This window comes from Mesoplodon bidens (genome assembly GCF_964165515.1).
Source record: "Mesoplodon bidens genome assembly, chromosome: 15".
Taxonomy (NCBI): domain Eukaryota; kingdom Metazoa; phylum Chordata; class Mammalia; order Artiodactyla; family Ziphiidae; genus Mesoplodon; species Mesoplodon bidens.
Window position 1 is genome coordinate 88,268,624 of NC_138171.1, and position 141,740 is coordinate 88,410,363.

A 141,740-nucleotide genomic window follows, 5' to 3' on the forward strand; every position below is an offset into this window, starting at 1 on the left:
ATTTCCCAGGGACCATCTGGTGTCTCCTCGTTCTTGGGGAGGGTGAAACACAAACAAACTTTGTGAAATTTCCTGAGCTTTTGTGTGTATGTGTGTATTACGTAAGTGTGCGCAAGCATGTGCATGTGTGTGCTGTCTGTGCACAGGTCTGTGTACATCCGAGCGCATGTGAGTGTGTTTATGTGCAGGCAGGCACATGTGTGTATGCACGTGTTTTTGCATGCGCAGCACATGTGATTGTGTGCCTGTGTGTGACTGCAGTCCATCTTTTCATGTGTGTGTGTACATGTGTGTGAATGCCGGTATGCTTGGGCGTGTACGTGCACATGTGTGTGTACACATGCGTGCTGTGGGGGGATGAGGAAGGCACGGGGTTGTTGCTTTCTGGTGCCGCCTTCCCCCACCCTCCCTTTTGCTGTGGCCTCAGCACTTTGTGGTGAAGTGTAGAGACTCAAAAGGAGGACCACTACCCGCTACCGTCAGTGATCTGCCTGCTCATCCTCACGGTCATCCATCTGTCCAGTAAACACCCCTGAGCCTGTGCCATGTGCTGGGGCCTGGGGTCCACAGTGAAGCAGGCGCGTGCTCTCAGCTGTGCTCAGCCCAGCCGTGCACGGGACAGAGAAGCTGCAGGCCAGGTGTGTCTGTGGAGGGAGAGGTTACCTCTGGCTGGTGGGTCAGCGGAGGTGGCAGCTGAGCTGAACTGAAGGAGCGGGATGGACGAAGCTCGCTCTAGAGGAGGGTGGGGGCAGGGGGCAGGGGAAGGGGCTGGGTGCCTGGCTCGCGGGGAGGACGCATCGCAGAGGGGCTGCAAGGGTGGCCAGACAGCTAGCTTTGACTTCGTTTTATAGACAGAACAGTTTTGGAACCAGAGTGACAGGATTAGGCCCACATTTTTCCTCTGGTGGCGGCTGAGGGGTTTGATGGCAGAAGAGAGGAGATGGGCCGAGGAACAGGGGTGATGGTGGGGGCTGTGCCTCTGCCAGGCTTCCAGCCTCTTTGTGGTGGTCCCTTGGGTCCACAAGGTTAGCACACACCTTGCGTGAGGCCGGAATGGGGCTTCCTCTTCATTCCCTCTTTCCCAGAAGTAAACACAACACAGTTTGGAGTTGGTGAGACTGAGGGTGCCATCTTTTAGGAAAGGCAAGCGTCAGCGTTGGCTGGGGTGCCCACCCGGGGACAAGGGGGACCCTTAGCCAGACCCGCAGACCCTGGGGAAGGACACGGTGTGCTCAGAGAGGCAGGGATAGTCAGGAAAGCCAGGTGTGCAGAGAAGGCTCGGCCAAGGGGGCCCTGGGGGCTCAGAGACTCAGGAAGTGAGGGGAGGGGCGGCCAGACAGCCGTGAACTAGGCCCAGGGGTCGACGGACCAACGGTCGTGCTGTGTGCAGGGTGGACACACAGGGCCAGAGGCTCTTCTGTAGGGAACGTCTCCTGGCTGCAGTGGGCTCTGGAAATTGTCTGCGGGTTGCCACACCTTCTGGGGGCTCTCCGGCCCAGGCCCTAGCCGGGAGCTGCCTGTCCAGCCTACCCTGGCTCCACCTCCAGACTGCGCAAGCCTGGGTGGGCGGGACGGGCTCCTCGTGCCTCGGTTGCCATGACCTGTAACGTTTCCTTTCCAGTTTCCAGATTCATTGTAAGTATATATGTACAGTTTCTTGCGTTGTCTTGCGCCACCCGTTGGCTTAGGGAAGAACTCTCCTAGTAGGTTGGCCTGCAAGGTGTGCTACTTGAGAGCTTCCATCTGACATACTCTTCCCTGCCCGAAATGCAAACACAGCACACACTCCCTGCCTGGTTTGGGAATGATGACACCTCACCTCTCACCTCTCCTGCCGTCTCCTGCCCGCACTCCAACCTCAAGGACACTTCGGTTCCACATCTGACTCCCGACCCCTCCAGCTGGTTGGGGACAGGCAGCCTCATGAGACAGTGTGCACAAAGCTTTCTGGCCGGGCTGTGAGGATGGGGACCAGGTCCCACCTGTGCCAATGAAGTAGGCGTCTCACCTGGATTAGTCTCCGGGCTGTTGAAGGTGGACTGAAGGTCAGACAGTCCAGAGGCCAAGGGCCCCAGAGGAGGGGGGTGTGGGCACAGGTAGATCAGGAGCAGCTGCCCATCTGGTCAGGAGAGTCCCAACAACCCAGGGCTTTCTGGTTCCTGGGGGGAGGAGAGGGCAGAGGCAGTGGGGGCCCAAAGACAGGTCTTGCTTCACCTCTGGATGGAGCCACTCAGGTGAGCCCAGGTTTTGAGGGATGAGTTAAAGGATGCAGGCTAGAGGGTCAGGGTTAGAGGATCAGGTTAGACGGTCTGAGTCAGGGTCAGGGTAAGGGTTGGGAGTTTACAGGTCAAGGTCGAGTATCTAGGGGCTAGGGGTTAGGAGCCTTAGGGTTTAGGATTAGAGATTAGGAGGTTAGGGTTAGGGAGTGAACAGTAGAGATTTGGGCGTTAGGGTTAGTGGGTTAGTGTTAAGCACAGCTGACCCACGGCCCCCCTAACCCCACACGTCTGAGTCCTGTAGGGTGGACAGGACTTGCCTGGGGTCACTCACGAGTGGGGGTTCACCTGGACCGCTGGTTATCTACCCCCATCCTGGAACCTGATGGCAGAAGAATGAAATGTCTGCTCTGGTCACTGACTGCTTCAAATCCAACTCAACCTCAGTCAACGGCTGTTAGGGCCTCAGAAGCCCACAGGGTTTCCTCCTACCATCTGAACTGGAGAGAGTAGTGCTGGCCCCACTTGGCCTGGGCAGCCCGGGTCCAGCAGAGGCCTGAGTGAGCTCACTCCATGGTCATGTTATGAATTTATACAGAACTTGGTGCAGCGACCTACCAGCCCCCAGGTGCTGCCTCCTGAGGGCTGCTGGGGCCCTCCTGGGACTGCAGGCTTCCTTTGTCCCATCTGAGTGGGCATCAATAGACATCAAGTCTCAGGACAGCCCTTGACCTCTGACCATCCAGGCAGTCACCTATGGTCCTCCAGCTCAGGCCAGTCTGGTCCCTGTCAAGCCCCTGTGGCCAATTACTGAGCTGACCTTGCTGCTGGCAATTGAACAGCTACCTGGGCAGCACAGACAGCCCTTTGGGATGTTTCAGTTACTAACATGCATGTGGTTGAGAAAAGGGCCTCCCCCTCACAGGCCCATAGCCTGCCAAGTGAGGTAATAACCGTCTAAACATTTGAGTGTGTCCCTGACACAACAACCATACAGCAGACCATGGCCTTGCAATCCTTTGGGATTCCAGCTGTAACAAACTTTTGATATTCATACTCATTAAGAGTCAAAGATACGGGAGCAACTGGGTCACCCAGTGGATAGTTTCACACTGAGGCCGCATGGTCTTGGAGATCCACATGCACCCATGTGGTCTCTGAAAGCTGCCAATGATGGATTCCATGATACGGCATAATCCTTGAGCCTCCCACTGCTTCATTGAGCAAGAATTTGCTAACCACCATAGCATTTAGTCTCTGCTCTTTGTAAAGGAGGGAGGAGACTGGATAAATGAGCAGTATTCTTGGGGGATGGGTGAGTCATGTGGCCAGGGGGCAGGTGTGACTCCTGGGCTCCCGCCACCAGAGACATCAAGGAGGGCTGTGCCTTTTGCAAGAGGAAGAGGTTCTTGCTGTTGTGGCCGGACAGCAAGAGCACTGGATGGGTGGCTGCAGCCCCTGACTCTAAATCAGCCCCTTCCTTCCTTGGCCTTCAGATCCCACAGCTGTGCGGTGGGCTGTCACTGATGTGGAATCTGCCGCTTTCCCCTATCCAGCATCTGTTCTCATGCCAAAGTCCAGAACCTCAGCTTTCCTTTGGGAACTTCTTACTTGTTTCCAGTCCAAACAGTTCCATAGGGCTGATGCTACGTTCCACCCACCTTGAAGATGGGCATATGATCCACATCTAGCCAATCCCATGTTCCATCCTGTGGGTGCTCTGATGGGTTCAAGGACGATGCTATGATCCAAACCAGGCCAGTGACGTTAATTTTATTTTATTTTTTGGCCATACTGTGCACGCGGGATTTTAGTTCCCTGACCAAGGATTGAACCTGTGCCCCCTACATTGGGAGCTCAGAGTGTTAACCACTGGACCACCAGGGAAGTCCCATCCCCTCATTTTCAAAACTGCTATTGATTTAAAGCACACAAGATGGTTGTGATATGAGTGGCCTTTTCAGTATGACTTCTTTGACTTAGAATGTTTTCAATGTTTATCCATGTTGTAACATGTATTATCAGTGTTTCATTCATTTTTTTATTGTGGTTAAAAATACATAACATGGGGATGGGGGGCAAGTGGAGGGAACGGCCCCGATGCACACCATTCACGGACCCTCTGGACTGGAAGGACTCGTGAGAGCCGGAGCCCAGAAATCTGGGGATGGATAAGATGCAGCGTCCCCTCCAATTCCCGTAAGCGCCCCTTGCTCCATCCAGCACCCAAATACCTCAGCTAGGCCCTCTCCCCACTCTTGACACTCCAGACTCAGCCGGGACAGACCTCTGCAGCCGCCGCTCCCCACCCTGCAGGAGAAGCTCAGAGGTCCTGTCCCCCTTTCCTCTGAGGGACTCTTTTTGGTGACCACAAAAGGATTTGGTCGCTCAGGACAAAGCTGGTAGAGGACAGTGGGATGGCTGTGCCCGGCGCGCCACGCTTCCTCCTGACCTTCGACTTGGACGAGAGTATCATGGAAGAAAACAGCGACGACTCCGTCGTGCACGTGCCGCGGCGGGCCAGTGGCTGCCTGAGAGCCTGCGTGCCACCTAGCGCGAGGGCTTCTACAACGAATACATGCAGCGTGTCTTCCAGTACCTGGGCGAGCAGGGCGTGCGGCCGCGGGACCTGCGCGCCATCTACGAGGCCATCCCCCTGTCACCCGGCACGGGCGGGCTGCTGCAGTTTGTGGCCAAGCAGGGTGCCTGCTTTGAGGTTATTCTCATCTCAGACGCCAACACCTTTGGCGTGGAGAGTGCGCTGCGCGCCGCCGGCCACCACGGCCTGTTCCGCCACATCTTCAGCAACCCGTCGGGGCCCGACCCTTGGGGGCTGCTGGCGCTGCAGCCCTTCCACGTGCACAGCTGCGCTCGCTGCCCCGCCAACATGCGCCAGCACAAGGTGCTCAGCGACTACCGGCGCGAGCGGGCCCACGACGGCGTGCCCTTCAAGCGCCTTTTCTACGTGAGCGACGGCGCCAACGACTTCTGCCCCACGGGGCTGCTGGCAGGCGGCGACGTGGCCTTCCTGCGCCGCCGCTACCCTATGCACCGCCTTATGCAGGAGGCGCAGAAGGCCGAGCCCAGCTCCTTCCGCGCCAGGGTGGTGCCCTGGGAAACCTCCACCGAAGTGCGCCTACACCTGCATCAGGTGCTGAGGATGTGGCCTGCAGGGGCCACCCGGGCGGGGAGGGCGTGGGGCGGTGGGGGTCGGGAAAGAGAAAGCTAGTTTTATTATTCCCTTTCCCTTTCGTTTCGGTATATCCCTCCGGGATTTCCCGGAATCCGAGGTTGGTCCATTTGGGGACTGGAGGAGGGAGTTGGGAGCTGTCCCCATCTGTGCAGTTAACCGAGGTCAGCTGACTCCCCCAGTTCCACTGCAAGCGAATTCTGGAGTCTGGCCGCAGCAGCGTGGCGCGCGTATCTGAGCAGGCAGCAGTGTTTCCACAAACCTTGTCCTCCCAGCTGGGAGGACGGGGTTCTCTGTCAGGGTCGAGAAGGAACATGTCCCGCCGCGTTGTGGTTAACTGTTGCCTTGGGCTGCGTGGCCTCCCTCCTCCAGTCTTCTGTCCAGAGGACCCAGGCCCCGAAATGTTCCCCCCGACCTCCCCCGCACCGGACTCCCCACAGAGAGAGGTGCTCCCTGCTGACGGTCCCAGGCCTAGATCTTGCTTTACCTACTGTGACTCTACACTACACTCCTTGCCTCCCCCAACCCCACCCTGTAAGCATCCCCACAGGATAAAAAGCTAGAGGAAACGGTCACCTGTTGGTGGAAAGAGGTAGCACACTGTTCCGGGGCTCGGGTCTGGCCAGCCAGGGACCTCACAGAGCCCGAAGATGTCTCCTTGCACCCCAGCCTCGTCTATGCAGCAAGAAACCAGGGACTTAACCAAAGTCACCCCACTGACTGGGCCTTTTGAGTCCCTCTCCTCCCGTATGGAAGAGAAAGCCATGATGCTTTAAAGCAGAGCCAGTGGAAACCCAAGGCCCACCTCCCTCTTTTGGAGTTTCAGAGCTGTGAAGGAGGTGAAGGGGCAGAGGTGAGCGAGATGTCTCACGCTGCCGTCTGGGGGATGAGGGCGAGGTGAGCTCTGCTCTCAGCCCCACCTAAGTGAGGGAGCTGGTCCCCACTCTTGGAGGAGTGCCCAGCCTGGGGCACCAAGACTGAATACACAACAAAGCAGGCAACAGGCAAAAGAGCAGGGTGCGGCCCACCTTCGCAGAGGGGCACAGGGGTCTAGTGTGGAGGGCTCAGTGAGCACCGAGGAGATGGGAGATACTGCTGCTTAGGGCAGGCAGAGGAGGCTCAGTTAGCAGGAGCCTTACAGGTGGGTTGCCTTTCAGTCCCTCGGCCCGCTAGCCCTGCAGGGCAATCATCAGGAGGTCATCAGAATTTTATTCAAAGTTGGCACTTGCAGCTGGAGACCCTGTCTTGCATGGCGTAAGGGTCCCCTGTGGATAAGGTCACCAAGCTCCTTGGCTTCCAGTTCTTTCCTGTCTCCAGCAGGCCTCTGGGTGCCTCCTCTTTCTTTACCCGGACGCCTTCCCACTGCAATGGGGGAAAGGAAGAGACACAGCTCACAGCCCAGGAGGCGTGCCGGTCTGGTCCAGTCTTGACTGGAGCAGGCTTTGGTGTGGGACTCAAGAGGCTCACTCAAGGCGGTGCTTGGGTCAGCATCCCAGAGATCCCAGGTTGTCAGCAGCTGGGCTGCGCATAGTTCCTGGGGAAGAATCCAGACCCCTCTGAGACGATGCCCTCACAGCAGCCATCGGAGTAGTGGCGGGTGATGCAGATAATGGTGCCCTCAGAGAAGGAGAGTTCATTGTCCTTCTGGCGGGTGTATGGGTACAGTGTCATTACTGCAGGGCGGGAGGCGAGGGGTGCCATGAGACGTGCCTCCTGCCCCGCCACAGGGATGCTTGTGCCCACATACTGGACTCTAGGGGGCAATGTGGGGAGTGGGGCAGGAGATGCCTTCTTCAAAGCCCCAGGACTCCTCCCCAGCTGAGCTAATATTCAGTATCAGGCCAGCTGCTTCCCTCCTCTGTGGGGTTGCGGTGGCGTGGAATAAAAGGCTCCACAAGTGTGACACAAGCCATCCCCTCCACTCCAAGAAACTTCAGTGTTTGAGAGCAGGGCCCCAGGATGTACCCATGTTTTGTAATCTGCTTTCAGCCCCCGTTCATCCTGGTCTTTCCACAATGTCTCTGGCAGGTGCTGGAGGTATTGCTCAGTAGGTGCTCTAGTAGGTGCTCAGTAAATACAGCAACATTGAACAGTGTAGACTTGGCCGAGTGAGCCTTCGGCAAGTCACTTAGTTTAACCTCTCAGGCTCAGCTTCGACTGTTAAATTGGAGTGTGAAGATCCTAGGAGGTTAAGTAAAAGTGAGAAAATGGATGAGAAGCTTCGACTCTGGGGTCTGGCTGGTATAAAGCAGGGGCTAAATTATGTTAAAACTCCCCACATAACATTTACCATTTAAATCATTTTGAGCATACAGTTCTATGGCATTAATTACATTCACGTTGTACGAATATTCTCAGCATCCACCTCCGGAAGTTATTTTTCCTATGGAAAATTCTGTATCAGTTTCTCTAAATTTTTGCCAACATTTGTTATTTTTAGCTTTCTTGATTGTAGGCTTTCTAGTGTGTGGAGGGGTCGGCGTTGTGGTGTTAACTTGCATTTCATCACGACTAATGACGATTAACATCTCTTCATGTGCTTGCTGACCATTTGTATGTCTTATCTGGAGAAGGGTCTTTTGAAGCCCTTTTTCCATTTAAAACATTGGGTTGTTTGCCGAGTCCTGCCTGCCGAGTCCTGCCAAGCGCTCCTCCTGGCGGCGTTGGTGTCGGTGAGTCCAGCCTGGAGCCGTCTCCGTGCTGCAGGGGCCCGCGCCCCGGGGCATCGCTAGCTGCCTCTCAGGAGAGGAGACGCCCGCACCCCGGCGCCCGTGCCTGGAGCGCCGAGATCGTGCTGCGCCGCGCGGACGCGGCGCCGGCGGGGCGGGTCTTGCTAGGCATTGGGTGCGGGTCACCTGAGCGCGGCGGCGGTCTGCGCGCCTCTCCCGGAGGAGAATGTCCTGCAAGTGGGCGTTCCGGCGCCCGTGCCTGGAGCGCCGTGATTGTGCGGCGCCGCCGGGGCGGGTCTTGCTCGGCATTGGCTGTGGGTCACCTGAGCGCGGCGGTGGTCTGCGCGCCTCTGCCGGAAGAGAGTGTCCTGGAAGTGGGCGTCCCGGCCAGAGCGCATCTGGCGCGGGGCATCCTCGGGGCTCCTCGCCGTCGGCGCCACGCGAGCTGGCGGGGGTCTACGGAGCCAGCGCCCGGCGGCTGGGAATGACCCATCCCGTGGGTCCCTGGCACCCCAGCGGCATCCGAGCGCGGAGCGGAGGGAGTCTAGGGAGCCAGCACCCGGCTGCTGGGAACGACCCGTTCCGTGGGTCCCTGGCACCCCAGCGGCATCCGAGCGCGGAGCGGAGGGCTGCGGACCGCAGGTAAGGGGACAGGGGTTGGTGGGGGTGGGTGGAGGAAGGAACGAGGAATTACACCAGAGCTGTTTGGTACAGGGGCAGAAACAGAAAACTCAGACGTACCCCTGCAGAGGCCATGGGAGTTAAGTTGTAAATGCTGCTGGCTTTCAGTAGCCGGCAGCCATTCTCTTCCTGTAGCTGATGGGATACAAAGCTCTACTGGGTTGTTCTTTGCACGGGATAGTCTTGTTTTGCAGAAATTCAGCTCAGAGCCATCCTTGATGTGTAAGTGTAAGGTCGGATCTTAAACAGCATCGTGAAACAGAGGAAAGCTTCAAGTGAGCTTTATTAGGGGGCGCTCCCGGGCGAGGTTCACTGGTCCGAGAGAAAGGGACCAGAGAAGTCGCCCCCGGGCAAGGGCTGGGCAAGATTTTATAGGGGAAGAAGGGAAAGGGTTGTGGTGAATCTGGGAGGGCGCAGGGTATTCCTTATCTGGTGGTCTCTTGGGGCGTCGTGGCACTATCTGGTGCCGGTTCCATCAGTCTTGGGACCGCTAGTCCCGTCCCTCGAAAGGTGGGAAGGCTGGGCCGGGTGGAAAGCCCCCAGGTCAGTTCCTGGAACTGGGTGGTCCGGAATGTCTCTAGGTCAGTTTCTGGAACTGGGTGGTCCGGAGAGTTTCGGTCTGATGCAACCTGTGAATCTGATTGCGTCCCCCTGCCTCGGGCCAATTGGCCTTACATCCCGACATCTTTGGTGTAATGGGGCGGCGTTCCGATCTCTGGCTACTTCATGCTGAATGGGGGCGTCGAAAGGGGAGTCGGGCGACCAGAGGTCCGAGGCTTAGGGGAGACCAGTGGGGGTTTCTGTAGGAAGTAAGGTGTAAGGACCGAGGAACATTTGGTTTGTGGCCACCCGAGAGACTTCCTCCATGCGCTGGCGAAGGAACCTAAGAAAATGGGGGGCAAACATGAGCAAGATACAGATGAGAATTAAGGGGCCTCAGATTGGTGTTAGCCAGGTATAGAGGGTGGATCGCCACCAATCGGGAATTGGGGAGGCGGACTGTTGGTGTTTGCGTTGGAGTTCTTCTCTTAAGCGATGGAGGGCGTTTACAGCAGCATTCCTCCTGTAGGCAGAGGCAGGTACCTCCTTTGTCGGCCGTCAGGAGATCCAGGGCTCATCGATTCTGGAGAGCGACTCGGGCTATGGAGGTGATTTGGCACTGGAGAGAGGAGATGGAGGCGGCGGAGCCTTCAATGGCTAGCTGGAGTTTATGTTCTAAGTCGCGGGATGTTGAAACACTATGTGTTAGAGCTCCCCCCCGCCCCCCGAGGCCTGCAGCGACCAGGGAGGAGGCGAGAGAGATGCCTGCGACCAGAGGAAGAAAGATAGCTCTTTTTCGTCGGGTAAAGGGTGGCGTGATTAGCGAGGAAAATTCATCTTGGCTATACAGTGTGAGTTGTGGGACGAGAGTAACGGGGATACGTGGGAAGGGGGAGGAAGAATTGATCTCTTTTGTGAGGGAACCATTGCACCACAAAAACATGCCTGGTGGTGCTTCAATTGATGTGTTTACCATGAGGGATGTGTTGCAAAGAAACCCAGTATCAGCTAGATTTGGGCGGCTGCCGTAACAGATGGTGAGATTTTTTTGAATCAAGGAATATGGGGACTTTTAACGGGGAAAAAGGTGGGTTTTGGGATGTGTAGGAAGTAGAATTGAAGGGTTGGTCGAGTGGGACAGCAGCCAAGGGTGGCCGGCCAAGCGAGGCACATAGAAAGCAGTCGGAGATGTTATACCTATTCCTGTGTGGTTGAGTATCTGTAGTGTTTGTTTGGTCAGTTCGGCTGCTGCTGCTAGGGCCCGAAGGCATGGTTGCCATCCCTGAATGGTTGGGTCTAGCTGTTTGGAGAGGTAAGCCACGGGGCGGTAGGAAGGCTCTACAGGCTGGGCAAGGAGTCCAGTGGCTATTGAGGCCCGTTCATCCACAAAAAGGTGAAAAGGTCGGTTTGGGTTGGGCAGAGAAAGGGGAGGAGAAGGTATCAGAGCGTTACGGAGGGTGAGAAAGGCCTGTTGAACGGCGGAAGGAGGGAGAGGTGAGGGGTCCTTGAGGGGTTTCCTTAGTGGCTAGATATAAGGGTTTAGCGAGGAGAGCAAAGTTAGGGATCCAGTGTAGGAAAAATCCTATAAGGCCCAAAAAGGAGAGAATTTGTTCCGCTGTTTCCGGAGGCTGGAGTTCACAGATAATCCAGGTGCGATCGGCTGTTATATCTTTTGTGGTAGGGGTAAGACGGAGCCCCAGGTAGGTTACAGAAGATACAGATAACTGAGCCTTGGCTGGGGAGACCCGATAACCGCGAGAGCCAAGGTGATTGAGGAGACCTGCCGTATGTTGTCTTGAGAGGCTGAGAGATGGGCTACAAAGGAGGAGGTCATCTACATATTGAAGGAGTGTGCTGGGGGTACGGGAGCAGGAAGTGAGGTCTTGTGCCAGCGCCTGACCGAAGAGGTGAGGACTCTCGCGGAAGCCCTGGGGAAGAACTGTCCAGGTGAGCTGACTGGAAGTATGAGTATCCGGATCCGTCCAGGTAAATACGAAGAGGAAATAGGAGTCGGGATGTAGGTGGATAGTGAAAAAGGCATCTTTGAGATCCAGAACCGTAATGTGGGTTGTGGATGGGGGGATATGGGAGAGCAAGGTGTATGGGTTTGGTACTACTGGGTGGAGAGGGATTATGGCTTCATTGATTAGTAGGAGGTCCTGGACTAGGTGATAATCCCCAGAGGCCTTGCAGACAGGCAGGATGGGGGTGTTTCAGGGAGAGTCACTGGGGATAAGGAGTCCCTGGTTTAGGAGTCCTGTGATAATAGGTTGTAGGCCCCTAAGGTGAGTCTCAGAGATAGGAAACTGGGGCCTTGATGGAAATTTGGAGGGGTCCTTCAGGCGGATGAGGACGGGGGAATGGTGTGTTGCTATTATGGGCTTAGAAGCATCCCAGACATGGGGATTGATTGGGTTCCGTGTGATTGGAAGAGGGGGATAGGAGGGGGAGGGTTCTAGAGACAGGCCGAGAAGAGGAAGCAGGAGTTGGGAGGAGGGGACCTTAGGGTCAAGTCTATCCAGCTGGAGGGAGGCCCCTAAGTGGAAAAGGACATCTCGGCCTAGCAAGGGAACTGGGCAGGATGGTATGACTAAGAAGGAATGAGTAAAAGGGAGTCCTTTGATATGACATGGGAGTCGACCGGTCTGGAGTGGGAAGGATGGTTTGCCATCAATACCCATGACCGAGATCTGGGAAGGAGAAACTGGCTCGGAATAAGTAGGCAGGACCGAATAGGCAGCCCCCGTGTCCACCAGAAATGAAATGGACTTATCCGCTACCTGTAGCGTTACCCTGGGCTCGGTGAGGGTGATGGGGGTCTTCGAGTCCGGGTGCCGTCAGTCGTCAGCCAATCCCAGCAGTTCGAGTGGTAATGCCATTGGGTCGGCCTGCACCCCACGTGGAGACGCTGAGGGAGGGCCAGTCGTAGGGCAGTCACTCTTCCAGTGGCCCGTTAACCCGCAGCTGGGACAGGGCTTAGAAGGAGGTCGGGGAATGGGACATTGGCGAGCCCAGTGGCTTTCTTTTCTGCATTTGAAGCAGGCCCCCGGCGGGGTTGCCTTTTGCGGACCCCATGGATGCTGTGATACATGGGAGATGGCCGGCCTTAGGGCGGCTACAAGAGGTTGGGTTTGGAGGGCCACCTTCTGGTGCATCCGAGCCTGTTAGCTGGATCCTGCCAAATCCTCAGGGCCATTGTAGACTTTAAAGGCCATCTTTACCAGATCTCGAATAGGGGTTTGAGGGCCGTCTTCTGCCCGTTTTAATTTCTTTCGGATGTCCGGGGCTGATTGGGTGATAAAATGGGTGGCTAGGACCGCTGCCCCTGCCAGGGTGTCAGGATCCAGTTGGGTGTAGAAAGTTAAGGCCACTGTAAGGCGATTGAAAAAGATAGCTGGATTTTCGTTAGGTTCTTGGATTATCTCTTTTAGTTTTTCAAAATGGACTACCTTATGAGCAGCAGCCTGCATGCCAGCCAGGAGGCACTGGATCATGAGGTCGTGTTTATGACGGCCATCTTGGCCATCCTGATAAGTCCAGCCTGGATTGGTACCAGGTACAGCAGTCACTCCGACAGGCATGGAGTTGTCGGTAAGGTGAACCTGATCTGCATGGTTTCGGGCAGCAGTTTGAATTCTCTTTCCCTCTCATCAGGGGTCAGAGTATAAGATAGGATCACAGAAATATCATACCAGGTTAGATCGTAAGCTTGAGAGAGGTAGCGAAATTATTTGATGTAGCGGGAAGAGTCCGCCGAAAAGGAGCCTAATAGCGTTTCTATTTGAGAGAGAACTTGGAGGGAAAAGGGAACATGAACTGTAACTAATCCTTCCGCTCCTTCTACCTCCCTCAGAGGGCAGAGATTTGGATCTTGGGAGGCGGGAGAGCGTGTATGTGCACTAATTGGCGAAGCAAGGGGCGTGGCAGGAGAAACCGTTGAGGGAGGCGAGGGAGCGGTTGGATGGGCCGGAGCGGCTGCGGGATGAGGAGGGACCGCTTCAGGGTTGGGTGGAGGCTGGAGAGGAGCTCTGGAGCGGGGAGAGGCGAGAGATTCGGGTGGGTCGCCTAGTGGAGAGGAGTCATCATCAAAGGAAATTAGGGGCTTGGATGTAGGAGATGTCTGTTTGGCAAGAAAGATCTGGGAAGTGGAACAATCGACGTAGAGGGAGGGGCGGGAGCGTAAATACCAGAAGGCCTGAACATAGGGGACCTCGGATCATTTGCCCATCCTGCGGCAGTAATTATCTAGATCACAGAGGATGTTAAAATTGAAAGTCCCTTCAGGAGGCCATTTGGATTGATTGTCTAGAGGATATTGTGGCCTGGCCACAGTGGAATAGAAAATAAGCCGTCGGCAAAGGAGAACTTGGGAGAAACCGAGGGCTGTAAAATTGGCTAGGAGACACCCCAGGGGTGTCTTAGAATCTGGTTTCGATTCTGAGGTTCCCATGACCCCCAGTCTGTCCCTGAGTGAATGGAGAAGGAGAGAGGCGTGCCTGGTCTCAGTCTCCAATTCACGGCAGGTCGGAGGGCAGTCAGGTGATTGGGACGTCTCCACAGTTCCATAGACCTCACTTGCTATATAGTCGGTCTTTTGATATATGCATTTAATAGGTATTTGTACACGTATGGTAACCCTAATCTTAATTTTTCCATTCACCCCACCTATCCTTTTAGATAAGCATACTTCTAAGTCTGTGAGTGTCTTTCTCTGTGGAAATATGTTCATTTGTGTTAGTTATTAGTTAACACCTATAAGTGATACCATAGGATATAGGTTTTTGCTTTCTGACTTACCTCATGTTCTGTGATTATCTCCAAGCTCATCTATGGTGCCTCAAATAGCAGTGTTTCATTGTTTTCCATGGCTAATATTCTGTTGTATAAATAGACCACTTCTTCTTTATCTGTTCATCTGTTGATGGACCTTTTGGTTGCTTCACTGTCTTGGCTATTGTGAATAAGGCTGCAGTGCAGATTTTGCAGCCCGGGTCTTCTCGATTCAGGTCTCAGGTGAGAGGCCCAGTGGTGTGACTGCTGGATTGAATGGTACCTCAATTTTTATTTTAATTGCAGCTCCCTTCTGTTCTCATTATTGGCTGTTACTTTACATCTCACCAGCAGCTAGAGGGTACACAGTTCTCTAAAACCCCTTCAATATTTATTGTTTGTAGTCTTTTTGCTGATGGCCAGTTGACTGGTGTGAGTTGAAACCTTTTTGTAGATTAGATTTGCGTCTAATAATTACTGAGGTTGAGCTTTTATCCATTTTCCTTTTTTTAAAAGAGAGTGAGCCAAATTAACCTCTTCATATTATTTTCTTGAAAAATTTGTAGTTTTGAATTTTTTTGGCCATTCCCTACCTCCGCACAGTTGTTTAGGGCAGGTGTCCTTTACAGCCCTGAGTCCTTCTGAATGTTAAGTGACCATTAGCTGTGGGTTTAAAGCCGCTCTTGTGGGAAACGGCCACAAGGCGGCAGCATTTCTACATTTCCAACTCTGGGTTTTTGGGCAACAGAGCTTTCCTGGAAATTGTGTTAGTAAGCAGCAAATTAGAGTGGAATGTGCCAGCGCAAAGCCCCAAGAGCATATATATCCTAAACTGTTTGCTTTTTAAATTTAATTTTTATTAATTATCAGAGCAAATTTGATAAAAATGTAGATTCTCCTAGGTGTACAGTTTCTGATTCATCCTATCAATGTATCTGTCTATTCCTCTTTGGATCCTTTCCCGTGTATATTATAGAGTGTTGAGTAGACCTCTCTTCGTATTTCATAGGTATTGTGTGATTATATATTTCATATGTATTAGTACATGTCTGTTAACCCCCATATCCTAATTCATACATTCCTTACACCTTTACATTTAGTTAAACATAATTTGGTTTTCTGAATCTATGTGTGTCCTTCTCTTGGAAATTATTTCATGGGTATCAATTCTTAGGTAACACCTATAAGTGATGTCATAGGATGTCTGTCTTTCGGTTTCTATCTTACTTCATGTTGGGTGATTATCTGTAGATCCTTCTATGGTGGTGCCAACGGCACTGTTCCATGCTTTTTCATGGCTAATATTCCATTGTGTACATGGACGACTTCTTCTTGGTGCATTTTTCTGTTGATAGACATTTTGGTTTCTTCCAGGTCTTGGCTATGGTACATGTTGCTGCAGTGCAGGGTTGCCAGCCCGTGTCTTTTTGATTCTGGTCTACTCATGTGATAGGCCCATTAGTGGGCCTACCAGATCACATGGTAGCTCCATTTTTACCCTTAAACGCACCTCCATTGTGTTCTCACTACTGGCTGTTACCAGGTTACATCCCACCAGCAGCTAAAGGGTACACAGTTCTCTAAAACCCCTTCAGCATTTATTCTTTGTAGACTTTTTTTTTTTTGCTGATGATCATCCTGAAGGCTGTGAGGTGAACGTTTTTGTACACTGGATTTGCATGGCTTTATTAATTCCTGATGTTAAGCCTTTTTCCATTCCTGTTTTTTTAACAAAAAAAGAAAGAAAAAGAAACAGAAAACAAATGTGCGTAAAATATGCCTCTTGAAACTGTCGTTTTGAAATGTGGACGTCTTTTGAATTTTTTGTTCGATATACGACCCCAGGATTTGTTTTCAGGGCAGGTGTGATTTACAGGCCTGCACTTATTTTGAATATCAACTGACCATTAGCGCTGGGATTAAAGCTGCTGTTGTGGGAAACGGCCACAAGGCGGCAGCATTTTTCCATTCCCAAATCTGGTTACTAGGGCAGCAGAGCCCTTCTGGAAGTCCTGTGCCTAGGTTGTAAATTAAAATGGAATGTGCCAGGAGAAACCCCCCTAAGTTTATCTTACATTAATTCTTGTTCGTTGTTTTAGTTTTTTAATCTGGGTAATGATTAGAATATTGTTTGTCCTAGGTGTACACAATCTGGTTCATTTGTGCATTATATATATATATATATATATATATATATATATATATATTTCTGTACAGAGCCAATTCCCATGTAAATTATTGCAGAGTGTTCCATAGACCTCCCTTGCTATATGGTCGGTCTTTTTAATATATGTATTTAATAGGTATTTGTACACGTATGGTAACCCTAATCTTAATTTTTCCATTCACCCCACCATTCCTTTTAGATAAGCATAGTTTGTTTTCTAAGTCTGTGAGTGTCTTTCTCTGTGGAAATATGTTCATTTGTGTCAGTTGTTAGATAACGCCTATAAGTGGTATCATAGGATATGTCTTTTGCTTTCCGACTTACCTCATGTTATGTGATTATCTCCAGGATCAACTATGGTGCCTCAAAGAGCAGTGTTTCATTGTTTTCCACGGCGAATATTCCATTTTGTACATGGACCACTCCTTCTTTTTCCACTCATCTGGTGATGGACATTTTGGTTACTTCCATGTCTTGGTTATTGTGAAAATTCCTGTAGTGCAGCTGTTGAAGCCTGTGCCTTCTCGACTCTGGACTTCTCAGGTGAGAGGCTCAGCAGTGGGCCTGCTGAATGGAATGGTGGCTCAATTTTTACGTTTAAACGCAGCTCCTTTCTCTTCTCATTATTTGCTGTTACCACTTTACATCTCACCAGAAGCTAGAGGGTACAGAGTTCTCTAAAACCCCTTCAGCATTTATTGCTTGTAGACTTTTTGCTGATGGTAGTTGACATGTGTGAGTTGAAAATTTTTGGAGGTTAGACTTGCATGAGTCTAATAATTCCTGATGTTGAGCTTTTACCCATTTTCCTCTTTTTTGAAAATGAGTGAGTAAAACTTACCCCTCCATACTATCTCCTTGAAAATTTGCCAGTTTTGAATTTTTTTGGCCATTCCCTACCTCCGCACAATTGTTTAGGGCAGGTGTCCTTTACAGCCCTGAGTCCTTGGGAATGTTAAGTGACCATTAGCTGTGGGTTTAAAGTTGCTCTTGTGGGAAACAGCCACAAGGCGGCAGCATTTCTACATTTCCAACTCTGGGTTTTTGGGCAACAGAGCTTTCCTGGAAATTGTGTTAGTAAGCAGCAAGTTAGAGTGGAATGTGCCAGCGAAAAGCCCCAAGAGTTTATATCTCCTAAATTATTGTTTGTTTTTTAAATTTAATTTTTATTAATTATCAGAGCAAATTTGATAAAAATGTAGATTCTCCTAGGTGTACAGTCTCTGGTTCATCCTATCTGTCTATTCCTCTTTGGATCCTTTCCCGTGTATATTATAGAGTGTTGAGTAGACCTCTCTTCGTATTCCATAGGTATTGTGTGATTATATATTTCATATGTATTAGTACATGTCTGTTAACCCCCATATCCTAATTCATACATTCCTTACACCTTTCCATTTGGTTAAACATAATTTGGTTTTCTGAATCTATGTGTGTCCTTCTCTTGGAAATTATTTCATGGGTATCAATTTTTAGGTAACACCTATAAGTGATGTCATAGGATGTCTGTCTTTCGGTTTCTATCTTACTTCATGTTGGGTGATTATCTGTAGATCCTTCTATGGTGGTGCCAACGGCACTGTTCCATGCTTTTTCATGGCTAATATTCCATTGTGTACATGGACGACTTCTTCTTGGTGCATTTTTCTGTTGATGGATATTTTGGTTTCTTCCAGGTCTTGGGATGGTACATATTGCTGCAGTGCAGGGTTGCCAGCCTGTGTCTTTTTGATTCTGGTCTACTCATGTGATAGGCCCATTAGTGGGCCTACCAGATCACATGGTAGCTCCATTTTTACCCTTAAACGCACCTCCAATCTGGTCTCACTACTGGCTGTTACCAGGTTTCATCCCACCAGCAGCTAAAGGGTACACAGTTCTCTAAAACCCCTTCAGCATTTATTCTTTTAGACTTTTTTTGCTGATAATCATTCTGACGGCTGTGAGGTGAACGTTTTCGTACAGTGGACTTGCATGGCTTTATTAATTCCTGATGTTCAGCCTTTTTCCATTCCCATTTTTTTAACAAAAAAGGAAAGGAAAAGAAACAGAAGCCAAATGTGCATAAATTATGCCTCTTGAAACTGTCGGTTTGAAATATGGACGTCTTTTGAATTTTTTGGTCTATATATGACCCCAGGATTTGTTTTCAGGGCAGGTGTCATTTGCAGGCCTGAAATTATTTTGAATATCAACTGACCATTAGCGCTGGGATTAAAGCTGCTGTTGCGTGAAACGGCCACAAGGTGGCAGCAGTTCTCCTTTACCAAATCTGGTTACTAGGGCAGCAGAGCCTCAATGGAAGTCGTGTTCTAGATTGGAATTTAGAATGGAATGTGCCAGGAAAAAGCCCCTTAAGTTTATGTCTCACTACTTCTTGTTCATTGTTTTTAATTTTTATTTTTTATCACAGCAAGTTTGATTACAGGGTTTGGCTTGTTCTAGGTGTGCAAGATGTGGTTCTTTTACACATAAACATATGTCTATTCTTCCTGGGATCCTTATCCCATGTACGTTATGACAGAATGTTGAATAGTCTTCTCTTGGTATTCCGTAGGTCTTTGGTGATTATATATGTCTACTGTGTTTGTATATGTCTGTTAACCCCAATATCCTAATGTATCCAATCCTCACACCTTTCCATTGGTGAACCATAAATTTGTTTAATGAATCTCTGATAGTAGCCCTTCTCTGTGGGAATATCTTCACTGGTATCAATTTTTAGGTAACACCTATAAGTGATATCATACAATATGTGTCTTTCTCTTTCTGACTTACTCCAGGTTGTGTGATTACATCTAGAATCATCTACGGTGCTGCACAGGGCAATGTGTCCTTTTTTTCCTTGGCTAATATTTTGTCTGTACTTGTACCAGTTCTTCTTTGTCCACTCATCTGTTGCTGGACTTTTTGGTTACTTCCATATCTTGGCTATTGTAATACTGTGCAGTGCACATTTGCCTTCCTGTGCCTTTCCAATTCTGTCTTCTTTGGTTATAGGTCCAGGAATGGGCCTGCTGAATGATATTGTAGCTCAATGTGTACCTTTTAAAGGCATCTCCATTCTGTTCTCATTAGTGGCTCTTTCCAGGGTACATCCCACTGAAAGTTGAGGGTATGCATTTCTCCACACCTTCAGCATGCATGCATGCATTCATTCATTCATTCATTCATTTATTTATTTTCGTTTGTTTGTTTTGCGGTACACGGGCCTCTCACTGTTGTGGCCTCTCCCGTTGCGGAGCACAGGCACCCGCGGCATGTGGGATCTTCCCAGAACGGAGTACGAACCCGCGTACCCTGCATCGCAGGTGGACTCTCAACCACTGCGCCACCAGGGAAGCCCCAGCATTTATTGATTATGGGTTTCGTGCTGAAGGTTATTCTGAGGGGTGTGAACTGATACCTCTTTGTGGTTGAATTTCCGTGTGTCTCATAATCCCTTGACATTAAGCTTTAAGGCATGTCCTTCTTATTTTTCAAACTGTGATTACAGCTTAGCTCTTCAAAGTGTTTTCTTAAAGTATGTGTCACATTTTGAAATTTTTTGGCCATTACCTCCCTCAAGATATTTTGAGGGCAGGTTTCATTTACAGCCCTGCAGTACTTGTTCACATGAAGTGACCATTAGCACAGGCTTTAAAGCTGCTTTTGCAGGTAACGGCCAGAGGATGGCAGCCTTTCTAAGTTCCCCACGCTGGTACTAGGGAAACAGACCTTCCTGCCAGTGGTGTTCCTCGGTTATAAATTAGAGAAGAATGTGCCCAGATAAACCCCCAAATGCTTACGTCTCCTTACTTATGTTTGTTTTTAAATTTAATTTAAACTTTTTATTGGAGTAATATTCCATTGTGTACATGGACCACTGCTTCTTGGTGCACTCTGTTGATGGACATTTTCGTTGCTTCCAAGTGTTGGCTATGGTAAGTATTGCTGGAGTGCAGAATTGCCAGTCTGTGAGGTTTTGATTCTCATTTTCTCAGGTGACAGGTCCAGCAGCGGGTATGACTGATGCCTGGTAGCGCAATGTTTCCCTTTTCAAAGCACCTCCATTGTGTTTTCATTAGTGGCCCTTACCACATCCCCCTTAGAACGGAGGGTACGCACTTCTCCACAATCGCTTCAGCATTTATTGCTTGCAGCATTTTTGCTAATGGCCATTCTGACTGCTGTGAGCTGATAGGTTTTTGTAATTTGGGTTTGCGTGTCTTTACAAATACCAAAAATTCATCATTTTTCCAAGCCGTTTTTGTTTCTGTTTTAAAAAAAGGAGAACAAAGTGTGCATACAATATACCTCTTGAAATTGTCTTCTTGGAAGGTTGCCCTCTTTTGAATTTCTTATTCGATTTTCGACCCCAGGAATTTTTTGGTGGACAGGTGCCATTACAGAACTGCACGTTTGGTGAATAGTTAGTGACCATTAGCAGTGGGTTTAAAGCTGCTGTTGTGTGAAACGGTCACAAGGAGGGAGCATTTCTTCATTCCCCAATCTGGGTAGTAGGGCAGGAGAGCCTTTCTGGAAGTCGTGTTCCTAGGTTGTAAATTAGAATGGAATGTGCCAGGAGAAACCCCCATACGTTTATGTCTCATTACTTCTTATTGGTTGTCTTAATTTTTGTAATCGGGGTAATGATTAGAATATTGTTTGCCCTAGTTGTACACAATCTGGCTCATTTGTACATTATATATGTCTATTCATATACAGATCCTCTTCCCATGCAAAATATTACACAGTGTTCCGTAGACCTCCCTTGCTATATGGTCGGTCTTTGTGACACATGTATATAATATGTATTGGTATATGTAACACTGATCTTAATTTATCCATTCCCCCCACCTTTCCTTTTAGATAAGTATAGTTTTTTCCTACATCTGTGAGTGTCTTTCTCTGTGGAAATATCTTCCTGTGGGTCAGTTATTAGATAACGCCTATAAGTAATATCATAGGATATAGGTCTTTTGATTTCCAACTTACCTCATGTTCCATGATTATCTCTAGGCTCATCTGTGGTGCCTCAAAGAGCAGTAATTCATTGTTCTCCATGGTGAATATTCCATTGTGTACATGGACCTCTTCTTCTTTATCCATTCACCTGTTGATGGACATTTGGGTTGCTTCACCATCTTGGCTATTGTGAATAAGGCCGCAGTGCAACTGATACAGCCTGTGTCTTCCCGATTCTGGACTTCGCAGGTGAGAGGCCTAGCAGTGGGCCTGCTGCGTCGAATGGAAAACGTAGGGAGTAACCAGGCGAAGTCAGTTACCATGGCAGCCCTGGGAAAAACATTACCAAGTGACACTAACACTCCCAGGAGCCTACATTTGTTTCCACAATAGGTAAACCTTTCTCATTTCTAAAGTACTATACTGTGAAATATGCATCTCAGTCACAATTAGAGGTTACTCAGTGTCTGCTGTGAGTGGGAGGAAAACAGAAGGGCCTTACACAGTACCTAAAGCAATGACAAGAAGAAACTAGGGTCCATGGGCAGAGACAGACAGGCTCAGTCAGGCTCCTATCACTATGACATTCTGAGGAGATCACGTTGTAAGGGCTCGAGCACGAGAAAGCAGCCACTAACCAGCTACCCTGTCTCAAATATTTGGAGAAAGTCAATGCAAATACATACCTATGTATTCTTCTTTTCTGATCATTCTTTCAGTGTAGCCCTTCTGGCTTTGTGCAAAGCGATTCTTTGTTTTGTACCTAAAAAATGAGTGGCACATGTAAATGGATGAAACTTGTCAGAGCAGACATCCAACGAGCACTTCAGCTAATGAACGAGGAGCTCCGAGTTCTGGGAAAGAATCGTAAAAGTGGTGTAGAATCACAGTGTCTTAGAGCATCCTTTATATCAACTCCCCTCTATCATATCACCAATCAGTGGTCATCAGCCTATACGTGAACTTTGCAGTGACAGGAAACCCAGCACTGTCTAGACACATATACGCACTTCTAGTTGCTACAGCAGTCTGTATCAAATTCAGAATCTGACTCCCTGTCACGCATCAGTCCCAGTCTGCCTTCTGCAATGGTACACCCCATGGCACACCTCATCTCTTTTCCATCTGGCACATTTCCCAAACACATGAGGACAATTTTGTTCTTCCTAAAGCTCTCTTCTCCCACGTCACCCTCCTAAATCACTCCTTCCTTCCTGTGTTTATGACTTTGAGGAGCCCCCAAGGTTTTCTCATCCCAAGGCCATGACAAGCAATGGCATCAGTGTGCCTGCTACAGATTCTGGGAAAGGGGCAGGGCCACACAAGGGTCTGGCAAATGTGACTGACAACCTGAAGGGAGAGTACATGTGAGAACCTCAGCCTCTCTTCGGTCCTCAGCCTCTATCCAAGGTTTCTCCATAGCACACTATTGACATTTTGGGCCAGATAATTCTTTTGGGGTGGTGGGGAGGGCTGTCCTATGCCTTGTACGATATGTAGTAGCATCCTGGCCACTACCCACTAGATATCTGCAGCACCGCCCCACCCGCCCCCACACCCCGGATGTGACAAAGAAAACTGTCTCCAGCCATTGTCAAACGTTCTGGAGGACGGGTGATGGCAAAATCACCCTCACTCAGGAGCCACTGCTCTTTCCAATGACTCTGTTCCCTCATGAGGACTCAAAACCCTCTCCTCTGCTGGCTTAGCATTCAACTCTCCAGAACGTCTATCGTGTATCAAAATGCTATTTGAAATTTGATAGTATTTATCTCTATAACGGTGTCTGATGAAAGTAAAACCCTTTCGCCAGATGTTAAGAACCTCCCAGGTGATTAATCCACGTTTACCTTATCTCCTACCCAAGACACTGGAAATTACAGAAATGATCGGACACCCATTTTCGGTATCCGTTCAGGAAGTACCTGTTGTCTAAGGCTTTTTGGCAACCTGAACAACTGAATTAAAGTAAAATATTCTGCCTGACCGTGGCTTTGTGAGACAAGACACAAACCTGTAGCAGGACCCTCCTCTCTGCTGTTTACGGAATTGAGGTATCTGACTGGAAAGCCGTTGGAGGTGAACTACCCAAGAAAGCAGTGGGTTCAGGATGAGAATTTGGAAAGGGTGACAAGGGAGGGGAGAATGAACCTCAGCTGAAAAGAAAGGGGAAAAGTACCAAGAGATGAGTTCTCTTGACTGAAGAGAAGATACGCTGAAAGCCATCAGCTTGCCCTCGGGGCCCTCAGCTCTCTGGGGAGCTCTAAGGGAAGGGTGAGCCTGGACCTACGACTCCGGACTCCTGGTCTCGGCCCCCAGGCCTGACCGTTCACTCAGACTCTCAATAAATACTTGTATTCAAAGACCTTACACGGGGACCACATCTGGGAAAACATCGCCGCACCCTCATCGTAAGTCACAGGGGGAGACCCGAACTGGCCAAGCCATGACAGGAGCTGTGAGGGCGACAAAAGAGCACAGCAGGGATCGGACATCGGATCGCCAGAAGCCCTCCGCCCTCCTGGTTCGTAATGCCAGGGCCCCATCGCCGCGTATCGCCGGACCCCGGTCCTGCCTCCGTCGCACACCCTTCCCCAAGGTTGGCGGGGGTCTGGAGTCACCATCCCCGGTTCGGACCTACACACCTCGCCGCTGCTGAGCTCTACACATCCCGCTCCTTCCACACAGTTCGCCGAGTCCGCGGGCCTTACTGAGCCGCGCCGGCCACCGTCCGCGAGGCCTTGGCGCACCTGTGACGTCACTGTCGTGCGCCTCTCCCGCAACGAGGGGCGTATGGCTCTCGCACGGCGGCTGCGGCTGTTGTCGCTCGCGGCTCGGTTGCTTCTGGCGCCTCGCCGGGACCTGACGGTCTGCGGTCCCATCGAGCCCCTGCCCGTGGTGCGCATCCTGCGGGCTCTACAGCGGCGGCAGGAAGAGCGGCAGAGTGGGCAGCGGGAACCCCCCGCGCCCGATGCTGGCGCGTCCTGGGCTGACGCTGATGTCAGTGCGGCGACCCGACTTGAACCAGCCGGCTCACCTCACGCTGGGCTCTTGGAACCCGCGCCACTCTCTTCGTGGGGCTGGAGGAATCGGTCCACCCACGCGGACCATTTCTCCATCGAGTGCGCGCAACATGAGGCTCCAGCGCTGCGGAACCTTTCGCCCAAGGGCAGCTGCACTGAAGTGTGTCTGGAGCTCCCCGTTCTGAGCGCACTACAAGAGGCTGCTCCTGAAGTTGTTCGGCCCACAAACGTGCAGTCGAGTACCATTCCCCCACTTCTTCGCGGCCGCCACATTCTCTGCGCCACAGAAACCGGCAGTGGCAAAACTCTCAGCTACATGCTACCTCTCCTTCAACGGCTGTTGGGCCAGCCAAGGCTGGACCCCTGTCGTATCCCTGCTCCTCGAGGCCTGGTTCTTGTGCCTTCTCGAGAATTAGCCGAACTGGTACGTGCCGTGGCCCAGGCCTTGGGCAGCTCCTTGGACCTCCAGGTGCGGGAGTTAGGGGGAGGCCATGGCATGAGGAGGATCCGGCTGCAACTGTCCAAACAACCTCCAGCAGATATTCTGGTGGCCACTCTGGGGGCTCTGTGGAAGGCCCTGTAAACTCAACTGATCAGCCTGGAGAAGCTCTCCTTCTTGGTGTTGGATGATGCAGACATGCTGTTGGATGAAATCTTCCTGGAACTGGTGGATTACATCTTGGAGGGGAGCCATATAGCAGAAGGCTCAGCTGACATAAAAGACCCCTTCAATCCCAAAGCTCAGTTAGTGCTGGTGGGTGCCACATTTCCCGAAGGTGTAGGCCAGCTGCTGAGTAAAGTTGCCAGCTTAGACTCTTTAACCCCCGTTACCAGTGACAAGCTCCACTGCATCATGCCTCATGTCAGACAGACATTCATGAAGCCGAAGGGAACAGAGAAGGTGACTGGGTTGGTACAGATCCTTAGGCAGCATGACAGAGCATATAGGACTGGCGCCGCAGGAACTGTTCTGGTGTTCTGTAATTGCTACAGCGCTGTGAACTGGCTGGGGTATATATTCTGGATGACCACAAAATCCAACACTTAAGACTGCAGGGACAAATGCCAGCCTCAATGAGAGCAGGCATCTTCCAGTCCTTCCAGAAGGGCTCCCGAGACATTCTTCTCTGCACAGACATCGCCTCTCAGGGCCTGGACAGCACCCAGGTGGAGCTAGTCATCAATTATGATTTCCCTCTCACCCTGCAAGACTACATCCACAGAGCAGGGAGGGTGGGCCGGGTGGGGATCGAGGTGCCAGTCACTGTCATCAGCTTTGTGACCCATCCCTGGGACGTGAGCCTGGCTCAGAAGATTGAACTGGCAGCTTGCCAGAGGAGAAGCCTTCCAGGACTGGGGTCCTCAGTGAGAGAGCCTTTGCACCAGCAAACCTTATTGCAGCAGGCTTATATATGATGCCATAACAGGGACCTTTCCCTCTGTGCTGGATGGGTGAGCACACTTGTCAGTAGGGTGCTCTGGGCTGCCTAGTCACCTTCTGAAGACCCGGGCTGCTGTCTGGCTTCAAAAGGTAAGTTGCTGGCCAACACTTGAGGGTGAACTACTGAGCTTGGCTCTCTGTAGTCTTTCACGTGAAGAATAATGTCGATCTTGGCTCTGTATTATGTCATGGTTTCTAACAATAAGCGATGTTTCTATGGGTTCCCCTTAATAACAGTTTCCACTGGGGCAGAATTCAGTAGACCCTGAGAAGATGCACACTCCAAACTACCACACTTAGGACGAAGGCTCTTTCAATTGATGTTTTAGTTTAAATTTTGTTTCCTGCCCCCAAACATCCATTAAGCCTCCAGGAGAAGGAAAAGGGGATGTGACTAGCAATAAAGAGAAATTTTCTTCACAACAATGGCCATGGCAAGCTTAGGCACTTTTGGTGAAATCTCTCTGGGAAGTACTGGCAGAGGAATAAAAGGCAAACTGACACAGAAATATTGCTTGGTGTGCATTTCCAGGCTCTGCCTTCTTTCTCATCTCTTGGTGGCAGGTGGAGGAAGAGAAGAAAAGGTTAAACTTTTTTATAAACCAGCAGAATAAGCTTATAACATCCTCTCACTATCTCTGCATAGGTTCTAGTCTCTGCAGCATTATATAAGCTTTGCCCAATGTAATGAACTGTTGAAAGTCAAATGTAATACTTCACCAAACAACTTAAAAATGCTTGCGCACTGGAAAGGGTTAAGTTGCAGAGAACACAAATGGACCCAGAGCAACCTTTGCCGAAAGAGAATACTGTGCTAAATGTACAGTCATAGCTCTTTTCCATATGAAGAAACAGTCAGAAGGATAAAAGAACTTGGTCAAAATCACAGAAGTCAGTAGGAAAGAATCTGGTTTGTCTGTCCTCAGGGTTGTGTTCTTTAACCACCAGGCTAGCTTTTCTCAAATCTGATTCATGCATAGAATAACTATACACCTCTGCTTGCCTTGAATATTCCCTGTTTATACATATGCCTGCTGCAGTTTTTAATATTGCCCACTTTGACTCCCAAAAGCAACCGAGAATACACAATAATTTGGTCTCTCTATCCATGGACCACTGTGGTGGGACTGCCCAGGAAGCTTATGAAAAGTGCAGCTTCCTGAGCCCTACTCCAGATCTAGATAAGTTTTCTGAGGGTTGGCTCAAGAATCCAGGTACAAGGCTTTTTAAGTGGTTTGGTGGAACCCCCCAGGTGATTCTCTCGCTCTCTTAAGTTAATAAACCGTTTATTCTGCCTCCCCCAGATGCCCAGCCAGGTCCTGTTAAGGTAGGAGTCCCCACACCACATCAGAGGGATGCTCCCAGCCAAGTAATCTCCGGAGCCTTGGAGATTCTGAATGGTCTCATGCTGGCCCACCTGCCGTGACAAACCTCCGCCAGAGCATTCCCCTTCACATTTTACCTTCTACCACTCCCAAAGGCAGTCTGCTCCAATGAGGCCTGACTTCGTCTGTCCTAACGGGCACCCACTGATTCAAGCAGTTTAGGGATAGAAGGTGCTGTGGTTCTCAACCAGGGTAAAAGGGTAGTCCAAGCAGTCTCTACCTCATGGGCACATCCCCTCTGCAACAGCCCCAGTAAACGAAGGTCCCATCTTTGCTTTTTCAAGGTCGGCAACAGGGAGTCCCCTCCTAAAGAAGGTTCTCTCTCATTGCCACACTATCAAAAGCTGCCCCAGATGTGGTTCCTTCCTGTGGGCCTGATCAGGCTAAGGGCAGAGTTGTCTCTTTCCTTCTCTGAGTCGGACCAAGTTGTCTTACTAACCCCTCTTCACAGTGTTGACCATGATTTTCACGGGGGCTGCTGCTGAGCCTTTATCTCATCCTTTCATGGTGGAGAGAGAGAGGATTATAATGATTTTTACTTCTAGGGGAGAGGGGAGTGTAATGATTATGTTGTCATTTTGTATTATGTCCTTTTGTCATGAATTTGTTTTGAATTTCATATTAAAATGGGCCCACCATTCCCACTTTGTGAGGTCATTCAGCACCCTCATTTTGCACCTTTAACATCTCTCTCAGTATCACTTGGAAATGTTTGAAACGGCATGAGCTTGTCCTCACATTCCTATCAGCTGTAAATCCGGAGCCCCGACATGAACGTAACCATTGAGCAGAACCCCTCTCCACTAGCTGTGTAACACTGGGTAGGCTCCTTAACATCTTGGTTTTTCTAAGCCCTCAGGTGTAAAAATGTGAGGGTTCTATGAATTTATATTTGGGGCAGGACAAGGTCGAGAAGAGTGTGTCTTTGCTTGTATTCTTCCAAACTGGAATGTCTTCCCTCTCTTCCCCATGGGTCCAAATCTCACTTGTCCTTCAGGCCCACTGCCAAGGAGCCTTCCCTGATTCCCCAGTCCACACAATTCTCTGCCTCTTAGGGTCAGTGCCATACAACCTAGCTGTCTCAACGTTAATCTTGCCTCTCAAGCCAATTTCAGAATGTGGGTCTCTCTTGCCCTCCTGTACCAGCCCACCTGCACGCCCCACGTGGGGTGTCTACTAGACTAGGGCATGGGTGGGGAGGCCTAGGTGTGAGGGGCCAGGCAGAGTACCTCTGCCTCCACCCTGCTCTCCTCCACAAAACTGCCCCTCCTCCTGAAGCCTGACCGCAAGTCACAGGTTCCTTTTTATGACCTCACTGGGTAGTGATGACCTCACAGGCCTTCTCACAGTTTCCATGGCAGCGTAACTATGGAAACGTGCTGCTCTCAGAGAAACTTCCCTACCAGTTCTCCACCAGATACCAATCTCTTTGGTTGTCTGAGAGAGAATGTCTGACCGGATCGTCTATATTTACTCAAACCTGTGCTCTGTTCCCTGACTGGGCAGTGCAGCAGGTACACCGAGACCGGGCACCTGTAGAAGAGGCATGGTGTACACACAACCTCACCTGGCTGCCACATGTTCCTGTGGGGCTTGCCCACTATGTAAACCTCAGCACTTTCCCAGCTGTAAGTAATACCAGTGACCTGGGACACCTTCAGGGTCCCACAGTGCTCACTGCTGAGGACAAGTGAAAGGTCATCCCTGAACTAGTGTTCAGGAAGCTTCTGATCTTTATAAATGTAGCCTTCCGCTTTGGGCTACAGGATGCTTCTACTCAGACCCTTTCCTGATTGGCCTCTTAGCAAAAGACAAGCGCATTTTTGTTGGCAGATGGTAAACGGAGCAGTTTGAGGAAGACGGCCACTCTTGAACCGCACCTTCAAACCCAGGCGCCTCTGTGCTGCCATGTACACATCTATATCGGTCCCTTCAGACACATCCCATACTGAGCTGCTGAGTACTAGGGGAGAGGGTGGTGCCCTATTCATGGGAAGACCGGAAGGACCAAGGGGCGTGATGAAGCGCTAGTGAGACTGGAGGGCTGAGCAGACGGTGTCCCAGGAGGCTGGGTGGATGTGAGCCTACACTTGGTACCCAGAACCCGGTTCTGAGTCTCCTGATCACTCTGCCTCAGTATTTGGCCTTGTTCTAATCTAGATAAAAGTATCAGAGGGCTAGAGTTCAGTGTGGTTGTAACAGGCATTATAAATGGGGCCCAAGAGGGGTTGCCAAAGTGGGAGGGGTCCTTAACCAATTTATATTAGGTTATCTTTTTCCAAAACTTGAAAGACGTTTCCATTAAAGCCTCAGAAGTGACACACTGCAAGAAATGTTTTCTCTGTTGTGGAAAGGAGAGATGGAGAGGATCATGATTGCAATTTCTTTCGGGTTCTACTGTTTTCCCTGGCAATGGTGAAGAGACTACCTCACCTGATGCAGCCGTAGGCTCTAGGAATTGCTTTTGCAGCCAGTGTCCCTTCTCTAGGGACTCATAGAGGTGATGGGCCAAGTCTGTGTTTGGGATGTCAAGTAGATTAAAGGTCTTCAGCCAGAAACTGGGAGAGACATGAGAGAGGGAAATTCTGGCAGGAGACTGTGTACAGCAGAAGTGACTGATCAGTTCTGATTTTCTTTGCAGCAGCTGTGGCTCCCATTTCTCCTCCTAAACCTGGTCACTACCATGTCCTCAACCGAGGGTGTGGAGAAACGCAGTTGGGCCGGCATGGGGAGACATACTGCCTGGTTGGTGCTACCGGGCCTACGGGGATGCTCCTTTGGCCATGCCAGCAAAGGCGGAAGCCGAGAAGCCAGTCCCCAGATGTGCTCCCGAGAGAAAGCACGCTCCAGAAGAGTCGGACGAAGATCTCGGTTGCTCCAGACCCAAAATCCGGCGATTGTAGCATGGTACCAGGAGGCGGACTCCACAGAATCTTGCTGGCTGAACCATTCTGAAGACAGGGCAATGGTTTAACTGCCTAAGACAGCGAATGCCTCTTCCTGCAGTGACCCCTCCCGCCCCCTCCCCCACTGCCCACTACCACAGATTAGAACCTGCGTCGTTCTGTCTGAGCCTTCCTCAGCCAGGAGCCTCCCTGCACACTAAATGGCCATAAGCCAGGAGCCTCAGAAAGTGAGGTTTGAAATGAGAGTCTGCCCTGAACATCCCAGGGCGGAAGCTGGCCTGGAAGAAAACCTGGCATTCCTCTGCTCAATCCTCACGGGCCCCTTTGTGAGCTGGAGAAAGTGAAGTCTGCACTTTGCGAGCCGAGGAGGATGCAGGAGCAGAGACAGGGTGCAGAGAAGCCTTAGCAGTCTACCACATGGGCTCCTGCCCTGAGCCATTGTCAGCGGCCACCACCACAAACCAGGGGGGAGCTGGACTTTTTGAAACTGAAAGCAGCAATCTGTGGCTTCCCAAAGAACCTCCTGCCTGGGGTCTCAGGAGGCAGGACAGAGAGGCCCAGGAAGCCCTGCTCCCTGAAGCAAGAACAGGATGGAGAGTCAAGCAGCACGTACCCCGCCCCGAGGTTCACATGCTCCTTTATTGCCAGCCCTTTCTGTCCCCAGTGGGGTCCCTTACTGCTCAATAAAATGTTTTTCTGTAACAGATTTGTAGGGTCACCAGTGCTCAGACTTAGGTCACTACCCCTGTGCTAGGCACTCCTGCCACCTGGGAAAGGTTCCAAAGGTGGAACAGCTCCAGGGGGTGCCAGGGATCAGAGCAAAAACTTGAGAGGCTGGGGATGCAGGAGTTTGGGCACAGTCCCTAAATCATCTCAGTGGTTGAGCTGCTGTGAGAAGGCACATCCCCCAGTGTGCGTGTGTGTGTGTGTGTGTGTGTGTGTTGGGGGGAGGGGGTCCCTAGAGGAGGCAGCTAGAGGGAGGGCCTGAGGCTGGAAATGGGGAATGGCGTGCGGCCTCTGAGCAAGCACAGGCACTTAGCCCTTGAGGTTTCTGGGAAAGCTAGAGCCACAAGGGCCACGAGATAAGGCAAGTGTAGCAGCAGAACCCAGGTGCCAGGTCTTTCTTCAGAACCTACACTTCTCCACGAGGCCGGGCCTTCCACGCTGAGGTAGGAGGGATCCTGGCCAGAAGGTCAGCCAGCAGCTCTGGGACGAAGGTTGCTGCGGTGGAGGCTCTTCTGCCATGGAAGCGACTTCATTTCCTTCCACACAAATAGCCTACTGACTGAGTTCCTGCTCTGTTGAGTAAAAGGGTGTTGACTCTCCCCAGAAGGTTGTTCAGTTCACACCCCAAAAGTCCCTCTATTCAGGCCCTGGGGAGGTGTAGCAGCTCCTGAGGGCGCTCTCCTGAGGCTGGCTGACAGAAGTGGGGGAGGTTCCTGATAGTTCCCAAGCGCTGGTTCAAGTCCCCAGAGAATGGTCATGCAGGTTGGGGAGTCAAGTAGGAGGAGAGAGAAGGTCGGGGGCAGAGGGCCCCCTCCTGAATCCAGAGCTCACAAGGTTACCCCCCCATTTCCAGAAACTATCTCTTCCCCCACACCAGCCCCCATGGCCCAGTACCGGGAAACCGGGAGCCCAGAGCACTTGTGGCCACAGAGACCCTCGCACGCAGCCCTCGGGGTGGGGGGGGCCGGCTGCAGGCAGATGGGGACGAGGTGTGCTCCCGGGAGGCCACGGGCTGCAGGTGGCCCTCCGAGAAAAGCACCCCATTTTGGACAGGAAGGTTAGAGGCGGGGGAGAGCACCCTAGGGCGCCCCCTCGGAGCAGTGGGTGTGGGAAGAGGGGCGGGGGCGGAGGGAACCCGCGATGGGAGGCGAGTGGGCTCTCAGCAGAGGCCAGCTTAGCCCGCGGGAGCTGCCTCTGAGCAGGGGGCGGGAGGGCAGTGCCGCCCTGTGGCTGCCGGGCTTCCCGGATCGCGGCTCTCCGCACACGGGTCGCAGGGTCCTGTGACTCTGTATCCCCTCCCTCACCCCGCCCCCCTCGCGAGGCCGCGCCGCTGGGTGGCCTGTGTCGACGGGCAGAACCCCATCGCCCGCCCCTCTCAGACCCGCCTCTGCCCGCCTGCCTTGCCCTGCGCAGCTTGCGGCCCGGGGGCCTCGAAGGTCCCCGTGCACGCAGCCAGCGGCCTCTGCTGTGCCTGCTGCTCCTGCTGGGTCTGCTGCTGTGATCAGTAACCCTCGTGCAGACCACGCTGGGCACCTCCAGCACCCCAAGTCCGCGGGAGCGCACGCGGGCCCTGATGCGGGACTTCCCGCTTGTGGAAGGGTGGCTGCAGTGTGTGCGGGCTGCTGGGGGCCGGTGGGGGCCTAGCCTGGCCCTGGGCAGGGGAGGAGGTCCGGAGCATGTAGCGCTAGTGGGGAGGCTCCCTCACACCACCCCTGGATGTCCTCTCCATCATCTATGGATGCCCTTCCCCTTCTCTGTCATCCCCTCCCTGGTGGGAAACCCTCAGCCCAGGCCTCAGCTGCTCCTAGTATAGTCTGTGTGACAGTGTGAGGTGGGGGACCCCCAGGCTGGCCCAGGCCAAGCAATGTGTCCTGCCCGATCCCAAGACCTAAGGAGCCCACCCATTTGCCTTGACCTCCTTCCAGCCACAACAACATGCCCCTGGTCCTGAGGCAGTTTTACCACAATGGGCTATAGCATGGTAATCTGCGCAATTTCAGCCATGGCTAGACCAGCTTGGACAGGCTGAAAGATGGTCTCGTGGGTGGCCAGGTACCAAAGGGACACACAAGGTGCCACCATGGCTGCTGGGGAATGTGGGGCAGTTTGGGGGCCACAGAGACCACAGGTTAGTCACATTGGAACGAAGTTACCATAGTGACCTAGAAAGTGCCATGCCATGGATGCTGGGGGCTACAGGGGTCACAGTGAGCCCACCTGACGGGCTTCCAAGTACCACAGAAAAAGCAACGCATTACATGTGACTTCTGGGCACAGTAAGTGCTGTGCCAGCTGAGGAGGCTATGAGAAGCCCAAGGAGTTCCAAAGCCCAAACTAAGCCCTGGCTTCCCTCAGTTCTGGTCAGCCTACGTCCCATGCCAGACCCACGAACGGGATGCTGTGCGCCTCATCCTGGAACAAATTGACCTCATCCGCCTCATGTGTGCCTCCTATTCTGAGCTGGAGCTTGTGACCTCAGTTAAAGGTAGATGGGGGACTTCCCTGGTAGTCTAGAGGTTAAGACTCCACGCTTCCACTGCAGGGGGGTCGGGTTTGATCCCCGGTGGGGGAACTAAGAGCCCTCATGCTGCGTGGCACAGCCAAAAAAAAAGGTAGACTGGTGGTAGTGGGTGTTAGGGACTTCAGTAAGCTACCCCTGCCTCTGAAAATGATCATCTGACCTACGTGCCCCCAGCTCTCAACAATACCCGGAAGTTGGCTTGCCTTACTGGTGTGGAGGGCGGGCACTCACTGGACAGTAGCCTCTCCATCTTGCGTACCTTCTATGCGCTGGGTGTGCGCTACGTGACACTCACCCACACCTGCTACATGCCCTGGTGAGCACCTGAATATATTCAGGAAAAAACGCATTCGCCCTTTTTGGCCAACCAAACAAGCGGGCAATGCAAATCAACACTGCAAAGAAGTCTCACTAGGCATCGGTCAAAAGGGCCATGCTGAAAAAGTGTAAAAACCAGAAATGCAGGGCAAGTCAAGGAGAAAAGGGAGCTTTTTTACGCTGATGGGCGTGATATAAATTGCCAACGGCCACTCTCGAAAATTGTATGGTGTTTCCTAAAACATCTAAAAAACAGAGCTACAGAGCACAGGGCACTTCCACTCATGGGCTTACATCTTGAGAAAACCAAAAATCGACAGGACACAGGCACCCCAAATTTTAGGGCTGCTGTGTTCACAAAATCCTCGACTCGGGTACACCTTAAGTATCTCATGAAAGAGAAAAATGGATAAACAAGTTGTAGTACTTATGTACAATGGAATATCACTCAGCCATGAAATCAATGTCCTAAGGCTAGTAGCAGCATAATGAGTGGATTTAGGTACGATGATTCTAAGAGAAATACGTCACACAGATAAAGAAACTTATCATAAGATATCAGTTATAGACGGAATGTAAAAATCGCTACATGAACTAAATTACAAAACAGAACAGAGTCACACATTTAGAAAACACACTTATGGCTGCTTAAGGGGAAAGGTGAGGTGGGGTGATGCATAAAACAACAGTTTGAAATTAGCACAGATACCATTCAATCAACCAAATATGTAATAGAGAAGACATACTCATTGCTCAGTGAACTGGATTCAACACACCTTATTCACCACAGAAGAATATATCCACGTAGTAAGAATCTTAAAAAGTATGTATTGATATTTCTCGGTAAGTGAATATAGTGGGTGTAAAGAGGCACAAACACAGCATTGAAAATCAGCTAAATCCCATTATAAATACAAACTACAAAAAAAAGCAAAGATAGTGAAAGAGAGAGAAATTCTTACAAAATTCGTTCAGTGGCTGTGATGCAACCCGGATTGACCACATCTAGACCCACAGCTGGAAGAGACATAAGGCTGGACACTCTTGGGGGCGACCGGATTGGTGAGGTTGCGTGAGCAAATGCAGACCCTTTAAAGTAATACTGCGTGCTACCCATTCCATGGGTCAGAAATCTCCAGGTTCAAGGGAATCTTCTGACAGCTAAAACATGCATGGGAAACCCAGAGGATGGTACACCATATGATTGGGAAACGTTTCTAAAACGCACCTCATTTTTCATCTCGTGGTGCTCGGGTTCGCCATTCCAGCTGCTTTACCAACAATCTCCCCACTTGGAGAATCAGCACCTTTAACCTCCTGTTTCGTACAGTTTGCAATTTGTCCAGAGGTTGAACAGGTAGAGGGGGAACCAATGAGAGATCAGCTCTAGGTGTTTGGACAGACACATGTCACTCTAATTTCCAATCAGGAAGAAGAATTAACCAAAGGCTCTGCCTGCCCCCCGGAACCAGAATAGGGCCTGAAGCAATCCTGCGGTTTGGAGGCCAGCTCCCAAAAAGGCGAGTTGAAAAATGGATCTCAGAGGCACTAAAATTCACAAACCTGCAGGATAATAAATGATAACTTTCGTACCTTATTGAGGTAAGGCAACGAAGAGGATTTGAAAACAAGGCAGAATTGCAGGAAACCGTTTTCAAGAGGTAGATCGGAGTCGCCTTTAAAGCACATGAAAAGCGGCAGAACTTCGACAATGATGCAGTTGGCCAAAATGGGCGTACGTTTTTTTTTTCCTGAATATATTAAGGAAAAAACGCGTAGGCCCTTTTTGGCCAACCAAGCAAGTGGGCAATGCAAATCAGCACTACAAAGAAGTCTCACTTCGCCTCGTTCAAAAGGGGTTTTACCATGTTTGAAATTCCAATATTTTAGCCTGACACGTTTTTGGATTTTAGAAAAAAAAATATTTTAAATGAGACAAAAAATCTTTTTTATGACCCAAAAAGACAGCAATAGTTTTATATTTTTATCTATTTCACTTGCACACAAAAGTCTCATGGGGTTATGTAAAGCAGTCCTGTTGGATGCTGTGCATGGTGCAAATATGGATTAAAGCTTTGGAATCTTAAGCTTCACTCACCTGAAACTTTTAAATTAGGATGCAAGCAATCCTTTCCAACATGTGAACAGAGAAGGACACTGTCTTTATTTTATTTGTCAGGTAATTAATCTGTCTTATGCCCCAAGGAGAGAAACACCTGGCACTTCTATCAATGTGTTGTACAAAAATCTTTGAACACAGAGTGCAAGCAGAGGCTGATACAAGATGTGAAAGAAAAAAAAAAAAGAGAGAGACCCCTGTGGCATTTTCTCCTAACTTACTGCAATCTCCCATTTAAAATGTGGGAATAATCAATCTTCTGAGGAAAAAGGCCCAAGGAAGCTTTTTGCTTTTGTGGAATAATGCAATGCCTAAAGATTTCATGAGGCAAGAAGAATTAATGAGAATGACCATGAGAAATCAAGAAAAGTCAGATCCATGGATGAAGTGATGTTTACCTCTGTGAATCAATGAGAAGTAGGAGCAAATGAAAAGAAAGCTGAATACAACATTTTCTGAATAAATGTAACCCTTCAGCTGTCATAGACAAATTAATGCTCACTATGATACAACATATTTAGTTCAGAAAGTTAACTTAAATTTAAAGCTTAACAATTAGATTTATTGAAGAAACGAAAACATATTTGTGGTTTAGAATATATAATGTGTTCTGCAACAGATAAGAAGATTACATAAATAAATAGAAATAAGACTAAATAGAGGAAAATAACAAATTAGATGTTATTAACATTAAAAACTGACACTCGGGCCTCCCTGGTGGCGCAGTGGTTGAGAGTCCGCCTGCCGATGCAGGGGATACGGGTTCGTGCCCCGGTCTGGGAGGATCCCACATGCCGCGGAGCGGCTGGGCCCGTGAGCCATGGCCGCTGGGCCTGCGCGTCTAGAGCCTGTGCTCCGCAACGGGAGAGGCCACAGCAGTGAGAGGCCCACATACCGCAAAAAGAAAAAAAAAAAAAAAAAAAAAAACTGACACTCATCTAAAGAAAGAGGAGAGACAGAAAGACAGAAGAACTTATATCAAGTATATATTTAAAACTCCTAAATAAGAAGTCTTCAGATGTTAAAAAAAAAAGTCTTCAATAAGAAGATAATGTAATAGCAAAGATGGGAAAAATATACCAAAAGATATTTCAAGAAAGAGAGTACAGAATGCTAAGTAAACATATCAAAAGATGCTTGGCTTCTTAGTAGTCAATTAAATGCAAAAAAGTCATACCTGGAATTATCACTCACCAACCAGAAAGTTCAAATGAAAATGACAGGTATTATCAAGTTTGACAAGAATGTGTGTAATCCTTGAATCTCATTCACTGCTGCTGAGGATGAAAAATCATACAAATGTTTTGAAAATATTTAGAAATATCTAAAAAGATAAACAGATGAAAGCTATGAGTCAAAAATTTTACTACTACATGTATATTGAACAATAATTTATACACATACCACCAAAGCTCAAGTTCTAGTATGTATATACCAGTGCAATTCTCAATAGACCCAAACTGAAAATCACTCATATTGTAATACATTTTGGAAAAAATTAATTAATAGTTAAATATTTACACTATGGAATCCTATGCAACAGTGTCAGTGCATGACAACAACAACAGGCAACCATATAGGCGTATTCATAAACAACATAAAATAAAAAAGCCCAATCCAAAAGTGATTTTACTGTGCCATTACATTTATATAAAATACAAAATACAGGTAAAGTGATCTTTTTGTTAGATACCAGAACAATATTAAACCTTAAGGGGAGTCACTAGAATTGGACAAGGGGGGCTCTGAGTATCTGGCAATTTTCTGTGTCTGTATCTAGAAGCTATGTATAGAGTGTATGCAGATTCTGAATTTTCTGAAATTTGTCATTTCCTTACAAACCATGCATATTTTTAGTTGTTTTTTATACATAACGAAAAGTAAAAATGATAGACTAGGGAAGGTAATTATATTAGCACTTTAATATCCATGCTTTTCAAGGTGGAAGTGAAAGGTATTAAATATTTGACACTGTGATTACTTCTTAAAAGTAAGGTGAAAATTTCAGATTAATAAATAAGACATACTTCTTCATATATCATCCTCAAAGAGGAGGGGTAGAAAGGAGTATTATTATTTTTTATTTAATATAGAACAGTTAAGATAGAAAATAATGAAAACAGACTAGGTTTAAAAAAGAGCACACTGGACTTCCCTGGTAGCTCAGTGGGTAAGAATTTGCCTGCCAATGCAGGGGACAGGGGTTCAATCCCTGGTCTGGGAAGATCCCACAGGCTGTAGAGCAACTAAGCCCGTGTGCCACGACTACTTGGCCTGCGTTCTAGAGCCTGCAAGCAACAACTACTGAGCCTGCGTGACACAACTACTGAAGTCCATGCACCTAGAGCCCATACTCCACAAGAAGAGAAACCACAGCAAGGAGAAACCCATGCACCACAATGATGAGTAGCCCCTGCTCGACACAACTAGAGAAACCCTGTGCAGCATCAAAGACCCAACACAACCATAAATAAATAAAATTAAGTATTGTGACTTGTGAGATGACTCACTCATGTGGCTGTAAGTAAGAGGCCTCAGCTCCTTGCCACATGAATCTCTCCTTAGGGCTGTTTGAGTGTCCTCATGACATGGCAGCTGGCTTACCCCAGGATGAGTGATCTAGCAGAAACCAAAGCAGAAGCTCCAATATCTTTTATAACTTTGGAAGCTGCACTTTGTCATTTCTGCAATGTCTTATTAGTTAAAACATCAGCCATTTTCAACTGTGAGGAGGCACACAGGTGCATGATGACTGGGAGATAATTAGGATATGATTAGGGCCTTCTTGGAGGCTGGCTACCAAGGTGGCTGACTCACCGAACACTGAATTTTGTTTTCTTCACTGATGGAGAGAAAATGGTGAGTGAATCTCATTGGTGTTCTTTGAGATGTACCAAAGCTAGCTCTTGCTCTCACCCCCAGCTGTGTGGCTGAGAGGGTCTTGGTGCTCCAGCCGGGTGTCAGGCCTGTGCCTCTGAGTTGGGAGAGCAGAGTTCAGAATATTGGTCTACCAGAGACCTTGGGCACCTTGTAATATCAAAACGGCGAAAGCATCCCAGAGATATCCGTCTCAATGCTAAGACCCAGCTCCACTCAAAGACCAGTAAGATCCCATGCTGGACATCCAATGCCAAACAACTAGCAAGACAGGAATGCAGGCCCACCAATTATCAGAGAGGCTGCCTAAAATCATAATAGGTCACAGACACCCCAAAACACAACACTGGATGCAGACCTGCCCAACAGAAAGACAAGATCCAGACAAACCCACCAGAACACAGGCACCAGTCCTCTCCACCAGAAAGCATACACAACCCACTGAACCAACCTTAGCCACTGGGGGCAGATACCAAAAACAATGGGAACTACGAATCTTCAGCCTGCGTAAAGGAGACCCCAACCACCGTCCACAAAGCCAAATGAGAAGACAGAGAAACACAGAGCAGATGAAGGGACAAGGTAAAAACCCACCAGACCAAACAAATGTAGAGGAAATAGGCAGTCTACCTGAAAAAGAATTCAGAGTAATGATACTAAATATGATCCCAAATCTTGGAACTGGAATGGAGAATATACAAGACATGTTTAACAAGGACCTAGAAGAACTAAAGAGCAAACAAACAATGATGAACAACACAGTAAATGGAATTGAAAATTTCCTAGAAGGAAACAATAGCAGAATAACTGAGGCAGAAGAATGGATAAATGACCTGGAAGATAAAATAGTGGAAATAACTACCACAGAGCAGAATAAAGAAAAAAGAATGATAAGAATTGAGGACAATCTGAGACACTTCTGGGACAATGTTAAACACACCAACATTAGAATATAGGGGTCACAGAAGTAGAAGAGAAAAAGAAAGAGACAGAGAAAATATTTGAAGAGATTATAGTTGAAAACTTCGCTAATATGTGAAAGGAAATCGTTAATCAAGTCCAGGAAGTGCAGAGAGTCCCATACAAGATACACCCAAGGAGAAACATGCCAAAACACATATTAATCAAACTATCAAAAATTAAATGCAGGGGCTTCCCTGGTGGCGCAGTGGTTGAGAGTCCGCCTGCCGATGCAGGGGACACGGGTTCGTGCCCCAGTCTGGGAAGATCCCACATGCCGCGGAGCGGCTGGGCCCGTGAGCCATGGCCGCTGAGCCTGCGCGTCCGGAGCCTGTGCTCTGCAATGGGAGAGGCCACAACAGTGAGAGGCCCATATACCGCAAAAAAAAAAAACCAAAAAAAAAACCAAAACAAAACAAAAAAATTAAATGCAAAGAAATAATATTAAAAGCAGCAAGGGAAAAACAACAAAAAACATACAAGGGAATCCCCATAAGGTTAACAGCTGATCTTTCAGCAGAAACTCTGCAAGCCAGAAGGGACAGGCAGGACATATTTAAAGTGAAGAAAGGGGAAAAGCTACAACCAAGATTACTCTACCCAGCAAGGATCTCATTCAGATTCGACAGAGAAATTAAAACCTTTACAGACAAGCAAAATCTAAGAGAATGCAGCACCACCAAACCAGCTTTACAACAAATGCTAAAGGAACTTCTCTAGGCAGGAAACACAAGAGAAGGAAAAGACATACAATAACAAACCCAAAACAATTAAGAAAATGGTAATAAGAACATACATATCAATAATTACCTTAAATGTAAATGGATTAAATGCTCCAACCAAAAGACATAGACTGGCTGAATGGATCTGAAAACACGACCGGTATATATGCGGTCTACAAGAGACCCACTTCAGACCTAGGGACACATACAGACTGAAAGTGAGGGGATGGAATAAAATATTCCATGCAAATGGAAATCAGAAGAAAGCTAGAGTAGCAATTTTCATATCAGAAAAAAGAGACTTTAAAATAAAGACTATTACAGGAGACAAAGAAAGACACTACATAATCATCAAGGGATCAACCTAAGAAGAAGACATAACAATTGTACATATTTATGCACCCAATATAGGAGCACCTCCATACATAAGGAAAAGGCTAACAGCCATAAAAGGGGAAATCGAAGGTAACACAATCGTAGTAGGGGACTTTAACACCCCCCTTTCACCAATGAACAGATCATCCAAAATGAAAATAAATAAGGAAACACAAGCTTTAAATGATACATTAAACAAGATGGACTTAATTGATATTTATAGGACATTCCATCCAAAAACAACAGAATACACTCTCAAGTGTTTGAGGAACATTCTTCAGGATAGATCATATCTTGGGTCACAAATCAAGCATTGGTAAATTTAAGAAAATTGAAATTGTATCATGTATCTTTTCCGACAATGCTATCAGAATAGATATCAATTACAGGAAAAAAATCTGTAAAAGAATACAACCACATGGACGCTAAACAATACACTACTTTATTACCAAGAGATCACTGAAGAAATCAAAGAGGAAATTAAAAAATACCTAGAAACAAATGGCAATGAAAACATGACGACCCCAAACCTATGGGATGCAGCAAAAGCAGTTCTAAGAGGGAAGTTTATAGCAATACAATCCTGCCTCACGAAACAAGAAACATCTCAAATAAACAAACTAAACTTACACCTAAAGCAATTAGAGAAAGAAAGAAAAAAAAAACCCAAAGTCAGCAGAGGAAAGAAATCATAACGGTCAGATCAGAAATAAATGAAAAAGAAATGAAGGAAACAGCAAAGATCAAAAAAACTAAAAGCTGATTCTTTGAGAAGATAAACAAAAGTGATAAAACCATTAGCCAGAGTCATCAAGAAAAAAAGGGAGAAGACTCAAATCAATAAAATTACAAATGAAAAAGGAGAAGTAACAACTGACACTGCAGAAATACAAAGGATTATGAGAGGTTACTGCAAGCAACTATATGCCAGTAAAATGGACAACCTGGAAGAAATGGACAAATTCTTAGAAAAGCACAAACTTCCAAGACTGAACCAGGAAGAAATAGAAACTATAAACAAACCAATCCGAAGCACTGAAATTGAGACTGTCATTAAAATCTTCCAACAAACAAAAGCCCAGGACCAGATGGCTTCAAAGGCAAAGTCTATCAAATATTTAGAGACGAGTTAACACCTAACCTTCTCAAACTCTTCCAAAATATAGCAGAGGGAGGAACACTCCCAAACTTATTCTATGAGACCACCATCTCCCTGATACCAAAACCAGACAAAGATGTCACAAATAATGAAAACTACAGGCCAATATTACTGATGAACATACATGCAAAAATTCTCAGCAAAATACTAGCAAAAAGAATCCAACAGCACATTAAAAGGATCATACACCATAATCAAGCTGGGTTTATCCCAGTGATGCAAGGATTCTTCAATACATGCAAATCAATGTGATACACCATATTAAAAAACCTGAAGGATAAAAACCATATGATCATCTCAATACATGCAGAAAATGTTTTCGACAATATTAAACAGCCATTTATGATAAACCTCTAGAAAGTAGGCATAGAAGGAACTTTCCTCAACATAGTAAAGGCCATATATGACAAACCCACAGTCATCATTGTTCTCAATGGTTAAAAAGTGAAACCATTTCCACTAAGATCAGGAACAAGACAACGTTGCCCACTCTCACCACTATTATTCAACACACTTTTTGGAATTTTTACCTACAACAATCAGATAAGAAAAAGAAATAAAAGGAATCCAACTCAGAAAAGAAGAAGTTAAGCTGTCACTGTTTGCCACTAGATGACATGATACTATATATAGAGAATCCTAAAGGTGCTACCAGAAACCTACTAGAGTTAATCAATGAAGTTTGTAAGGCTGCAGGATACAAAATTAATGTACAGATATCCCTTTCATTCCCATACACTAAAGATGAAAAGTCTGAAAGAGAAATTAAGGAAACACTCCCATTTACCCATGCAACAAAAGGAATAAAATACCTAGGAATAAACCTACCTAAGGAGACAAAAGACTTTTACTCAGAAAACTATAAGACACTGATGAAATAAATCAAAGATGAAACAAACAGGTGGAGAGATATACCATGTTCTTGGATTGGAAGAATCAACACTGTGAAATGACTATACTACACAAAGCAATCTACAGATTCAATGCAATCCCTATCAAAATACCAATGGCATTTTTCAGAAAACTACCACAAAATATTTCCCAATTTGTATGGAAACACAAAAGACCCCGAACAGCCAAAGCAATCTTGAGAAGAAAAACAGAGCTGGAGTAATCAGAATCCCTGACTTCAGACTATACTACAAAGCTACAGTAATCAACACAGTATGGTACTGGCACAAAAACAGAAATATATATCAACGGAACAGGAGAGAAAGCCCAGAGATAAACCCAGACACATATGGTCACCTTATTTTTGATAAAGGATGCAAGAATATAGAATGGAGAAATCACGGCCTCTTCAATAAGTGGTGCTGGGAAAACTGGACAGCTACAGGTAAAAGAATTAAATTAAAAGACTCCCTTACACCATACACAAAAATAAACTCAAAATGGATAAAAGACTTAATGTAAAGCCAGACACTATAAAATTCTTAGAGGAAAACATAGGCAGAACACTCTATGACATCAATCACAGCAAGATCCTTTTTGACCCACCTCCTAGAGAAATGGAAATAAAAATAAAAATAAAAACATGGGACCTAATGAGACTTAAAAGCTTTTGCACAGCAAAGGAAAACGTAAACAAGATGAAAAGACAACCCCCAGAATGGGAGAAAATATTTGCCAATGAAGCAACTGACAAAGGATTAATCTCCAAACTTTACAAGCACCCCCTGCAGCTCAATATCAAAGAAACAAACAAGCCAATCCAAAATGGGCAGAAGACCTATTAGACATTTCTCCAAAGAAGATATACAGATTGCCAGGAAACACATGAAAGAATGCTCAACATCACTGATCATTAGAGAATTGCAAATCAAAATTACAATGAGGTATCATCCCACACAGGTAAGAAGGGCCATCATTCAAAAAAACTACAAACAATAAATGCTGCAGAGGTGTGGAGAAAAGGGAACCCTCTTGCACCGTTGGTGGGAATGTAAATTGATACACAGACACTATGGAGAACAGTATGGAGGTTCCTTAAAAAACTAAAAATAGAGCTACCATATGACACAGCAATCCCACTACTGAGCATATACCTGGAGAAAACCATAATTCAAAAAGAATCATGTTCCACAATGTTCATTGCAACTCTATTTGCAATAGCCAGGACATGGAAGCAACCTAAGTGTCCATCAACTGATGAATGGATAAAAAAGATTTTGCACATCTTCAATATAAAATGGAATATTATCAGCCATAAAAATAAATGAAATTGAGTTATTTATAGTGAGGCGGATGGACCTAGAGTCTGTCATACAGAGTGAAGTAAGTCAGAAAGACAAAAACAAATACTGTATGCTAACACATATATATGGAATCTAAAAAAAGAAAAAAAAATGGTTGGGAAGAAACTACGGGCAGGACAGGAATACAGACGCAGACGTAGAGAATGGACTTGAGGACATGGGGAGGGGGAAGGGTAAGCCGGGACGAAGTAAGAGAGTGGCATTAACTTATATATACTACCAAATGTAAAATAGATAGCTAGTAGGAAACAGCTGCATAGCATGGGGAGATCAGCTCAGTGCTTTGTGACCACTTAGAGGGGTGGGAAACGGAGGGTGGGAGGGAGATGCAAGAGGGAGGAGAAATCGGGATATATTTATATGTATAGCTGATTCACTTTGTTATACAGCAGAAACTAACACACCATTGTAAAGCAATTATAGTCCAATAAAGATGCTAAAAATAAATAAATAAATAATTTATACCTCCCCCAAATTAAGTTTTTTTAAAAAATAAATAAATAGGGCTTCCCTGGTGGCGCAGTGGTTGAGAGTCCGCCTGCCGATGCAGGGGACGCGGGTTCGTGCCCCGGCCTGGGAAGATCCCACATGCCACGGAGCGGCTAGGCCCGTGAGCCATGGCTGCTGAGCCTGCACGTCTGGAGCCTGTGCTCCGCAACGGGAGAGGCCACAACATTGAGAAGCCCGCGTACCGCAAAAAACAAACAAACAAACAAACAAACAAATAAAAAAGGGTACTCAATAACATGGTAACTCTAAACCTAAGTATTTTCAATACTACAGCAAAGGTAAATGGATTAATGTCTCCTATTAAAGTGTAATTTTTTATATTATGTGCAACTAAAATTTTTTCCCAATATACAGGTAAAATAAAATAATTACTTTAGAAAGGTGAAAACATTCCATGTATTTAAAAACAGTAAAACGATAAGCATATGATATGCATCTTAGATAAAGTGGTGTTTAATTTCAGAACAATTTGTCAATATTGTAACTAGTACTATTATCCCAATTTCTTAAAAATATTTCAATACTTTTTCTATTTGAAAAAATACTTTAATATTTTTTTCTTTGCTCTTTTGTGGTCTAATACATGGTAAGTATTTAGCTGCTAACATAACTTCAAAATATATGTTGTTTTTTACAGCCAAACAAAACTGAATCAAGAAGAAATAGATAACTTGAACAGACTGATCACTACAAGCAAAATAGAAACTGTAATTTACAAAAACTCCCTACCAACAAAAATCCAGGATCAGATGGTTTCACAGGCAAATTCTACCAAATATACAAAGCAAAACTTACACTGATTCTTCTCAAACTCTTCGAAAAGATTGAAGATTAAGGAATACATCCAATGACATTCTATGAAGCCACCATCACCCTGATATCAAAACCAGATGGGGGGGGACTTCCCTGGTGGCACAGTGGTTAAGAATCCATCTGCCAATGCAGGGGACATAGTTTCAAGCCCTGGTCCGGGAAGATCTCACATGCCGTGGAGCAACTAAGCCTGTGTGCCACAACTACTGAGCCTGTGCTCTACAGCCCACGAGCCATAACTACTGAGCCTAATAGCCACAACTACTGAAGCCCACGCACCTAGAGCCCATGCTCTGCAAAAAAGAAGCCAGTGCAGTGAACAGCCTGCACACCACAACAAAGAGTAACCCATACTCGCCACAACTAGAGAGAGCCCGTTCACAGCAACAAACACCCAATGCATCCAAAAATAAGTAAATAAAGAAATTTACTGAAAAATAAAAAAACACAGATGGGGACTTTTCTGGTGGTCCTGCAGTTAAGATTTTTCCTTCCAGTGCAGGGGGTGTGGGTTCAATGCCTAGTGGTGGAGCTAAGATCCCACATGCCTCACAAATAAGAAACCAAAACATAAAACAGAAGCAATACTGTAACAAATTCAATAAAGACTTAAAAAAAAAAAAACACAGAGAAAGACACTAGCAAAAAAGAAAATTGCAGGCCAATATCTCTGATAAATATGGATGCAAAAATTCTCAACTGAATATTAGAAAACCGAATCTGACAGCACATAAGAGGATCATACACCATGATCGAATTTGATTCACCCCCGTGTCACAAAGTTGTTTCAACATATGCAAATCAACCAACACGATACACTCCATCAACAAAGGAAAAACACAAAACAAATGATCATCTCAATAGATGCCGAAAAAGCATTTGAGAAACTTCAACATCCATTCATGATAAAAACGCTTACTAAAATGGGTATAAAGGAAACATCTCAACATAATAAAAGCTATTTATGACAAACCCACAGCCAATATAATATTCAATGCTCATGACAAAATATCAAAGAAGCACGGAAAAGTGATGGAGGAGATGGAGAAACTTCTCAGTGGGCAGGTGCAGGATCAACATCAGCGCTAAATCCTGCTCAGCTTATGGTGATTCAAGAGAAAGCTAAAAGCCTTTATGAAGACTTGAAGAAGAAACACGGGAAAGAATCAGAGGGCATATTTTTTAATGCCAGCCATGGCTGTTTTCATCGGTTCAAGGGTAGAGCCAACCTCAACAAGGTAAAAGTAAGTGGAGAGGCAGCAGGTGCAGATAGGGTAGCTGTCTAGGAACTTCCTGAAACACTTTGAGAAATTATTGATAATGGTGTGCATTTACCCAACCAGGTGTTTAATGTGGATGAGACACAACTGTACTGGAAGAGGATGCCAGACCGAAGTTACATCAGTAAGAAGGAAAAGTTGATGCCGGGCTGTAAAGCAGAAACAGATAGGCTAACTGTTGTTTGGTGGCAATTCTTCCAGTGATATGAAGCTGAAGCCTCTCTTAGTTCATCATTCAGAGAACCCAAGAACCCTTAAAAACATAGCCAATGACTCTCTTCCTATTGTGTGGAAGTGTAACCCCAAATCCTGGATTACACAGGCCACGTTCCAGGATTGGTTTTGCCAACACTTTATCCCAGATGTAGAGAAATATTGCTCGGAGAAGGACGTCCCAGAAAAACATTCTTTTGCTGCTTGACAATGCTCTGGGCCACCCCCCTTTCATGGATGACTTTTCCCAACGTCAAAGTAGTGCATCTGTCACCGAATACTGCATTGCTCATCCATCCTATGGACCAGAAAGTTATAGCGACTTTCAAGAAATATTATTTATGTCACACTTTTTGTCAGGCAGTAAAGGTAAGTGAGAAATCAGGAAGAACCTAGGGACAATTTTGGAAGGACCATAACATCTACAAGGCCATAAAAAACATTGACTTTGCATGGTGTGAGTGTATGTTGGTCACCATGAATGGGGTTTGGAAGAAACTTTGCCCACAGTTTGTTCATGATGTTTGTGGATTTGAGAAGGCAGATCAGAAGTCTGAAGAGGTCTTCAGCAACGTAGTGACCCTCAGCGAGAAGCTGGAGCTAGATCTGCAAGAGGACGATTTCACTGAACTCCTTGCTGTGCAACATGAGGAGCTTACTGATGGAATTGGAGGCGCAGAGAAAGGATGAAGAGGGACAGGAGGAAGAAGAAGTAACTGAAGAACTGAAGAGATTCACGACACAGAAAATGCCAAGGGCATCTTCTAAATTGGAGGAGGCACTGTTAGTTTCTGAGGCACAGGGCTCGAACCTACAATGGTACCCAAAGGTGGCAGCAGCCATTCAGAAGGCAAACCAGTGCTACCGTGTCATCATCTATGATGAGAAGAAACGAGCTACGACCCAGACATCAATGGGTCAGTTTTTCAAGAGGGTAGATAGAATTAAATCCAGCAAGGAACCAGAACCTGTGTCATCAATGTCAGGTATGAGTGAAATTGGAACTTGCCTTCTGTCTCCTACTGCTGATACTCCTTCACCTCTACCATCTCCCACCTCCTCCCCCTCCTCCAATCAGTAACTCTTCTCACCTGTTCCCTCGATGCCAGCCCCAGGATCCCAGCTGTTGTACTGTATTACTGTACTTTTCAAGTCACTGTACTGTAAGACTAAAAATGTCTTCTTTGTTTTTGTGTTTGTTTCTTATATACTGTTTGTGTGAAAAGTATTATAAACCTATTATGGTACAATACCATATAGCCGACTGTGTAACCTGGGTACATCGGCTAACTTTGTTGGACTTACAAACAAACTGGACTTACAAACGCACTCTTGGAACAGAACTTGTTCATACGTAGTGGACTTACAGTAAAAGCAAAAAAGAAACAGGAACTAATCAAACTTATAAGCTTTTGCACAGCAAAGGAAACCATAATCAAAATGAAAATACAACCTATGGGCTGGGAGAAAATATTAGCAAATGATGAGACTGACAACGGCTTAATTTACAAACTATACAAACAGCCCCTACAACTCAATAACAATATAACAAATAACTCAATGGAAAAATGGGTAGAAGACCTAAATAAACATTTCTCTAAAGAAGACATACAGATAGCCAATAGGCACATGAAAAGATGCTAATCATCACTAATTATTAGAGAAATGCAAATCCAAATTACAATGAGGTATCACTTCACACTGATCAGAATGGCCATCATTAAAAAAAATCTACAATTAACAAATGCTGGATGGGGTATGGAGAAAAGGGAACCCTTCAGCACTGTTGGTGGCCATGTAAGTTGGTGCAGCCACTATGGAAAACAGTATGGAGGTTCCGCAAAAAAACTATAAAGAGAGTTGCCATCTGATCTAGCAATCCCACTTCTGGACATATATCTAGACAAAATTATAATTCCAAAAAATATATAAAACCCTATGTTCATAGAAGCACTATTTATAATAGCCAAGACATGGAAACAACCTAAATGTTCATTAAAAAATGAATGTATAAAGAAAGTGTGGTATACATATACAATAGATATTACTCAGACATAAAAAGGAATGAAATAATGCCATTTGCAGCAACATGGATGGACATAGAGATAATGATACTGAGGTAAGTCATAAAGAGAAAGACAAATACCATATAATATCACTTACATGTGGAATCGAAAACAGGACACAAATGAACATGTCAGCAAAACAGAAACAAACACACAGATATAGAAAACAGAGTTGTGGTTGCCAAGGAGAGAGTGATGGAAAGATTGGGAGTTTTGGAATAGCAGAAGCAAACTATTCTACATAGGATGGACAAGCCACAAAGACCTACTGTACAGCAGAGGAAACTATATTCAGTATCCTCTGATAAACCATAATGGAAAAGAATATATATATATATATATATATATATATATATATATATATATATATATATATATATATATATATATGACTGAATCACTTTGCTGCACAGCAGAAATTAATACAATAATGTATAAAGGCTGCAGAAGGTGTGGAGAAAAGGGAACCCTCCTGCACTGTTGGTGGGAATGTAAACTGATACAGCCACTATGGAGAACAATATGGAGGTTCCTTAAAAGCTAAAAATAGGACTACCATATGACCCAGCAATCCCACTACTGAGCATATACCCGGAGAAAACCATAATTCAAAAAGCTACATGTATCACAATATTCACTGTAGCACTACTTACAAGAGCCAGGACATAGAACCAACCTAAATGTCCATCGACAGATGAATATAGAAAGAAGATATGGCCTATATATATAATGGAGTATTACTCAGCCATAAAAAGGAATAAAATTGAGTTATTTGTAGTGAGGTGGTTGGACCTAGAGTCTGTCATACAGAGTGAAGTACGTCAGAAAGAGAAAAACAAATACTGTATGTGAACACATATATATGGAATTCAGAAAAATGGTACTGACGAACCTAGCGACAGGGCAGGAATAAAGACACACATGTAGAGAACGGACTTCAGGACACAGGGCTGAAGGGGACACAGGGACGTAGTGAGAGAGTAGCACTGACATATATACACTACCAAATGTAAAAGAGCTAGTGGTAAGCTGCCACATAGCACAGGGATATCAGCTCGGTGCTTTATGTCCCCCACAGGGGTGGGATAGGGAGTCTGGGAGGGAGCCTCAAGACGGGGGGATATGGGGATATATGTATACATATAGGTGATTCACTTTGTTGTAAAGCAGAAACTAATACAGTGTTATAAAGCAATTATACTCTAATAAACATGTATTTTAAAATACCACAACGTTGTAAATCAACTACACTAGAAAATATTTCTTAAGTGAAAAAGATTTTTTGAATGTATGTTTTATTGTGTGTGTGTACCACAGGTTCAATATATATGAATTATGTCAAATTGATTACATTGTTTTTCAAAATAAAGAATTTTTGATATTCTACATCAGCTGCATAATATAAATGCAGAAAAACTATATTATTTTTTTCTAAAGTTCAGAAATACCCATTTTGCTCATTCGGTATACTATAAACCACTAACTGTTAAAAAGGGATTCATGACCTCTTTCTTCCAAAGAAATATTTCTGCACTCACACAAGTTTAATAGAATGTTCCACCATGAACTGGCTTCCTACCTTAGAGACACGAGATTTGCATCCTGAAATCTCTTTCTTGCAAAAATGTCCAATTAGCATCCTAGCATTACAGAAAAGAAATGCTTTTTGCCAGATCTCAAATTACATACAACTTTATCATGACATCACGTATGTTTTTTTTCCACACACACAGACTGCATTTTATTTTTACAAGAGAAAAATCAACTGACACCAAACATTGTAAATGGATGACCACAGCAAAAGCAACAATGATTGTAATTACCAAACATGAAACACACTCATACTATTGTCATAATATTGACATTCATTCCAGGAATCCTCCAAAGCTCCTTTATTTTGCAGTGAAAGACACCATGTTTTTTTTTGTTTTTTTTGTTTTTTTTTTGCAGTACGCGGGCCTATCAGTGTTGTGGGCTCTCCCATTGTGCAGGCTCAGCGGGCATGGCTCACGGGCCTAGCCGCTTCGTGGCATGTGGGATCTTCCCGGACCGGGGCACGAACCCGTGTCCCCTGCATTGGCAGGCGGACTCTCAACAACTGCACCACCAGGGAAGCCTGACATCATATATATTTAAATTATCAGCACTCACCTGAGATCTTCAAAAATCAACAAAAACATAATTTTGTGCTCTCTTTCATTTATTCTGGTTCTAAGTGGTCATTTCTAAACGAAAGTATTTAAGTATGTTAACGTCATCTTATAACATATTTCAAATGACTACCGTCTCTCCAAAGATGCAATATGAGGAACTCATAAGTAGGCTCTCCAAAGTTTTACTCTTTGAATCTGTATTACACTTCTGCTGAACTTCACACTGTTCATTATTCTCTGAGAATATTCTTTTTCTTGTATGCCCATCTCACATGCTCTTTCATTTCATGAAGTTTTTTCCTACAATTTTATGCCTAGTTTATTTCTGAGAAAATGCATTATTCCAGATTGATAATTATAGACACAAAAACTTCTATATAATTCCCTGAGAGTTTCAAAAACTCCTTCTTCTTTTTTTTTTAAATACCTAGATTCTGAAGTTCTCCACAAAGCATTACTAAAATTGCATTTACATAGTATCTACATATTAATCACACATTAATGCATTTACAATTGTATTATGCTTTATTGCTAATTTTGGAGCATAAACGTAGCTGTCTTATTTACCACCCTCTTGGAAATCACTTTAATATTTGCACTTAGGACTTGAAAGAGAATGGATAAATAAAAACCTGAAGAATATGCAAATACAATTTATATATTTCTCATAAAATTAGGTGATTATCTAACCTTTATCCAGAAAAAAGAAGAGCCCACATACTCTGCAGTCATGATACTCGAGAATGTGTGGTCTTCCAGCAGGAAAACATGCAGCAATCCACGTGGCAGAGTTTACCTGTGACCAGCTGGGGTTAGTGTCCTATGCATTCCTTACATGCAACATATCAGGAGTGGCCAAAGTGAATTTGTCAGTTGTGGCAATAAGTATAATGAAGAGTTGTAGCAGGTCATGCTCATATATGCAGCACAGGTACAATCAACATTTTGCTCAATTCTGGTAGATCTAAATCTGTATCTGTTACTTTGTCTTTAACGAGGAAATGTCAGAACTGACTTACTAAAAAAAAGTGTTTTGTTTGTTTGTTTGTTTTAATTACAGTCACGGTGAGTAAGACATAGCTCAGAACAACTAATGTGACTTAGTGATTCTCTCATCAGGAAATGCAGTTTCTACTTCCCTGTTTATTCTCCACATCTTGTAGTAAGTTAAGTTTCAGTGAAAGATGAATCTACAGGGTGAAAAGAAAAGAAAACTTACATGTGTTGATAAGATCATTCTGACAGGTTTTACCACGTATGTCAGTGTTTCTGGTGATGGACACAAGCTAGAGCTCCCTACTGTGACATTTTCACTGATGTCATTCCCCTTGATCCTCAATTTGAAAGTGGATAAAAATGTTTTCTATGTTTTCTTCTTTAAGAAATTAAATAAAGAATGCTGTCTAGACATGATCCTCTAATGACTTTCGGTCAGTGGTCATCAAGAGAAGAAAAGCACAGAATCTCATCCCCACAGAAGTGTGACATTCAGTCAGGTAAGAAAATTCTCCCCAAAATCAGAGCTTCATCTTTAACATTCAATCAAAGGCTTTCACAGGTGCTTCATACTCTGCACTCAGCCTTACCATATGGGATTGGCTCTGAGAATCTCACACCAGATGACTGACAAACATGTCATAGTACAGTGATCTGGGACCAGATCCTGCCTCTCTTAATGATCTCCCGCAGGGACATTGCAATATTCTAGGATATTTCCTGGAGCCCTCTACTCTATACAGGTACACTTCCAAGTAGAAACAGAAGCTTTGATTCTCACTGGGACCCCTGCTCTGTCCAACCAACCTCTCTAGAAATATGATGTTCTAATCTCTCCTGATTAGAACATTGCACGGTCTCTCCCTGTGCTAATTTAGTAAAGGTAAAAGAGAAACAAGAAAGAGCAAACTATGCAGGGAGCAATATATAAGATTCCTTTACTTAATGTATTTATCTGATATACACAAATATTGAGAAGTATAGATTCATTTCATAATGGTCAAGAAAAGAGGAGGAGGAACCTCCATGCCAACAGTATATATAAGTTGGAATCAATCCTGCATAAGCTCCAGCTAAAGCTTAGCTACGAGGTACTAACTCTTCTCATAAAGAAGCAATAGTTCTCCATCATTTGAAGCACACTGAGGACTCAGACAGCTGGACCCTGAGGGTGTAGTCTCCTCACTCGAATTCTGTACCTGCATCACAGAGCAATGAAATATTCCCAAAGAATTATTAAGGATGAGGTGGGGAGCCGAAATAAAAAAGATGAAACCACAGTCTGCCCTACCATCCATTCTGCTGGATATTACCACCATCTTGGCCCAGTATGACCTTCCCACTTTTCTCTGGGCCTCCCTACTTCCCACCTCCATCCTCTCATTATATCTTACCTACACTTGGAAACGACTCTAGTTTTTCCACTGATCTTCATCAACAAGCAATCCAAATAGCAACTGTGTATATAACTCCTTAGAAACCTCAGGTATGACTCATTTGAACGGATCCTGGGTCACACCTACCTCCTGATCTTGGAGAGTCTCCCAGAGAGTCCAGAGGCAACTACAGCACAGCCTCAGGGACATAGACACTGGCAGCAGCCACTTGGGGGAGCTCCTTCTACCTCGTGGCCACTGGTACCAGCAAGCATAATTTCAGAGTCCTCCCTCTATCTTTTTAGCCTCAGGGTCTAGCCCTACCCATTTCCACCAGACTATAGATACAAGTACTAGGATGCTGCAGGCCAAGCAACTAACTGAGCAGGGGCATAGCCCCATCCACCAGCAAACAGGCTGCTTTCAGACCCTCTCAATGCACAGCTGCCGCTGGACATGGGCCCAGCAACCAAAAGCCCCAGGACCAGCCTCCACACCTAAGTGGAGAGGCACCAGCCCCAGAGTCCTTGGCCCCTCTGACAAGTGAGCCTGCTCTGGCCTTGGAATCAGTCTCACCGTCGGCAGGTGATTACTGCACAGGGACTGGATGGAGCTTGGACCTACCCAACAGCAAATCTGCTCTAGCAGTGGGATCAGCCTCATACACCAACAGGCACACACCAGCTCCAGGAATACCACAGCCCAGCAGCCTGCGTGACCAGAACACTCACTTGCAGGCCACAAGCAGCCATGCACTCACTTGGGTCTCGACCCTGCCCATCAGAATGACAGCACAAGATTAGGGATACCCCAGACCCTGCAGATAGCTGTGTCAGGAACAGCGATCCAACACCAACTCTGAGACTCCTGGGCCCTGCAGCCAGAACTCAGGACCTGTGTCTTCCTCCCAGTAGCCAGCATCACCCCAGTGACTGGGCACTAGCCCTGACATCACCTGGACTGCAATTCTACCCATAAGTGAACCAGCACTAGATTTGGCGTCCCACAGAGTCGTGCAGCCAACTGCCTTATGATTTAGCCTCACCAAGCAGCACAGACAGCCTCCATACAAGGCAGAGTCTGTCAAACAAGCAGTCTGGGGGCAGCCAAGCCTACCAGACCACCCACAGCAGTCAGCCCACCACAATAGAAGAGCCCAAGTAGCCAACATAGGGGGTACACCTAGAACATATAGTTCTAGTGACCAGGGGACAGTGGGCTTCTGGGACACATAGGACCTCTCCTACAAAAGGCCACTTCTAGAAGGTCAGGAAATGTAACGAACCTACTACATACATAGCAATAAAAACAGCAAGTTAAGAAAAATGAGGTGACACTGAAACACGATCCAAATGAAGGAACAAGATAAGAACTCAGAAGAAGATCTAAGTGAAGTGGAGGTAGCCAATCTCCTCAAAAAATAGTTCAAGGTAATGACTATAAAGATGATCAAAGAACTCAGGAGAAGAATGGACGACCAGAGCAAGAAGGAAGAATTTTTTAAAAAAGAGTTAGAGCATTAAAGAACAACAAAACAGAGATGAGGAATACAATAACTGAAATGAAAAATACACTAAAAGGAAACTACTGTAGACTAAATGACAGAGGAATGAATCAGAAAACTGAAGGACAGAGTACTGGCAATCACTGAAGATGAACTGTAAAACAATAGATTAAAATGAAATGAAGAAAGTTGAACAGACATGTGAAACATCAAGTGTACTAATATTTGCATTATACTGGTCCCAGAAGCAAAAAGGAAAGAGAAAGCAGTGTAGAGCATACCTGAAGACATAAGAGCTGAAAACTTCCATAACCTGGGAAAGAAAACAGACATCCAAGTCCAGTAAAAACAGTAAGGCCAAAACAGGATCAACCCAAAGAGGACCACACCAAGGCTCATTGTAATTAAAATGGCAAAAAAATAAAGATAAAAAGACACTATTAAAAGGAGCAAAGGAAAAGCAACAAGTTACAAACATGGAACTTGCATTAAGTTATCAGCTGACTTTTCAGGATAACCTCTGCATGCCAGAAGGGAGTGGCATGGTATATTTAAAGTCATGAAAGGGAAAAGCCTATAACCAAAAATACTCTACCCAGCAAGGCTCTCCTTCAGATTTGATGGTGAGATCTAAAGTTTTACAGAGAAGCAAAACTAAAAGAGCACAGCATCGCCAAACCAGCTTTATGAGAAATCTTAAAGGGGCTTTTCTCAGTGAAAAAGAAAAGGCCATGACTGAAACATAAAAATTAGAAAAGGAAGCTTACTAACGGAAAAACCTCATTGGATAAGGCAAATATTCAACAAAGGCAGTAAATCAACCACGTACACAGCTAATAGGAAGGATGAAAGAAAACAGTAATAAAATCATCTATATTCACAATAAGAAGTTAAGGGACACACAAAACAAGTAGATGTAAAATATAAGGTCAAATTCAGTAACTGTGGGGGAGCAGAGTAACAATGCAGGGTTGTTAGTGTCCACGTGAAACTCAGAGCTCAGCAACTTAAATAATCACACACACACACACACACAACTGAAAGAAATCCAAACATCATATTAAAGATAGTCCTCACATCACAGATGAATAAAAGGGGAAAAAAGGAACAGTGAAGAAATTAAAGAGGGATTCTAAAAATACCCAAGAGAAATGAAAATGAACACACAGTGATCCAAAATCTATGGGACACAGCCAACGCAGTTCACAGCGGGAAGTTATAGTGATACAAGCTTATTCTTAGGAAACAAGAAAAATATCAAATAAACAACCTAACATTACACCTGAAGGAATTAGAAAAAGAAGAAAAAAACAAAACTCAAAGCTGTCAGAAAGAAAAAAATTAAGAAAACAATACCACATGCAATCACACTAAAAATAATAAGATACCTAAGAACAAACACACCTAAGCAGGTAAAAGACATGTACTCAGGAATGTATCAGCCATTGGTGAAAGAAGTTGAAGGCAACAGAAAAAGATGAGAAAATATAGCAGGTGCATGAACTGGAAGAATTAATACTGTTAAAATAACCATACTGCCAAAGACAATCTACAGATTTAATGCAATCCCTATCAGAATACCAAAGCATTTTCACAGAACTTGAAAAAGTAATTTTAAAATTTGTATAGAAACACAAAGACCCCAAATAGCCAAACAATCTTGAGAAAGAACAGAGCTGGAGGCATCAGGCACCTTTACTTCAGATTATACTGCAAAGCGACAGTAATCAAAGAGCATCGGACCGGAGCAAAAACAGACACAAAGATCACTGGAATAGAATAGAGATCCCAGAAATAAGCCCACACACGTATATTTAATTGATTTATGACAAAGCAGGCAATATGGAGAAAGAACTGTCTCTTCAATAAGTGGTACTAGGAAAACTGGTCAGCTACATGGAAAAGAATAAAATTAGAGTATTTTAGCACACCGTATATAAAATTAACGCAAAACTGAATAAAGACCTAAATGTAGGACCATAAAACCCCGAGAGGAAAATACAGAACATTCTTCAACATAAATGATAGCAACGGTTTTGCGTTCAGTCTACTAAGGCAAATGAAACAAAAGCAAAAATAAACAAATGGGACTTCACTAAACTTAAAAGATTTTGCACAGCAAAGGAAACCAAACACAAAACGAAAAGACAACCTGCTGAAGGAGAGACAATATTTGCACATGATAAGAGGTTAACACCAAAAAGATGACCAAGCAAGGGTTCATATCTAAACTACAGAAACAGCACATACAACTCAATATCAGAACTGCACCCAAAATATTTTTTTAAAAAATGAGAAGACTTAAATAGACATTTTTCCAAGGAAAAAATGCAGATAGACAGCCAGAATGCACACAGATGCTAAACATAGCTAATCGGCAATAAAATGCAAATCAAAACTATGAGATATATCACCTCAATCTTGTCAGAATGGCTGTCATCAAAAAGGTCACAAATAACAAAGGTTAGTGAGGATGTGGAGAAAGGGAAACTCTTGTAAACTCTTGATGTGAATGTGAAGTAGTGCAGCTACTGTGCAAAGAAGAATGGAGGTTCCACAAAAAACTAAAAATAGAACTACCATAATATCCAGCAATTTCCCTCTTGGGTATATCAGAAGAAAACAAAAACACTATTTAAAAAAAAAATAACTGCACACCAATGTTCATAACAGTGTTATTTGCCATAGCCAAGATATAGAGTCAAACTAAGTGTTCATCAATAGGTTAGGGGATAAAAAAATGATATTTATGATGACTTCAGCAAAAAATGAAATGTTGCTATTTGCAAGAACATGGATGGACTTGGAGGGTATTATGCTTAGTAAAATAAGCCACAGAGAAAACAAGCCTGGTAGGTTATCACTTACACGTGGCATCTAAAACATTGAATACAACAACAACAACAATGAAACAGACTCACAGATTAAAGAACAGACTAGTGGTTACCAGCAGGGAGAGTCAGGGTGGAGGAGCAAAATAGTGGTAGGAGATTCTGAGGAAGAATCCACTATGTATAAAATCAATAATCTACAGTGACGTTCTGTATAGCATGGGGAATAGAGCCACTCTTTTATAATAAGTATAAATGGAGAAGAACCTAAACATTTATGAATCACTATGTTGTACCTCTGAAACTAATATAATAATGTAAATTAACTATAGATCAATAAAATATAAAGTAAGAAACAATAAAGGAGAGACAGATTATTAGATAGAAATCAATTAAATAAACACAAGTTTTGGAAATCAAGGAATTAAAAAACAACATGTAAGACAACATTGGCCTTTAAAGTGTACGATCTATTCATTTAAAAGAAATCATTTAAGTGGTGAAAAATGGTACCCATTCTCACAATTTTGTATATCTAGGATAAATTATTATCTACAAAAATATGTTAGAAATATTCACTCAAAAAGAAAGAGAAAATTTGGATTAACCCATTTTAGTATACAAATTTAATATCAAAGTCTCTATGTAACATTGATGTGAATAACTTCTGTTAGCCACTTCTAGTTTCTTTGTGATGTAAAATCTTTTAAAGCATAAAAATCAGCCTTTCTACATCATTCCATTAGACATACATAGAAGTTAAAAGAAATGAGAAGACAGAAAAATCAACCAGGAAGGTGAATTTACTGAGAAACAGCCATTCGTTCTCCCTCCTCCTTTGCTTTTCCTCCTTTTCCAGGTCTCTTTCGGTTCCAATCAAGAGAAGTCTTGAGAATTCTGAGGATATTTCTTTGAGGGCTTCAAACCACCATACCTACGTCCTCTGCCACAATTACACACACGGGAACAAAAATAAACCTCTGCTATCTACTCGTGTAGGAGAGATTCACGCAAAGTAAACTCCTACATGGAGACCAACAGGTGGGTTTTCTACCTGTTCTTTATAATGTCCTTCCATTATAGTAAATCCCACACATTATGAGGCAGAAGGGGTTATGTGAGCTCTTCCTTGAAGTCAAAAACCTTGCATTCATTTCAAGTACCTGGTGATCATAGGGTACAGCCAGGGAAGGTGCCATCACCCTCGGTGGGGGGCGGTGAATGGGCTTCCGCAACCATGCACCTCCTGATGAACAGATTCTGAAGAAACAAAGGGCGGTCACACCGCAGCCAGCCTGTCAGACTGTCGGGCCACTGGGCAACCCCACCAGTCTGGAAGTGCCCCATAAGTTGCTCAAAGCAAAACTCTGCCCCCCCGTGAAGCCAGGCAATTTGGGCCAGAGAGTCAGAGGAGACCGGTAATCAACTCCTCCTCTCTGCTCACCTCCTTGGGGTTACAGCAACCCCATCTCCAAACCCAACTCTGATCCTGGAGTGCCAAGGTGGGAGCACAGGTGGGCTCTGCCGGTGCTTCAGCGCCTTCTGGGAAGCCCCCTAGTTTGAATATGATTTGAGTTTGATCCTGAGAAACCATCAGAACTTCCCACCAGAGATAAATGAGGAGATTCTGGCCTTTATTAGTGCACACGGTGAACCCGGTCGTCCTGGCTGTACTTGCCAACCCTCCTATTTTACGCACCTATGTTTATCCACCTTCCTCCCTATGAGTACCTTTGACTAACCCTGAGCTCAGACTCCTGACCTATTACAGTGACTTTTTCAGTCTTTCTTTAAAAATGTACAGGTAGGGCTTCTCTGGTGGCGCAGTGGTTGAGAGTCCGCCTGCAATGCAGGGGACACAGGTTCATGCCCCAGTACGGGAGGATCCCACATGCCGCGGAGTGGCTAGGCCTGTGAGCCATGGCCGCTGAGCCTGTGCGTCCGGAGCCTGTGCTCCACGACGAGAGAAGCCACAACAGTGAGTGGCCCGCGTACAGCAAAAAAAAAAAAAAAAAAAAAAAAAAAGGACAGGTAATAAAATGAATTTAACCTAGAAGCAGCAGCTCAGTAAGGGAAATAAAATCATCAGAAGTTACCTAATCACAGCCACAGCCATCCAGGGCCCTGTCTTATCTGCTGGGGCATAAGAATGGGACCTTCCTAAACTTGAAGGGCATCCAATCAGATAAGTTGATTACGCTCACCTCTGGCTCTTGGAGGGACTGCTAGGCAGTCTACCCAGTGTATACTGACTGCAAAACACGGTCATGGTTTTGAAACACCTATGCTCCAGGAAAGATTTTTGTGGTGCATGGGGAAGGTTTCTTTTTGACATCAAGCAAAAAATAAGTCACCAAGCCCTTTGAGCACAGGGCTTCTTAAGAGGGAAGTAGAAGGAAGGAATGGGCAGAAAACATGATCTCCTCGGAAGTGCAGGGCGTTTTTCCAAAAGAGTAGGATTTAGTCTCAGTTTAAGGAGAACATGTTTAAATAGCTGGGACAGCTCCAAACTGCAGTTTAGGGAACGAGTGCTCCAAAAGAACAGTGCTTTACAAGTCCTGGCCAGGCAGCAAGAGAATGAAGAGTTGGTTTTGCATAGTTTTGAACTCAGGAGTAAAGAAACCGAGGCATCTCTGACTAAAAGGGCCTGAGATCCTATGGCATCAGTGGGTCAGTCAGTTGCAGGGGGCAGGGGGTGTGGGGGGCGATATTTCTCTCTCAACGTCTCCCAGGGCAGCCACCCCTCCCAACCCCACCCCCCTACTCCCTTCACCCTTCCTCCCTCCACTGTTGGGTCCCCAGGGACAGCACTTCTTAAGCTGGAGCGCTCAAGCACCATCTCTGCAGTCTGGATTCTTCCTGGAGCCTGGCAAGTTCTGGGACAGGAAGCCAGGTCTGCAAGGCCACTGGGGTGCAGTCAGCCCTGGAGGTCTGGAGGGGAAATGGAGCCCTGAAGCCCACCCACGTCCTTGAAGCCGAGGGAGGAACACATCCTTCTAACAGTACTTCTCAGGGGTCAGCATGCTCCCCACCCGACGGTGATCCATACTCACTTGAGGCAACAAGGACTGCCTCTAACCGGCCTCCTCTATTGCGCCTTAAGGGTCCTCGCACATGTGTGAGAGCGCAGGCCCTGGATCTCTTTAGTCAGCCTAGGCCAGTGCTGCCGGGGTCCCTCCAGTCCCATCCCCCAGCCCCTCCCTCTAGGACTGTATCTAATAGAAGAAAGAGCACAGAGGAATTGGATGAATCAAGGGACCTGGGAGCCTGGGTATGAGTTTGAAGACCGAGAACCTAAGGCACAATTACATATCATTGGAGACTCTTGTGGGGTGTGTGGGGTGAGGTTAGGAGGCTGAGAGGCTGAGTTGACCTGGTGAGTCCAGCCCCAGGACACCACACAGCCCCGTCCCCCCTTCCCTGCCATCAGACAAAGGGTGCCGCAACTCCAGCCGGGACTCTGCACTTCCCCCTCCCTGATTCTCCTCCAGAAGAGCAGGTGGTCCCGCTCTGAGGGCAGCGGCAAGACAACGGACCAAGTTCCCCCGCACTAAGGCACTACTGGAAGCTCTTCCTGCACAGCAGTGCTGGCTTGGAGCAAACCCGAGAACCGCCAAAGTTGGTCTCGTCCTGCAGCGGAGGGATGCAGGGTTTAAGCCAGCTGCCATGGCTTTAAAGCAATCAGCTCCCCCTTTAAGTCAGGTGACCCGACTTTAAATCACTGTGTGCTCCTCAAGCCTGCAACTTCAAAAGTTGGGAACTTCACTTTGATCCCAGCACCTCACATAGCTGAATGCACACTAGTCACCCCCAAGCCTGGCTTAGAGGCAGGATATAAGGTAAGGGGATGGGCGTGCACTCATGGTGATGAGGGTGTACTTCATGTACCAGAAGGGTCTAGGCACTCTGGGGTACAGCTAGCAGTGCACGATACAGCAGCTCCCTGGCAAAGCTGGTGAGGCCCAGCGAGAGCAGACACACCCATGCGTGCAGAGGTTCCAGGACGGGAGCTGGGGCACAGCCAGCCAGGAGGGTGTGAAAGTGGAGGATCTGAGCCTTTTGTGAAAGGCAGACACAGAGGATGGATGAGAAACAAAGACCAGATGAAATATGGATTTGAAAAACACACCCTGCTCTTGAAATTGGGGTGGGGGGGCACCCCAGACTTGAGACTTCTTACTCCCCAGTACCTAGTGCTTTGGCCTTTGCCCAATTACTTATAAAATTTACTGATAATATCTAACCCATAGAATACTGCATTTGTAGTGCTATTGCATGTTAATGTTTCTATAGTGGAAAAATCTTTTCTACAAGAAACAGGTACACTATCTGAAATCAATTAAAACCCCTCTTTATAAAGTACTATATTGGACTTCCCTGGTGGCGCAGTGGTTAAGAATATGCCTGCCAACGCAGGGGACATGGGTTCGAGCCCTGGTCAGGGAAAATCTCACATGCTGCGGAGCAGCTATGCCCATGCGCCACAACTAGTGAACCTGCAGGCCACAACTACTGAAGCCCGTGTGCCTAGAGCCGGTGTTCCACAACAAGCGCAGCAAGAGAAGCCACTGCAATGAGAAGCCCGCGCACCACAACAAAGAGTAGCCCCCGCTCGCTGCAACCGGAGAAAGCCCGCGCACAGCAACGAAGACCCAACACAGCCAAAAATTAATTAATTAATTAATTAATTTTAAAAAGTACTATATCCTTCTGTACAACTTCTCTGGGAAGAACAGAGATGGCGTGGGAGAGTGAGAAAGACCAATATTTAGTGCACATCTCTCATGCAGGTGCTCTGCTGGCTCAGATACATTTATCCCCACTTTACAAAGGAGGAAATAAGCTCAGAGAGGTTTAGTAATTTTCCCAAAGCCAAACAGCTATTGAGTGGCAGAACCAAGATCTGAACCAAGTCTGTTACCTCCAAAGCCTAAGTCCTCATCACAACAAAACTCAATTAATATTTACATTTATCGAATTACATTGCAGCCTGGGGAGTTCTTGGCACAATCCTGAATAAGAGTGAGAAAGAAAGAAATAGCATTGTTCCTACAGTCAACCAAAATTTTTGGAGCAGCGGCTAGATGCCTGGTCCTTTTTGGGGTTCAGCAGTGATCACGACAGGAAAAGTCGTGCTTTCATGAACCATGTAGTGGGGAGGAGAGACGGGTGCAACTTGGGTGAGGGATTTCACCTTGCTGGGCCTCTGTTTTCTCATCTGGAAAATGGGATGGGTGTTCCTCATTTTCTGGGATTGTCCGGCTGGACATTCTCTGATTCCATAAGAAGTATTTGTTTTCCTGTTTCTTTAAAATTCATTCAAGCCATGAGCCGTGATGCATGTTGTTAGCTGCTCCCCAAATCACTCTTCCCCACCCTTTTCCTGTGATCAGGTCTTTCCCGAAACATGACTCACAATCAGTCAAGTCGCAGAACCTAAGGGGCACCCAGCAGAAAAATTCCAACCCTTGCTTCTCAGGAGCTCTGTGGTCTACCTGCCAGGTAAACTTAACTCACCTGGGACAAGGTAGCCATCCCTGGTTTCACATCAACATGATCTCAGGCACAAACCTCCTTTTTTTCCATTTGGTCTTTAAGTTACTTGTTGAAACAACTGTACGAATATGACAAAGGTATAAAATCAGGCATCTTCTGCCCCCAATGCCTACTAATACATGATGTTCTGCCACTTTAAGGATAAAGATAGAACATTTCAACATTCTGCTGCCCTCATTATTTGTCATTTTTGTTGATATTTCTATTGAATACATCTTTCAATATTTTAACAATGGAACATTTATTTAGGTTGCTCCAGACCCAGCCTTTAGTGGTAAGGGATTTGTTGTCATATTTCTATTATGTTTCCTTTAAAAACCATTATCCTATTTAAATGGATTAAGTCAATTCTATAGGCACTTATCTTATGATATTCATGAAGTTAATACATAGAGGGCAGTGGTACAAGTTGATCGCACTTGAGAACCTCTAGTAGCACAGTTAAGTGTAAATATTATCTATGTGTAAACCAAAGTACATGCCGAGTGAGATTCTCCTACCCTTTTCACTCTGTGCCCCTCAAGCCTTTGAGAAATGGAATATTTCTTGCCATCTCAGTAAACAAAGGATATCACAGTCACCAGCCTTTGCAGCCCTCCAGTGTGAGCCGCGAGCCCTGAGGATCTCAGGATATGCAAATACAGAATGCAGGCCCCAGAGCGCTGAGGTGCATATGAAAGGAAGGAATTCAGGGAGCCCAGCATCTGGCATCTCCGCAAACAAAGAAAAGCGCTGCATTCCTCACGTTGGGAGAGCCGGTTTTCCTTAGTTAACAATCACCTGCTGATGGTCCCCATTACCTGCGCCAGTGCCCTGCCCTGTCCCCTCCCCCCGGTCCTTTAGCTCAGGGAGGAAGGAGGGCAGAGGGACTCCGCTGAGTAAGGGGCCTGCGAGCCTCGGGAGGAGTTTTTAGCCGCTTTCCCCGCAGTCGGGGGGAGGCGCGCTGACGCTGCAGCCCGGCCCTGCGCCTCCCTTGCCCCGTTTCCCCTCAGGACACTCAGGCCGACACCCTCCCCACGCCCCCCAGGCCCCGCGAGCCAGGCCGAGGGCAGGGGCGAGAGGAGGGACCGAAGTTCCCGGGACCAGACGCTGGGGGCCGCCCTTTCTGCACAGCAGCGGCGGGTGGCAGCGAACCCCTGCCCCTCAGAAGCTGGTCTTGCCCTGCCGCCAGGGCACCGTACCAGGCGGAGGGTCGGCGCCCACTTACCCGGCCCGCCGTCCGCACGACTGTCGCGGCTTCGGCCTCCGGGGCCCCTCCAGAGCCGGCAGCGTCAGTGAGGCCGCCCTCGCCGCGGGCTCCGGGGCAGTTCCGTGAAGGCGGAGGGAAGAGACCCCGAGCCGGGAGCTCCAGCTCTGCGGAAACGCGGGCTTCGTTCTGGGCGCAGCGGGTGGGACCGCTTTGCCCCGAGGCCTTCTGGGAGGGACGGAGGCGCCGGGGGAGGGAGCCGCCAGAAGCGCAGGGCCCCGTCGGGGGTCCTGGAGGGGCGGCCCGGCCTGAGGGCCCCGCCCACTGTGACCGCAGCCCAGGCATTTTTCCTGGAGTCCTACACTACAAAGTTAGAAAGATACACGGTCTATAGTAAATATTCACAAATGATTGTTGCTGCTGTGCTTACTATCCTATTAAAGGTGTAAAATCCATAAAACACTTTAAGTTCAAAATTAAATATGAATTTTTACCTTTCTAATTATGTCTCTGCTATTCACAATTGTCGTTAATGAATCAGAGACTGTGGCATCACTAGTTAAAAATGAGCTTGTTAAAAAAATAGAACTCAGGCCCACCGGAACTACTGAATCACAATCTGAACTAGTACAGTCTCCCCAGTGTACTTGTGTACCCATGAATAGTTGAAAGGTACATTTCTACCTCGACACGTCTTTTCTGTCTGAGAAATACACACATTTTATCCAATTTGATATAAATAAAACACTCAAAAATGCATATGCCTGTGTTGAAACCATCATTTTATCATTTCTTTTCCAGATAAGTATAGTCTCTATACTGGTTTTGTGGATCACATGCCACACTCTTTTCTTGTAGTTAGAAATAAGATAGAGAAACTTACTTTGTAAAAAAAAAAATATATATATATATATATATATATATATATTAGTGGGTAATTGAAGACACTCTTCTAAATTAAAACCAGTTCTCTTAACTTGCTCTTTTCTTCTTGGGTCACATTATGAACTCTTCCCGTGGCCACACGGTATGTGTACTTTTAATTTCAGGGACTGCTGACATTCCAGGATATGGCCCTAGTTTTCTCTCAAGAGGACAGGCAATGCCTGGACCAAGATCAGTGGGAACTGTCCAGGTATGTGATGTTAGACAAGTATAGGAACCTGCTCTCCTCTGGTGAGGATACCTTCCTTCCAGAATTCCTTATCCAACCACAGGCTTTAGAGTCCTTCATTTGTAGAATGTCTCCTGGAATCTTCTGCTTCCTACAATAGGGTTCCAGATTGCAACGTTTCAGGAAAGATTGGGAGTTTGTGGGTATAATTTATCTTATTCTTTTAACATTGCAACCTCCCTCAGCCGCATAGCACAGGGAGAGCAGCTCGGTGCTTTGTGACCACCTAGAGGGGTGGGAGAGGGAGGGTGGGAGATGGAGGGTGGGAGGGAGGGAGATGGAGGGTGGGAGGGAGGGAGATGCAAGAGGGAAGAAATATGGGAACATATGCTTATGTATAACTGACTCACTTTGTTATAAAGCAGAAAATAACACATCATTGTAAAGGAATTATACTCCAATAAAGATGTTAAAAAAATAATAAATAAAATAAAATTTCAGCCTCCCTTTTAATATACTTTGTAACTGCTTGGGTTGTGTCTATATGAACAATGTACTATATGCTTCTGTTACAGTCCTTACAATATTTTATTGTCTTATTTTCTGTAACAATTCTCTATGGATTCTTTGGGCTTAAGGTATACTAAAAGGGAGAGACTGTGATTCTGGGACTTCCCTGGTGATGAAGTGGTTAAGAATTCGCCTGCCAATGCAGGGGACACGGGTTCAATCCCTGGTCTGGGAAGATCCCACTTGCCACAGAGCAACTAAGCCAGTGGGCTACAACTACTGAGCCTGTGTGCCACAACTACTGAAGCTGGTGCGCCTTGGGCCCGTGTGCCATTTATTTTTTGGAGAAGCAACCACCTCTGAGTGATCAAAATTTAGACCAACTAGTCAAAATGCTTTATCACCTGTTCTAAAACACTGATCAACAGAACAAGTTTTACTAGGGATAACAGTGTAATTGTATTCTGGAGTTCATAGCGGCAATATGGTTTATGACCTTGATGCTGGATCACGACATTTCAATGGTATAACTGCTCTTAATTGTTCAACGATTAAAGTCTCACGTGATCTGAGTTCAGACTGGAGTCATCCTGGTTGCTTTCTGTCTATTGCAGATTTCTGCCAGTAGGAAAGGACAAGAGCATTACGGCTTACTTTACAAAATGTCTGGAAACTAAATGATGATATACTCTACATTCAATTAATTTATACATACCCTACTGTAGAACCATGTTTGTTAAGGTGGCAGAGCCCGGTAATTATGTAAAACTGAAACCTTTATCTGCACTGGTTCAAGTCCTCTTCCTAAGAATATGTTTATAATCAACATTCTTTCACAAATGACCCAATTTAATTCACCATAGCATTCCTCATATTAATTAAATGGAAAATCCTAGGCTATATACAAATCCAGAAAGGGCCAACAATCCTCAGCCCCCATGGATGATTACAAACCATTGCTGAGGCATACAAATTACTTATTAAAGAACCACTATGTCCATCAACGTCATCAATTTATATATTATTGCCCCAATGCTAACCTTAACCCTGGCTCTCAAAACATGAATTCCTCTTCCCATATCTTACCCACTAATTAATATAAATGTAGGCATATTACTTATATTAGCCATATCACACCTAGCCATTTATTCCATTCTCAGATCTGGATGAGCTTCACATTCAAAATACTCACTCACTGGAGCCCTAGGGACAGTAGCAGACACAATCTCATATGAAGTAATGTAGCAGTTATTCTATTCTCAGTCTTACTGATAAATGGATCATTTACACTTTCAACAGTAATTATTACACGAGAACGCCTATGACTAGTTTTCTCCTGACCCCTACCCAGAATTTGATTATCTCCGCGGTAGCAGAAATCCAATGAAGCCCCACTTGAGTTAACAGAAGTAGAATCAAAACTTGTATATGTCTTCAATGTAGAAAATGTAGCAGGCACATTCACCCCGTCCTTCCTAGAGAATATGTTAATTTCCTTATAATAAACGTTTCCACAACAATCTATTTTTAGGAGCATTCGACAATCCTTAGGTGCCAGAATTATAGATTCTTTCATCTTGTGAATATAGTTTTTTTAAAAAAATAATTTTTTATAGTTTTACTGCCTTTAAACAAAATGTACTCCATCGCTGTGGAATATTCCTTCATAGGAGCGTGCATGGTTCATTTCTGCATCTGCTTGTGATGGTCTTCAGGTTCTTTCAGGTTTGGCTCCTGTGGCTGCAGAGTCCATGTCCGTGTGTCCTGGTGCAGGGCTGGGGGGGTTGTGTTCAGCTGGGAGGAACACTGTGGGTCTGTGTGCACGGACTTCGCTCTCTGAGGCCCGATTGTTTCAGAAGTGGTTGCACCCCCCGCTGCGCACCGGGCTTTCCATTGCTCCACATCCTGCTGATATTTGATACTGTGTCTTCATGTCTGCCATTCTGGTAGGTGTGTGCACAATAGTTTTCTTACGGTTTTAATCCCTCGGTTGTCAGTGAAGTTGTGCATCTTGTGTTATTCACGGACTACTTCCTGTTGTTTTTTTTTTTAAAGTTTTAAAAATTGTGGTCCAATACACAAAACATAAACTTTACTATCTTAACCGTTTTTAAGTGCACATTTCAGGGTCCAGAAGTAATTCGCACTGTTGTGCAAACCTGACCGCCATCGTCCTCCAGAATTTTTTCATCCTGCAAAATTGAAACAGTACCCATTAAACACTCAGTCGCCATTGTCCCTCCCTCAGCCCCTGGCACTCACCATCCTACTTTCTGTCTCTGTGTTTCCGACTGCTCTAGGGGCCTTGTATGAATGGATCAAGCACTGTTTGTTTGTTTGTGTCTAGCTTACATCACTGAGCATTAATGCCCTCAAGGATCATCCCTGCTGCAGCCTGTGTCAGAATTGCCTTCCCTTTTAGGCTGAATAACATTCCCTTGTATTGATGGACCATGTTTTTCTTCTCCATTCATCCATTAGTGGACACATGTACTATCTACATTCATTTCTCCTGTCATAATATTTGTGGAATAACGTCAGAAAGTCCTATGAATCAAAAGTCATTTGCCATTAACTTTTTCCTTAAACTTTTTATTGTGAAAAACATCAAAGCTAAGAAAAGGGAAAAATACATGTCAGCTTCACTTGTGTTCAGGACTTAATGCTTTACGGACTCACTTTATGGATTCACTTTATTCCCTGTGTGTGTGCTATGTACATGCGTGTGCCTGTGCCTGTTTGCATACCTATGCTGTGCATGTGCATAGGTATGTGCACTTGCACACGTTCGTTAGTGTGCACTTGCTCACGTTAGTGTGTGCATGGGCATATGCGTGCATGTGTGTTCATATGCTAGTGTGTGAATATATTTGTGCTGTGCACCTACATATGTTTGTGTGTGTGCTGTGCCCGCCTGTGTGCACAACTGTGTGTTTGCTGGAACCACTTGCAGATATATCCACACGTAGCTGCTCTAACAATCCTGCGTAGCCACGTAAAGGTCACAGATCTCAGGGATTTAAATGGATGGAGCAGGATGTCCTGACACAGAGTCTGTCTTCCAATGACTGTCACGGTCTCAGTAACATCCTTCACACCTTCCTTAAGCCCCATTCAGGGTCCACTTTAGACACGCATTACATTCAGTCACCTGCCCCAGGTCCCCTAAAGCTACAATGTCACAGTTGGAGAGTCCGGTCAAGGCTGGGGATGCCCCTCCTGTTGGCCTGGCCTCCAGGCCCTGCACTTGGCTCCTGTGTTCCCATCTCTCAGCCAGGCCCCGACTTGGATGGGGCCGCCACCTCTTTCCTCACAGTGTCCCATCGCCCAGTCAAGGGGGTTCATTCTCCCAAAGTCAGCATCAGGAGTGGGGGCGTGACAGTCCCCACTGGGTCTCCTTCATGTGAGACCTTGTCCTTTTGAAAGAGCAGGCGCCCTGCCCTCGGGGGTGGGGGCTGGGGGGTGACATGCGGCCCACGATGGGCAGGCGGGTCACCAGGTGGGGTGAGCCAGTGTGCAAGGAGCTCCACGGTGGGTTCTCCTCTCCAACAGCTTCTGTGCCCCTACCTCTCCCCGTGACTCCCCTCGAAGACAGTGCGGTGCCCGGGACGGGAGCCATGGGAGCCGTCAGCCACCGCCCCCTCTACACACACCCACACGCACACGCACACACACACGCACACACACATGCACATGCACACGCTGCAGGGAAGCAGGACCTGAGTGCAGGGCTCTCAGCGGCCCTGAGCGCCCCGCCCGGAATCGGCCAGTGGAGCGGACAGACAGGATCTCCTGGTCCGGACCATGCAGGACTGTCCTGCCTGGGCTTCCAGTGCGGCCGCCTCCTTCTGGAAGCCTGGGAGGCTGGAATCAGGCCACTTCTTGTCTGTCCTGGCAGCAGACGGGGCTGCACTCTCAGAAGTTCGTGGCTCACTCATGGATCCTGACCATCAGGTGGCCAGAGATATTGGTAACATTTTGATTTTGCCTGTTGAAATGTTTAATGACAAAGATTTTGTTCAGTTTCCTGATGTGGGTGTCCAAAGATGAGAGACCCATGTGTGTGGTCTGTACCTCCTATGAGATCAGCCCTAAGCTAGTTTAAACATGGTCAAGTTCTGTCTACACGGTAGATTTAGACCTCTGCATGTCCTTTCTACTGATTATGTTCAGAGCTGACCATGTGTTGTCTATAAGAAGAAGATTAGGCCTGACCATGTTCTGTGTACGCTAGGACTATGGGAACCTGGGTAGAAACCCGGCCTGGCCTCAGGACTGGGAAGCTCCGTGCCTGCATCTGAAGGTGAGTGCTTAAATGTCTGGGGTCTGGAACTGAGGTGGGCTTCTCTAAGTAACAGCCTCTCTTCTGAGTGTGGTTACTTGGTCCTCCCAAGGGTCAGTGCTGTGGTCGGGGCCTTAGTCTTAATCCCTGTAAGGTTCACCTTCCCTGGGGCTCGTGGAGAATCCACAGGAGGGCTACCTGGCAATAATTCCAATTCACCAGCACGTGCATGGTGCGTAGGGAGGCAGGTTTAGCTGGTGAATTGATTGCAGGGCACGCAGATCGGGCAAAAGCCCGATGGGTAACAGCTGAGGCTGCTGCTGAGCTCTCCTTCCATTCTACCGTCCCTACTCAGAAGCGTCCAGAGCTGCCCCCCTGCTTTCAGCCCTGCTGTCCTGTGAGTTATCTCAACAAGCATGTGAGACAAGAAAGGACTGAGCCTGCCAGAACCAAGTAGTGTGCTCAACTTTAGCATGAAAGCTTTAAAAACAGGTAAAATCAACAGAATCAAACTGAAAAGAGGAGGACTTCTCTGGTACAAGTGTGGGGAGAGGAGACCCACTTGCCACATTTTCCCATCCCAGGAGGCCCCAGGAACACAGCTTGTTTCCACATGAGGGGATCCACCAGCAGAGCCATGGTGTCCTGACCAAGGGGACATGTCACCCCAGGTGCAGGGTCTGGGGAGGTGAGGTCACCCTGGAGACTGTGCACATGTGACCCCAGTTGGGGGAGTCTGGGGAGGGCGGCTCACCCTGGGACTGTGGACATGTGACTCAGGTGGAGAGGTCTGGGTAGGAGGGGTCACCTGTTGAGAGAGAACGTGTGACTTTAGGTGCAGGGTCTAGGGAGGTGGGGTCACCGTGGTGAGTGTGGACGTGCGACCCCAGGTAAAGGGTGTGGGGACTGTGTGACTCTCACCACATCTGCATGGGTCAGGATCACATGTACGGGGAGAGCCCATATGTGCTCTTTGCCTGCAGTGTGTCTTTTCCCCTTTGAGATTTCCAACCTCTGCATTAAGGGTGTTGACCTGATTAACCTGTGGTACCTTTTCTTCTCTTAGTCTTCTCACATTCATGTGAGGTCAGGCATGTTTGAGTGGGTTGCTGCTCTGTGTTCTGGTGAGTGACAATGCTTGGTGGTATCATATTAATAACATATCATATCATATGTCTAATCTATGGGGGTCACCACTGCCTGGGTCCCCCTGGACAGAGGTCAGGTGAGCACAGACTAGCCCCCCCTAAGAATGGTCTCCCATGTGCCATGTGAGGGTACCGTGATGGCCCCTAAGGTAGTGGACTGTGTCTGGGCCTCTGATATCTGTGATGAAGGGGAGTCGAAATGGAATCACAGTGAACAAGACATTATTTTAAGAATTTATTTTAAGTGAAATAAAACACACGTCACATACCCTTTACCATCTTCACCATTTTAAGTGCACGTTTCTGAGGCATCAGATCTATTTACTTTCTCGTGGAGCCATCACCACCATTCCTAGGACTTTTCATCTTGCAAAACCAAAATTCCACAACCACGAGCGTCTCACTCCCCATTCTCTCCCACTGCCCCTGGCACCGATATCCACTTCAGTCCCTGAGTTGTGGACTCCAGGGCACCCACTGGAGTGGAATCCTGCAGTGTTTGCTGAGGGGTCACTTTGGAAGAGCTGACTTTCAGCCTGAAGCTCTGCCTGTTTGCATCTGAAGAATCTGCATTTAAGGAGAGGGTGTATGAGGAAGGGGCTGTATGAGGGACAAAGGTGTCTGGGGTACAGATGAGCCAGGACCTGACCAGCTGCCTGTTGGGCCCTCTGGATCCATCTCTTGGTCTGTGCCTCATCTGCATCATCACTGTTCCCGCTGGCACCCCTGGGGTGTTGTCTGAGTGAGATTCCCCTGGTGCCCCTGCTCTCCTTCCCTCCTCCTGCTGGTTGGGGAGGAAACTGCTTGCTGTGGGGTCTGTACTCCTGAGGCAGGAAGGACCCTGCAGCGTGGACCTGCAGAGTGTGGGTGTGGTCCCAAGAGCATGGGACCCACATAGGACACAGCATTGGGGCGTGACAAGTGCTAGGGCTGCCTCATCACTGACAGGGAATGTTGCCAAATCCTGCTCGGGAGGGCGTGGTGGGTGGCCTGGGACCCCAGAGGCCCCATTCCTATCCTGGAGCTTGGAGGGTGCATCCCCATGGGCTCCAGATTCACCCCATATCTCAGCCATATCCCTCTGTCCTGTCTTTGACCTCAGGAAAACGAGCTCTCTTGTCCACAACATAGGCCTGGTCCTGTCGGTATTAGGATTCTTTAATTTAGGCGTCCTGGGATAGCAGCTCTTTTTATTTATTTATTTATTTTTTAAATCTTTTTTTTTTAAATTAGTTTCTGCTTTATAACAAAGTGAATCAGTCATTCATATACATCTGTTCCCACATCCCTTCCCTCATGCATCTCCCTCCCTCCCACCCTCCCCATCCCACCCCCCCAGGCGGTCACAAAGCACCGAGCTGATCTCCCTGTGCTCTGCGGCTGCTTCCCACTATCTATCTACCTTACGTTTGGTAGTGTATACACGTCCATGCCTCTCTTTCGCTTTGTCACAGCTTACCCTTCCCCCTCCCCATATCCTCAAGTCCATTCTCAAGTAGGTCTGTGTCTTTATTCCCGTTTTACCCCTAGGTTCTTCATGACATTTTTTTAAAATTCCATATATATGTGTCAGCATACGGTATTTGTCTTTCTCTTTCTGACTTACTTCACTCTGTATGACAGACTCTAGGTCTATCCACCTCATTATGTGGCACATATATACAATGGGATATTACTCAGCCATAAAAAGAAACGAAACTGAGCTATTTGTAATGAGGTGGCAGCTCTTTTTAGGCCTGAGAAGGAACAGCTCAGGAGTGTACAACAATTTCAGATGAAACTAATATTCAATGACTGTCTCTATAGTGCTAGGTTGTTGACTTCTATTAATCACTATTCTCCTGGTTTTAGCTCTGATGTGGGGATTACAGAGCACTCAACATTTAAATCTTCTTAATCTGTGTATTTGTAGCATCAGTATCATTACTGACCCATAGTTTTTATGCTTTGGGAAGAGTTATTGATTTCATGTATCATGTAAAGGATTCACAATGATGATAGAGCAGCTAAGATTACAATAATGGCTGGTAAAATGTTCAAATTTTCTCTACCTGTGAATCTATTGTACATATATGAGATAGTTTAATTGTCAATATTAGTGAAATAATATAGAGGACTAGAGAACTTCTTTTAAAAATCACTATTAATGTATGTGATGAAAATGTAAAAGTTCTTCCATAATCGGTTATGTTGTATCTTGAGAGCCTAGATGAAATTGATATGCCTTCGTGATATACACTATTTTAGCCTATAATTTCACTTTGGAAATTTTACATCACTTTTTACTTTTATCTCATTTATTGAGAAAGACATAATTGTTATGCTGTTGGCTTCAAACTGCTTGAAAAGGACTTGAGTCCTACCTGATTTTACATTTACATAGGTAGGACTTCAAATATAGGATATGGTGGAGGGCATCCGTGCAACCATTCTAGGTTAGGGGCAGCAGTTTCCACTGCTGAGGCTTCTCGTTTGGACACAAATGGTTTTCACACTATGAAGATTATTAGCATTACTGCTGCTACTGAGACGAATGAGCCTAAAGACAAAATATTTCATGTTGTGTGTGCCTCAGAGGAATGTAGTAACCTCCCTGAGAGGCCAAGAAAGTGCTGCAGGAAGTCATATTTACTACTACAAATATACCTGTGAAGTGAGTTTTGCTACTGCTGAGTTAACTGTGTAACCTGAGAATAGTGGGAATCAGTGTAGGAAGCCTCCTATAATAGTGAAGACTGCTCCCATGGACACTACGTCATGGAAGTGTGCTACTACATAGTATGTGTCCTGGAGGACAATGTCTGGGGATGAGTTGGCTAAGATGATTCCTGTCAAACCACCTACTGTAAAAAGGAAAATAAAGCCTAAAACTCATAATAGAGTGGGATCTCATATAATATTACCTCCGTGAAGAGTTGCTAATCAGGGACTTCCCTGGTGATGCAGTGGTAAAGAATTGGCCTGCCAATATAGGTGAAACGGGTTTGATCCCTGGTCCAGGAAGATTCCACATGCCGCGGAGCAAAAAGCCCGTGCGCCACAACTACTGAGCCCGCCCTCTAGAGCCCGTGAGCCACAACTACTGAAGGCCACATGCCTAGAGCCTGTGCTCTGCAACAAGAGAAGCCACCGCCATGAGAAGCCTGCGCATGGCGACGAAGAGTAGCTCCCGCTCACCGCAACGAGAGAAAGCCGGTGCGCAGCAACGAAGACCCAACGCAGCCAAAAATAAAAAAATAAAAAAATTAAATAAAGAGTTTCTAGTCGGCTAGATACTTTTACTCCTGTAGGGATAGAAGTAATTATGGTAGCTGATGCAAAGTGTGCTCCTGAGTCGACAGCTACCCTTATGGTAAATATGAGATGGGCCCACGAGAGAAATCCTAAAAGGCCAGTGGACATGACTCATAATATTCCCAAATAGCTGAAAGGCAGTTTTTGTCCTAAATCGTACGTAATGATATGTGAAATTATAACAAACCCTGGTAGGCCATGAATACACACTTCAGGGTGACCAAAGAATCAAACTAGGTGTTGCTATAGGATTCGGTTTCCTCCTTCAGGGTCAAAGAATGTAGTGTTGAGATTTCTATCTCTTAACAGTGTGGCAATTCTGGTTGCTTGGACTGAGAGTGGTAATTATAGTAATATGGCTATAGTTAGGGAAGACTAAACAAATAATGGTGTTTGGTATTGGGATTTGACCGCTGGTTTTGGATTAAAGACTATAGTAATACAAGAAATAGCACGAAGAATTGAAGAGACACCTGCTAAAGGTAAGGAGGAAACGGTTAGGTCAACAGAGGCTCCTGCGTGGGGCAGATTGCAGGCTAGAGCTGAATATACAGTTCCACTTTTACCAGAACCAGCTTCTACTATTGGTAATATGAGTAGGAGTAAGAATGATGGGGGAAGTAGTCAAAAGTTTACATGATTTATTTGGGGAAATGCTACCTCAGGTATCCCAGTTATTAGTGGTCCAAGTCACTTTCTGAACCCTGCCGTATAATGGGTACAACTATAAAGAAAATTATTACAAGTGCAGGGACTGTTATGACTACGTTAAAGATTTGGGCATCTCCAAGTAGCGCTCCAGGTTAGCATAGCTCAGCCAGGATTAATATACTCAAGGCGCTGCCTGCTACTCCAGCTCAAGCACCAAATAGTAAATATAAAACACCGATATCTTTGTGATTTGTTGAAAATAATCAGCAGTGTATGAACAGAGGTAAAATGACCTGAGCTCGCATTAGACTGTAAATGTAAAGACAGAGATTGAGCCCTCTGCTCTTGTCCCGTTTCACTGTAGATCTAGATGGGGTCAATGCAGGTTTCATCACAGCCCCTGAACGAATTTTGTAACAGTTTCTCCTTGGTTTTTTTTTTTTTGTAATTTATTTTTATAATGGGGTATAGCTGATTTTCAATGCTGTCTTTCTTGCTGCTGCACATCCACTTGATTCACTTACAGAGAGACATCCATAAATTCTTTTTCAGATTCTTACCAGTCATATATATTCTTTTATGGTGACTAGAGTGTGCCCAGTCTAGTTTTTTGAGCTATAGAGTAGGTCTTGTCAATTACCTATTTGGTCTTTGGAACCCTATATGTGCTAATTTCAACCCTCTGGTTTATGCCTCACCCCACCCCACCTTTCCCCTTTAGCAGCCTTAAGTTTGTTTTCTAAATGTGTGACTCTCTTTTGTAATTTAGTTCATGTGTAGCCATTTTTATTTATTTATTTATTTTATTTTATTTTTTTCTTCTTTTTGCAGTATGCGGGCCTCTCACTGTTGTGGCCTCTCCCGTGGCGGAGCACAGGCTCCGGACGCGCAGGCCCAGTGGCCATGGCTCATGGGCCCAGCCGCTCCACGGCATATGGGATCCTCCCAGACCGGGGCACGAACCCGTATCCCCTGCATCGGCAGGCGGACTCTCAACCACTGCGCCACCAGGGAGGCCTGTAGCCATTTTTAGATTCCACCTATAAGTGATATCTTATGCTAAGTGTCTTTTTGTGTCTGACTTATGTCACTTAGAATGATTGTACCTAAGTTCACCTGAGTTGCTGCAACTGGCCTTATTTCATTGATCTCATGGCTGAGTAATATTCCATTGTACATAAGTACCATATCTTCTTTATCCATTTTTTCCTTCCAAGGACATTTATATTGTTTCTAAGTCGAGGCTCCTGCAAAAGGGCTGCACTAATAGTTGAAGTGCCTGTGTCTTATGGATTTATGGTTTTCCCGAGATATACACCCAGGAGTGGAAGTGCTGTATGCTCTGTAGCTCTATTTTTTTTAATTAATTAATTTTTTTGGCCTGTGTTGGGTCTTTGTTATTGCACGTGGGCTTTCTGTAGTTGCAGCAAGTTGGGGCTACTCTTCATTGAAGTGCATGTGCTTCTCATTTCAGTGGCTTCTCTTCTTGCAGAGCATGGGCTCTAGGCTTCGGGCTTCAGTAGTTGCGGCTCATGGGCTCTAGAGCACAGGCTCAGTAGTTGTGGTGCACGGGCTTAGTTGCTCCGCAGCATGTGTTATCTTTCTGGACCAGGGCTCGAACCCATGTCCTCTGCATTGGCAGTTGGATTCTTAACCACCGCGCCCCCAGGCAAGTCCCTATAGCTCTGTCTGTATTTCTGGCATGGTATGACATGGCTGTTTTGATAAGTACTTTATTTTCTAGTAAATTTCAAGTGTATAAAAAACTTTAAATAGCAGTATAAAGTTTTCCACATTCACAAAATACTCCAGTTTGTTTTACCCTGTGAGAGTAGGAGGGCCACTCTCCCAGGGAACGAGCACATAACCCCCAAATGAGGAATAATTATGGTTTCCACATTATAATCCTATCTACAGACCTGCTTCAACTTTCACCAGCTGCCCCAGCTTTGTGGAAATGTATTTTTCTATTCGAATCCAGTTTTCTTTTCTTGGAACCACCACTGGGGCTTTTCCTCACTTAAAAAACCTTGCTGGGTTTAAAGTGTACAAGATGAGCATGATCTGGGTGGTTTTTCTGTATGGTTTCTTTCACTTAGGATGTTTTCAGTGTTTATCCACATTGTAACATTGATCATTATTTCATTCATTTTTTCCATTGTGATTAAAAACACATAACATTTACCATTTAAATCATTTTTTAAAAACTTTTTAAAAAATTATTTTATTTTATTTTCTATTTTTTGGCTGTGTCGGGTCTTTGTTGCTGCACGCAGGCTTTCTCTAGTTGCGGCGAGCGGGGCTACTCTTCGTTGCTGTGTGCAGGCTTCTCATTGCGGTGGCTTCTCTTGTTACGGAGCACGGGCTCTAGGCACACAGGTTTCAGTAGTTGTGGCACGAGGGCTCAGTAGCTGTGGCTCACGGGCTTAGTTGCTCTGCGGCATGTGGGATCTTCCAGGACCAGCGCTTGAACTCGTGTCCCCTGAATTGGCAGGCAGATTCTTAACCACTGTGCCATGGGGAAAGCCCCATTTAAACCATTTGTAAGTACACAGTTCTGTGGCATTAACTAAATTCACATTGTTGTAAAAATATCCTCACCATCCATATCCAGAGCTTTATTTTCCCCATGTGAAACCGTAACCATTAAACACGAACTCATCTCAACCCCTGGCAACCTTATTCTACTTTGTCTTTGAGTTTGACTTATCTGGATACCTCATACTAGTGGAATCATAGAACGTTTGTCCTTTTTGTGTCTGGCTGGTTTCACTTAGCATAATGACTTCAAGGTTCATCCACATTGTAGCATGTGTGAGAATTACCTTAGTTTTAAAGGTTGAATCATATTCCATTGTGTATATATTACACTGTACTTATCCATTCATCTGTTGAAGGATGTGTTGTGTTGCTTCCACCTTTTGGCTATTGTGAATAATGTTGCTATGAATGTGGGGTACAAATGTCTGTTCCAGCCCTTGCTTTCTAATATTCTGGGTGTACACCCTGGAGTGGAATCAAGGGATCACATCCATGTTTTTTACGAGCCACCATACAGTTTTCCACAGCGGCTGTATAATTTTACTTTATTCCTTTATATGACAGAATAATGTAGCTTATGAATCTACCTTATTTTGCTTATCTGTTTACCTGCTGATGGACATTTAAATCTTTTCTACCCTGGGCTATTGTGAACAGTGCTGCTATGAATAATTGGTGTACAAGTTTTTGTTTGAATGCCTGTTTTCCATTTTTTTGGTATATATCTAGGAGTGGAGTTGTTGAACCACATGGTAATTATATTTTATATTTTTAAGTAAATGGTAAAGGTTTGTATGCATAGACTGCACCATTGTGCATCTCCACAAGTAGCTTTTAAGGGTTCCAATTTCTCTGCATTGCTGCCAACATTTGTTATTTTTATTTATATATTTTAAAATTGATTTTAAAGTTTATTTTTATTCTAGTGTGTGTGAAGGGGCATCACACTGTGGCTTTCATTTGCATTTTCATCATGACTACTGACGTTTGACATCTTTCCATGTCCTTGTTGACCATTTGTATGTCTTGCCTGGAGAGCAGTCCATGCAGCCATTTGTCTGTTTCAAAAATGTTGTTGTCTTTTTGTTGAGGAGTTGGAAAAGTCCTGGGTATATTCTAGGTAAAGAGTCTTATCAGATATAGAATGTGCCAATATTGTCTTCCATTCTGTGGGCTGTCTTCTTCCTTTTTGGATAGCCTCTTTTGATGCACAAAGGTTTGTAATTTTGAGGAAATCCAATTTATCTATTTTTTCTTTCATTTCTTATGCTTTACTGTCAAATCTAAGAAACCATTGCTAAATTCATGGTCAGGAAGATTTAATTCCTTGGTTTATTTGAGAGTTCATACAGTCATCCCTCGGTACCCACTAGGCCAGGCTTTAGGCCTAGGTTTGAGTCAGTGTGAGGGTTCAGGGGTCACGGTTTAGGGTTAGGGGTCATTGTTGGAGCATCCTGGTAGAGGGCTGTGGCTAAAGGGTCGGGGGTTAGAGTTTAGGGGTCAGGGGCAAGGGTCTAGGGGTCTGGGGCTAGGGTTGTTAGGGGGTTGCGGTTAGAGGTTAGGGTTCTTAGGTTAAAGGTTAGAGTTAGGTTTAAGCACAATTGGCCCTCATTGCCCTCCACTCTCTTTCTCTCTGAAGCCTCCAGAATGGATAGGACTTGCCCAGGGTCAAACAGGAGTCAGGGAGCTGAGGTCAATAACTGTTTTTCTGGCCTCCCTTCCCCCAGTCCTGGGCTCTGAGAGAAGAATGAAATGTCTGTTCTTGTCTCGGACTGTTTCTTATCCAACTCAACCTCTGTCAAGGATTGGGGAGGGTGTCAGAAGTCATGCATGGTTTCCTTCTGCCCTCCTACCTGGGAAGGGTGATGCTGGCCCTACTCTGTCTGGGCAGCCCCAGGTTCCAACACAGCCTAGACAGGAGGACACTCAGCGGACACGTATGGATTTATACAGGACTGGGGCCAGTGACCTGCCAAACCCCAGATGCTGCCTTCTTAAGGGCTGGTGGGGCCCTCCTGGCCCTGGAGGCATCCTTTGTTCCATCTGAGTGGGCATGAATAGATGATCAAGTCTCAGGCAGGACAGCCTTTGACCTCTGACTATCCAGGCAGGCATCTGTGGTCCTCTAGCTCAGTCCAGCCTGGGCATTGTCAGGCCCTCATGTACAGTTACGGAGCTGACCATGATGCTGGGCAATTCAAGAGCTACCTGGACAGTGTAGACATTCCTTTGAGAAGTTTCAACTACCAACATGCATGTGGCTGAGAAAAAGGCCTCCCGCTCACAGCCTCATAGGCTGCCAAGAGAAGTAATAATCCTCTAAACATTGGAGTGTGTCCCTGACACAACACCCATACAGCAGACCATGGCCCTGCAATCCTTTGTCTTTTCAGTCGTTAGAAACTTTTGACATGCATATTCATTAAGAATCAAAGATATGGGAGCACCTGGACCTCCCAGTGGGAGGCTTACACTGACACTGCCATTGTCTTGGAGAGCCATATGCATCCATGTGGCCTCTGGAAGCCTGCCAATTATGGGTTCCATGGCATGGAATAATTCTTGAGCCTCCCGTTACTTCATTGCACAAGAGTTTCCTTACCACCCTGGCATTTGGTTTCTTCCCTTAGAAAAGGAGAGAGAAGAAACTGGAAAAGGAGCAGTATTGTTTTTCAGGGATGGGTAGTTAATATGGCCAGGGAGATGGCATAACTCACGGGCTTCCACCTCTCAGGGGCAGGAATGAGGTCTGTGGGTCTTCTGAGGGCACATGGGCTGTTCTGGGCCAGCCTCTGAGATGGGAGGACCTGATGCCCAAGGAAAGAGACTTGAGTTTACCACCACCAATGATCCTGACTTTTCAGCAAGTGAAAGAACTTCTTGTAGTCTTGGGAGGGACAGTAAGAGCACTGGATACATAGCTGCAGCCCCTGACCCTAAGTGAACCCCTTTCTTCCTTTTGTGTCAGACTCTGTGCTGTGCAGTGAGCTGTCATTGACTTAGAATCTGTTGCTTTCTCCCAGCGAACATCTGTTCTCAGGCCCAAGTGCCTCAGTTTTCCTTTGGGAATTACATCTCACCTGCTTCCAGTCCAAACAGTTGCAGAAGGATGACCCCATGTTCCACCCAGCTCGAAGAAGGGTTTACAACCCACATCTAGCCAGTCCCATTTTCCATCTTGTGGTGTTGGGTCAAGGATGAGAATGTAACCCAAGCCAGATCAAAGGCATTTAAACCCATGACTTTTTGGAATCCAAGAAAAGGAGAAACTCTTTCTCGGAAAATGGATGGTGAGTGTTTGTCAACCTAGAACTGCTGTTGGCCCAAAGGCAGTGAGAGAGACTGTGCCTGTGAATGGGGTCCCCCAAAGGCACTGAGTGGGACAAAGATTTGGAGAGAAGCAAGGTCACACTGAGACAGTGTGAGCCGCTGGACCTGCCAGGTCCAAACCCATTCTTGAACTTGTCACTTGCAAGTATTAATGTATTTCTACCCTTACAATAAATACTAATTTATTTTACTTCTGTAAGTGTGTCCAGTCGCTGGGAAAAGAAAAAGTCCTGGTTGATACATCTGAATCAATAATCCCTGACCCTTGCTCAGGTGTCCTCACTGGGTAGGCGTGGCTGGGGGAGGTGAAGACACTGGGTGGGGTCATGTACTAGGGGAGCTGCCAGACATCTCTGTCCCTGCTCCTTCCCTGTCCCAGGAGAGGGAAACCCTGGAACAGTGATAGGATAACCAGTAGGGGAAGAGGTTCCTCAGTGATTAATTGGCCTTTTTGTGTTTTCCTTAATTTAGGGACCATTTTGGTAATGTGTTTTTACAAAGAAATCCCCCTTTTCCTCTAGGTTTCCAGTTTGTTACAGTAGGTTTCTCTTATTTGACGTTTACTTTTTCCTGTCTAATTTTCTACAGAATCATGACAAATAATGAACAAATACTGACACTTTACTATTAACTGAAGTCCCTATTCACTTTCCCTTTGTTATACCTTTCCTTGTTCCAGGGTCTCAAAGGACATGGGGTCATCATGTCTGTTTAGTCTCTTCTGGGCTCTGACAGTTGCTCAGACTCTCCTTGTTTCCATGACCTTGACAGTGTGGAGGAGGACTGGTCAGGTATTATATAGACTCCCGGGCACTGGGATTTGCTTGGTGTTTTTGTCCTGGTTAGACTTGGCTTTGAAAAAGCAGATCACAGAGGTGAAGTGCTTCCTCTTCACTATATATCAAGAGGACAGGCTCTTAAGGAACCTTCTCACTTATATTCTTAACTTTGGTCACCTAGCTGAAGTAGTGTTTGTCAAGTTTTCCCACAGGGTTAATTTTTTTCCCATGTCCATCCTGTGTGTCTTATTTAGGAGGAAGTCATAATGCAGAAGCCACACTTGAGGAGAGAGGGGTTAGCTTCACATCCTTGATGGACAGCTGAGTGTCTATATGAATTGTTTAGAAGCTTTGTGCATAGGAGATTTCTATTTAACACCATTCATCGAAAACTATGTAATTTATTTTTACCAGTTTGGACACGTGAATGATTATTGTAAACTTTTGTTTATAATCCAGCACTACATGATTAGACTGCTTAGTTCATTCTTGCTTTGACTGTTGAGAGCTTTTTCCATTTGCTCCTGTTTTCATTTTACATAATTTTCCTTTTGTGGTTTTTTAAAATTTGGGGTACTTCTTTACTTTCTGATATTTTAAGATTACGCTGCTTCATATATTTACTGTCTCAGTCCTAGCATCAGCCCTTTCTTCAAAGAGCCCTTGTTCCTTTCATTAGAGAATGGTATTAAAAACTTACATGTGGGAGCTCAATATGCTCAGCTGACAGTACATAGAAATACATGCATGTATCCCAGCCTATGCATATACACATAATTATAAAGATTTCCATGTGGAACTATGTGTAGGCTAAAGATAGTTTATACCGATGTCTCCAACCGGATCTGTTATGACATGGATATCGTAACCTTCTCCCTTTGTTTGACTGTAACATCCCACTCCAGTGGTAAGAAACCTGGCTTCCACCATTTGTCATTTATTAAATTCAGTGCTTTTTCCATTCGATTACTGATATAGTAGTTCCAGTACTGTTAGCTACTACCCCTCATGGGAAAGAACTTAGAGTCCACTGTGTATGTATGGCACATTTTGTCTTTGGCCTACAGATTCTGTACATTTCCAAAGTTAACTTAGGTCAGCCCATTTGTCCCACTACCAACAGTGAGTTTTTCCATACATTTCTGAAACAGTTAGATTCTTTGTTACATTCTGTATTCCAGTCTTTGACACTCCCATATCCTAAGTAGCTAAGTTTGAATAGATTGTAAATTACTTGTTGGGTTGTAAAAATCTGTGGGTGTAGACAAATGCATAGTGACAGGTATTCACCACTAAAGTATCATATGGACTATTTCAACCACATATTCCTTAAATTGTTTACCAGTGTCAGTTTTACCTTTTCTAGAATGTCATATAAATGAGGTCATACAGTGTGTAGCACTTCAGACTGGATTCTTTCACTTAGCAATGTAAGTGTTAGTTGCATCTATATCTATATCTATATATATTTGCACGGGTTGATGATCCATTCCTTTATATCTCTGAATACTATTGCACTGCATGTATATGAGAGGAAAAATAATTTTCCCTCTACACTTCTATGTTCTTTATTGAGATCTCCCTTGTAATGAAAAAGAGACGAACTGGAGAAAACAATCAGAAGTTTAATATATACCATGTGTACCTCCTGTATACTTGAAAGATACCCAGGAAAACTGAGTCACTCCCTGAAATGGCCCAAGCCATTACCTTAAATGCTATCTTCTGCTGAGAACAAAAGAAAGATGTTAGGGAATGGAGGAAGCCATTTAAGGGATATTATTAGTCAAAGCCCAGTAAACAAGAGTATGGTTGTTACACAGATTTACATCTAGGCCTATTTCATTGACAAGGTTTTTTTTTTTTTTAAAACATTTATTTATTTGGCTGCACTGGGTCTTAGTTGCAGCCTGTGTAATCTTTAGTGGCGGCATGCAGGCCCTTAATTGCAGCATGTGGGATCTAGTTCCCTGACCAGGGATTGAACCATGGTCCCCTGCATTGGGAGTGTGGAGTCTTAACCACTGGACCAGCAGGGAAGTCCCAACAAGCTTTTCTTGATATTTAGTCATCATTCAATTCCTGGTCCAAAGAGAGACATACCCTTACAAATGGAGATATCCTTAATAAATGTAAATTTACCTCCTAAAAGGGCATTTTCTACTTTATTTATTTTTTTGCGGTATGGGGGCCTCTCACTGTTGTGGCCTCTCCCGTTGCGGAGCACAGGCTCCAGATGTGCAGGCTTAGCGGCCATGGCTCATGGGCCCAGCCGCTCCACGGCATGTGGGATCTTCCCGGACTAGGGCTCGAACCCGTGTCCCCTACATCGGCAGGCAGACTCTCAACCACTCTGCCACCAGGGAAGCCATCTACTTGGTTTTGAAAGATTCTCCTGGGTCTGCTGTTTCTTAAATTAATCAGTGCAAAATAATTCTTTTGTCAAATGGGCATATTTTGGGGTGGTGTATTCTGCTCCCCTTGACATGTATGTGCCCTAATTTCTTATGAATTCATCTACAGAAGGACATCCTGATATCTTAAGTTTTTAGCCGTTATGAATAGAGGTGCTGTGCATTACTTGATGCTAGTTTTGGTTTGAACACAGTTTTTCAAAGCAATTGTCTAAATAAAAGAGGTACACTTCTTGGATCCTAAGGTGAGACTTTTTAGATTTGGAAAAAACTGCCAAACTGTCTTCCAAAGTTGGTTGTACATGCATTCCACCAGCATCTTGAGTATATTCTTGTATGCTTATTTACTGCCTGTTTATCTTCTTGGGCCAGCTGTGTGTTTCAATCTCTACTAAATTTTAATGGCGTTGTTGGCATAATTTGAGTACAAATCCTTTATCAGATATGTGTTTTGGAAATAGTTTCTTGCAGTTTGTGGTTTGTCTTCCAGTTTTCTGAATAAAGTCACCAGACCTAAATTCATGTAGATTATCTTTTTTTGTCTAGGATTTTTATAGTTTAGTAATTTAAATTTGTCTATGGGCAATTTTGAGTGAATTCTGGTTTAAGTTGTAAAGTTTGTGTCTACATTCATTTCATTATATATGGTTTGTAATTAATTGCTCCTTAACCAATTTTTGAGAACATACAGTGAGACACTTGGCTCCATTTCAGTTTGGATTTCTAAACTTAGTATATATAGCAGAACTGCCTTCCGGATGAGGCCTCTGGGTTTGTGAGTGCGGCACTCCCGGCACTTTTCTCACGTCCCACAGGGGGCGCCAAACCCACCTGTCTGACCCTGGGGGCACAGGTGCACCCTGCCCACAGACTTTGCTCTGTGACAAGCAGACGGGAGCTTTGTCTCCTGTCAGGGCTTAGGTTTCTGGACCATGAGGCATTGTCCACACTGACAGGAGCTGGGTTTTCTCAGGAGCCACTGGTGAGGAGACTCTGCAAGAGGAAAAAATGAGCAAGGGTGGAGAATTTTCCTGTGCAACTGACTGCTGGCTGGGTGGGGTGCAACTTCAGGGGACTCAGGAGAGAAAGAGTTTAATGTGGAATACTGTGTGCTTTTAGTTAGCTTTATATGCAGTGTAGATGGTGACCACTGTCGTTCGTTGGAGTCTGCTGTCTAGTTTTCCTGGAACTGTTTGTTGATAGCTTTAGGTAGAATAAACATTTTTTTTTACACCTTTATTGGAGTGTAATTGCTTTAGAATGGTGTGTTAGTTTCTGCTTTATAAAAAAGTGAATCGGTAAAACATATACATATGTTCCCATATCTCTTCCCTCTTGCGTCTCCCTCCCTCCCACCCTCCCTATCCCACCCCTCTAGGTGGTCACAAAGCACCAAGCTGATCTCCCTGTGATATGTGGCTGCTTCCCACTAGCTATCTATTTTACGTTTGGTAGTGTATATATGTCCAAGCCACTCTCTCACTTTGTCACAGCTTACCCTGCCCCCTCCCCATATCCTCAAGTCCATTCTCTAGTAGGTCTGTGTCTTTCTTCCTGTCTTAACCCTAGGTTCTTCATGATATTTTTTTCTTAAATTCCATATATATGTGTCAGCATACGGTATTTGTCTTTCTCTTTCTGACGGACTTCACTCTGTATGACAGACTCTAGGTCCATCCACCTCATTACAAATAGCTCAATTTCGTTTCGTTTTGTGGCTGAGTAATATTCCATTGTATATATGAGCCACATCTTCTTTATCCATTCTTCTGATGTTGGACACTTAGGTTGCTTCCTAATGTCCTGGCTATTGTAAATAGAGCTGCATTGAACATTTTGGTACATGACTCTTTTTGAGTTATGGTTTTCTCAGGGTATATGCCCAGTAGTTGGATTGCTGGGTCATACGGTAGTTCTATTTGTAGTTTTTTAAGGAACCTCCATACTGTTCGCCATAGTGGCTGTACCAATTCACATTCCCACCAGCAGTGCAAGAGTGTTCCCTTTTCTCCACATCCTCTGCAGCATTTACTGTTTCTAGATTTTAGATGATGGCCATTCTGACTGGTGTGAGATGATATCTCATTCTAGTTTTGATTTGCATTTCTCTAATGATTAATGATGTTGACCATTCTTTCATGTGTTTGTTGGCAGTCTGTATATCTTCTTTGGAGAAATGTCTAGGTCTTCTGCCCATTTTTGGTTTGGTTTGTTTGTTTTTTTGTCATTGAGCTGCACGAGCTAATGTAAATTTTGGAGATTAATCCTTTGTCAGTTGCTTCATTTGCAAATATTTTCTGAGGGTTGTCCTTTCATCTTGTTTATGGTTTCCTTTGCTGTGCAAAAGCTTTGAAGTTTCATTAGGTCCCATTTGTTTGTTTTTGTTTTTATTTCCATTTCTCTAGGCGGTGGGTCAGAAAGGATCTTGATGTGATTTATGTCATAGAGTGTTCTGCCTATGTTTTTCCCCTCAGAGTTTGATAGTGTCTGGCCTTACATTTAGGTCTTTAGTCCATTTTGAGCTTATTTTTGTGTATGGTGTTAGGGAGTGATCTAATCTCCTACTTTTACACGTACCTGTCCAGTTTTCCCAGCACCACTTATTGAAGAGGCTGTCCTTTCTCCACTGTACATTCCTGCCACTTTATCAAAGATAAGGTGACCATATGTGCGTGGGTTGGTTATTATAGGTCTTTTCCTTCTCTTGTGTTTCTTGCCTAGAGAAGATCCTTTAGCATTTGTTGTAAAGCTGGTTTGGTGGTGCTGAACTCTCTCAGCTTTTGCTTGTCTGTGAAGGTTTTAATTTCTCCATCCAATCTGAATGAGATCCTTGCTGGGTAGAGTAATCTTGGCTGTAGGTTGTTCTCCTTCATCACTTTAAATATGTCCTGCCAGTCCCTTCTGGCTTGCAGAGTTTCTGCTGAAAGATCAGCTGTTAACCTTATGGGGATCCCCTTGTGTGTTATTTGTTGTTTTTCCCTTGCTGCTTTTAATATGTTTTCTTTGCATTTAATTTTTGACAGTTTGATTAATATGTGTCTTGGCATGTTTCTCCTTGGCTTTATCCTGTATGGTACTCTCTGTGCTTCCTGGACTTGATTAACTATTTCCTTTCCCATATTAGGGAAGTTTTCAACTATAATCTCTTCAAATATTTTCTCAGTCCCTTTCTTTTTCTCTTCTTCTTCTGGAACACCTATAATTCGAATGTTGGTGCGTTTAATGTTGTCCCAGAGGTCTCTGAGACTGTCCTCAGTTCTTTTCATTCTTTTTTCTCTATTCTGCTCTGAAGTAGTTATTTCCACTATTTTATCTTCCAGGTCACTTATCCGTTCTTCTGCCTCAGTTATTCTGCTATTGATCCCTTCTAGAGTATTTTTAATTTCATTTATTGTGGTGTTCATTGTTGCTTGTTTCATCTTTAGTTCTTCTAGGTCCTTGTTAAATGTTTCTTGCATTTTCTCTATTCTATTTCCAAGATGCTGGATCATCTTTACTATCATTATTCTGAATTCTTTTTCAGGGAGACTGCCTATTTCCTCTTCATTTGTTAGGTCTGGTGGGTTTTCATCTTGCTCCTTCATCTGCTGTGTGTTTTTCTGTCTTCTCATTTTGCTTCTCTTACTGTGTTTGGGGGGGGGTCTCCTTTTTGCAGGCTGCAGGTTCGTAGTTCCCGTCGTTTTTGGTGTCTGTCCCCAGTGGCTAAAGTTGGTTCAGTGGGTTGTGTAGGCTTCCTGGAGGAGGGTGCCTGTGTTCCGGTGGATGAGGCTGGATCTTGTCTTTCTGGTGGGCAGGTCCACGTCTGGTGGTGTGTTTTGGGGTGTCTTGGACTTATTATGATTTTAGGCAGCCTCTCTGCTGATGGGTGGGGTTGTGTTCCTGTCTTGCTAGTTGTTTGGCATAGGGAGTCCAGCACTGTAGCTTGCTGGTCATTGAGATAAGCTGGGTGTTGGTGTTGAGATGGAGATCTCTGGGAGATTTTCGCCGTTGGATATTGCGTGGAGCTCGGAGGTCTCTTTTGGACCCGTGTCCTGAAGTTGGCTCTCCCACCTCAGAGGCACAGCACTGACTCCTGGCTGCAGCACCAAGAGCCTTTCATCCACACGGCTCAGAATAAAAGGGAGAAAAAGGAGAAAGAAAGAAAGAATGGAAGAAAGAAAGAGGATAAAAGAAAATAAAGTAAGGTCAAATAAAATAAAGTTATTAAAATAAAGAATTATTAAGAAAAAAAAATTTTAAGTAAAAAAACCAAACCCCCCCAAAAAACGGACGGATAGAACCCTAGGACAAATGGTGAAAGCAAAGGTATACAGACAAAATCTCACACAGAAGCATACACGTACACACTCACAAAAAGAGGGAAAGGGGAAAAAAATCATAAATCTTGCTCTCAAAGTCCACCTCCTCAATTTGGGATGATTCGTTGTCTATTCAGGTATTCCACAGATGCAGGGTACATCAAGTTGATTGCGGAGCTTTAATCCGCTGCTTCTGAGGCTGCTGGGAGAGATTCCCCTTTGCCTTCTTCGTTCGCACAGCTCCCGGGGCTCAGCTTTGGATTCGGCCCCGCCTCTGCGTGTAGGTCGCCGGAGGACGTCTGTTGTTCGCTCAGACAGGACGGGGTTAAAGGAGCCGCTGATTCGGGGGCTCTGGCTCCCTCAGGCCGAGGGGAGGGAGGGGCACGGAGGCGGGGCGAGCGTGCGTCGGCGGAGGCCGGCGTGACGTTGCGTCAGCCCGAGGCGCGCCCGTGCGTTCTCCCGGGGATGTTTGTGGAGCCCGGGACCGTGGCGGTGGCGGTGGTGGGCAGCACAGGCTCCCGGGAGGGGAGGTGTGGAGAGTGACCTGCGGTCGCACACGGGCTTCTTGGTGGCGGCAGCAGCAGCCCCAGCGTCCCACGCCCGTCTCTGGGGTCCGCGCTTTCAGGCGCGCCTCGCGCCCGTCTCTGGAGCCTCCTTTCAGCAGCGCTCTGAATCCCCTCTCCTCACGCACCAGGAAACAAAGAGGGAAGGAAAAGTCTCTTGCCTCTTCGGCAGCTCCAGACTTTTCCCCGGACTCCCTCCCGGCCGGCCGTGGCGCACTAACTCCCTTCAGGCTGTGTTCACGCCGCCAGCGCGCTCTGACTGAAGCCCGAGCCTCAGCTCCCAGCCCCGCCCGCCCCGGCGGGTGAGGAGACAAGCCTCTCGGGCTGGTGAGTGGCGGTCGGCACCGGTCCTCTGTGCGGGAATCTCTCTGCTTGGCCCTCCGTACCCCTGTGGCTGCGGTCTCCTCCGCGGCTCCGAAGCTTTCCCCCTCCGCCACCCGCAGTCTCCGCCCGCGAAGGGGCTCCTAGTGTGTGGAAACCGTTTCTCCTTCACGGCTCCCTCCCACTGGTGCAGGTCCCGGCCCTATCCTTTTGTCTCCGTTTATTCTGTTTTCTTTTGCCCTACCCAGGTACGTGGGGAGTTTCTTTTCTTTTCTTTTTTTTTTTTTTTTTTTCGGTGCGCGGGCCTCTCACTGTTGTGGCCTCTCCCGTGGCGGAGCACAGGCTCCGGACGCGCAGGCTCAGCGGCCATGGCTCACGGGCCTAGCCGCTCCGCGGCATGTGGGATCTTCCCGGCCCGGGGCACGAACCCGTGTCCCCTGCATCGGCAGGCGGACTCTGAACCACTGCGCCACCAGGGAAGCCCCGTGGGGAGTTTCTTGCCTTTTGGGAGGTCTGAGGTCTTCTGCCAGCGTTCAGTGGGTGTTCTGTAGGGGTGGTTCCCCGTGTAGCTGTATTTCTGATGTACCTGTAGAGAGGAAGGTGATCTGCGTGTCTTACTCTTCCGCCATCTTCCCCCTCTCCCAAACATTTTAATAATAGTAATTTTTCTGACGCATGAGCGTGGAATATTGTTTCCTATTGTGTCTTCAGTTTCTTTACCAGTGCTTTATAGTTTTCTGAGTATAGGTCTTTCGTGTCCTTGGTTAAGTTCATTGCTAAATAGTTCGTTCTTTTGGATGGAATAGTAAATGGGATTGTTTTCTTAATGTTTCTTGCTGGTGGTTCATTATTAGTGTATAGAAACGAAACTGATGTGTGTATATTGAGTGCATATTTTGCACCTTTACTGCATTTATTTTTTAACATATTTTTTGAAGTAATGTGAAAAATTGCAATACTAAAATCTCACCGTTTCTACTGCCCCCCAGGTGATCCACAGGACCCACGACATGGTAGCTACTAATACACTCTTCCCACGGTGCCTCTTAATCCCATGCGGACTCCTACAAGGGAAATAAGTATCACAACTTTGGTTGAACGTGGTCTGGGTAAGTCTTGGCCTCTGTAAGAAAAATTTGATGTCTGTCTTCTCTGATTTTCTGGCATGATCCTGACATGGTTGTCTAGAAAAGTAATTTACTTTCCAGCAATTTAAAATGTACAGAAAAGTTGCAATAATGTCAAAAAGTACTCACATTTGCCACTTGACACAAAATGCTCAGTGTGTTTTGCCCAAGGCACCAGCACATAACCCCTAAATGAAGAAATCCTGATGTCCACGTTATAATTTAATACTCAGCCCCACTTCAACCTTCACCTACTGTCCGAACGGTATGAAAATGTCTTTTTCCATCCTGATCCAGTTTTCTTTTTCTGGAACCATGACTGAGTTTCTCCCTCATTTGGACAACCTTGATGGATTTGAAGCAGACAAGATGAGTATGGGATCTAGGGGGCCTTTTCTGTATGGCTTTTTTCACTAAGAATGTTTTTAACGTTCATTTTTGTAACAAATATCAGCGCTACAGTTTTTTTTTTCATTGTCATTAAAAATACAAAACACGACTTTAGCATTTAATTCACTTTATGTATACAGTTTTGTGGTATTAACTACCTTCATTTAGTTGCACAAACAAGTTAACTAACATGTGTACCTCCTGTGTGCATGGCAGATACCCAGGAAATGGAGTAACACCCTGAAACGGCCCAAGACATCACCTTAAGTACCGTCTTCATCTAAAAGGGAAAAAAAGGAAGGCTATAGTTGTTTCTGTCTACATTCATTTGATCGTTTATGGTTTCCAATTGATGTTGTATAACTAGTTGTGGAGAAGTTATGGGATAGGTGGCTTCATTTCAGTTTGAATTTCCAAATTTAGTGGATTCTGCAGGCTTGTTACAAGGTTTACAAACTTCATATTGGATCAGGACATCCCCTGGTGTAACTGGTATTCACGGTTTGTTCAACAGTTAAAGTTCTGTGTGATATGAGTTCATCCGGGAGTAATCCAGGTTAGTTTCTGTGATACATTTGTCCCAGGATGAAAGGACAAGAGAACGAAGGCCTAATTTATAAAAGTGCCTTCAAACTAATTGATACTGAAGTATAGTTAACCTACAATGTTGTGTTAATTTCTGCTGCACAGCAAAGTGATTCATATATACGTACATACATATATACATATTTTTCATATTCTTTTCCATTATGGTTCATTACAGGGTATTGAATACAGTTCCCTGTGCTGTACAGGAAGACCTTACGTATCCATCCTATATCTAATAATTTGCATCTACTAATACCAAACTCCCAATCCATCCCTCTCCCCTGTCTTCCCCTTGACAACCACAAGTCTGTTTTCTATATTTGTGAGTCTGTGTTTGTTCTGTAGATAGGTTCATTTGGGTCTCATTTTATAATCCACATATAAGTGATATCATATGGTATTTGTTGTTCTCTGTCTGACTGACTTCACTTTGTATGATAATCTCTAGGTCCATCCATGTAGCTGCAAATGGCATTATTTCATTCTGTTTTATGGCTGAGTGATGTTCCGTTGTATATATGTACCACATCTTCTATATCCATTCATCTGCTGAGGGACATTCAGGTTGCTTCCACGTCTTGGCTATTGTGAATAGTGCTGCTGTGAATGCTGGGGTGCGTGTATCTTTTCGAATTATAGTTCTGTCTGGATATGTGCCCAGGAGTGGGATTGCTGGGTCATATGGTAATTCTAGTTTTAGTTTTTGAGGAACCTCCATACTGTTTTCCATAGTGGCTGCATCAATTTACATTCCCACCAGTAGTGTAGTAGGGTTCCCTTTTCTCCACACCCCTTCCAGCATTTCTTTCTAGACATTTTAATGATGGCCATTCTGACCGCTATGAGGTGATAACTCGCTGTAGTTTTGATTTGCGTTCTCTAATAATTAGCGATGTGGAGCATCTTTTCATGTGCCTGTTGGCTATCTGTATGTCTTTGGAGAAATGTCTGTTTAGACCTTCTGCTTATTTTTTGATTTTTTTTTCTTTTTTGAGCTGTATGAGCCGTTTGTATATTTCAGAATTAAGACCTTGTTGGTCGCATCATTTGCAGGTATTTTCTCCCGAACAGTTAGCACAGGTAGTGGAACAACTGGATACCCACATGCAGAAGAGTAAAGTTGGACCCTTACCTCCCCCCACCCCACATACAAAATCAACACAAAATGGACCAAAGGCCTAGGTGCAAGAGCCAAAATTATAAAACTCGTAGAAGAAAACATGAGAGTAAATCTTCACGACCTTGGATTTGGTCATGATATCTTAGATCTACCGAGAGCACAAGCAACAAGGGACAAAATAGATGAATTAGACTTCCTCAAAATGAAAAGGAGTTGTGTGTAAAAGGAGCAAGGAATAAGATAATCCACCATCCAAAATGGCGCAGGATGTTTGCAAACCATGTATCTGATAAAGGACTGTATGTAGCCCACCGGCCAAGCCCCCGGTGGTCCAGTGGAGTGTCTGTGCGGCCCCTCCCGTCCTCGGTGATCAGGGAATTTCAGGCCCCACGGCACCCGAGGGGTGGTCACTGGTCATCCTCGGCACCCTCAAGGAGTGAGTGAGTGCTGGATGGTGTTGAGCCCCGATGCACTCCCATTACTGCCCTCAAAGGCTGAAGCCTTCAGCATGCCTCCAGAAGGACACAGAGTATTTGCAAGTCTTTGAGAGCCAAGAGAACAGTCTTCACTTTTCTGAAAAGGGCATCTTACTATCTCACAGCATGACCATTTTCAATCTGGCTCTCGGGGTGCCCTCCCACCTTCTTTATTTCTCTGAGAGTGGCCATGGTGGTTTGGCTGTCCCCAGTCCCCACACCAGGTGACAAGGCCAGTGGGGCCAGATCCTGGTGGTCCTTAGCTTCGTTGGAGATTAACCCAGACCCTCGGCCTGCGATTGAACGGGGATGCCCCTGCTTCTCCCCATCACCGATTCTCATCTCCTCCTCTATCTCTTTTCCTCTTGCTTTTCAGTGTCAGATTTACCGGATGGTCACCACTCACAGCTCCCGCAGAGCCCAGAGATTTCTCCTTGAAGGAAAGGTTCTGGAAAATCAGAGGGATAAATAAAGGATGCAGCTGATTTCCGCCTTGTGCTGACACCCAAGGGGGTGAGGAGAGTGAGTGTTTTCTCATTAGAATTTTAAATCCTCCAAGTAATAGATCATTGGGGGTGGGGGGCATCCAGTGTTTTCCTGCTCATTCTCATAATGTCATTCCTGAATTTTTATGTGGTAAGTAATTTATATTATTTATCAGTAATTTGATTATTGATATAATCAAATTATTATCAAACTATCCTGAGGGGGATATCCATTTAAAAAATGTTAGAGGTAACTCCAAGGGATTTACAACAAACAAGGACACAGAACCCGTTCTCCAGACACTGGCTGAGAGATTCCTACCCTGAGCCGCAGTCCCCTGGAGGGTGGAGTGGCCATGACTCTCCTCCCACAGGTGAGCCTACACAGGCACATCCCACGTGGGACCACTGCATCGCAGAATCTTAGAGTGGCCAATGGCAGGCCGCTGGCCGGAGATGCGGACAAGAGAAAACTGCCCAGCAGCCTGGGACAACCCCGGGGTGAGGCCTTAGGAAGGGCCAGTGTCAGAGCCTCAGAGATAACTTGAAGAGAGTTCAGGCTGTTAAGGACATCGTCAGAGATGCACTTAGGGACATATTCAGGGCCTTAGTTGTGGACAGGATCAGGGCATTATTTAGTGACAGCTGAGACTATAGGGGAGAGCATCAGGGCCTGATACTGTCCCTAACAAAGTCCGTAACCCTATGCCTGAGTGAGGCCCTGACAGTGTACCTAACAGAAGGCCCGGACGCCAGTCCTAACCAAGACCCTGACACTGTCCCTAACAAAGGCTCTGATGGTAGTGCTAACCAAGGCCCTGACACAGTCCCAAAGTAGGGCCTGAGACTATGGCTAACTCAGGCCATGACACGATACCTAACCAAGGCTCTGATGCTAATCCTAACTCAGGCCCTGACACTGTCCCTAACTAAGGCCCTGACACTACTCCAAGCTCAGGTCCTGATACGATACCTAATGAAGGCTCTGATGCTAATCCTAACCAAGGCTCTGATGCTAGTCCTAAGTAAGGCCCTGACACTGTCCTAATTTATGCCCTGACACTACACTGAACACAGACCCTGACACTGTTCCTAAGAGAGGCAATGATTCTATTCCTAACTCAGTCCCTGACACTACTACAAGCTCAGGCCCTCACACGATACCTAATGAAGGCTCTGATGCTAATCCTAACTAAGTCTCTGACACTAATCCTAAATAAGGCCTTGACTGTACTCCTAACTAAGCCCCTGACACTGACCCTAACTAAGGCCTTGACACTACTCCTAAATCAGGCCCCGACACGATAATGAAGAAAGGCTCTGATGCTCGTTGAAAATAAGGTCCTGACACTGTCCGTAACTAAGGCCTTGACACTACTACTAACTCAGGCTGTGATACTGTCCCTAACTAAGGCTCTGACAGTGTCCCTAACTAAGGGCCTGACTCTCGTCCCAACTCTGGCCCTGCCATTATACATAAGAAAGGCTCTGACTCTCGTACTAACTGAGGCCTTGACACTGACCCTCACTAAGGTGATGACACTACTTCTAACTCAGGCCGTGAAATTAATCCTAATGAAGTCTCTGATGCTAACCCTAACTAAGGCCCTGACACTGTCCCTTACTAATGCCTTGAAACTATTCCTAAGGCCCTAGCCGTAGCCCTAGCCCCAGCCCCAGCCCAAACCCCAGCCCCAGCCCCTGATCCTACGGAGGCCTTTATGCTCCTCCTAGGCCTTGCCCTGACACTGGTTAACTAAGGCGTTGAAACTACTAACTCAGGCTGTGATACTGTCTGTAACTAAGGGTCTGACTCACCTCATAACTCTGTCCCTGCCATTATACATAACAAAGGCTCTGAAGCTCATCCTAACCAAGGCCCTGACACTACTTCTAGCTCAGGCCCTGATATTTTATGTAATGTAGACTCTGATGCTAACCGTAACTAAGGCCCTGACAGTGACCCTAACTAAGGCCTTGACACTATTCCTAACTAAGGCCGTAGCCCTAGCCCTAACCCCAGCCCGAGCCACAGCCCTATCCCCAGCTCCAGCCCCAGCCAAAGCCCCAGCCCCGGCCCCTAATGCTGATCCTACACAGGCCCTTGTGCTCCTCATAGGCCTTTCCCTGACACTGTCCTTAACTAAGGCCTTGACACTATTTGTAACTAAGGACCTATCCCTAATCCTAGCCCCAGCCCCAGCCCCAGGCCTAGCTCCAGTTCCAGCCCAAGCCCCAGCCCCAGCCCCTGCCATAGCCCCAGCCCCAGCCCCAGCCCCTGCCATAGCCCCAGCCCCAACCCCAACCCGAGCCCCAGCCCTAGCCCTAGCCCCAGGCCCAGGCCTAGTCCCAGCCCCAGCCCCAGCCCAAGCAGCAGCCCCAGCCCTAGCCGCAGCCGCAGTCCCAGCCCTAGCCCCAACCCCCGCCCCAGGCCCAGGCCCAGCCCCAGGCCTAGACCCTTATGCTGATCCTATAGAGGCCCTTGCGATCCTCCTAGGCCTTCCCCTGACAATGTGGTAACTAAGGCCTTGACACTATTTCTAACTAAGGCCCCAGGTCCAGCCCCAGCCGCAGCCCCATCCCCTGATGCTGATCGTGTAGAGGCCTTGGTGGTCCTCCTAGGCCTTGCCCTGACACTGTCCTTATGTAAGGCCTTGACCCTATTCCTAACTAAGGGCCTAGCCCTAAACCTAGCCCCAGCCCCAGCCCCAGCCCGAGCCCCTGCCCTAGCCCCGGCCCCAGCACGAGCCGAAGCCCCAGCCCCAGCCCTAGCCCTAGCCACAGCCGCAGTCCCAGCCCTAGCCCCAGCCCCAGCCCCAACCCCAGCCCCAGCCCTAGCCCGAGACCCAACCCCAGCCCCAGACCCAGACCCAGCCCTAGCCTTAGCATCAGCCCCCGCTGCAGCCCCAGCCAAAGCCCCAGCCCCAACCCCAGCCACAGGTCTAGCCCCAGCCCCAGCCCCAGCCCTATACGTAGCCACAGCCCTAGCCGTAGTCCCAGCCCCAGCCCCAACACTAGCCCCAGACCCAGCCCTAGCCTTAACCTCAGCCCCAGCTCCAGCCCCAGCCCCAGCCCCAGCCCTAGCCCCAGTCCCAGCCCCAGCTCCAGCAGTAGCCCCAGCCCCAGCCCCAGCCCCAGCCCTAGCCCCAGTCCCAGCCCCAGCCCCAGCCCCAGCACTAGCCCCAGACCCAGCCCTAGCCTTAGCCTCAGCCCCAGCTCCAGCCCCAGCCAAAGCACCAGCCCCAGCCCCAGCCACAGGTCCAGCCCCAGCCCCAGCCCCAGCCCTAGTCCTAGCCCCAGCCCTAGCCCCAGTCTCAGCCCCAGCCCCAGCCCCAGCACTAGCCCCAGACCCAGCCCTAGCCTTAGCCTCAGCCCCAGCTCCAGCCCCAGCCCTAGCCCCAGCCCAAGCCCCAGCAGTAGCCCCAGCCCCAGCCCCAGCCCCAGCCCCAGCACTAGCCCCAGACCCAGCCCTAGCCTTAGCCTCAGCCCCAGCTGCAGCCCCAGCCAAAGCCCCAGCCCCAACCCCAGCCACAGGTCCAGCCCCAGCCCCAGCCCCAGCCCCAGCCCTAGTCCCAGACCCAGCCCCAGTCCCAGCTCCAACACCAAACCCAGCCCCAGCCGTAGCCCCAGTCCCAGCCCCAGCACCAGCAGTAGCCCCAGCCCCAGCCCCAGCCCTAGTCCCAGCCCCTGCCCCAGCCCCAGCCCCAGCCCGAGCCCAAGCCCCAGCCCCAGCACTAGCCGCAGCCGCAGTCCCAGCCCTAGCCCCAGCCCCAGCCCCAGCCCCAGCCCCAGCCCCAGCCCTAGCCCCAGTCCCAGCCCCAGCTCCAGCCCCCGCCCCAGCACTAGCCCCAGACCCAGCCCTAGCCTTAGCCTCAGCCCCAGCTCCAGCCCCAGCCCCAGTCCTAGTCCTAGCCCCAGCCCTAGCCCCAGTCTCAGCCCCAGCCCCAGCCCCAGCACTAGCCCCAGACCCAGCCCTAGCCTTAGCCTCAGCCCCAGCTCCAGCCCCAGCCCTAGCCCCAGCCCAAGCCCCAGCAGTAGCCCCAGCCCCAGCCCCAGCCCCAGCACTAGCCCCAGACCCAGCCCTAGCCTTAGCCTCAGCCCCAGCTGCAGCCCCAGCCAAAGCCCCAGCCCCAACCCCAGCCACAGGTCCAACCCAGCCCCAGCCCCAGCCCCAGCCCCAGCCCCAGCCCCAGCCCCAGCCCCAGCCCCAGCCCCAGCCCTAGTCCCAGACCCAGCCCCGGTCCCAGCTCCAACACCAAACCCAGCCCCAGCCGTAGCCCCAGTCCCAGCCCCAGCACCAGCAGTAGCCCCAGCCCCAGCCCCAGCCCTAGTCCCAGCCCCTGCCCCAGCCCCAGCCCCAGCCCGAGCCCAAGCCCCACCCCCAGCACTAGCCGCAGCCGCAGTCCCAGCCCTAGCCCCAGCCCCAGCCCCAGCCCCAGCCCCAGCCCCAGCCCTAGCCCCAGTCCCAGCCCCAGCTCCAGCCCCCGCCCCAGCACTAGCCCCAGACCCAGCCCTAGCCTTAGCCTCAGCCCCAGCTCCAGCCCCAGCCCCAGCCCCAGCCCCAGCCCCAGCCCTAGCCCCATTCCCAGCCCCAGCCCCAGCCCCAGCAGTAGCCCCAGCCCCAGCCCCAGCCCCAGCCTCAGCACTAGCCCCAGACCCAGCCCTAGACTTAGCCTCAGCCCCAGCTGCAGCCCCAGCCAAAAGCCCCAGCCCCAACCCCAGCCACAGGTCCAGCCCCAGCCCCAGCCCCAGCCCTAGCCCCAGCCCCAGCCCCAGCCCTAGCCCTAGTCCCAGCCCCAGCCCCAGCACTAGCCCCAGACCCAGCCCTAGCCTTAGCCTCAGCCCCAGCTGCAGCCCCAGCCAAAAGCCCCAGCCCCAACCCCAGCCACAGGTCCAGCCCCAGCCCCAGCCCCAGCCCCAGCCCCAGCCCCAGCCCCAGCCCTAGCCCCAGCCCTAGCCCTAGTCCCAGCCCTAGCCCCAGCTGCAACACCAGCCCTAGCCCCAGCCCTAGCCCCAGTCCCAGCCCCAGCCCCAGCAGTAGCCCCAGCCCCAGCCCCAGCCCCAGCCCTAGCCCCAGCCCCTGCCCCAGCCCCAGGCCCAGCCCGAGCCCAAGCCCCAGCCCCAGCCCTAGCCGCAGCCGCAGTCCCAGCCCTAGCCCCAGCCCCAGTCCCAGCCCCAACCCCAGCCCCAGCCCCAGCCCTAGCCCCAGTCCCAGCTCCAGCCCCAGCCCCGGCACTAGCCCCAGACCCAGCCCTAGCCTTAGCCTCAGCCCCAGCTCCAGCGCCAGCCAAAGCCCGAGCCCCAGCCACAGATCCAGCCCCAGCCCCAGCTCCAGCCCCAGCCCCAGCTCCAGCCCCCGCCCCAGCACTATCCCCAGAACCAGCCCTAGCCCTAGCCCCAGCCCTAGCCCTAGTCCCAGCCCCAGCCCCAGCCCCAGCTCCAACACCAGCCCCAGCCCCAGCCCCAGTCCCAGCCCCAGCAGTAGCCCCAGCCCCAGCCCCAGCCCCAGCCCTAGCCCCAGCCCCTGCCCCAACCCCAGCCCCAGCCCGAGCCCAAGCCCCAGCCCCAGCCCCAGCCCTAGCTGCAGCCGCAGTCCCAGCCCTAGCCCCAGCCCCAGTCCCAGCCCCAGCCCCAGCCGCAGCCCCAGCCCTAGCCCCAGTCCAAGCCCGAGCTCCAGCCCCCGCCCCAGCACTAGCCCCAGATCCAGCCCTAGCCTTAGCCTCAGCCCCAGCTCCAGCCCCAGCCCCAGCCCCAGCCCTAGCCCCAGTCCCAGCCCCAGCCCCAGCCCCAGCACTAGCCCCACACCCAGCCCTAGCCTTAGCCTCAGCCCCAGCTGCAGCCCCAGCCAAAGCCCCAGCCCCAACCCCAGCCACAGGTCCAGCCCCAGCCCCAGCCCCAGCCCCAGCCCTAGCCCTAGCCCCAGCCCTAGCCCTAGTCCCAGCCCCAGCCCCAGCCCCAGCTCCAACCCCAGCCCCAACCCCAGCCCTAGCCCCAGTCCCAGCCCGAGCCCCAGCCCCATCACTAGCCCCAGACCCAGCCCTAGCGTTAGCCTCAGCCCCAGCTCCAGCCCCAGCCAAAGCACCAGCCCCAGCCCCAGCCACAGGTCCAGCCCCAGCCCCAGCCCCAGCCCTAGCCCTAGCCCCAGCCCTAGCCCCAGTCACAGCCCCAGCCCCCGCCCCAGCACTAGCCCCAGACCCAGCGCTAGCCTTAGCCTCAGCCCCAGCTCCAGCCCCAGCCCCAGCCCCAGCCCTAGCCCTAGCCCCAGTCCCAGCCCCAGCAGTAGCCCAAGCCCCAGCCCCAGCCCTAACCCTAGCCACAGCCGCAGTCCCAGCCCTAGCCGTAGCCCCAGCCCTAGCCGTAGTCCCAGCCCCAGGCCCAGCCCCCGCCCCAGCACTAGCCCCAGACCCAGCCCTAGCCTTAAACTCAGCCCCAGCTCCAGCCCCAGCCCCAGCCCCAGCCCTAGCCCCAGTCCCAGCCCCAGCCCCAGCAGTAGCCCCAGCCCCAGCCCCAGCCCCAGCCCTAGCCCCAGCAGTAGCCCCAGCCCCAGCCCCAGCCCGAGCCCCAGCCCCAGCCCCAGCAGTAGCCCCTGCCCCAGCCCCAGCCCCAGCCCCAGCACTAGCCCCAGACCCAGCCCTAGCCTTAGCCTCAGCCCCAGCTGCAGTCCCAGGCAAAGCCCCAGCCCCAACCCCAGCCACAGGTCCAGCCCCAGCCCCAGCCCCAGCCCTAGCCCCAGCCCCAGCCCTAGCACTAGCCCCAGCCCTAGCCCTAGTCCCAGCCCCAGGCCCAGCCCCAGCTCCAACACCAGCCCCAGCCCCAGCCCTAGCCCCAGTCCCAGCCCCAGCCCCAGCAGTAGCCCCAGCCCCTGCCCCAGCCCCAGCCCTAGACCCAGCCCCTGCCCCAGCCCCAGCCCCAGCCCAAGCCCCAGCCCCAGGCCTAGCCGCAGCCGCAGTCCCAGCCCTAGCCCCAGCCCCAGTCCCAGCCCCAGCCCCAGCCCTAGCCCCAGTCCCAGCCCCAGCTCCAGCACTAACCCCAGACCCAGCCCTAGACTTAGCCTCAGCCCCAGCTCCAGCCCCAGCCCCAGCCCCAGCCCTAGCCCCAGTCCCAGCCCCAGCCCCAGCCTCTGCAGTAGCCCCAGCCCCAGCCCCTGCAGTAGCCCCAGCCCCAGCCCCAGCCCCAGCCCCAGCCCTAGCCCCAGCCCCTGCCCCAGCCCCAGCCCCAGCCCGAGCCCAAGCCCAAGCCCCAGCCCTAGCCGCAGCCGCAGTCCCAGCCCTAGCCCCAGCCCCAGTCCCAGTCCAAGCCCCAGCCCCAGCCCTAGCCCCAGTCCCAGCCCCAGCTCCAGCCCCCGCCCCAGCACTAGCCCCAGACCCAGCCCCAGATCCAGCCCCAGCCCCAGCAGTAGCCCCAGCCCCAGCCCTAACCCCAGCCCCTGCCCTAGCCCCAGCCCCAGCCCGAGCCCCAGCCCCAGCCCCAGCCCTAGCCCTAGCCGCAGCTGCAGTCCCAGCCCTAGCCCCAGCCCCAGTCCCAGCCCCAGCCCAAGCCCTAGCCCCAGACCCAGCCCTAGCCTTAGCCTCAGCCCCAGCCCCAGCCCGAGCCCAAGCCCCAGCCCCAGCCCTAGCCGCAGCTGCAGTCCCAGCCCTAGCTCCAGTCCCAGCACCAGCCCCAGCCCCCGCCCCAACACTAGCCCTAGACCCAGCCCTAGCCGTATCCTCAGCCCCAGCTCCTGCCCCAGACCCAGCCCTAGCCCCTGATGCTGATCCTATAGAGGCCCTTGCGATCCTCCTAGGCCTTCCCCTGACAATGTGGTAACTAAGGCCTTGACACTATTTCTAACTAAGGCCCCAGGTCCAGCCCCAGCCGCAGCCCCATCCCCTGATGCTGATCGTATAGAGGCCTTTGTGGTCCTCCTAGGCCTTGCCCTGACACTGTCCTTATGTAAGGCCTTGACCCTATTCCTAACTAAGGGCCTAGCCCTAAACCTAGCCCCAGCCCCAGCCCCAGCCCCAGCCCCAGCCCTAGCCCCAGTCCCAGCACCAGCCCCAGCCCCAGCAGTAGCCCCAGCCCCAGCCCTAGCCTCAGCCCCTGCCCTAACCCCAGCCCCAGCCCCAGCCCAAGCCCCAGCCCCAGCCCTAGCCGCAGCCGCAGTCCCAGCCCTAGCCCCAGCCCCAGCCCCAGCACCAGCCTCAGCCCTATCCCTAGCCCCAGCCCCAGCCCCAGCACTAGCCCCAGACCCAGCCCTAGCCTTAGCCTCAGCCCCAGCTGCAGCCCCAGCCAAAGCCCCAGCCCCAACCCCAGCCACAAGTCCAGCCCCAGGCCCAGCCCCAGCCCTAGCCCCAGCCCAAGCCCTAGCCCTAGCCCCAGCCCTAGTCCCAGCCCCAGCCCCAGCCCCAGCTCCAACACCAGCCCCAGCCCCAGCCCTAGCCCCAGTCCCAGCCCCAGCCCCAGCCTCTGCAGTAGCCCCAGCCCCAGCCCCTGCAGTAGCCCCAGCCCCAGCCCCTGCACCAGCCCCAGCCCCAGCCCGAGCCCAAGCCCCAGCCCCAGCCCTAGACGCAGCCGCAGTCCCAGCCCTAGCCCCAGCCCCAGCCCCAGCCCCAGGCCCAGCCCCAGCCCCAGCCCCAGCCCCAGCCCCAGCCCCAGCCCTAGCCCCAGTCCCAGCCCCAGCGCCAGCCCCAGCAGTAGCCCCAGCCCCAGCCCCAGCCCCTGCCCTAGCCCCAGCCCCAGCCCCAGCCCCAGCCCCAGCCCGAGCCCAAGCCCCATCCCCAGCCCGAGCCCAAGCCCCATCCCCAGCCCTAGCCCCAGCCCCAGTCCCAGCCCCAGCCCCAGCCCTAGCCCCAGTCCCAGCCCCAGCTCCAGCCCGATCCCCAGCACTAGCCCCAGACCCAGCCCTAGCCTTAGCCTCAGCCCCAGCTCCAGCCCCAGCCAAAGCCCCAGTCCCAGCCCCAGCCCCAGCCCCAGCCCCAGCCCTAGCCCCAGCCCAAGCGCCAGTCCCAGCCCCAGCCCCAGCCCCAGCAGTAGCCCCAGCCCCAGCCCTAACCCCAGCCCCTGCCCTAGCCCCAGCCCCAGCCCGAGCCCAAGCCACCGCCCCAGCCCTAGCCCCAGCCCCAGTCCCAGCCCCAGCCCCAGCCCTAGCCCCAGTCCCAGCCCCAGCTCCAGCCCCATCCCCAGCACTAGCCCCAGACCCAGCCCTAGCCTTAGCCTCAGCCCCAGCTCCAGCCCCAGCCCCAGCCCCAGCCCTAGCCCCAGTCCCAGCCCCAGCCCCAGCAGTAGCCCCAGCCCCAGCCCCAGCCCCAGCCCTAGCCCCAGCAGTAGCCCCAGCCCCAGCCCCAGCCCGAGCCCCAGCCCCAGCCCCAGCAGTAGCCCCTGCCCCAGCCCCAGCCCCAGCCCCAGCACTAGCCCCAGACCCAGCCCTAGCCTTAGCCTCAGCCCCAGCTGCAGTCCCAGGCAAAGCCCCAGCCCCAACCCCAGCCACAGGTCCAGCCCCAGCCCCAGCCCCAGCCCTAGCCCCAGCCCCAGCCCTAGCACTAGCCCCAGCCCTAGCCCTAGTCCCAGCCCCAGGCCCAGCCCCAGCTCCAACACCAGCCCCAGCCCCAGCCCTAGCCCCAGTCCCAGCCCCAGCCCCAGCAGTAGCCCCAGCCCCTGCCCCAGCCCCAGCCCTAGACCCAGCCCCTGCCCCAGCCCCAGCCCCAGCCCAAGCCCCAGCCCCAGGCCTAGCCGCAGCCGCAGTCCCAGCCCTAGCCCCAGCCCCAGTCCCAGCCCCAGCCCCAGCCCTAGCCCCAGTCCCAGCCCCAGCTCCAGCACTAACCCCAGACCCAGCCCTAGACTTAGCCTCAGCCCCAGCTCCAGCCCCAGCCCCAGCCCCAGCCCTAGCCCCAGTCCCAGCCCCAGCCCCAGCCTCTGCAGTAGCCCCAGCCCCAGCCCCTGCAGTAGCCCCAGCCCCAGCCCCAGCCCCAGCCCCAGCCCTAGCCCCAGCCCCTGCCCCAGCCCCAGCCCCAGCCCGAGCCCAAGCCCCAGCCCCAGCCCTAGCCGCAGCCGCAGTCCCAGCCCTAGCCCCAGCCCCAGTCCCAGTCCAAGCCCCAGCCCCAGCCCTAGCCCCAGTCCCAGCCCCAGCTCCAGCCCCCGCCCCAGCACTAGCCCCAGACCCAGCCCCAGATCCAGCCCCAGCCCCAGCAGTAGCCCCAGCCCCAGCCCTAACCCCAGCCCCTGCCCTAGCCCCAGCCCCAGCCCGAGCCCCAGCCCCAGCCCCAGCCCTAGCCCTAGCCGCAGCTGCAGTCCCAGCCCTAGCCCCAGCCCCAGTCCCAGCCCCAGCCCAAGCCCTAGCCCCAGACCCAGCCCTAGCCTTAGCCTCAGCCCCAGCCCCAGCCCGAGCCCAAGCCCCAGCCCCAGCCCTAGCCGCAGCTGCAGTCCCAGCCCTAGCTCCAGTCCCAGCACCAGCCCCAGCCCCCGCCCCAACACTAGCCCTAGACCCAGCCCTAGCCGTATCCTCAGCCCCAGCTCCTGCCCCAGACCCAGCCCTAGCCCCTGATGCTGATCCTATAGAGGCCCTTGCGATCCTCCTAGGCCTTCCCCTGACAATGTGGTAACTAAGGCCTTGACACTATTTCTAACTAAGGCCCCAGGTCCAGCCCCAGCCGCAGCCCCATCCCCTGATGCTGATCGTATAGAGGCCTTTGTGGTCCTCCTAGGCCTTGCCCTGACACTGTCCTTATGTAAGGCCTTGACCCTATTCCTAACTAAGGGCCTAGCCCTAAACCTAGCCCCAGCCCCAGCCCCAGCCCCAGCCCCAGCCCTAGCCCCAGTCCCAGCACCAGCCCCAGCCCCAGCAGTAGCCCCAGCCCCAGCCCTAGCCTCAGCCCCTGCCCTAACCCCAGCCCCAGCCCCAGCCCAAGCCCCAGCCCCAGCCCTAGCCGCAGCCGCAGTCCCAGCCCTAGCCCCAGCCCCAGCCCCAGCACCAGCCTCAGCCCTATCCCTAGCCCCAGCCCCAGCCCCAGCACTAGCCCCAGACCCAGCCCTAGCCTTAGCCTCAGCCCCAGCTGCAGCCCCAGCCAAAGCCCCAGCCCCAACCCCAGCCACAAGTCCAGCCCCAGGCCCAGCCCCAGCCCTAGCCCCAGCCCAAGCCCTAGCCCTAGCCCCAGCCCTAGTCCCAGCCCCAGCCCCAGCCCCAGCTCCAACACCAGCCCCAGCCCCAGCCCTAGCCCCAGTCCCAGCCCCAGCCCCAGCCTCTGCAGTAGCCCCAGCCCCAGCCCCTGCAGTAGCCCCAGCCCCAGCCCCTGCACCAGCCCCAGCCCCAGCCCGAGCCCAAGCCCCAGCCCCAGCCCTAGACGCAGCCGCAGTCCCAGCCCTAGCCCCAGCCCCAGCCCCAGCCCCAGGCCCAGCCCCAGCCCCAGCCCCAGCCCCAGCCCCAGCCCCAGCCCTAGCCCCAGTCCCAGCCCCAGCGCCAGCCCCAGCAGTAGCCCCAGCCCCAGCCCCAGCCCCTGCCCTAGCCCCAGCCCCAGCCCCAGCCCCAGCCCCAGCCCGAGCCCAAGCCCCATCCCCAGCCCGAGCCCAAGCCCCATCCCCAGCCCTAGCCCCAGCCCCAGTCCCAGCCCCAGCCCCAGCCCTAGCCCCAGTCCCAGCCCCAGCTCCAGCCCGATCCCCAGCACTAGCCCCAGACCCAGCCCTAGCCTTAGCCTCAGCCCCAGCTCCAGCCCCAGCCAAAGCCCCAGTCCCAGCCCCAGCCCCAGCCCCAGCCCCAGCCCTAGCCCCAGCCCAAGCGCCAGTCCCAGCCCCAGCCCCAGCCCCAGCAGTAGCCCCAGCCCCAGCCCTAACCCCAGCCCCTGCCCTAGCCCCAGCCCCAGCCCGAGCCCAAGCCACCGCCCCAGCCCTAGCCCCAGCCCCAGTCCCAGCCCCAGCCCCAGCCCTAGCCCCAGTCCCAGCCCCAGCTCCAGCCCCATCCCCAGCACTAGCCCCAGACCCAGCCCTAGCCTTAGCCTCAGCCCCAGCTCCAGCCCCAGCCAAAGCCCCAGCCCCAGCCCCAGCCACAGATCCAGCCCCAGCCCTAGGCCCAGTCCCAGCCCTAGCCCCAGCCCCAGCCCCCGCCCCAGCCCCAGCCCCAGCCCCAGCCACAGGTCCAGCCCTAGCCCTAGCCCTAGCCCCAGCCCCAGCCCCCGCCCCAGCCCAAGCCCCAGCCCCCGCCCCAGCCACAGGTCCAGCCCTAGCCCCAGCCCCAGCAGTAGCCCCAGCCCCAGCCCTAACCCCAGCCCCTGCCCTAGCCCCAGCCCCAGCCTGAGCCCAAGCCCCAGCCCCAGCCCTAGCCCTAGCCGCAGGTGCAGTCCCAGCCCTAGCCCCAGCCCCAGTCCCAGCCCCAGCCCCAGCCCTAGCCCCAGCCCCAGCACTAGCCCCAGACCCAGCCCTAGCCTTAGCCTCAACCCCAGCCCCAGCCCCAGCCAAAGCCCCAGCCACAGATCCAGCCCCAGCCCCAGCCCCAGCCCTAGCCCTAGCCCCAGTCCCAGCACCAGCCCCAGCCCCCGCCCCAACACTAGCCCTAGACCCAGCCCTAGCCGTATCCTCATCCCCAGCTCCTGCCCCAGACCCAGCCCTAGCCCCTGATGCTGATCCTATAGAGGCCCTTGCGATCCTCCTAGGCCTTCCCCTGACAATGTGGTAACTAAGGCCTTGACACTATTTCTAACTAAGGCCCCAGGTCCAGCCCCAGCCGCAGCCCCATCCCCTGATGCTGATCGTGTAGAGGCCTTTGTGGTCCTCCTAGACCTTGCCCTGACACTGTCCTTATGTAAGGCCTTGACCCTATTCCTAACTAAGGGCCTAGCCCTAAACCTAGCCCCAGCCCCAGCCCCAGCCCCAGCCCTAGCCCCAGTCCCAGCACCAGCCCCAGCCCCAGCAGTAGCCCCAGCCCCAGCCCTAGCCTCAGCCCCTGCCCTAGCCCCAGCCCCAGCCCGAGCCCAAGCCCCAGCCCCAGCCCTAGCCCTAGCCGCAGCCGCAGTCCCAGCCCTAGCCCCAGCCCCAGCCCCAGCCCCAGCCTCAGCCCTATCCCTAGCCCCAGCCCCAGCCCCAGCACTAGCCCCAGACCCAGCCCTAGCCTTAGCCTCAGCCCCAGCTGCAGCCCCAGCCAAAGCCCCAGCCCCAACCCCAGCCACAGGTCCATCCCCATCCCCAGCCCCAGCCCCAGCCCCAGCCCCAGCCCTAGCCCTAGCCCCAGCCCCAGCCACAGCCCTAGCCCCAGTCCCAGCCCCAGCCCCAGCCCCAGCAGTAGCCCCAGCCCCAGACCCAGCCCCTGCCCTAGCCCCAGCCCCTGCCCCAGCCCCAGCCCGAGCCCAAGCCCCAGCCCCAGCCCTAGCCGCAGCCGCAGTCCCAGCCCTAGCCCCAGCCCCAGTCCCAGCCCCAGCCCCAGCCCCAGTCCCAGCCCCAGCCCCAGCCCCAGCAGTAGCCCCAGCCCCAGCCCCAGCCCCTGCCCTAGCCCCAGCCCCTGCCCCAGCCCCAGCCCCAGCCCGAGCCCAAGCCCCAGCCCCAGCCCCAGCAGTAGCCCCAGCCCCAGCCCTAACCCCAGCCCCTGCCCTAGCCCCAGCCCCATCCCGAGCCCAAGCCCCAGCCCCAGCCCCAGCCCCAGCCCCAGCCCCAGTCCCAGCCCCAGCCCCAGCCCTAGCCCCAGTCCCAGTCCCAGCCTCAGCCCCTTCCCCAGCACTAGCCCCAGACCCAGCCCTAGCCTTAGCCTCAGCCCCAGCTCCAGCCCCAGCCAAAGCCCCAGCCCCAGCCCCAGCCACAGATCCAGCCCCAGCCCCAGCCCCAGCCCCAGCCCCAGCCCTAGGCCCAGTCCCAGCCCTAGCCCCAGCCCCAGCCCCCACCCCAGCCCAAGCCCCAGCCCCAGCCACAGGTCCAGCCCTAGCACCAGCCCCAGCCCCAGCCCCAGTCCCAGCCCCAGCCCCAGCCCCAGCACTAGCCCCAGACCCAGCCCTAGCCTTAGCCTCAGCACCAGCTGCAGCCCCAGCCAAAGCCCCAGCCCCAACCCCAGCCACAGGTCTAGCCCCAGCCCCAGCCCCAGCCCTAGCCGTAGCCCCAGCCCTAGCCGTAGTCCCAGCTCCAGCCCCAGCCCAAGCCCTAGCCCCTTATGCTGATCCTATAGAGGCCCTTGCGATCCTCCTAGGCCTTCCCCTGACATTGTGGTAACTAAGGCCTTGACACTATTTCTAAGTAAAGCCCCAAGTCCAGCCCCAGCCCCAGCGGCAGCCCCATCCCCTGATGCTGATCGTATAGAGGCCTTTGTCCTCCTCCTAGGCCTTGCCCTGACACTGTCCTTAAGTCCTTGACCCTATTCCTAACTAAGGGCCTAGCCCTAAACCTAACCCCAGCCCCAGCCCTTGCCCCTGCCCCTGCCCTAGCCCCAGCCTGAGCCCAAGCCCCAGCCCTAGCCCTAGCCGCAGCCGCAGTCGCAGCCCTAGCCCCAGCCCCAGCCCCAGCCACAGCCGCACCCTCAGCCCTATCCCTAGCCCCAGTCCCAGCCCCAGCCCCAGCCCCAGCACTAGCACTAGCCCCAGCCCCAGCCCTAGCCTTAGCCTCAGCCCCAGCTCCAGCCCCAGCCAAAGCCCCAGCCGCAGCCCCAGCCACCGGTCCAGCCCCAGCCCCAGCCCTAGCCCTAGCTCCAGCCCTAGCCCTAGTCCCAGCCCCAGCCCCAGCCCCCGCCCCAGCACTAGCCCCAGACCCAGCCCTAGACTTAAACTCAGCCCCAGCTCCAGCCCCAGCCCCAGCCCCAGCCCTAGGCCCAGTCCCAGTCCCAGACCCAGCCCCAGCAGTAGCCCCAGCTCCAGCCCTAGCTCCAGCCCCTGCCCTAGCCCCAGCCCCAGCCCGAGCCCAAGCCCCCGGCCCAGCCCTAGCCCTAGCCGCAGCCACAGTCCCAGCCCTAGCCCCAGCTCCAGCCCCTGCCCCAGCCCCAGCCTCAGCCCTAGCCCCAGCCCCAGCCTCAGCCCTATCCCTAGCCCCAGTCCCAGCCCCAGCCCCAGCCCCAGCCCCAGCACTAGCCCCAGACCCAGCCCTAGCCTTAGCCTCAGCCCCTGCTGCAGCCCCAGCCAAAGCCCCAGCCCCAACCCCAACCACAGGTCCAGCCCCAGCCCCGGCCCCAGCCGTGGCCCTAGCCCGAGCCCTAGTCCCAGCCCCAGCCCCAGCCCCAGTCCTAGCCCCATCCCCAGGCCGAACCCCATCCCCTGATGCTGATCCTACAGCGGCCCTTATGCTCCTCCTAGGCCTTGCCCTGACACTGTCCTTAACTTAGGCCTTGACACTACTACTAACTCAGGCCATGTCATTATACCTAACGAAAGCTCTGATGCTAACCCTATCTAAGGCACTGACAGTGACACTAACTAAGGCCCCAGCCCTAGCCCGACACCTAGCCCCAGCCCCAGCCCGAGCCCAAGTCCCAGCCCCTGCCCCAGCCCTAGCCCTAGCCCCAGCCGCAGTCCCAGCCCTAGCCCCAACCTCCGCCTCAGCCCCAGCCCCAGGCCTAGCCCATTATGCTGATCCTATAGAGGCCCTTGCGATCCTCCTAGGCCTTCCCCTGACAATGTGGTAACTAAGGCCTTGAAACTATTTCTAACTAAGGCCCCAGGTCCAGCCCCAGCCGCAGCCCCATCCCCTGATGCTGATCGTATAGAGGCCTTTGTGCTCCTCCTAGGCCTTGCTCGGACACTGCCCTTAAGTAAGGCCTCGACCCTATTCCTTACTAAGGGCCTAACCCTAAACCTAGCCCCAGCCCCAGCCCCAGCCCCAGCCCCAGCCGCAGCCCCAGCCCTAGTCCCAGCCCCAGCCCCAGCTATAGCACTAGCCCCAGCCCCAGCCCCAGGCCCAGGCCCATCCCCAGACCTAGTCCCAGCCCTAGTCCCAGCCCCAGCCCCCGCCCCCGCCCCAGCACTAGCCCAAGACCCAGCCCTAGCCTTAAACTCAGCCCCAGCTGCAGCCCCAGCCCCAGCCCCAGCCCCAGCCCCAGTCCCAGCCCCAGCCCCAGCAGTAGCCCCATCCCCAGCCCTAGACCCAGCCCCTGCCCTAACCCCATCCCCAGCCCGAGCCCAAGCCCCAGCCCCAGCCCCAGCCCTAGCCGCAGCCGCAGTCCCAGCCCTAGCCCCAGCCCCAGTCCCAGCCCCAGCCCTAGCCCTAGCCCCAGTCCCAGCCCCAGCTCCAGCCCCAGCCCCAGCACTAGCCCCAGACCCAGCCCTAGCCTTAGCCTCAGCCCCAGCTCCAGCCCCAGCCAAAGCCCCAGCCCCAACCCCAGGCACAGGTCCAGCCCCAGCCCCAGCCCCAGCCCTAGCCCCAGTCCCAGCCCCAGCTCCAGCCCCATCCCGAGCACTAGCCCCAGACCCAGCCCTAGCCTTAGCCTCAGCCCCAGCTCCAGCCCCAGCCAAAGCCCCAGCCCCAGCCCCAGCCACAGATCCAGCCCCAGCCCCAGCCCCAGCCCCAGCCCTAGCCCCAGTCCCAGCCCCAGCCCCAGCCCCTGCAGTAGCCCCAGCCCCAGCCCCAGCCCCAGCCCTAGCCCCAGTCCCAGCCCCAGCCCCAGCAGTAGCCCCAGCCCCAGCCCTAGCCTTAGCCTCAGCCCCAGCTCCAGCCCTAGACTTAGCCTCAGCCCCAGCTCCAGCCCCAGCCCCAGCCCCTGCCCCAGCCCCAGCCCCAGCCCGAGCCGAAGCCCCAGCCCTAGCCCTAGCCGCAGCTGCAGTCCCAGCCCTAGCCCCAGCCCCAGTCCCAGCCCCAGCACCAGCCCTAGCCCCAGCCCCAGCACTAGCCCCAGACCCAGCCCTAGCCTTAGCCTCAGCCCCAGCCCCAGCCCCAGCCAAAGTCCCAGCCGCAGCCACAGATCCAGCCCCAGCCCCAGCCCCAGCCCTAGCCCTAGCCCCAGTCCCAGCACCAGCCCCAGCCCCCGCCCCAACACTAGCCCTAGACCCAGCCCTAGCCGTATCCTCAGCCCCAGCTCCTGCCCCAGACCCAGCCCTAGCCCCTGATGCTGATCCTATAGAGGCCCTTGCGATCCTCCTAGGCCTTCCCCTGACAATGTGGTAACTAAGGCCTTGACACTATTTCTAACTAAGGCCCCAGGTCCAGCCCCAGCCGCAGCCCCATCCCCTGATGCTGATCGTGTAGAGGCCTTTGTGGTCCTCCTAGGCCTTGCCCTGACACTGTCCTTATGTAAGGCCTTGACCCTATTCCTAACTAAGGGCCTAGCCCTAAACCTAGCCCCAGCCCCAGCCCCAGCCCCAGCCCCAGCCCTAGCCCCAGTCCCAGCACCAGCCCCAGCCCCAGCAGTAGCCCCAGCCCCAGCCCTAGCCTCAGCCCCTGCCCTAGCCCCAGCCCCAGCCCGAGCCCAAGCCCCAGCCCCAGCCCTAGCCCTAGCCGCAGCCGCAGTCCCAGCCCTAGCCCCAGCCCCAGCCCCAGCCCCAGCCTCAGCCCTATCCCTAGCCCCAGCCCCAGCCCCAGCACTAGCCCCAGACCCAGCCCTAGCCTTAGCCTCAGCCCCAGCTGCAGCCCCAGCCAAAGCCCCAGCCCCAACCCCAGCCACAGGTCCATCCCCATCCCCAGCCCCAGCCCTAGCCCCAGCCCCAGCCCTAGCCCTAGCCCCAGCCCCAGCCCCAGCCACAGCCCTAGCCCCAGTCCCAGCCCCAGCCCCAGCCCCAGCAGTAGCCCCAGCCCCAGCCCCAGCCCCTGCCCTAGCCCCAGCCCCTGCCCCAGCCCCAGCCCGAGCCCAAGCCCCAGCCCCAGCCCTAGCCGCAGCCGCAGTCCCAGCCCTAGCCCCAGCCCCAGTCCCAGCCCCAGCCCCAGCCCCAGCCCCAGTCCCAGCCCCAGCCCCAGCCCCAGCAGTAGCCCCAGCCCCAGCCCCAGCCCCTGCCCTAGCCCCAGCCCCTGCCCCAGCCCCAGCCCCAGCCCGAGCCCAAGCCACAGCCCCAGCAGTAGCCCCAGCCCCAGCCCTAACCCCAGCCCCTGCCCTAGCCCCAGCCCCATCCCGAGCCCAAGCCCCAGCCCCAGCCCCAGCCCCAGCCCCAGCCCCAGTCCCAGCCCCAGCCCCAGCCCTAGCCCCAGTCCCAGTCCCAGCTCCAGCCCCTTCCCCAGCACTAGCCCCAGACCCAGCCCTAGCCTTAGCCTCAGCCCCAGCTCCAGCCCCAGCCAAAGCCCCAGCCCCAGCCCCAGCCCCAGATCCAGCCCCAGCCCCAGCCCCAGCCCCAGCCCCAGCCCTAGGCCCAGTCCCAGCCCTAGCCCCAGCCCCAGCCCCCGCCCCAGCCCAAGCCCCAGCCCCAGCCACAGGTCCAGCCCTAGCACCAGCCCTAGCCCCAGCCCCAGCCCCAGTCCCAGCCCCAACCCCAGCCCCAGCACTAGCCCCAGACCCAGCCCTAGCCTTAACCTCAGCCCAAGCTCCAGCCCCAGCCCCAGCCCCAGCCCTAGCCCCAGTCCCAGCCCCAGCCCCAGCAGTAGCCCCAGCCCCAGCCCCAGCCCCAGCCCTAGCCCCAGTCCCAGCCCCAGCCCCAGCCCCAGCCCCAGCCCCAGCCCCAGCCCCAGCAGTAGCCCCTGCCCCAGCCCCAGCCCCAGCCCAGCACTAGCCCCAGACCCAGCCCTAGCCTTAGCCTCAGCCCCAGCTGCAGCCCCAGCCAAAGCCCCAGCCCCAACCCCAGCCACAGGTCCAGCCCCAGCCCCAGCCCTAGCCCCAGCCCCAGCCCTAGCCCTAGCCCCAGCCCTAGCCCTAGTCCCAGCCCCAGCCCCAGCCCCAGCCCTAGCCCCAGTCCCAGCCCCAGCCCCAGCAGTAGCCCCAGCCCCAGCCCCAGCCCCAGCCAAAGCCCCAGATCCTGCCCCTGCCCCATCCCCAGCCCGAGCCCAAGCCCCAGCCCCAGCCCTAGCTGCAGCCGCAGTCCCAGCCCTAGCCCCAGCCCCAGTCCCAGCCCCAACCCCAGCCCTAGCCCAAGTCCCAGCCCCAGCTCCAGCCCCCTCCCCAGCACTAACCCCAGCCCCAGCCCTAGCCTTAGCCTCAGCCCCAGCTCCAACCCCAGCCCCAGCCCCAGCCCTAGCCCCAGTCCCAGCCCCAGCCCCAGCCCCTGCAGTAGCCCCAGCCCGAGCCCCAGCCGCAGCCCTAGCCCCAGCAGTAGCCCCAGCCCCAGCCCCAGCCCCTGCCCTAGCCCCAGCCCCTGCCCCAGCCCCAGCCCGAGCCCCAGTCCCAGCCCCAGCAGTAGCCCCATCCCCAGCCCTAGACCCAGCCCCTGCCCTAACCCCATCCCCAGCCCGAGCCCAAGCCCCAGCCCCAGCCCCAGCCCTAGCCGCAGCCGCAGTCCCAGCCCTAGCCCCAGCCCCAGTCCCAGCCCCAGCCCTAGCCCTAGCCCCAGTCCCAGCTCCAGCCCCAGCCCCAGCACTAGCAGTAGCCCCATCCCCAGCCCTAGACCCAGCCCCTGCCCTAACCCCATCCCCAGCCCGAGCCCAAGCCCCAGCCCCAGCCCCAGCCCTAGCCTTAAACTCAGCCCCAGCTGCAGCCCCAGCCCCAGCCCCAGCCCCAGCCCCAGTCCCAGCCCCAGCCCCAGCAGTAGCCCCATCCCCAGCCCTAGACCCAGCCCCTGCCCTAACCCCATCCCCAGCCCGAGCCCAAGCCCCAGCCCCAGCCCTAGCCGCAGCCGCAGTCCCAGCCCTAGCCCCAGCCCCAGTCCCTGCCCCAGCCCTAGCCCTAGCCCCAGTCCCAGCCCCAGCTCCAGCCCCAGCCCCAGCACTAGCCCCAGACCCAGCCCTAGCCTTAGCCTCAGCCCCAGCTCCAGCCCCAGCCAAAGCCCCAGCCCCAACCCCAGGCACAGGTCCAGCCCCAGCCCCAGCCCCAGCCCTAGCCCCAGTCCCAGCCCCAGCTCCAGCCCCATCCCGAGCACTAGCCCCAGACCCAGCCCTAGCCTTAGCCTCAGCCCCAGCTCCAGCCCCAGCCAAAGCCCCAGCCCCAGCCCCAGCCACAGATCCAGCCCCAGCCCCAGCCCCAGCCCCAGCCCTAGCCCCAGTCCCAGCCCCAGCCCCAGCCCCTGCAGTAGCCCCAGCACCAGCCCCAGCCCCAGCCCTAGCCCCAGTCCCAGCCCCAGCCCCAGTCCCAGCCCCAGCCCCAGCCCTAGCCTTAGCCTCGGCCCCAGCTCCAGCCCTAGACTTAGCCTCAGCCCCAGCTCCAGCCCCAGCCCCAGCCCCAGCCCCTGCCCCAGCCCCAGCCCCAGCCCGAGCCGAAGCCCCAGCCCTAGCCCTAGCCGCAGCTGCAGTCCCAGCCCTAGCCCCAGCCCCAGTCCCAGCCCCAGCACCAGCCCTAGCCCCAGCCCCAGCACTAGCCCCAGACCCAGCCCTAGCCTTAGCCTCAGCCCCAGCCCCAGCCCCAGCCAAAGTCCCAGCCGCAGCCACAGATCCAGCCCCAGCCCCAGCCCCAGCCCTAGCCCTAGCCCCAGTCCCAGCACCAGCCCCAGCCCCCGCCCCAACACTAGCCCTAGACCCAGCCCTAGCCGTATCCTCAGCCCCAGCTCCTGCCCCAGACCCAGCCCTAGCCCCTGATGCTGATCCTATAGAGGCCCTTGCGATCCTCCTAGGCCTTCCCCTGATAATGTGGTAACTAAGGCCTTGACACTATTTCTAACTAAGGCCCCAGGTCCAGCCCCAGCCGCAGCCCCATCCCCTGATGCTGATCGTATAGAGGCCTTTGTGGTCCTCCTAGGCCTTGCCCTGACACTGTCCTTATGTAAGGCCTTGACCCTATTCCTAACTAAGGGCCTAGCCCTAAACCTAGCCCCAGCCCCAGCCCCAGCCCCAGCCCCAGCCCTAGCCCCAGTCCCAGCACCAGCCCCAGCCCCAGCAGTAGCCCCAGCCCCAGCCCTAGCCTCAGCCCCTGCCCTAGCCCCAGCCCCAGCCCGAGCCCAAGCCCCAGCCCCAGCCCTAGCCCTAGCCGCAGCCGCAGTCCCATCCCTAGCCCCAGCCCCAGCCCCAGCCCCAGCCCCAGCCCCTGCCCTAGCCCCAGCCCCTGCCCCAGCCCGAGCCCAAGCCCCAGCCCCAGCCCTAGCCGCAGCCCCAGCCCCAGCCCTAGCCGTAGCCCCAGCCCTAGCCGTAGTCCCAGCTCCAGCCCTAGCCCAAGCCCTAGCCCCTTATGCTGATCCTATAGAGGCCCTTGCGATCCTCCTAGGCCTTCCCCTGACATTGTGGTAACTAAGGCCTTGACACTATTTCTAAGTAAAGCCCCAAGTCCAGCCCCAGCCCCAGCGGCAGCCCCATCCCCTGATGCTGATCGTATAGAGGCCTTTGTCCTCCTCCTAGGCCTTGCCCTGACACTGTCCTTAAGTCCTTGACCCTATTCCTAACTAAGGGCCTAGCCCTAAACCTAACCCCAGCCCCAGCCCTTGCCCCTGCCCCTGCCCTAGCCCCAGCCTGAGCCCAAGCCCCAGCCCTAGCCCTAGCCGCAGCCGCAGTCGCAGCCCTAGCCCCAGCCCCAGCCCCAGCCACAGCCGCACCCTCAGCCCGATCCCTAGCCCCAGTCCCAGCCCCAGCCCCAGCCCCAGCACTAGCACTAGCCCCAGACCCAGCCCTAGCCTTAGCCTCAGCCCCAGCTCCAGCCCCAGCCAAAGCCCCAGCCGCAGCCCCAGCCACCGGTCCAGCCCCAGCCCCAGCCCTAGCCCTAGCTCCAGCCCTAGCCCTAGTCCCAGCCCCAGCCCCAGCCCCCGCCCCAGCACTAGCCCCAGACCCAGCCCTAGACTTAAACTCAGCCCCAGCTCCAGCCCCAGCCCCAGCCCCAGCCCTAGGCCCAGTCCCAGTCCCAGACCCAGCCCCAGCAGTAGCCCCAGCTCCAGCCCTAGCTCCAGCCCCTGCCCTAGCCCCAGCCCCAGCCCGAGCCCAAGCCCCCGGCCCAGCCCTAGCCCTAGCCGCAGCCACAGTCCCAGCCCTAGCCCCAGCTCCAGCCCCTGCCCCAGCCCCAGCCTCAGCCCCAGCCCCAGCCCCAGCCTCAGCCCTAGCCCCAGCCCCAGCCTCAGCCCTATCCCTAGCCCCAGTCCCAGCCCCAGCCCCAGCCCCAGCCCCAGCACTAGCCCCAGACCCAGCCCTAGCCTTAGCCTCAGCCCCTGCTGCAGCCCCAGCCAAAGCCCCAGCCCCAACCCCAACCACAGGTCCAGCCCCAGCCCCGGCCCCAGCCGTGGCCCTAGCCCGAGCCCTAGTCCCAGCCCCAGCCACAGCCCCAGTCCTAGCCCCATCCCCAGGCCGAACCCCATCCCCTGATGCTGATCCTACAGAGGCCCTTATGCTCCTCCTAGGCCTTGCCCTGACACTGTCCTTAACTTAGGCCTTGACACTACTACTAACTCAGGCCATGTCATTATACCTAACGAAAGCTCTGATGCTAACCCTATCTAAGGCACTGACAGTGACACTAACTAAGGCCCCAGCCCTAGCCCGACACCTAGCCCCAGCCCCAGCCCGAGCCCAAGTCCCAGCCCCTGCCCCAGCCCTAGCCCTAGCCCCAGCCGCAGTCCCAGCCCTAGCCCCAACCTCCGCCTCAGCCCCAGCCCCAGGCCTAGCCCATTATGCTGATCCTATAGAGGCCCTTGCGATCCTCCTAGGCCTTCCCCTGACAATGTGGTAACTAAGGCCTTGAAACTATTTCTAACTAAGGCCCCAGGTCCAGCCCCAGCCGCAGCCCCATCCCCTGATGCTGATCGTATAGAGGCCTTTGTGCTCCTCCTAGGCCTTGCTCGGACACTGCCCTTAAGTAAGGCCTCGACCCTATTCCTTACTAAGGGCCTAACCCTAAACCTAGCCCCAGCCCCAGCCCCAGCCCCAGCCCCAGCCGCAGCCCCAGCCCTAGTCCCAGCCCCAGCCCCAGCTATAGCACTAGCCCCAGCCCCAGCCCCAGGCCCAGGCCCATCCCCAGACCTAGTCCCAGCCCTAGTCCCAGCCCCAGCCCCCGCCCCCGCCCCAGCACTAGCCCAAGACCCAGCCCTAGCCTTAAACTCAGCCCCAGCTGCAGCCCCAGCCCCAGCCCCAGCCCCAGCCCCAGTCCCAGCCCCAGCCCCAGCAGTAGCCCCATCCCCAGCCCTAGACCCAGCCCCTGCCCTAACCCCATCCCCAGCCCGAGCCCAAGCCCCAGCCCCAGCCCCAGCCCTAGCCGCAGCCGCAGTCCCAGCCCTAGCCCCAGCCCCAGTCCCAGCCCCAGCCCTAGCCCTAGCCCCAGTCCCAGCCCCAGCTCCAGCCCCAGCCCCAGCACTAGCCCCAGACCCAGCCCTAGCCTTAGCCTCAGCCCCAGCTCCAGCCCCAGCCAAAGCCCCAGCCCCAACCCCAGGCACAGGTCCAGCCCCAGCCCCAGCCCCAGCCCTAGCCCCAGTCCCAGCCCCAGCTCCAGCCCCATCCCGAGCACTAGCCCCAGACCCAGCCCTAGCCTTAGCCTCAGCCCCAGCTCCAGCCCCAGCCAAAGCCCCAGCCCCAGCCCCAGCCACAGATCCAGCCCCAGCCCCAGCCCCAGCCCCAGCCCTAGCCCCAGTCCCAGCCCCAGCCCCAGCCCCTGCAGTAGCCCCAGCACCAGCCCCAGCCCCAGCCCTAGCCCCAGTCCCAGCCCCAGCCCCAGTCCCAGCCCCAGCCCCAGCCCTAGCCTTAGCCTCGGCCCCAGCTCCAGCCCTAGACTTAGCCTCAGCCCCAGCTCCAGCCCCAGCCCCAGCCCCAGCCCCTGCCCCAGCCCCAGCCCCAGCCCGAGCCGAAGCCCCAGCCCTAGCCCTAGCCGCAGCTGCAGTCCCAGCCCTAGCCCCAGCCCCAGTCCCAGCCCCAGCACCAGCCCTAGCCCCAGCCCCAGCACTAGCCCCAGACCCAGCCCTAGCCTTAGCCTCAGCCCCAGCCCCAGCCCCAGCCAAAGTCCCAGCCGCAGCCACAGATCCAGCCCCAGCCCCAGCCCCAGCCCTAGCCCTAGCCCCAGTCCCAGCACCAGCCCCAGCCCCCGCCCCAACACTAGCCCTAGACCCAGCCCTAGCCGTATCCTCAGCCCCAGCTCCTGCCCCAGACCCAGCCCTAGCCCCTGATGCTGATCCTATAGAGGCCCTTGCGATCCTCCTAGGCCTTCCCCTGATAATGTGGTAACTAAGGCCTTGACACTATTTCTAACTAAGGCCCCAGGTCCAGCCCCAGCCGCAGCCCCATCCCCTGATGCTGATCGTATAGAGGCCTTTGTGGTCCTCCTAGGCCTTGCCCTGACACTGTCCTTATGTAAGGCCTTGACCCTATTCCTAACTAAGGGCCTAGCCCTAAACCTAGCCCCAGCCCCAGCCCCAGCCCCAGCCCCAGCCCTAGCCCCAGTCCCAGCACCAGCCCCAGCCCCAGCAGTAGCCCCAGCCCCAGCCCTAGCCTCAGCCCCTGCCCTAGCCCCAGCCCCAGCCCGAGCCCAAGCCCCAGCCCCAGCCCTAGCCCTAGCCGCAGCCGCAGTCCCATCCCTAGCCCCAGCCCCAGCCCCAGCCCCAGCCTCAGCCCTATCCCTAGCCCCAGCCCCAGCCCCAGCACTAGCCCCAGACCCAGCCCTAGCCTTAGCCTCAGCCCCAGCTGCAGCCCCAGCCACAAGTCCAGCCCCAGCCCCAGCCCCAGCCCTAGCCCCAGCCCCAGCCATAGCCCTAGCCCCAGCCCTATCCCTAGTCCCAGCCCCAGCCCCAGCCCCAGCTCCAACACCAGCCCCAGCCCCAGCGCCAGCCCCAGTCCCAGCCCCAGCCCCAGCAGTAGCCCCAGCCCCATCCCCAGCCCCTGCCCTAGCCCCAGCCCCTGCCCCAGCCCCAGCCCCAGCCCCAGCCCGAGCCCAAGCCCCAGCCCCAGCCCTAGCCGCAGCCGCAGTCCCAGCCCTAGCCCCAGTCCCAGCCCCAGCCCCAGCCCCAGCCCCAGCCCTAGCCCCAGCCCTAGCCCCAGTCCCAGCCCCAGCCCCAGCCCCAGCAGTAGCCCCAGCCCCAGCCCCAGCCCCTGCCCTAGCCCCAGCCCCTGCCCCAGCCCGAGCCCAAGCCCCAGCCCCAGCCCTAGCCGCAGCCGCAGTCCCAGCCCTAGCCCCAGCCCCAGTCCCAGCCCCAGCCCCAGCCGCAGCCGCAGCCCCAGCCCTAGCCCCAGTCCAAGCCCCAGCTCCAGCCCCCGCCCCAGCACTAGCCCCAGATCCAGCCCTAGCCTTAGCCTCAGCTCCAGCTCCAGCCCCAGGCCCAGCCCCAGCCCTAGCCCCAGTCCCAGCCCCAGCCCCAGCCCCAGCACTAGCCCCAGACCCAGCCCTAGCCTTAGCCTCAGCTCCAGCTCCAGCCCCAGGCCCAGCCCCAGCCCTAGCCCCAGTCCCAGCCCCAGCCCCAGCCCCAGCACTAGCCCCAGACCCAGCCCTAGCCTTAGCCTCAGCCCCAGCTGCAGCCCCAGCCAAAGCCCCAGCCCCAACCCCAGCCACAGGTCCAGCCCCAGCCCCAGCCCCAGCCCCAGCCCTAGCCCTAGCCCCAGCCCTAGCCCTAGTCCCAGCCCCAGCCCCAGCCCCAGCTCCAACACCAGCCCCAACCCCAGCCCCAGCCCTAGCCCCAGTCCCAGCCCCAGCTCCAGCCCCATCCCGAGCACTAGCCCCAGACCCAGCCCTAGCCTTAGCCTCAGCCCCAGCTCCAGCCCCAGCCAAAGCCCCAGCCCCAGCCCCAGCCACAGATCCAGCCCCAGCCCCAGCCCCAGCCCCAGCCCTAGCCCCAGTCCCAGCCCCAGCCCCAGCCCCTGCAGTAGCCCCAGCACCAGCCCCAGCCCCAGCCCTAGCCCCAGTCCCAGCCCCAGCCCCAGTCCCAGCCCCAGCCCCAGCCCTAGCCTTAGCCTCGGCCCCAGCTCCAGCCCTAGACTTAGCCTCAGCCCCAGCTCCAGCCCCAGCCCCAGCCCCAGCCCCAGCCCCTGCCCAGCCCCAGCCCCAGCCCGAGCCGAAGCCCCAGCCCTAGCCCTAGCCGCAGCTGCAGTCCCAGCCCTAGCCCCAGCCCCAGTCCCAGCCCCAGCACCAGCCCTAGCCCCAGCCCCAGCACTAGCCCCAGACCCAGCCCTAGCCTTAGCCTCAGCCCCAGCCCCAGCCCCAGCCAAAGTCCCAGCCGCAGCCACAGATCCAGCCCCAGCCCCAGCCCCAGCCCTAGCCCTAGCCCCAGTCCCAGCACCAGCCCCAGCCCCCGCCCCAACACTAGCCCTAGACCCAGCCCTAGCCGTATCCTCAGCCCCAGCTCCTGCCCCAGACCCAGCCCTAGCCCCTGATGCTGATCCTATAGAGGCCCTTGCGATCCTCCTAGGCCTTCCCCTGATAATGTGGTAACTAAGGCCTTGACACTATTTCTAACTAAGGCCCCAGGTCCAGCCCCAGCCGCAGCCCCATCCCCTGATGCTGATCGTATAGAGGCCTTTGTGGTCCTCCTAGGCCTTGCCCTGACACTGTCCTTATGTAAGGCCTTGACCCTATTCCTAACTAAGGGCCTAGCCCTAAACCTAGCCCCAGCCCCAGCCCCAGCCCCAGCCCCAGCCCTAGCCCCAGTCCCAGCACCAGCCCCAGCCCCAGCAGTAGCCCCAGCCCCAGCCCCAGCCCCAGCCCTAGCCCCAGTCCCAGCCCCAGCCCCAGCCCCAGCCCCAGCCCCAGCCCCAGCCCCAGCCCCAGCAGTAGCCCCTGCCCCAGCCCCAGCCCCAGCCCAGCACTAGCCCCAGACCCAGCCCTAGCCTTAGCCTCAGCCCCAGCTGCAGCCCCAGCCAAAGCCCCAGCCCCAACCCCAGCCACAGGTCCAGCCCCAGCCCCAGCCCTAGCCCCAGCCCCAGCCCTAGCCCTAGCCCCAGCCCTAGCCCTAGTCCCAGCCCCAGCCCCAGCCCCAGCCCTAGCCCCAGTCCCAGCCCCAGCCCCAGCAGTAGCCCCAGCCCCAGCCCCAGCCCCAGCCAAAGCCCCAGATCCTGCCCCTGCCCCAGCCCCAGCCCGAGCCCAAGCCCCAGCCCCAGCCCTAGCTGCAGCCGCAGTCCCAGCCCTAGCCCCAGCCCCAGTCCCAGCCCCAACCCCAGCCCTAGCCCAAGTCCCAGCCCCAGCTCCAGCCCCCGCCCCAGCACTAACCCCAGCCCCAGCCCTAGCCTTAGCCTCAGCCCCAGCTCCAACCCCAGCCCCAGCCCCAGCCCTAGCCCCAGGCCCAGCCCCAGCCCCAGCCCCTGCAGTAGCCCCAGCCCGAGCCCCAGCCGCAGCCCTAGCCCCAGCAGTAGCCCCAGCCCCAGCCCCAGCCCCTGCCCTAGCCCCAGCCCCTGCCCCAGCCCCAGCCCCAGCCCGAGCCCCAGTCCCAGCCCCAGCAGTAGCCCCATCCCCAGCCCTAGACCCAGCCCCTGCCCTAACCCCATCCCCAGCCCGAGCCCAAGCCCCAGCCCCAGCCCTAGCTGCAGCCGCAGTCCCAGCCCTAGCCCCAGCCCCAGTCCCAGCCCCAACCCCAGCCCTAGCCCAAGTCCCAGCCCCAGCTCCAGCCCCCTCCCCAGCACTAACCCCAGCCCCAGCCCTAGCCTTAGCCTCAGCCCCAGCTCCAACCCCAGCCCCAGCCCCAGCCCTAGCCCCAGTCCCAGCCCCAGCCCCAGCCCCTGCAGTAGCCCCAGCCCGAGCCCCAGCCGCAGCCCTAGCCCCAGCAGTAGCCCCAGCCCCAGCCCCAGCCCCTGCCCTAGCCCCAGCCCCTGCCCCAGCCCCAGCCCGAGCCCCAGTCCCAGCCCCAGCAGTAGCCCCATCCCCAGCCCTAGACCCAGCCCCTGCCCTAACCCCATCCCCAGCCCGAGCCCAAGCCCCAGCCCCAGCCCCAGCCCTAGCCGCAGCCGCAGTCCCAGCCCTAGCCCCAGCCCCAGTCCCAGCCCCAGCCCTAGCCCTAGCCCCAGTCCCAGCTCCAGCCCCAGCCCCAGCACTAGCAGTAGCCCCATCCCCAGCCCTAGACCCAGCCCCTGCCCTAACCCCATCCCCAGCCCGAGCCCAAGCCCCAGCCCCAGCCCCAGCCCTAGCATTAAACTCAGCCCCAGCTGCAGCCCCAGCCCCAGCCCCAGCCCCAGCCCCAGTCCCAGCCCCAGCCCCAGCAGTAGCCCCATCCCCAGCCCTAGACCCAGCCCCTGCCCTAACCCCATCCCCAGCCCGAGCCCAAGCCCCAGCCCCAGCCCTAGCCGCAGCCGCAGTCCCAGCCCTAGCCCCAGCCCCAGTCCCTGCCCCAGCCCTAGCCCTAGCCCCAGTCCCAGCCCCAGCTCCAGCCCCAGCCCCAGCACTAGCCCCAGACCCAGCCCTAGCCTTAGCCTCAGCCCCAGCTCCAGCCCCAGCCAAAGCCCCAGCCCCAACCCCAGGCACAGGTCCAGCCCCAGCCCCAGCCCCAGCCCTAGCCCCAGTCCCAGCCCCAGCTCCAGCCCCATCCCGAGCACTAGCCCCAGACCCAGCCCTAGCCTTAGCCTCAGCCCCAGCTCCAGCCCCAGCCAAAGCCCCAGCCCCAGCCCCAGCCACAGATCCAGCCCCAGCCCCAGCCCCAGCCCCAGCCCTAGCCCCAGTCCCAGCCCCAGCCCCAGCCCCTGCAGTAGCCCCAGCACCAGCCCCAGCCCCAGCCCTAGCCCCAGTCCCAGCCCCAGCCCCAGTCCCAGCCCCAGCCCCAGCCCTAGCCTTAGCCTCGGCCCCAGCTCCAGCCCTAGACTTAGCCTCAGCCCCAGCTCCAGCCCCAGCCCCAGCCCCAGCCCCTGCCCCAGCCCCAGCCCCAGCCCGAGCCGAAGCCCCAGCCCTAGCCCTAGCCGCAGCTGCAGTCCCAGCCCTAGCCCCAGCCCCAGTCCCAGCCCCAGCACCAGCCCTAGCCCCAGCCCCAGCACTAGCCCCAGACCCAGCCCTAGCCTTAGCCTCAGCCCCAGCCCCAGCCCCAGCCAAAGTCCCAGCCGCAGCCACAGATCCAGCCCCAGCCCCAGCCCCAGCCCTAGCCCTAGCCCCAGTCCCAGCACCAGCCCCAGCCCCCGCCCCAACACTAGCCCTAGACCCAGCCCTAGCCGTATCCTCAGCCCCAGCTCCTGCCCCAGACCCAGCCCTAGCCCCTGATGCTGATCCTATAGAGGCCCTTGCGATCCTCCTAGGCCTTCCCCTGATAATGTGGTAACTAAGGCCTTGACACTATTTCTAACTAAGGCCCCAGGTCCAGCCCCAGCCGCAGCCCCATCCCCTGATGCTGATCGTATAGAGGCCTTTGTGGTCCTCCTAGGCCTTGCCCTGACACTGTCCTTATGTAAGGCCTTGACCCTATTCCTAACTAAGGGCCTAGCCCTAAACCTAGCCCCAGCCCCAGCCCCAGCCCCAGCCCCAGCCCTAGCCCCAGTCCCAGCACCAGCCCCAGCCCCAGCAGTAGCCCCAGCCCCAGCCCTAGCCTCAGCCCCTGCCCTAGCCCCAGCCCCAGCCCGAGCCCAAGCCCCAGCCCCAGCCCTAGCCCTAGCCGCAGCCGCAGTCCCATCCCTAGCCCCAGCCCCAGCCCCAGCCCCAGCCCCAGCCCCTGCCCTAGCCCCAGCCCCTGCCCCAGCCCGAGCCCAAGCCCCAGCCCCAGCCCTAGCCGCAGCCCCAGCCCCAGCCCTAGCCGTAGCCCCAGCCCTAGCCGTAGTCCCAGCTCCAGCCCTAGCCCAAGCCCTAGCCCCTTATGCTGATCCTATAGAGGCCCTTGCGATCCTCCTAGGCCTTCCCCTGACATTGTGGTAACTAAGGCCTTGACACTATTTCTAAGTAAAGCCCCAAGTCCAGCCCCAGCCCCAGCGGCAGCCCCATCCCCTGATGCTGATCGTATAGAGGCCTTTGTCCTCCTCCTAGGCCTTGCCCTGACACTGTCCTTAAGTCCTTGACCCTATTCCTAACTAAGGGCCTAGCCCTAAACCTAACCCCAGCCCCAGCCCTTGCCCCTGCCCCTGCCCTAGCCCCAGCCTGAGCCCAAGCCCCAGCCCTAGCCCTAGCCGCAGCCGCAGTCGCAGCCCTAGCCCCAGCCCCAGCCCCAGCCACAGCCGCACCCTCAGCCCGATCCCTAGCCCCAGTCCCAGCCCCAGCCCCAGCCCCAGCACTAGCACTAGCCCCAGACCCAGCCCTAGCCTTAGCCTCAGCCCCAGCTCCAGCCCCAGCCAAAGCCCCAGCCGCAGCCCCAGCCACCGGTCCAGCCCCAGCCCCAGCCCTAGCCCTAGCTCCAGCCCTAGCCCTAGTCCCAGCCCCAGCCCCAGCCCCCGCCCCAGCACTAGCCCCAGACCCAGCCCTAGACTTAAACTCAGCCCCAGCTCCAGCCCCAGCCCCAGCCCCAGCCCTAGGCCCAGTCCCAGTCCCAGACCCAGCCCCAGCAGTAGCCCCAGCTCCAGCCCTAGCTCCAGCCCCTGCCCTAGCCCCAGCCCCAGCCCGAGCCCAAGCCCCCGGCCCAGCCCTAGCCCTAGCCGCAGCCACAGTCCCAGCCCTAGCCCCAGCTCCAGCCCCTGCCCCAGCCCCAGCCTCAGCCCCAGCCCCAGCCCCAGCCTCAGCCCTAGCCCCAGCCCCAGCCTCAGCCCTATCCCTAGCCCCAGTCCCAGCCCCAGCCCCAGCCCCAGCCCCAGCACTAGCCCCAGACCCAGCCCTAGCCTTAGCCTCAGCCCCTGCTGCAGCCCCAGCCAAAGCCCCAGCCCCAACCCCAACCACAGGTCCAGCCCCAGCCCCGGCCCCAGCCGTGGCCCTAGCCCGAGCCCTAGTCCCAGCCCCAGCCACAGCCCCAGTCCTAGCCCCATCCCCAGGCCGAACCCCATCCCCTGATGCTGATCCTACAGAGGCCCTTATGCTCCTCCTAGGCCTTGCCCTGACACTGTCCTTAACTTAGGCCTTGACACTACTACTAACTCAGGCCATGTCATTATACCTAACGAAAGCTCTGATGCTAACCCTATCTAAGGCACTGACAGTGACACTAACTAAGGCCCCAGCCCTAGCCCGACACCTAGCCCCAGCCCCAGCCCGAGCCCAAGTCCCAGCCCCTGCCCCAGCCCTAGCCCTAGCCCCAGCCGCAGTCCCAGCCCTAGCCCCAACCTCCGCCTCAGCCCCAGCCCCAGGCCTAGCCCATTATGCTGATCCTATAGAGGCCCTTGCGATCCTCCTAGGCCTTCCCCTGACAATGTGGTAACTAAGGCCTTGAAACTATTTCTAACTAAGGCCCCAGGTCCAGCCCCAGCCGCAGCCCCATCCCCTGATGCTGATCGTATAGAGGCCTTTGTGCTCCTCCTAGGCCTTGCTCGGACACTGCCCTTAAGTAAGGCCTCGACCCTATTCCTTACTAAGGGCCTAACCCTAAACCTAGCCCCAGCCCCAGCCCCAGCCCCAGCCCCAGCCGCAGCCCCAGCCCTAGTCCCAGCCCCAGCCCCAGCTATAGCACTAGCCCCAGCCCCAGCCCCAGGCCCAGGCCCATCCCCAGACCTAGTCCCAGCCCTAGTCCCAGCCCCAGCCCCCGCCCCCGCCCCAGCACTAGCCCAAGACCCAGCCCTAGCCTTAAACTCAGCCCCAGCTGCAGCCCCAGCCCCAGCCCCAGCCCCAGCCCCAGTCCCAGCCCCAGCCCCAGCAGTAGCCCCATCCCCAGCCCTAGACCCAGCCCCTGCCCTAACCCCATCCCCAGCCCGAGCCCAAGCCCCAGCCCCAGCCCCAGCCCTAGCCGCAGCCGCAGTCCCAGCCCTAGCCCCAGCCCCAGTCCCAGCCCCAGCCCTAGCCCTAGCCCCAGTCCCAGCCCCAGCTCCAGCCCCAGCCCCAGCACTAGCCCCAGACCCAGCCCTAGCCTTAGCCTCAGCCCCAGCTCCAGCCCCAGCCAAAGCCCCAGCCCCAACCCCAGGCACAGGTCCAGCCCCAGCCCCAGCCCCAGCCCTAGCCCCAGTCCCAGCCCCAGCTCCAGCCCCATCCCGAGCACTAGCCCCAGACCCAGCCCTAGCCTTAGCCTCAGCCCCAGCTCCAGCCCCAGCCAAAGCCCCAGCCCCAGCCCCAGCCACAGATCCAGCCCCAGCCCCAGCCCCAGCCCCAGCCCTAGCCCCAGTCCCAGCCCCAGCCCCAGCCCCTGCAGTAGCCCCAGCACCAGCCCCAGCCCCAGCCCTAGCCCCAGTCCCAGCCCCAGCCCCAGTCCCAGCCCCAGCCCCAGCCCTAGCCTTAGCCTCGGCCCCAGCTCCAGCCCTAGACAGCCTCAGCCCCAGCTCCAGCCCCAGCCCCAGCCCCAGCCCCTGCCCCAGCCCCAGCCCCAGCCCGAGCCGAAGCCCCAGCCCTAGCCCTAGCCGCAGCTGCAGTCCCAGCCCTAGCCCCAGCCCCAGTCCCAGCCCCAGCACCAGCCCTAGCCCCAGCCCCAGCACTAGCCCCAGACCCAGCCCTAGCCTTAGCCTCAGCCCCAGCCCCAGCCCCAGCCAAAGTCCCAGCCGCAGCCACAGATCCAGCCCCAGCCCCAGCCCCAGCCCTAGCCCTAGCCCCAGTCCCAGCACCAGCCCCAGCCCCCGCCCCAACACTAGCCCTAGACCCAGCCCTAGCCGTATCCTCAGCCCCAGCTCCTGCCCCAGACCCAGCCCTAGCCCCTGATGCTGATCCTATAGAGGCCCTTGCGATCCTCCTAGGCCTTCCCCTGATAATGTGGTAACTAAGGCCTTGACACTATTTCTAACTAAGGCCCCAGGTCCAGCCCCAGCCGCAGCCCCATCCCCTGATGCTGATCGTATAGAGGCCTTTGTGGTCCTCCTAGGCCTTGCCCTGACACTGTCCTTATGTAAGGCCTTGACCCTATTCCTAACTAAGGGCCTAGCCCTAAACCTAGCCCCAGCCCCAGCCCCAGCCCCAGCCCCAGCCCTAGCCCCAGTCCCAGCACCAGCCCCAGCCCCAGCAGTAGCCCCAGCCCCAGCCCTAGCCTCAGCCCCTGCCCTAGCCCCAGCCCCAGCCCGAGCCCAAGCCCCAGCCCCAGCCCTAGCCCTAGCCGCAGCCGCAGTCCCATCCCTAGCCCCAGCCCCAGCCCCAGCCCCAGCCTCAGCCCTATCCCTAGCCCCAGCCCCAGCCCCAGCACTAGCCCCAGACCCAGCCCTAGCCTTAGCCTCAGCCCCAGCTGCAGCCCCAGCCAAAGCCCCAGCCCCAACCCCAGCCACAAGTCCAGCCCCAGCCCCAGCCCCAGCCCTAGCCCCAGCCCCAGCCATAGCCCTAGCCCCAGCCCTATCCCTAGTCCCAGCCCCAGCCCCAGCCCCAGCTCCAACACCAGCCCCAGCCCCAGCGCCAGCCCCAGTCCCAGCCCCAGCCCCAGCAGTAGCCCCAGCCCCATCCCCAGCCCCTGCCCTAGCCCCAGCCCCTGCCCCAGCCCCAGCCCCAGCCCCAGCCCGAGCCCAAGCCCCAGCCCCAGCCCTAGCCGCAGCCGCAGTCCCAGCCCTAGCCCCAGTCCCAGCCCCAGCCCCAGCCCCAGCCCCAGCCCTAGCCCCAGCCCTAGCCCCAGTCCCAGCCCCAGCCCCAGCCCCAGCAGTAGCCCCAGCCCCAGCCCCAGCCCCTGCCCTAGCCCCAGCCCCTGCCCCAGCCCGAGCCCAAGCCCCAGCCCCAGCCCTAGCCGCAGCCGCAGTCCCAGCCCTAGCCCCAGCCCCAGTCCCAGCCCCAGCCCCAGCCGCAGCCGCAGCCCCAGCCCTAGCCCCAGTCCAAGCCCCAGCTCCAGCCCCCGCCCCAGCACTAGCCCCAGATCCAGCCCTAGCCTTAGCCTCAGCTCCAGCTCCAGCCCCAGGCCCAGCCCCAGCCCTAGCCCCAGTCCCAGCCCCAGCCCCAGCCCCAGCACTAGCCCCAGACCCAGCCCTAGCCTTAGCCTCAGCTCCAGCTCCAGCCCCAGGCCCAGCCCCAGCCCTAGCCCCAGTCCCAGCCCCAGCCCCAGCCCCAGCACTAGCCCCAGACCCAGCCCTAGCCTTAGCCTCAGCCCCAGCTGCAGCCCCAGCCAAAGCCCCAGCCCCAACCCCAGCCACAGGTCCAGCCCCAGCCCCAGCCCCAGCCCCAGCCCTAGCCCTAGCCCCAGCCCTAGCCCTAGTCCCAGCCCCAGCCCCAGCCCCAGCTCCAACACCAGCCCCAACCCCAGCCCCAGCCCCAGCCCCAGCCCTAGCCCTAGCCCCAGCCCTAGCCCCAGTCACAGCCCCTGCCCCCGCCCCAGCACTAGCCCCAGACCCAGCGCTAGCCTTAGCTTCAGCAACAGCTCCAGCCCCAGCCCCAGCCCCAGCCCTAGCCCCAGTCCCAGCCCCAGCAGTAGCCCAAGCCCCAGCCCCAGCCCTAGCCCTAGCCACAGCCGCAGTCCCAGCCCTAGCCCCAGCCCCAGCCCCAGCCCCAGCCCGAGCCTCAGCCCTATCCCTAGTCCCAGTCCCAGCCCCAGCCCCAGCCCCAGCACTAGCCCCAGACCCAGCCCTAGCCTTAGCCTCAGCACCAGCTGCAGCCCCAGCCAAAGCCCCAGCCCCAACCCCAGCCACAGGTCTAGCCCCAGCCCCAGCCCCAGCCCTAGCCGTAGCCCCAGCCCTAGCCGTAGTCCCAGCTCCAGCCCCAGCCCAAGCCCTAGCCCCTTATGCTGATCCTATAGAGGCCCTTGCGATCCTCCTAGGCCTTCCCCTGACATTGTGGTAACTAAGGCCTTGACACTATTTCTAAGTAAAGCCCCAAGTCCAGCCCCAGCCCCAGCGGCAGCCCCATCCCCTGATGCTGATCGTATAGAGGCCTTTGTCCTCCTCCTAGGCCTTGCCCTGACACTGTCCTTAAGTCCTTGACCCTATTCCTAACTAAGGGCCTAGCCCTAAACCTAACCCCAGCCCCAGCCCTTGCCCCTGCCCCTGCCCTAGCCCCAGCCTGAGCCCAAGCCCCAGCCCTAGCCCTAGCCGCAGCCGCAGTCGCAGCCCTAGCCCCAGCCCCAGCCCCAGCCACAGCCGCACCCTCAGCCCTATCCCTAGCCCCAGTCCCAGCCCCAGCCCCAGCCCCAGCACTAGCACTAGCCCCAGACCCAGCCCTAGCCTTAGCCTCAGCCCCAGCTCCAGCCCCAGCCAAAGCCCCAGCCGCAGCCCCAGCCACCGGTCCAGCCCCAGCCCCAGCCCTAGCCCTAGCTCCAGCCCTAGCCCTAGTCCCAGCCCCAGCCCCAGCCCCCACCCCAGCACTAGCCCCAGACCCAGCCCTAGACTTAAACTCAGCCCCAGCTCCAGCCCCAGCCCCAGCCCCAGCCCTAGGCCCAGTCCCAGTCCCAGACCCAGCCCCAGCAGTAGCCCCAGCTCCAGCCCTAGCTCCAGCCCCTGCCCTAGCCCCAGCCCCAGCCCGAGCCCAAGCCCCCGGCCCAGCCCTAGCCCTAGCCGCAGCCACAGTCCCAGCCCTAGCCCCAGCTCCAGCCCCAGCCCCAGCCCCAGCCTCAGCCCTAGCCCCAGCCCCAGCCTCAGCCCTATCCCTAGCCCCAGTCCCAGCCCCAGCCCCAGCCCCAGCCCCAGCACTAGCCCCAGACCCAGCCCTAGCCTTAGCCTCAGCCCCTGCTGCAGCCCCAGCCAAAGCCCCAGCCCCAACCCCAACCACAGGTCCAGCCCCAGCCCCGGCCCCAGCCGTGGCCCTAGCCCGAGACCTAGTCCCAGCCCCAGTCCCAGCCCCAGCCACAGCCCCAGTCCTAGCCCCATCCCCAGGCCGAACCCCATCCCCTGATGCTGATCCTACAGAGGCCCTTATGCTCCTCCTAGGCCTTGCCCTGACACTGTCCTTAACTTAGGCCTTGACACTACTACTAACTCAGGCCATGTCATTATACCTAACGAAAGCTCTGATGCTAACCCTATCTAAGGCACTGACAGTGACACTAACTAAGGCCCCAGCCCTAGCCCGACACCTAGCCCCAGCCCCAGCCCGAGCCCAAGTCCCAGCCCCTGCCCCAGCCCTAGCCCTAGCCCCAGCCGCAGTCCCAGCCCTAGCCCCAACCTCCGCCTCAGCCCCAGCCCCAGGCCTAGCCCATTATGCTGATCCTATAGAGGCCCTTGCGATCCTCCTAGGCCTTCCCCTGACAATGTGGTAACTAAGGCCTTGAAACTATTTCTAACTAAGGCCCCAGGTCCAGCCCCAGCCGCAGCCCCATCCCCTGATGCTGATCGTATAGAGGCCTTTGTGCTCCTCCTAGGCCTTGCTCGGACACTGCCCTTAAGTAAGGCCTCGACCCTATTCCTTACTAAGGGCCTAACCCTAAACCTAGCCCCAGCCCCAGCCCCAGCCCCAGCCCCAGCCGCAGCCCCAGCCCTAGTCCCAGCCCCAGCCCCAGCTATAGCACTAGCCCCAGCCCCAGCCCCAGGCCCAGGCCCATCCCCAGACCTAGCCCCAGCCTTAGTCCCAGCCCCAGCCCCCGCCCCCGCCCCAGCACTAGCCCAAGACCCAGCCCTAGCCTTAAACTCAGCCCCAGCTGCAGCCCCAGCCCCAGCCCCAGCCCCAGCCCCAGTCCCAGCCCCAGCCCCAGCAGTAGCCCCATCCCCAGCCCTAGACCCAGCCCCTGCCCTAACCCCATCCCCAGCCCGAGCCCAAGCCCCAGCCCCAGCCCTAGCCGCAGCCGCAGCAGTAGCCCCAGACCCAGCCCTAGCCTTAGCCTCAGCCACAGGCCCAGCCCCAGCCAAAGCTCCAGCCCCAGCCCCAGCCACATATCCAGCCCCAGCCCCAGCCCCAGCCCTAGCCCCAGTCCCAACACTAGCCCCAGACCCAGCCCTAGCCATATCCTCAGCCCCAGCTCCTACCCCAGCCCCAGCCCTAGCCCCTTATGCTGATCCTATAGAGGCCCTTGCGATCCTCCTAGGCTTTCCCCTGACAATGTGGTAACTAAGGCCTTGACACTATTTCTAAGTAAAGCCCCAAGTCCAGCCCCAGCCGCAGCCCCATCCTCTGATGCTGATCGTATAGAGGCCTTTGTGCTCCTCCTAGGCCTTGCCCTGACACTGTCCTTAAGTAAGGCCTTGACCCTATTCCTAACTAAGGGCCTAACCCTAAACCTAGCCCCAGCCCCAGCCCCAGCCCCAGCCCTAGCCGCAGCCCTAGCCCTAGCCCTAGCCCCAGCCCCAGCCAGAGCCCCAGCCCTAGCCCCATGCCCAGCCCTAGTCTCAGCCCCAGCCCTAACCCCAGCCCTAGCCCCAGCCCTAGCCGCAGCCGCAGTCCCAGCCCTAGCCCCAACCCCCGCCCCAGCCCCAGCCCCAACGCCAGCACTAGCCCCAGACCCAGCCCTAGCCTTAGCCTCAGCCCCAGCTCCAGCCCCAGCCCCAGCCACAGACGTAGCCCTAGCCATAGCCGCAGTCCCAGCCCTAGCCCCAACCCCCGCCCCAGCCCCAGCCCCAGCCCTAGCCCCTTATGCTGATCCTATAGAGGGCCTTGCGATCCTCCTAGGCCTTCCCCTGACAATGTGGTAACTAAGGCCTTGACACTATTTCTAACTAAGGCCCCAAGTCCAGCCCCAGCCGCAGCCCCATCCCCTGATGCTGATCGTATAGAGGCCTTTGTGCTCCTCCTAGGCCTTGCCCTGACACTGTCCTTAAGTAAGTCCTTGACCCTATTCCTAAGGGCCTAGCCCTAAACATAACCCCAGCCCCAGCCCCAGCCCCAGCCCCAGTCCCAGCCCCAGCAGTAGCCCGAGCCCCAGCCCTAGCCCCTGCCCCTGCCCTAGCCCCAGCCCGAGCCCCAGCCCCAGCCCCAGCCCTAGCCGCAGCCGCAGTCCCAGCCCTAGCCCCAGCCCCAGCCCCAGTCCCAGTCCCAGCCGCAGCCTCAGCCCTATCCCTAGCCCGAGTCCCAGCCCCAGCCCCAGCCCCAGCACTAGCCCCAGACCCAGCCCTAGCCTTAGCCTCAGCCCCATATCCAGCCCCAGCCAAAGCCCCAGCCCCAGCCCCAGCCACAGATCCAGCCCCAGCCCCAGCCCCAGCCCCAGCCCCAGCCCTAGCCCCCGCCCCAGCCCAAGCCCCAGCCCAAGCCCCAGCCCCAGCCCCAGCCCCAACCACAGGTCCAGCCCTAGCCCTAGCCCTAGCCCCAGCCCCAGCCCCAGCCCTAGCCCCCGCCCCAGCCCAAGCCCCAGCCCAAGCCCCAGCCCCAGCCCCAGCCCCAACCACAGGTCCAGCCCTAGCCCTAGCCCTAGCCCCAGCCCCAGCCCCAGCCCTAGCCCCAGTCCCAGCCCCAGCCCGCCCCAGCACTAGCCCCAGACCCAGCCCTAGCCTTAGCCTCAGCCCCAGCTCCAGCCCCAGCCCTAGCCCCTGATGCTGATCCTATAGAGGCCCTTGTGATCCTCCTAGGCTTTCCCCCGGCAATGTGGTAACTAAGGCCTTGACACTATTTCTAACTAAAGCCCCAAGTCCAGCGCCAGCCGCAGCCCCATCCTCTGATGCTGATCGTATAGAGGCCTTTGTGCTCCTCCTAGGCCTTGCCCTGACACTGTCCTTAAGTAAGGCCTTGACCCTATTCCTAACTAAGGGCGTAACCCTAAACCTAGCCCCAGCCCCAGCCCCAGCCTCAGCCCTAGCCCTAGCCGCAGCCCTAGCCCTAGCCCTAGTCCCAGCCCCAGCCCCAGCCCCAGCCCCAGCACTAGCCCCAGCCCCAGCCCCAGCCCCAGCCCCAGCCCTAGCCGCATCCACAGTCCGAGCCCTAGCCCCAACCCCCGCCCCCGCCCCAGCCCCAACCCCAGCACTAGCCCCTGACCCAGCCCTAGACTTAGCCTCAGCCCCAGCTCCAGCCCCAGCCAAAGCACCAGCCCCAGCTCCAGCCCCAGCCAAAGCACCAGCCCCAGCCCCAGCCACAGGTCCAGCCCCAGCCCCAGCCCCAGCCCTAGCCCTAGCCCCTGCCCCAGCCCCAGGCCCAACCCCAGCCCCTGATGCTGATCCTACAGAGGCCCTTATGCTCCTCCTAGGCCTTGCCCTGACACTGTCCTTAACTCAGGTCTTGACACTACTAACTCAGGCCCTGTCATTATACCTAACGAAAGCTCTGATGCTAAACCTAACTAAGGCCCTGACAGTGACACTAACTAAGGACCCAGCCCTAGCCCGACCCCTAGCCCAAGCTCCAGCCATAGTCCCAAACCCAGCCCTAGCCCCAGCCCCAGCCCTAGCCCCAGCCACAGCCCTAGCCCTAGCCGCAGCCGCAGTACCAGCCCTAGCCCCAAACACCGCCCCAGCCCCAGCCCTAGCCCCTTATGCTGATCCTATAGAGGCCCTTCCGATCCTCCTAGGCCTTCCCCTGACAATGTGGTAAGTAAGGCCTTGACACTATTTCTAACTAAGGCCCCAGGTCCAGCCCCAGCCGCAGCCCCATCCCCTGATGCTGATCGTATAGAGACCTTTGTGCTCCTCCTAGGCCTTGCCCTGACACTGTCCTTAAGTAAGGCCTTGACCCTATTCCTAACTAAGGGCCTAACCCTAAACCTAGCCTCAGCCCCAGCCCCAGCCCCAGCCCTAGCCGCAGCCCTAGCCCTAGCCCTAGTCCCAGCCCCAGCCCCAGCCCCAGCCTTAGCCCCAGCCCTAGCCCCAGCCCTAGCTCCAATCCCAGCCCCAGCCCCAGCCCCAACCCCAGCACTAGCCCCAGACCCAGCCCTAGCCTTAGCCTCAGCCCCAGCTCCAGCCCCAGCCCCAGCCCCAGCCCCTAGCTCCAGCCCCAGCCCCAGCCCCAGCCCCAGCCCTAGCCCCAGCCCCAACCCGAGCCGCAGACCCAACCCCAGCCCCAGCCCTAGCCCGACCCCTAGACACAGCTCCAGCCCTAGACCCAACCCCATCCCTAGCCCCATCCCTAGTCCCTGATCCTGACCCTACTGAGGCCCTTATGCTCCTCTTAGGCCTTGCCCTGACACAGTCCTTAAGTAAGGCCTTGACCCTATTCCTAACTAAGGCCCTAGCCCTAAACCTAGCCCCAGCCCCAGCCCCAGCCCCAGCCCTAACTGCAGCCCTAGCCCTAGCCCCAGTCCCAGTCCCAGGCCCAGACCGAGCCCCAGCCCCAGCCCCAGCACCAGCTACAGCACTATCCCCAGCCAGAGGCCTAGCCCCAGCCCCATCCCTAGCCCCAGCCCCAGCCCCAGCCCGAGCCCCAGCCCCAGCCCCAGCCCCAGCCCCAGCCCCAGCCCCAGCCCTAGCCCGACCCCTAGCCCCAGCTCCAGCCTTAGACCCAACCCCAGCCCTAGCCCTAGCCGTAGTCCCTGATGCTGATCCTATAGAGGCCCTTGCGATCCTCCTAGGCCTTCCCCTGACAATGTTGTAACTAAGGCCTTGACACTATTTCTAACTAAGGCCCCAGGTCCAGCCCCAGCCGCATCCCCATCCCCTGATGCTGATCCTATACAGGCCTTTGTGCTCCTCCTAGGCCTTGCCCTGACACTGTCCTTAAGTAAGTCCCTGACCCTATACCTAACTAATGGCCTAGCCCTAAACCTAGCCCCAACCCCAGCCCCAGACCTAGCCCCAGCCCTAGCCCTAGCCCCAGTCTTAGCCCCAGCCCCAGGCCCAACCCAATCCCCTGATGCTGATCCTACAGAGGCCCTTATGCTCCTCCTAGGCCTTGCCCTGAAACTGTCCTTAACTCAAGCCTTGACACTACTACTAACTCAGGCCCTGTCATTATACCTAACGAAAGCTCTGATGCTAACCCTAACTAAGGCCCTGACAGTGAGCACTAACTTAGGCCTTGACACTATTCCTAACTAAGGCCCCAGCCCTAGCCCGACCCCTAGCCACAGCTCCAGCCCTAGCCCAAGCCCCAGCCCAAGCCCTAGGCCCAGCCGCAGCCGCAGTCCCAGCCCTAGCTACAGCTCTAGCCCCTGATGCTGATCCTATGGAGGCCCTTACGATCCTCGTAGGCCTTCCCCTGACAATGTGGTAACTAAGGCCTTGACACTATTTCTAACTAAGGCCCCAAGTCCAGCCCCAGCCGCAGACCCAGCCCCTGATGCTGATCCTATAGAGGCCTTTATGCTCCTCCTAGGCCTTGCCCAGACACTGTCCTTAAGTAAGGCCTTGCCCCTATTCCTAACTAAGGGCCTAGCCCTAAACCTAGCCTCAGCCCCAGCCCCAGCCCTAGCCCCAGCCCTAGCCCTAGACCCAGTCCCAGCCCCAGCTCCAGCCCCAGCCCCAGCCACAGCACTAGCCCCAGCACTAGCCCCAGACTCAGCCCTAGGCTTAGCCTCAGCCCCAGCTCAAGGCCCAGCCCCAGCCCCAGCCAGAGACCTAGCCCTAGCCCTAGCCCCAGCCACAGCCCCAGGCCCAAACCCAGCCCCTGATGCTGTTCCTTCAGAGGCCCTTATGCTCCTCCTAGGCCTTGCCCTGACACTGTCCTTAACTCAGGCCTTGACACTACTAATAACTCAGGCTGTGATACTGTCCCTAACTAAGGCCCTGACAGTGTCCCTGTCTAAGGGACTGGATGTCCTCCTAACTCTGGCCCTGCCATTATACATAAAAAAAGCTCTGACGCTCGTCCTAACCGAGGCCCAGATACTGTCCCTCACTAAGGCCCTGACACTACTTCTAAGTCATGCCCTAACATTATACCTAACGTAGGCTCTGACGCTAACCCTAAGTAAGGCCCTGACTGTGACCCTAACTAAGGCCTTCACACTATTCCTAACTAAGGGCGTACCCCTAGCCCTAGCCGCAGCCCCAGCCCAAGCCCCAGCGCCAGCCCCAGCCCCAGCCCCAGCCCTAGCCCTAGCCCCAGCCACAGCCCCAGTCCTAGCCCCAGCCCCAGGCGGAACCCCATCCCCAAATGCTGATCCTACAGAGGCCCTTATGCTCCTCCTAGGCCTTGCCCTGACACTGTCCTTAACTCAGGCCTTGACACTACTACTAACTCAGGCCCTGTCATTATACCTAACGAAAGCTCTGATGCTAAACCTAACTAAGGCCCTGACAGTGACACTAACTAAGGCCCCAGCCCTAGCCCGACCCTTAGCCCCAGCTCCAGCCCTAGCCCAAGCCACAGCCCCAGCCCTAGCCCCAGCAGCAGCCACAGTCCCAGCCCTAGCTACAGCCCTAGCCCCTGATGCTGATCCTATGGAGGCCCTTTCGATCCTCGTAGGCCTTCCCCTGACAATGTGGTAACTAAGGCCTTGACACTATTTATAACTAAGGCCCCAGGTCCAGCCCCAGCCGCAGCCCCAACCCCTGATGCTGATCCTACAGAGTCCCTTATGCTCCTCCTAGGCCTTGCCCTGACACTGACCTTAACTCAGGCCTTGACACTACTAATAACTCAGGCTGTGATACTGTCCCTAACTAAGGCCCTGACAGTGTCCCTGTCTAAGGGACTGGATGTCCTCCTAACTCTGGCCCTGCCATTATACATAAAAATAGCTCTGACGCTCATCCAAACCGAGGCCCCGATACTATCCCTCACTAAGGCCCTGACACTACTTCTAACTCATGCCCTGACATTATACCTAACGTAGGCTCTGACGCTAACCCTAAATAAGGCCCTGACTGTGACCCTAAATAAGGTCTTCACACTATTCCTAACTAAGGGTATAGCCCTAACCCTAGCCACAGCCCCAGCCCAAGCCCCAGCCCCAGCCCAAGGCCCAGCCCTAGCCCTAGCCCCAGCCACAGCCCCAGTCCTAGCCCCAGCCCCAGGCCGAAACCCATCCCCTGATGCTGATCCTACAGAGGCCCTTATGCTCTTCCTAGGCCGTGTCCTGACACTGTCCTTAACTCAGGCCTTGACACTACTACTAACTCAGGCCCTGTCATTATACCTAACGAAAGCTCTGATGCTAAACCTAACTAAGGCCCTGACAGTGACACTAACTAAGGCCCCAGCCCTAGTCCGACCCGTAGCCCCAGCTACAGCCCTAACCCCAACCCCAGCACTGGCCCCAGCCCCAGCCCTAGCCCCTGATGCTGATCCTATAGAGGCCTTTATGATCCTCCTAGGCCTTCCCCTGACAATGTGGTAACTAATGCCTTGACACTATTTCCCACTAAGGCCCCAGGTCCAGCCCCAGCCGCAGCCCCAGCCCCTGATGCTGATCGTATAGAGGCCTTTATGCTCCTCTTAGGCCTTGCCCTGACACAGTCCTTAAGTAAGGCCTTGACCCTATTCCTAACTAAGACCCTAGCCCGAGCCCCAGCCCCAGCCCCAGCCCCAGCCCCAGCCCCAGCCCCAGCCCTAGCCCGACCCCTAGCCCCAGCTCCAGCCTTAGACCCAACCCCAGCCCTAGCCCTAGCCGTAGTCCCTGATGCTGATCCTATAGAGGCCCTTGCGATCCTCCTAGGCCTTCCCCTGACAATGTTGTAACTAAGGCCTTGACACTATTTCTAACTAAGGCCCCAGGTCCAGCCCCAGCCGCATCCCCATCCCCTGATGCTGATCCTATACAGGCCTTTGTGCTCCTCCTAGGCCTTGCCCTGACACTGTCCTTAAGTAAGTCCCTGACCCTATACCTAACTAATGGCCTAGCCCTAAACCTAGCCCCAACCCCAGCCCCAGACCTAGCCCCAGCCCTAGCCCTAGCCCCAGTCTTAGCCCCAGCCCCAGGCCCAACCCAATCCCCTGATGCTGATCCTACAGAGGCCCTTATGCTCCTCCTAGGCCTTGCCCTGAAACTGTCCTTAACTCAAGCCTTGACACTACTACTAACTCAGGCCCTGTCATTATACCTAACGAAAGCTCTGATGCTAACCCTAACTAAGGCCCTGACAGTGAGCACTAACTTAGGCCTTGACACTATTCCTAACTAAGGCCCCAGCCCTAGCCCGACCCCTAGCCACAGCTCCAGCCCTAGCCCAAGCCCCAGCCCAAGCCCTAGGCCCAGCCGCAGCCGCAGTCCCAGCCCTAGCTACAGCTCTAGCCCCTGATGCTGATCCTATGGAGGCCCTTACGATCCTCGTAGGCCTTCCCCTGACAATGTGGTAACTAAGGCCTTGACACTATTTCTAACTAAGGCCCCAAGTCCAGCCCCAGCCGCAGACCCAGCCCCTGATGCTGATCCTATAGAGGCCTTTATGCTCCTCCTAGGCCTTGCCCAGACACTGTCCTTAAGTAAGGCCTTGCCCCTATTCCTAACTAAGGGCCTAGCCCTAAACCTAGCCTCAGCCCCAGCCCCAGCCCTAGCCCCAGCCCTAGCCCTAGACCCAGTCCCAGCCCCAGCTCCAGCCCCAGCCCCAGCCACAGCACTAGCCCCAGCACTAGCCCCAGACTCAGCCCTAGGCTTAGCCTCAGCCCCAGCTCAAGGCCCAGCCCCAGCCCCAGCCAGAGACCTAGCCCTAGCCCTAGCCCCAGCCACAGCCCCAGGCCCAAACCCAGCCCCTGATGCTGTTCCTTCAGAGGCCCTTATGCTCCTCCTAGGCCTTGCCCTGACACTGTCCTTAACTCAGGCCTTGACACTACTAATAACTCAGGCTGTGATACTGTCCCTAACTAAGGCCCTGACAGTGTCCCTGTCTAAGGGACTGGATGTCCTCCTAACTCTGGCCCTGCCATTATACATAAAAAAAGCTCTGACGCTCGTCCTAACCGAGGCCCAGATACTGTCCCTCACTAAGGCCCTGACACTACTTCTAAGTCATGCCCTAACATTATACCTAACGTAGGCTCTGACGCTAACCCTAAGTAAGGCCCTGACTGTGACCCTAACTAAGGCCTTCACACTATTCCTAACTAAGGGCGTACCCCTAGCCCTAGCCGCAGCCCCAGCCCAAGCCCCAGCGCCAGCCCCAGCCCCAGCCCCAGCCCTAGCCCTAGCCCCAGCCACAGCCCCAGTCCTAGCCCCAGCCCCAGGCGGAACCCCATCCCCAAATGCTGATCCTACAGAGGCCCTTATGCTCCTCCTAGGCCTTGCCCTGACACTGTCCTTAACTCAGGCCTTGACACTACTACTAACTCAGGCCCTGTCATTATACCTAACGAAAGCTCTGATGCTAAACCTAACTAAGGCCCTGACAGTGACACTAACTAAGGCCCCAGCCCTAGCCCGACCCTTAGCCCCAGCTCCAGCCCTAGCCCAAGCCACAGCCCCAGCCCTAGCCCCAGCAGCAGCCACAGTCCCAGCCCTAGCTACAGCCCTAGCCCCTGATGCTGATCCTATGGAGGCCCTTTCGATCCTCGTAGGCCTTCCCCTGACAATGTGGTAACTAAGGCCTTGACACTATTTATAACTAAGGCCCCAGGTCCAGCCCCAGCCGCAGCCCCAACCCCTGATGCTGATCCTACAGAGTCCCTTATGCTCCTCCTAGGCCTTGCCCTGACACTGACCTTAACTCAGGCCTTGACACTACTAATAACTCAGGCTGTGATACTGTCCCTAACTAAGGCCCTGACAGTGTCCCTGTCTAAGGGACTGGATGTCCTCCTAACTCTGGCCCTGCCATTATACATAAAAATAGCTCTGACGCTCATCCAAACCGAGGCCCCGATACTATCCCTCACTAAGGCCCTGACACTACTTCTAACTCATGCCCTGACATTATACCTAACGTAGGCTCTGACGCTAACCCTAAATAAGGCCCTGACTGTGACCCTAAATAAGGTCTTCACACTATTCCTAACTAAGGGTATAGCCCTAACCCTAGCCACAGCCCCAGCCCAAGCCCCAGCCCCAGCCCAAGGCCCAGCCCTAGCCCTAGCCCCAGCCACAGCCCCAGTCCTAGCCCCAGCCCCAGGCCGAAACCCATCCCCTGATGCTGATCCTACAGAGGCCCTTATGCTCTTCCTAGGCCGTGTCCTGACACTGTCCTTAACTCAGGCCTTGACACTACTACTAACTCAGGCCCTGTCATTATACCTAACAAAAGCTCTGATGCTAAACCTAACTAAGGCCCTGACAGTGACACTAACTAAGGCCCCAGCCCTAGTCCGACCCGTAGCCCCAGCTACAGCCCTAACCCCAACCCCAGCACTGGCCCCAGCCCCAGCCCTAGCCCCTGATGCTGATCCTATAGAGGCCTTTATGATCCTCCTAGGCCTTCCCCTGACAATGTGGTAACTAATGCCTTGACACTATTTCCCACTAAGGCCCCAGGTCCAGCCCCAGCCGCAGCCCCAGCCCCTGATGCTGATCGTATAGAGGCCTTTATGCTCCTCTTAGGCCTTGCCCTGACACAGTCCTTAAGTAAGGCCTTGACCCTATTCCTAACTAAGACCCTAGCCCAAGCCCCAGCCCCAGCCCCAGCCCCATCTCCAGCCCTAGCCGCAGCCCTAGCCTTAGCCCCAGTCCTAGCCCCAGCCCCAAGCCGAACCGCATCCCCTGATACTGATCCTACAGAGGCCCTTATGCTCCTCCTAGGCCTTGCCCTGACACTGTCCTTAACTCAGGCCCTGTCATTATACCTAATGAAAGCTCTGATGCTAAACCTAACTAAGGCCGTGACAGTGACACTAATTAAGGCCCCAGCCCTAGCCCGACCCCTGGCCCTAAGGCCAAACTAAGGTTTGGGTTCAGGGCTAGGGTTAGAGTTAGGGAAGGGCAAGGCGTAGGGCACAGGTGAGGGTACTGAAACGTGGGAGGGTCAGGCTACGTGCTGACGCACGGGTCAGTGCCAGCGTACGGGCCAGGAGTAGGGTACGGTGTAAGGTAAGGTGTACGGCTGGTGGTGGGTTTGCGTTCCGGGCTAGGGTTAGGGTTAGGGAACGGCAAGGCTTAGGGCACAGGTGAGGGTACGGAAACGTGGGAGGGTCAGGCTACGTGCTGACGCACGGGTCAGTGCCAGCGTACAGGCCAGGAGTAGGGTACGGCGTAAGGTAAGGTGTAGGGCTGGTGGTGGGTTTGCGTTCCGGGTTAGGGTTAGGGTTAGGGAATGGAAAGGCTTAGGGCACAGGTGAGGGTACGGAAACGTGCAAGGGTCAGGCTACGTGCTGACGCACGGGTCAGTGCCAGCGTACGGTCCAAGAGTAGGCTACGGCGTAGGGTAAGGTGTAGGACTTGTGGTGGGTTTGTGTTCCGGGCTAGGGTTAGGGTTAGGGAACGGCAAGGCTTAGGGCACAGGTGAGGGTACAGAAACGTGGGAGGGTCAGGATACGTGCTGACGCACGGGTCAGTGCCAGCGTACGGGCCAGGAGTAGGCAACGGCGTAGGATATGCTGTAGGGATGGTGTTGGATTTGCGTTCCGGGCTAGGGTTAGGGTTAGGTAATGGTAAGGCTTAGGGCACAGGTGAGGGTACGGAAATGCGGGAGGGTAAGGCTATGTGCTGACGCACGGGACAGTGCCAGCGTACGGGCCAGGAATAGGGTACGGCGTAAGGTAAGGTGTTGGGCTGGGGGTGGGTTTCCGTTCCGGGCTACGGTAAGGGTTAGGGAACGGCAAGGCTTTTGGCATAGGTGAGGGTACGGAAACGTGGGAGGGTCGGGATACGTGCTGACGCACGGGACAGTGCCAGCGTACGGGCCAGGAGTAGGCAACGGCGTAGGATAAAGTCTAGGGCTGGTGGTGGATTTGCGATTCGGGCTAGGGTTAGGGTTAGGAAACTGCAAGGCTTAGGGCTCAGGTCAGGGTACGGAAACGCGGGAGAGTAAGGCTACGTGCCGATGCACGGGTCAATGCCAGCGTACAGGCCAGGAGTAGGCAACGGCGTAGGGCAAGGTGTAGAGCTGGTGGTGGGTTTCCGTTCCGGGCTAGGGTTAGGGTTAGGGAACGGCAAGGCTTAGGGCACAGGTGAGGGTACGGAAACGTGGGAGGGTCAGGCTACGTGCTGACGCACGGGTCAGTGCCAGCGTAAGGGCCAGGAGTAGGGTACGGTGTAAGGTAAGGTGTAGGGCTTGTGGTTGATTTCCGTTCCAGGCTAGGGTTAGGGTTAGGGAACGGCAAGGCTTAGGGCACAGGTGAGGGTACGGAAACGTGGGAGGGTCGGGCTACGTGCTGACGCACGGATCAGTTCCAGCGTACGGGCCAGGAGTAGGCAACGGCGTAGAATAAAGTGTAGGGCTGGTGGTGGATATGCCTTCTGGGCTAGGGTTAGGGTTAGGGAACGGCAAGGCTTAGGGCACAGGTCAGGGTACGTCAACGC

At 53.1% G+C, this 141,740-nt stretch overlaps 2 long non-coding RNA genes and 2 pseudogenes across 6 annotated transcripts; 2 read left to right on the top strand and 2 right to left on the bottom strand.

The window, feature by feature from the left end:
• Positions 1–3,992: 3,992 nt before the first annotated feature.
• Positions 3,993–5,613, top strand: LOC308629263 (phosphoethanolamine/phosphocholine phosphatase-like; annotated as a pseudogene). Its single transcript has one exon. The product of its transcript is annotated as a phosphoethanolamine/phosphocholine phosphatase-like (transcript).
• Positions 5,614–9,040: 3,427 nt separating this feature from the next.
• LOC308628665 lies at positions 9,041–64,629 on the bottom strand. Of its 3 annotated transcripts, XR_014017564.1 has the most exons (5): positions 64,473–64,629; positions 63,227–63,323; positions 21,867–21,943; positions 21,211–21,453; positions 9,041–9,639 (listed from the first exon to the last, which is right to left on the bottom strand). It is a non-coding gene; the product is annotated as an uncharacterized lncRNA (long non-coding RNA). The 3 variants fall into 3 exon arrangements; XR_014017562.1 differs by lacking the exon at positions 63,227–63,323 and having other exon boundaries at positions 21,211–21,450; XR_014017563.1 differs by lacking the exon at positions 63,227–63,323.
• Positions 23,193–23,906, bottom strand: LOC308628666. Its single transcript, XR_014017565.1, has 2 exons — positions 23,826–23,906; positions 23,193–23,636 (listed from the first exon to the last, which is right to left on the bottom strand). It is a non-coding gene; the product is annotated as an uncharacterized lncRNA (long non-coding RNA).
• LOC308628664 (putative ATP-dependent RNA helicase DDX28) lies at positions 23,959–29,777 on the top strand (annotated as a pseudogene). The gene is made up of 2 exons (XR_014017923.1): positions 23,959–25,734; positions 29,671–29,777. The product of XR_014017923.1 is annotated as a putative ATP-dependent RNA helicase DDX28 (transcript).
• Positions 64,630–141,740: the final 77,111 nt, after the last annotated feature.